Consider the following 120,963-nt stretch of genomic DNA (forward strand, 5'->3'; position numbering starts at 1 on the left):
TTTAAGGTCCGACAGAATCTTGTATCTTTCAACTCTACACCTTTGTTGTTGTCATCTTCTGAACCGCACGCTATTTTGTAACTGTAGGATAAGAATTTAGTTCTTCATCAAAAGCGCGAGAAACAGATAGGAACACCCCCTGGTATGAGTTCTGTTCGATGAAGAAGTCTTTGTTTCCATTTGTATTATTGAAGCTTTGACTCAGTTTATTACTAACATTCTCACAATGTCATCAGGTTTGCTTAAACGCAAGAGGCTATCGTCTACTGAACATGTTGCAAAACATGCTATTCAAGTGTCTAATCCTATGTATGGTTATTAGTTTTGTACTCTTGAGTTTTCGGGAGGTGATACTTCACATTTGAAATCCTGATTCCGTTTTGTTCTTCTTCTTAGGTTGGATGTGACAGTTGTTGATGTTGGACCACCAGCTGACTGGGTAAAGATTAACGTGCAGAGGACGGTATGCTACTTTCTTGAAAATTTGAGCAAATTAGTTTTATTTATATTATATTAATTAGTATTCTCGTCTAATATTCGCAGCAAGATTGCTTTGAGGTGTATGCATTAGTCCCAGGACTAGTCCGTGAAGAGGTTTAGCTTTCTCACTCACACACTTGGAACAGAATCTGTGTACTTCTCTGTTTTGTTTACGTGTCAACAACTTATCTTGGCAAATAATAACACAGGTCCGAGTCCAATCAGATCCGGCAGGGCGGTTGGTAATAAGTGGCGAACCGGAGAACCCTATGAATCCCTGGGGGGCTACTCCTTTCAAGAAGGTAGTGCTCGTTAGGCAAATTCAACACTTATATATAGATTGTTGAGTTACATTTTTGTCAACTTTCTCTTGAATTGTAGGTCGTGAGTTTACCGACAAGAATTGATCCTCATCATACTTCGGCTGTGGTGACCCTGAACGGCCAGTTGTTCGTCCGTGTGCCACTCGAGCAATCTGATTAGAAACATTTTACAGTTTAACAAAGCCTTGAAGAAGATCCAAGAGAGAAGGGAGAAGAATGTTTAAAAGTAGTTGTGAGGATGTTTTCTGTATATTATCATGATTGAGGCTTGAGAGCATAACACAACCTGAGAACCCACTTTAGGATAACTTTAACTAGGCCATCTAGTTTATCATCTCTACTCTCTTTGATTAAATTCTTAAACTCAGCATTTACATGTACCACAAGTTCTTTAAACATTTCCTATTAAGAAACACAAATCTACAACTTTTTTCAGTATTTGTGTTCTTATTTTCTTTATTGTTTATATACATTTATTCTCACGTCTTTGTGTTTGTCTTCCTTCAAATAAAGAAAAGTAGTATATCATTCTGGCTTGTAAGTATCCCTCCCAATGTTTAATATTCAAAATGATTCTATTCGTGATTGATCAAAAAAAAACAAAAACGATTCCATTCGTGTTACAATGATGTTCCAAATCGTTGCATATGTAACAATAGTTCCCAATATGAAAACTTCAATTTCTTCTTATAGAAACAAATATTTTATTAAAGCATAATTGGTCAAACTGAAAAAGTAAATTCAAATAAAGGTGGTCCAATTATTCAAAAAAAAATTTTTCTGCGGAAGATGTGTTGGATCTCTATGAGCCAATTAAAATTATTATTAAGCAGAGCAGGAGGCTTTCTACTCGTATCTGTTCTCTCCGCGTCTGCCCTAAACGCGCCGTCTCTAGCCTCCTCCGCCTCTTCTTCATCTCCCGCCGCCATGGAAACTCACAAAACCAAGGTCTGCATCGTCGGAAGCGGTCCCGCAGCGCACACGGCAGCGATCTACGCAGCTAGGGCGGAGCTCAAGCCTCTCCTCTTCGAAGGATGGATGGCTAACGACATCGCTCCCGGCGGTCAGTTAACCACAACCACCGACGTCGAGAACTTCCCCGGCTTCCCCGAAGGTATCCTCGGCATCGAGATCGTGGAGAAGTTCCGTAAGCAATCTGAGCGATTCGGCACCAAGATCTTCACCGAGACGGTTAATAAGGTTGATTTCTCCTCGAAGCCGTTTAAGCTGTTCACCGATTCAAGAACCGTCCTCGCCGACGCTGTGATCATCTCCACGGGAGCTGTAGCGAAACGCCTCAGCTTCGCTGGATCTGGTGAAGGCGCCGGTGGTTTCTGGAACCGAGGTATCTCGGCCTGCGCCGTGTGCGACGGAGCTGCTCCGATTTTCAGGAACAAGCCTCTGGTGGTTATCGGCGGCGGAGATTCGGCTATGGAGGAAGCGAATTTTCTGACCAAGTATGGTTCCAAGGTTTACATTATCCACAGGAGAGATACGTTCAGGGCGTCCAAGATTATGCAGCAGAGGGCGTTATCGAACCCTAAGATTGAAGTGATTTGGAACTCTTCGGTGGTTGAGGCGTACGGAGATGAGAACGGGAAAGGCGTTCTTGGGGGTTTGAAGGTGAAGAACGTTGTTACTGGCGATGTGTCTGATTTGAAGGTGTCGGGATTGTTCTTTGCGATTGGGCATGAGCCAGCGACGAAGTTCTTGGATGGGCAGCTTGAGGTTGATGAAGACGGCTATGTGGTGACCAAGCCTGGTACAACTAAGACGAGTGTGGTTGGTGTGTTTGCTGCTGGAGATGTTCAAGATAAGAAGTATAGGCAGGCTATTACAGCTGCAGGAACTGGTTTGTTCTTTGCTTGTCTTTTTATCTTTTCTTTCATGTACAATGAATCACCGTTTTGAAATCATTACTGACATGTATCATAGAAGCAGCATCTGATATGCTGTGTGCGCGCTTGTTATCTACTAGCATAATGTATATGGTAGTTAGGTGTTTGAAAGTCATTAGCTTTTTATGATGGGCCCTTTCGTGTTCTAAAAGTGACTTTTTGTATATCATTGGATTCGCTTAACAAAAAGTAGAGTAGGCATGATTTGTCTTTCGTATAGAGTGGTTCCTTTTTTTTTGGCGTTAGAAGCTTCTCTACTATTCTTATACACTGTATTGATCATTAGTTGATCTAGGTAAGATTTCTTGAGAGACTAAGTTAAAATTAGACTATTTCAAGTATCGATATAAAGATTTTTCATCTTGCCACAAGAAGAACCAGACATATTGAGCTATTTTCACTGCTGATGACCAAGTTGAAATCATATTGTTTAGGGGGGCCTAGGATAATTGTGTTTCCGTCAAACTCAATTTTCGGATACCTTTTTAGACAGTGATTTATCTTTTTAATTTCCACTTTCATATGCAACACTGATCACAACTTACGGATTGGTGTAGGGTGTATGGCGGCCTTGGACGCAGAGCATTACTTACAGGAGATTGGATCTCAGGAGGGTAAAAGTGATTAGAGAGGGTGTAGGTGAAGGACCCATTAATAAGTTGCTCTCTCTTATTTGCAGTGTCATTTGCAGAACTGTCGAGCTTAATGAGGGAGTTTGAGTAGAGTTTTAAGCGTTTGCAGTTGAACTTGATTCTGGAGTTTGTGCCGAGTTGTATCTCTTTAGTGGGTCACAGATTTGAGCAATCTGCTCTTGATTTGTTCCTCATGTGAGGGCATTTTATTTTATTTGATTGTGTAAACCAGTTTGAATTGAACCGATTGGATTTGGAGTCTCTATAGCTCAATAAAACTAAAATGGATTTCTAGATATATTGTTCAATTATTTAGAGAGAAGAATAAAATATATAATAATGTTTGTAATCTACACCACTTAAAATTTAATTATAACATTTAGACATATTTTGCCTTTTTATTGCATTTCAAAATTCATATTTTAAAATACTTAATAATTCTTTCTTATCAAAATTAAAGAAGATTATGAAAACATAGTTAAATAAATGTCGTATATTTTCCATTTTTAATTGATTGAAATATGGTTAGTTGTATAGTTAATAATATTTTTGTTTAGATAATATATAAAATTAAATATTTTTTTAATTTATGTATACAAATCTAAAATGACACTTGAAAGAGAGGAGTGGTTTTTATTAATTCTACCTTTTATCTTTTAGATCAAATTTTTTTCTTTCTTATTTGTCGGATAGAGATATTATTTGATTTTTTCACTTAGTTTTCTTTTGAATTTATCTCGGTCTCTAGTTAATTATATGATTTTTTGTACTATATTTATAAATTCTCTTTGGATTTTATTAACTTGTGGATCGGGTTCGGTTCATTTTTCCGCTTTATAAATAATATCTGGAATTGTTTAAAATTGTTTAAAAACTAAAAATATTTAAATAATTTAATTTAAAGCTTGTTAAACCATCTAAAATAACTAATAATTTTTTTAAAAAAGAAAAACTACCAAATCTTTAAAATATTTAAATTAGTTTAACGTATATAAAAATAAATATATTTAATTAATTTCAGATATTTCAGATTTTACTAGTTCTGTCTAGTTATACCCAAACGCATCTATATTATTAAAATAGGAGTATCCATTAAAAAATACCCCTAAGTTTTCTAACTTATTTACACTTCCATGTCACTGAGAATTAAATTAAACTATTTATTTTAATGCTTGTCTTTTCCAGTTAAATTATTGAGTTTTCTTTAATCAAATTTAAATTTAATGTCATTAAATGAACTTACCTATTTTAATGCTTGTCTTTTCCAGTTAAATTAATGAGTTTTCCTTAATTAAATTTAAACTTAATGTCATTAAATGAACTTAAAAATATATCATATTTAACGTAACTTATTACGGACGAGTACGACCCAATAATGAACTTGAATTTTATTTTTACGAAAACGTGAATCACTTGACTTATGTAATATTTAAAATATATTAACTACAATATAACAAATATAACAAATGCATATAACCTACCTATATTTTAGTTTGAAATGATCATGCTCAAGTTTTATATAGTCAACTTACATCATGCATCGATCGATGTACAATAGTCAAACCACCTATAGTTTTCGTTTTCTTTATAGGATGTATCAACCAACCAATCATCCCACTGATTTTTCTAAGCTTTATAAAAAAACAAATCAATAAATACAAACTCAAAATCCAATATCTTCTATTAATCAAAACAGAATATCTTCAAAGTCGTATCTTTAATGTACCTATCAAATATAAAAACTGTAACCATAATTATACTAGTTATAAGAATAGATTTGATTCCAACCAATTAATCTATTACTTTGGTAATTGATTTGATTGCAGAAGAGGAAACAATAAATTTAAAATTTATAAGAATATAAAGATATAGAGATTCCAACCAATTGCATATATTTGCATATGATTTTCGCATAATAAGCTTCAAATTGAACATTAAAAAAGATAGAGATATATATTTTTAATTTTTTACCGACACAGAACTTAAACAAAATGAAGAATTAAGGGTAATTTTTTTTGTTATACTTCCGGGAAAAAACGGTTACAAGATGGACTTTCATAATATGACATTTTAACATATTAATGTTATGAACATTTAATAATTATCTTGACGAAAAACAAAGATTATAAATAATTTATTATTAACAAAAGTATGAAATTATTTACAATTTGATGACTAATTCATCACCCTTTTTTATAGAGAAAAAGAGAAAAATAGCACTAAATCAAGTTTTTGTTCCCAAACTAGCACTCAAGGTCAAAAGTCACAAAAATAGCACTTAATGTTTTATCAAAAGTCACAAACTTAGGGCTTAGAGTTAAAGGGTGGAGTTTAGAATTTAGGGTTTAGGGTTTAGGGTTTAGGGTTTAGAGTTTAGAGTTTAGAGTTTAGGGTTTAGAGTTTAGGGTTTAGGGTTTAGGGTTTAGGGTTTTGGGTTTTGGGTTTAGGGTTTAGGGTTTAGAGTTTAGGGTTTAGGGTTTAGAGTTGAGAAAATGAGGTTGTGGGGATAAGATTTCAAATTTTTTTAAAAATAAAAAAATTAAAATTTTCAAAGGATAAACTTAGAAATGTGCTATTTTGATCATTTTAGTTTTTGAGTGCTATTTTTGTGATATAAACTTAGAAATGTGCTATTTTGGAGATTTGCCCTTTTTTATATGTCAAATTTTTCATAGAAGTTTAAAAATCATTTTATTTTCTTTAAACTTGTATAACTAATTTATAATCTTTTATGCCATACTAAGTCATGATATAATATTTTTTCATATTTTACATTAATAACCATTGTTTTTATATATCGTCTACAATTCTCTAGTTACGTCTATTTGTTCAATTTTGTATATGACATCGAATATTCATCATAAATAGATGGTTTAAGATGCTAAAAAAATTATTTATTTGGTGAATATAATATATCAAATATTACAAATACATTATTTAATTAAATAAATAACCAAAATTCATATCCGCTCGATCAGGTTCCAGTAGTTCTTAATACCCGTTCCAATATTTTTTTTAATAACGATTCCCATCACATTTCAGGGTTCGGGTTAAGGTTCGGCTTTCTACTCGGATCTGCTCTCTCCACGCCGTCATGGAAACTCACAAAACCAAGGTCTGCATCGTCGGAAGCGGTCCCGCAGCCCACACAGCAGCGATCTACGCAGCTAGAGCGGAGCTCACGCCTCTCCTCTTCGAAGGCTGGATGGCTAACGACATCGCCCCCGGCGGTCAATTAACCACCACCACCGACGTCGAGAACTTCCCCGGCTTCCCCGACGGTATCCTCGGCGTCGATCTCGTCGCGAAGTTCCGTAAGCAATCGGAGCGATTCGGCACCAAGATCTTCACGGAGACTGTCAACAAAGTCGATTTCTCCTCGAAGCCGTTTAAGCTGTTCACCAATACGAGAACCGTCCTCGCCGACTCCGTGATCGTCTCCACGGGAGCCGTGGCGAAGCGCCTCAGCTTCCCTGGATCTGGTGAAGGCGCCGGTGGTTTCTGGAACCGAGGTATCTCGGCGTGCGCTGTGTGCGACGGAGCTGCTCCGATTTTCAGGGACAAGCCTCTGGTGGTTATCGGCGGCGGCGATTCGGCTATGGAGGAGGCGAATTTTCTGACTAAGTATGGATCTAAGGTTTATATAATCCACAGGAGAGATACGTTCAGAGCGTCTAAGATCATGCAGAAGAGAGCGTTGTCAAACCCTAAGATTGAAGTGATTTTGAACGGTTCGGTGGTTGAGGCGTACGGAGATGAGAACGGGAAAGGCGTTCTTGGGGGTTTGAAGGTGAAGAATGTTGTTACTGGTGATGTGTCTGATTTGAAGGCTTCTGGATTGTTCTTTGCGATAGGGCATGAGCCAGCGACGAAGTTCTTGGATGGGCAGCTTGAGCTTGATGAAGACGGTTACGTTGTGACTAAGCCTGGTACTACGAAGACGAGCGTGGCTGGTGTGTTCGCTGCGGGAGATGTGCAAGATAAGAAGTACAGGCAGGCCATCACAGCTGCAGGAACTGGTATGAGTTAGAGTTTTGAAATCAAGAATCATAGAAGCAACATCTAATATGCTATGTGCTTGTTATATCCTAACATAATGCTCTAAGTAGTATTTGGTACTTAGGTGTTTGAATGTCATTAGCTTTTTCTCTGATGGGGATGTCATGTTCTCAAACTGACTTGTTTTTTTTGTATCATTTCACTTAACAAAATGGTTTTGTGTTTGCTGAAGAGTGGTCCTTTGTTGTGCCTTTTTGGCGGTACAAGCCTCTTTACTTTCATTCTAATACTCTGTTAGAAGAAACCGTAATGGTCATTGATTATTCTAGGTGGGATGTCTTGAAAGCCTGCAAGTTAAATTAGACTGTTTCAAGTATCGGTTTTATGTTCTCTTTCTAGAAAAAAGAAGCAGACATATTTAGCAATTTTCACTGCTGATAACTAAGTTATGTTGAAATCAGATTGTTCTCGGTGGTCTAAGATGATTGTGTGTCTCCGTCAAAACCCAGTTTGCATACCTTTCTAGACAGTGATTACCTTCAAGTGTAATGTTTTTCATTTCACCTTTCACAAGAAACTCTGATCACAACTTATGGATGGTGCAGGGTGCATGGCCGCCTTGGATGCAGAGCATTACTTACAGGAGATTGGATCTCAAAAAGGTAAGAGTGATTAGAGATTGGATGCTGTGTCATTTGCAGAACCGTCAAACAGATGATATTGATGAGGGAGTTTTTTTATGTGCGTTTGCAGTTGAACTTGGTCAAGTTGTAAGAGCAACTCCACTCACGGTATATAATGGAGCATCTACGAGTACTCCATTCACGGTATATAATGGAGCATCTAGGAGTACTCCATTCACGGTATATAATGGAGTATCTACGAGTACTCCATTCACGGTAGATAATGGAGAAACTACGGGTAGAAGGTAACAAAATAAATGAAAAACTTGAGAACCTTTTTTTGGTCGAAAATACAATACCCAATATGATAATATGGGTGGAGAAGACAATGATCCGAACAAAACTAAGAGCACAACAATGATTGTAGGGAAACAAGATGCAAGTGGAGCCCAGCTGAAGATGTTGTTCTTATTAATGCGTGGTTAAATACAGACAAATATATAATTGTGGCTACTGATCAAAGAGCTTCTTCTTTTTGGAAAAGAATTGCTGCATATTATTCATCAAGTCCTGCAGCTGCAAGTCTACCAAAGCGAGAAAGCAGTCACTGTAAGCAAAGGTGGCAGAAAATAAATGATAGTGTTTGCAAGTTTGTTGAATGCTATGATCATGCTTTGAGACAAAGAACTAGTGGCCAGTCTGAAGATGATGTTGTCCAAGTTTCATACCAATTCTACTTCGACGATTGCAAAAAGAGATTCACGCTTGAACATGCATGGAGGAAGCTCCGTCATAGTCAAAAATGGTATAGTTACATCTCTAAATGTTCCAAGAGTAGTGGAAGTTCAAAACGAGCAAAATTGGATGAAGGGGGCACATTTTCTTCAAGCTCTAATACAAAAAGTAACGTAGATGAACACGCTATGGCTCGTCCTATTGGTGTGAAGTCATCAAAGGGCGAAGGGGAGATTGTTGTTACTAAAACAACAAATGAAGAGAATGTTGTTACTACTAAAACAACAAATGAAGAAAGGGAGTCCAACTCTCGATCAAGGCTAGAGAACTTGTGGGCTCTAAATGAGAAAGATATAGCTGAGAGAAATAAACTATCAAGGATAGAGCTGCTTAGAAGCCTTCTGGGAAAAACAGAAAAACTTTCAGAAAAAGAAGAAACTTTGAAGAACAAACTCATCGATGAAATGTTGTAATGTTAAGCTTAAGCTTGTATTGTTTATCGCGCAACTTATATTATATTTTTGTAATATATGCTGTAGGTAAGGTGTTATATTCGCGTGCAAAGACTTTCTCTTGATCATTATCTTTTTTTTTTTTTTGTCAACCTCTTGATCATTATCTCCATCTTTGTAATAAACACTTTCTAAGGTCAAGTAAGCAAACTTCTTCAAATTCAAAAATAATAATAAAAGAATCTCTACAAGAATTTGGAAGTTTTGTTCAAAATAAGGAAAGAACTTTAAAAAAAAAAAAAGTATGCTAAACGATGCTCTGCAAAAGAACAATTCATATACTAAAGGGTTTTGGGCAAGTGAATTACAGACTCTATTCTACAAATATGCCTACTAATATGGGCAATATTTTCGGTTCAGGTTCTTTTTTCATTTCACCTTTCATAATAAATGTATGCTAAATGATACTCTGCAAAAGAACAATTCATATAAATCTAAAGGGTGAGCATTTGCACAAGTGAATTACAGACTACTCTACAAATATGCCTACTAATATGGGCAATATTTTCGGCAATCAAATTTGACTTCATGATGAAAATAGGCGTCATCAGTTAAAGATTAAGGCTTAGTTAATTATAATTTGGATTATGGTTTAATATTTTGTTCTACCATTTTTAGTTTTGTTTTTATAAGTTTTTTCTCTAATTTATGCTTGCTTGTATTATTTTTAATATTATAACTCTTTTATTATATTATATAAAAATTGCTTTAGTAGTTTAAACATAAATTATTAGTATTATTATTGGGCTTATGATAGATGAGAAAAATAAAAAAAGTTAACAAATACAGTTAAATAAATTTCAAATATAATTTCATATGTTTAAATTTTTCTTAGATTTTTTTAAATTAAGATAAGTTTTTAAAATTATTTTTTCCTAAAATTACAATAAAATTAAAATATAATATAATAATATTATAGAAATAAGATACTTAGTGGCCATTTTACCATTGGAACTAACAATTTTAATATAGTTTTCTTAACTTAAATTTTATTAGAACATAATATAGTATTATATTAATGAGATATATATAGCGAATATCTCACTAAAAAGGTTACTCTAACTCTTTGGTGGGTCAGAGCTTTGATCAGTTTGCTCTTGAATTGTTTCTCATTTGAGGACTTTTTATTTGATCTGATTATGCAATTTCAGTTTAAATTAATCCGAATGGATTCGAGTCTCTATAGCTCAATAAAACTAAAATGGGTTTCTCGTTATATTGGTTGGTTAATTCATAGTTCTATACAATTCTCAGTTGAATATCGCATAGTAACTTCCACTAATTGTTGATCAAAAAAAAACTTCCACTAATTAAATGGGATAAGTTACACAACTAAACTACACACTTGTTTCTTCGTCAACACTGAACTGTTTAATTTTCTGATTTATGATATTTAACGTTTTAAATGACCAAAGAATATATATAAACATATACGTGTACTGCGGTTCTTATTAACCTCACAATAAATACAACTTCAGTTGTACAAAAAAGTACTAACATAAGTTTTTTAAACTCTACGTTAGTTGTGTCTTCCTTCTTTCTACCTCTCCTTTTCCCTCATGATCACAACAAGCAAGAGTCAGAGATATTTGTTACGGTTTCTTGTGCTCCACGGTGGAGCTACGGCCGCCGCAGCTCCCTCCAGCGAGAAAACGCTCTCTCAGACACCCACTTGGGCCGTCGCGGTCGTCTGCACATTTCTCATAATCATTTCCCATTTCCTTGAAAAGGGTCTTCATAGACTCGGCAATGTCCGTCTTCATTCTTCTTCTTAAATGTTCTTGTTCAAACACTCAATGTCTGAACTATCTTTCTTTGTTTCTTCGCAGTGCTTATGGAAAAAGCAGAAAAACTCTCTGCTCGAAGCCTTAGAGAAAATCAAAGCTGGTTAGTTAGTAATGATTGATATTATGACAAAGCTTGAATTGGTTTTTCAAGAATTTTTTTAAAAAATGGTGATTGATTAATCTGCAGAGCTGATGATTCTTGGATTCATTTCTTTATTACTCACCTTTGGAGAAACATACATTCTCAAGATCTGTGTTCCTTCGAAAGCTGCTCTCTCTATGTTACCATGTCCATCTGAAAAGATGAACACTCTGGCTCCGTCTCTTAGCAAACATCTTTTGGCTGCTGGTGATTTATCTGTGAATTGCAAAAATGGATCTGAGCCACTAATAACTTTGAAAGGGTTGCACCAACTTCACATCTTGTTGTTCTTCTTGGCTATTTTTCATGTTCTTTATAGTTTAATAACCATGATGCTTAGTAGGCTTCAGGTATGAAGAATCTAGTTTTGACCAACATATCGATGTTTGATGGAGTTAATAATGATGGCTTCATTTTTGTGTTGGCTACGTTGCAGATTCGTGGATGGAAAAAGTGGGAGCAAGAGACATTATCTCATGATTATGAGTTTTCTGTTGGTAAGTTGTGTTCAAATCCCTGAGATATGTCTCTTTTAAAAAAAATATGTCTTTAATACTTTCTCTGGATGTGGAGCAGATCAAACAAGACTTAGGCTCACTCATGAGACTTCTTTTGTGAAATTGCATACAAGTTTCTGGACAGCAATTCCTTTCTTCTTTTACGTCGTAAAGAAACTATTATTTCTTTCTCTTCCAATTGCATCAAACGTGTTCTTGATGTTATGATTTTGAATATTTTGAGCTCTTTGCAGGGGTGCTTCTTCAGGCAGTTCTTTGTATCTGTGGGAAGAACAGATTACTTGACCCTGCGCCACGGATTCATCTCTGTGAGTTTCAAAATCTTCCACCTTCCCCTTTTCTTTATTGTTGCAATCTTGATGCGTGAATATTGTGGTCTGATCAGGCTCATTTAGCTCCGGGAATAAAGTTCAACTTTCAGAGATATATCAAAAGATCTCTCGAGGATGATTTCAAGTTAGTAGTTGGAATAAGGTACAACACAATCCACAAACATAATAATATGCAAATGAAATTATTTTGGTTGATCTTCTATTAGTGTTTTCTTAATAAATATATTTTTTGTTTTGCTCCGCAGTCCAGTTCTTTGGGCATCATTTGTGATATTCTTGCTGTTTAATGTTAATGGTGAGCTACACATCTGGCTTTACATTTTTCAAATTCAGTTCATATTATGAAGTGTATCTATTCAATTTCCAGGATGGAGAACATTGTTTTGGGCATCAATACCTCCAGTGCTAGTAAGACTATCCCTCTCTCTACTTATGCTAAACCTGCTATGGAGTAAGTTCTTTTGTCTCAATATAAGAAGTCTTGTAACAGATAATTTTAGCTGTTGGAACAAAGCTTCAAGCGATTTTGGCAACAATGGCGCTAGAAATCGTAGAGACACATGTAGTAGTACAAGGGATGCCTCTAGTGCAAGGTTCGGATCGATACTTTTGGTTGGATTGCCCTCAACTGCTTCTTCATCTTATTCACTTTTCCTTGTTTCAGGTAATAACACTATGAAAACCATGTCTTCAGCTTCTTTGTTCTTCTATTTTGCTCATGTATAATTAATATTTATATTTCCTCTGTGTTCTGCAGAATGCTTTCCAGATAACACACTTCTTCTGGATATGGGTAAAATAAACAAGAAGCACCTCCTTTTAATTTAAATATTTTCGAATTATATTAGTAAATAACATACTGAATAACGTACATATAATATAAACCTTGGGGCTTGCAGTATTCTTTTGGATTAAAATCATGCTTCCATAAGGATTTCAACCTTGTAGTCATAAAACTCTTTCTATGGTAAAAACGGTTATTCAAACCCTTAATTATGTTTCTTACAATAGAAATCTTTTATTTAAAAACATATGAGGATGTATGTATATGCAGCCTAGGAGCTTTGATCTTATGCAGCTACATCACTCTCCCGGTGTACGCTCTGGTGACTCAGGTAATTTGTAAACAACATTTTTTTTAATATTCTAGTTATGTGGCCTCTTAATGAGAGTAATCTTGAATGTTGAAACGATGAAATGATAAAATGTTGTGTTGATGTGTGAGCAGATGGGTTCACACATGAAGAAAGCAGCGTTTGATGAACAAATGGCAAAGGCATTGAAGAAGTGGCATAAAAATATCAAAATGAAGAAAGGAAAAGCAAAGAAGCTCCTTAGCAAAACACTTGGTGGTTCGGGGAGTTTCAGCATCTCCCCCTCTTCCTCTGGAACCACTCTACATCGTTCCAAAACCACTGGTCACTCTTCTAACGCCATATACTACAAACAAGAAGAAGAACACGAAGAAATATCTGATCTTGAAGCTGGTGCTGAGGATGCTACTAAAAGGTTTCAAGAACAGCATAAGCCATTCCACCATTCTTAGCTGTTTTTAGTGTACTTTTATTATTACTTAAAGGTTTAGATGTTGTGAGAAAACAATGTTTCTACTGATTAGCCAACAATAGACTTATTTATATTAACTAAATCTACAGACGACATATTAGATTTTACCTTAGCATTAACTAGTGTGACCATTTTGCCCGGTATACCAAACACTTGAAGCTTTGGTCCATACTGTTATGGTTTTCTTAACTGATCTCTTGACATTTTGTTTCTTACTTCATAGGAATCATAGCATATGTATTCAAATGTGATATGTAATGAATTTTCCTCATTTAACTTTAATAAGCAACTTCCACTAACGTTACAAAACTGAAGTACACATGGTTCTCCGGATTCTTTAACTAAATACTGCTAGTAATTAAGAAGAACTGACATTTTCTTCTCTAAACACAAGTTAACATGGTACAATTTAATGAAAGAGTTATGTTGATCCGACACAGTTAACATGTCCCCAAAGGACTACTTCCAGTAAAACCAACTCTTTCTGAAGATCAGATGAGTTGTCTTCTTCTCGTGCCCAGTCAAATGTTTATCCAAGATTGAAAACATATAAATTTATCCAGTTGGCATGAGTGGTGAATTCACTCGATCTCTGGCTCGTAATAGTAGCTCCCAGGCCAAGACATCAAGAAGTCTTTTAGGAAATTTATCCTTGGTTAGTTATTGTTTCTTTATTAATGATCTGGTTAGTTTACATTACTTCATAGTTTATACACTTGACTACTAGGAAATAAGGCTTCTCCTTCCTTTCAAAAAGCTTTTAACTTTTATATGATCTCTAAAACACTCCTTAACATTGCTAATTTTCACTAACTAGTTATTAAATTGATAATTCGTTTCAAGAAAGAAAACAAATGATACTTTTGCACATATTTTCTTGGAAACGAATGGTAACCAAGAGAATAGAGAGGAACGTTACATTCCTTAACGTTCCTTAAAAAGATTATCATTCATGAAAAATATTTTTTTCTCTTCATTCCCTCTCATTCTTTTTTGTAGAGAATTATAATGCAAAATTGTTTCTTGTTAATTTTGATAAGGAACCCTCATTCCTCATCGTTTCCAAAATTTTATTCCTATTCATTATTTTCCTATTCATTCCTAATGTTCTTGGATGGTTACCAGTCATAGTAAATAAATACATTATGAAATATAAAAGGTATTTGTTTATCAGGTTATGGAAAGAACAAAGAGAAAAATACAGAGAAAACAAAACCTGTATTTGCTTACAGACAAAAAAGGGAAAATTGTTTTTTTAGAGCAAAAAAATGATAATTATGTCCATTTAGACTAATCTCATATACTTTATGTCTCATTAAGCTAATTATTTTCAAAAAGGCAATAATGCCCTTAAAATTGTAATTTTTAAATATAATAAATAATGGGTTCGATTAAGCGGGATCGATCGATCCAAAATTACAAGGTCGAACGGATCGATCATGATCATTATGCATAACAAAAAAAACGCGGAGCATATACTGATATACCTGGTCCATTTCACTCGATCGGCAAAAGTCGATTTCATACAGATCGACCGATCTCAAATTATTGACCGATCGATCCGTGGAAGCATAGATATGACTCATGGTAGATAGGCCTGGGCATTTTAACCTGGACCCGAAAACCCGGACCGGAACCGACCCGAAATCACAGGTCCAGGTACAGGTACAAGTATGTGTAGATTAACCTGTTGGATATATTATTCATAGACCCGTGGGTACAGGTTCGGATCCGGGTAAGACCCGATACCCGAACGGGTATTAATGGAACCAAAAAAAACTAATAGGCGTGCTTCAAGACTTCAAGACTTCAGGTTACAGCACGTCACTTGATGTTTTGTCTCAAACCTCGGTATCTCCTCGGCTCCTGCAGTCGTTTCCACTCCCCCAAACAGCCTTCAATCTTGAACAAAACCGAAAAAAACTTATCAATCAAACTGGAAGACCTAAATCATACTCATCTAATTTCTTCTTCTCCACTTTCTGAGACTTCTCAAAATAATTCTGTGGTAATTCCTTAATCTAAACCCAAGTTTCTTAATTCTGTGTTAGTCTCCACTTTTTTTAGTTTTGATAATGGTTTCGTTTCGTTTTTGTCTTGCTCGATGATTCACTTGATGACTAAGTTACGTTTGTTTGATTCTTTTGATTTTTGAGTTTTGTTTTGTTGTTTTGTGATTTGACTTTTGTTCATTGTTCAACTTGATTTTGAATCATATAATTCTTTGCGAATTGTCTTTTGTTTTGTTGCTTTGCTTTGTGACTTGACTTTTGTTTTGTTGCTTTGTGACTTGCGAATATAATTCTTTATCAAAGTTTAAGCAAAACAGATCATACGTTTGAATATTGTTTAATTTAGTATGTGTTGTTTCAAACTTTCATTTTTTTAATTCTGTTTTTTCTTTAATATAGATGGCTTCTTGTGAGAATCCAGTTGGAAGGGATGAAGATGAACCAATGCATGTTGAAGATAGTGATTCTGATTGAAGTCATGATGAAATTAGGACTCCAAGTTCTCGTAAACGCAAAGAAGCTGATGGTGGAAGTACTTCAAAATCAGGAAAGAAAACAAGATCTTGGGTTTGGAATCACTTCGCGAGGCTGCAAAAAGACAATGACAAAGCTAAGTGTCACCATTGTGGGAAGGAGATGATTTGTCCAAGCAAAATCAGGAACATCAAATATGAAGAAGCATTTGAATTTTGCGTGTAAGGGTTACAAATTATGGCAAGCTGCAAATAAGTTCAATAAGCAAGGTCAAGATGGTGATGATGACAGTCTTATGATCTGCAAGGTTTCTGAATCAGTGTTCAGGGAAGCTTCTAATGAGATGATGGTCTTGGGAGAACTGCCATTAGCTTGGGTAGAAGGTTTAGCATGGAAACACTTCTGCGACAAGGTTAAACTTTACAGCCCTCATTCTAGGAGAATAGCTTCAAGGGATATAGTTGAGATATATGTGAAAAAGAAAGCTGCCATGAAGAAGATTCTTGTAGATAATAAGCAAAGGCTCTCACTGACAACAGACATATGGGTTGCTCCTTATACAAGAGCAAGTTATATGGTTGTAACGGCCCATTTTATTGATTCATGCTGGCAGCTAAAGAAGTTGATTATTGGATTCAAGAATGTGTATGATCACAAAGGTGCAACCATCTGTAAGGTTCTGATTGACTGTTTAGCATAATGGGAGATCAAACGGGTGTTCAGTATCACTGTTGATAATGCCACAGCCAATAGTTCAGCTATGAGGAGATTCAAGGAGCAATTTGTCGAAAATGGAGATGATGCTTTGGTACTTAATGGTCGGTTTCTCCATTTGAGGTGTGCTACTCACATACTGAATTTGATCGTTAAAGAAGGATTGCTTGAGGCAGACAACAATATCAGTGCCATTCGAAATGGCATCTGCTTTGTGAGGTCTTCAACACCTAGAATGAATTCATTTGAGAAGAGAGTAGAATCAAGAAGACTTCAGAGAGGGAGCTTGCCTTTGGATGTAGAGACAAGATGGAATTCTACTTATCTCATGCTAGAACAAGCTTTGAAGTTCAAGGTTGGTTTTGAGAAGATGGCGGCTGAAGATAAGCCATATAATGACTACTTCAATGAAACTATACAGGGAACAAAACGCATTGGGCCACCGAGTAAAGCTGACTGGGAAGCTGTTAACCGGTTAGTTCAGTTCTTGATCATATTTTACAGTGCAACTTTGGTTCTTTCTGCTTCAACAAGTGCTTGTTCCCATAAGCTATACCATGCTATAGTCACGGTGCAAAGAAACATCAGTGCATTGAGTAACACACCTGGTCCGGATGCTATCTTAAGGTCTAAGGCTGCATCAATGTTAGGAAAGTTAGGGAAGTATTGGGATCCATTTGGGGAACATAAGGAGATGAATAAACTTGTGATAGTTGCTGGTGTTTTCGATCCGAGCAAGAAGATGAAGGTTACTACCAAGCTTTTTGAGAAACTCTATGGTGTAGGAGGTGTTCGGGTTACTCAACTAACCACTGAAATTGAGGACATCGTGAGAAGCCTTTTTGATGAGTACAACAACAATGTGAAGAAGCGACGTGATGCTGCAGCTGGTGGATCTTCTACTCAGGCTCAAGGTAATTCTTCTCAGTTTCAAGAACAACCTGGTGAAGAAGTATCTCAAAATACAGTTCTTGGGAATGGTCTTGCTTATGAGAGCATGAATGATATATATAATGAGCTTGTTCAAGAATCAGGGTTTCAAGAAAAAACAGATGAGTTAGATTTATATCTAAAAGAGAATGTGGAGACTCGGAATTTAACGGCAGGTTCATAGTATGATGTTCTTTCTTATTGGAGGTTGAGCAGTGCAAAGTATCCGGTTCTGTCTCTAGTTGCTAGGGATGTACTTGCTATGCAAGTGTCTTCAGTTGCATCCGAATCAGCCTTTAGCACAAGTGGTCGAGTTCTAGATCCAAGTAGAAGTTGCTTAACCCATTACATGATTGACGTGCTAATGTGCACTGAACAATGGTTGAAATGTGAGATTAAAATCAAGGGAAAAGGAGTTGTAAGGAAAGAACAACTACTTAAGGAGATAGAAGAGAAATATGCACTTATGAGAGGTATTTTTAACCTTTCGGCTTTAAGTTTAAAGCTTATGTTACTTATTTTTGAATGACTGATAACCTTCACTTATATGTATTGTAGAATTTGAACCAGCGTTTAACATCCAAGGCCAAGGTCCCTGAATACAAACTTCCAAAGAACAAATGAGGTTGTGCCTTAGTGACTTGGTCTGAATCTGAACTTGTGTTAGTATGAACTATGAAGCTAGTGTTTTCGACTTGTTTGTATGAAGTTAATGACTTTGAGTTGATCTTGATAGTATGAAGTTATGAAATATGAAGTTAGTGATTTCGACTAGTACATTTTTTGGCTTGTTTTGATTATCGGCTTGATTGTAAATTTGTAATTATGTTAATAGGCATGTGAAATGGAGACTAGTTATGGTCGGCTGGAAGCAAAGAAACTTGGAGAAGACGTGATGAAGTTGTTGTTTTCTATTTTCTTTTGTTTTTGGATTGAAACTTCATAAGATTTATGTTATTTAGTACTTTTGTGTGGTTGAATTGTTTGCAAAAACATATAAGTTTGATATGAAATTATGGATATTTGGTTTTCAATGCTTCGTAAACAGGTTTACATGGGTAAAGATTTCGGGTTTCAGGTTAAATGTTACGAGAACTACTGAAAAATACCCGAAACTCATGGAACCGAACCGAAAAAACCCGAAAAACCTGTACCCGAACCGGAACCGGATGTGATCCGAAAAAACAGGTTCTTTTGCAGGTTTTTTATTTTTAGACCCGAACCCGAACCGAAATTCTCTCAAGTACCTATTGGGTATAAATTTTCTAGACCCGAAAGATCCGGATCCGAAAAAAACCGATCCGAACCCGACCCGAAGATCCGAATGCCCAGGCCTAATGGTAGAAATAATGTGAAATTTTTGTGAATAATCAATGGAATATAGAAGACGGCGTGAGAAGAAGATTACCAATTTTTTTTTGCTTTTTTTTGTTTTTTTTTAAATCGATTTTTTTCAAAATATGAAAGTGAATATTCCCAAATATTTTGTTTTCATATTTTTAGGAACTGATTTCTTATTCATATAATATAGCTAATATGTAGAAATTGGTTTCTACAGTTTTTAGAATTATAGTAATGTGTAGATTTTGATTTCTACATGTTTTAGATTTACAGTAAATCTGTAGAAGTCTGTTTCCACGTGTTTTAGATTTATATTAATATGTAGATTTTGATTTCTAAAGATTTTAGATACGTAGGTTAAGCGCATAATGTGTATTTTAAATATTTTTAGAATACTCTTATTTACGTAGATCACGTATTCTAAACATTGTAGATTCAATGAAAAAAGTGGATTTCATTTTCTACTTCGTTGAAATGACATTTCTACTTTATTTAGAACAAAATCTGAAAATTATGATTTAAACATTTTTAGAATTGAAAAAATACCACTAAGTTCATTAAGGTATTTTATCAATAGTTACTATTTTTCTAATTTTTTTTGTTTGTAAAACTATTTATTAAATTTATTTTTAAAAATATTAAACGATATTATAGACAAAAATGACACGAAATAGATATTAATCTAAGGATATAGTTATCGTTTTTTCTCTAAAAAAAACAATTTTCCCAAGAAAAAATTAAAAAACAAGAAGAATATCCATAAGAATGGGAGAAAGTGGAAAGAACGTGACACACTGGCATACGCCGAGTCTATAGATAACTGATTGAGAGCCATTATTAAAATTTCAAATTCCTCAAAATATTATTTCTTCATATGTTACACGATCATTTTAATATATTAATTACAGTTCACGTCAAATCTTTAAGATTACTAATATCTTTTAAATTATTAATTTGCAGGTCGAGAGAAGAAGAAACGAAGAATGAGAAGACGAAAGAGAAAACAGCTGTCATCATTGTTTGAGCCTATACAAGAACCGTTGTGAAATCATCTTCTTCATTGGTGAATGGTGATGATGGATAAACATTTGGATTCGATGAATCAGGTGGTGGAAGAGATCATGAGCATCCACAGATCTTTACCCTCTAGACCAGACATCGACGACGTCGAAGCCGCGACTTCTCTCATACAGAACGTCGAAAACGACGATCAGAGCCGCTTGGACGCCGTCGATAGGCAGATCAAAAGCTCCGGCGTTCCTCAGGAGCTTTTCGACGCGCTGCAGGAGATGAGGAGAGGTCTCGTTCGTTTCCAGAGTAAAGAACAGAAGAGAGAGGCCGCGAAAGTGCTCGATCTCGAATCTGCACACGTCGTGTTCGACGAATTGATTCAGAGAGCTTCTCGTTGCGTTGCTTCTCCGCCTTCCTCCGATACGAATCCGTCTCGGCCTCCGCTAGCGCCGGTTGTTTCTCCGGCGAGTTTGTATTCTTCTGATCAGACTCCTGTCAAGTCCAAGGAGATGTTCACACGCGACGATACGTTTGTGACCAAGGTCAAATCTTCGCTCTATAGTGACGGTTTCTTAGCTCCTCGCAAGCCTCAGGTTTTGGATTCAACACTTCAGGCTAAGAATCTCAGTGGTGAGAAAACCTTAAATGTCTAAACTTTTTGAGATAGAATCTGAGCTTAAGTGTTTACATGTGATTAGTTTAATAATTGAAGTGGAATGATTATGTGTAGGCCATGATGGGGAGAAGCTGAGTCTCATAAAGCTTGCAACTTTGATTGAAGTGTCGGCCAAGAAAGCTACTCAGGAGCTGAACCTGCAGCACAAGCTGATAGATAATCTCGAGTGGCTTCCTGATTCTCTAGGAAAGTTATCGAGTCTAGTTAGGTTGGATCTGTCTGAGAATTGCATCATGGCGCTACCACCGACCATAGGAGGGCTTTTGTCTTTGACGTGGCTCGATTTGCATTCGAATAGAATCGGTCAGCTCCCTGAGTCTATAGGAGATTTGATGAACTTGGTCAACCTGAACCTTAGTGGAAACCAGTTGACGTCTCTACCATCGTCTCTGAGTAGATTGATCAGTCTCGAGGAGCTTGATTTGAGCTCTAATAGCCTCTCTGTTCTCCCTGAAACCATCGGCTCTCTCGGGAGCCTCGAGAAGCTCGACGTTGAAACAAACAACATCGAAGAGATTCCACATAGTATCTCGGGTTGTTCTTCCTTGAAAGAGCTCCGTGCAGATTACAACAGGCTTAAAGCTCTTCCGGAAGCTGTTGGGAAGATAGCTACCTTGGAGATTTTGACCGTCCGTTACAATAACATCCGGCAGTTACCTACGACAATGTCCTCCATGGCTAACCTCAAAGAGCTTGATGTGAGTTTCAACGAGCTTGAGTCCGTACCAGAGAGCTTGTGTTACGCTACAACGCTTGTTAAGCTGAACATTGGGAACAATTTTGCCAACCTGAGATCACTCCCGGGGTTGATAGGCAACCTTGAGAAACTGGAAGAGCTGGATATGAGCAATAACCAGATCCGTTACCTTCCTTACTCTTTTAAAGCGCTTTCACAGCTGTGTGTTCTTCGCACACAGCAGAACCCACTTGAAGAGCTTCCAAGGGATATAATCCAAAAGGGGGCTCAGGTTATTACTTATCTATGTTTAGTGTTTGTCCTGTCTTGTATGGATGATTGATTGTATTATTGTTTGGCTTCATCCTCTCAGGCTGTGGTTCAGTACATGCATGATCTAGTGGAGGCAAGAAACACCAAATGTCAAAGAACTAAGCAGAATAAGAGTTGGGTCGTCAGAATCTGCTTCCTCTGCAAGTCCACCAACTAGAGAACATGGAGCCACTCTTGAACAAAATCTGACTTCGATTTCATTCTTACAACTCCTGAAAGTCCAATCAAAGATCCCAATTGTATTCTTTGTATTTGTTCATACCTGACTGGATCCTGAGGAAAATGTAATTCAATTTCGTAATGTCAAATTGTTTGTATTCTTGTTTCTCTTGTTGTAACTTTCTTTCTTTTCGAAGGGCTTGCTTCTCCTGTTGTAACTTTCTTCTTTTTGAATGCTAAATTGAATTGTAATTCAATGCTTGTTTCTTCTTCTTTTAATGTACCAAAACATGTACTGGGATTATCCGTATCAAAACACGTTTCCACAGGCTTTTTTTTTTCTGTTTTAACCTGTTAAAAAGTTTACTGAGGAGAACATAAATGGCCGAGCAAATTATTGAGCAAAATATTTGTCATCTTTTGTTTTTTTTTTGTCACTGAAACATATTTGTCATCTATTTCATTTTATTGACAAGTTTATATTCATAGCCAGCCGTGGGTGAAAACTAAAAATAATTCAATTGATAGATACTCTATTAATACTTTACCAATAAATACTCAAAAAAATAGAAAAGGTCGAAAATTTTTCAAATAAATACCTTAAAATATTCAATTATCATGTGTCTGTGGACAGAAAATATCAAAGTATTATACAACAAGTAAATAAATACTCAAATTTTGAAACAATTATATATTATACATTATATTTATTTTTTGGTTAAATCTGTAGACAATTAGCAATGAGAATGATGAATTTTTCCAACATTTTAAATGCTATAATGAAGCTGTTGAATTTTATTTAAAACACATATGGATTACATTAAGTTGAATGTTTTCAACAGGTTGAAAGAACTGAAATGGGTTCAAGGCTGCCATTTTTATTTCCTCCAAATTATCAATTTCAATTATTTTGTAGTAAAATATTTTTCAAAAAATAAAAGTTATACCAAAATTATAGACATATAGATAAATAATAATCTCATTTTATTTGGATACCAAAACATCATATTTACTATACTTTCTTTTATTAACTTCTAATCAACTCTTTTGTGTATTTTAATTTACTTTTTTATCAAATGGATCCTATTAATAATTTTATTAACATTCAGAAAAATTATATCTTTCATTTTAACAACGAAAATTTTAATAATTATCAGTTTCAAAACTAAATTAAGTAAAAAGTAAAAATAAGTAAAAGATAAGCAAAATATAATTTATTTTGGGAAATATAATATTAAAAAGTGAAAATATTGTCTTTTAGGTAGTAAAAATGGAAAATTAGAATTCATCTAGTGAAAAAATAATCAAACGTTAAAAAATGTGTTAGAAAAAAATTGAAAAACAACAATGACAATTCACAATCTCACTTTTTTTTTTTGCAGGCGAATCTCCTAACCACTTCATTTACTGTTTTTTTCTAATTAATTCAGCAGCATTTATTACAAAGTATAAACCATAACTTACCTATTTTAAATTGTTTTATTACATCTTCATTTTTCAGTCTTCTTGACTACTTCATTAATTGTATTTACTATAATAATTTGACATCATTTATTTTTTGTATTAACCATAATAATTTCACAAATTTGAATGAAATTGTTTCATTCGTAATAAAAATTCAAACCGGCCAGCTTCTTAACTACTTCTATTGTATACTCTGTAATAAATGAATTCAGATTATTTGGAAAAGACAATAAATTAAACGGTTTAAATTAGTTAAAAGAAATAAATATGTAAGAAATCACTTAAAATTAGGTAAGTAATGTTTTGTACTTCAGCTTTAATATAATATAATAGATCAACAATCTATTTGTCTAAGTATAAGAATTGCTATATGTAATTGACAAACAATATTGAATTTAGTTTCTCATCATTACTTATACATAGTATACTATATATATTTATATTGTTTCCATTTCAACAACAATCATAAGTATGTATTCCATATATAATCTTTTATAATTTATATCCGCACAAATGTGCACAACAATGTTAATTAATGTTATTATAAACATTTAACTATAATAAATTTTAAATTTTATTAGAATAGTTTTTTACGACTTTTATTAGAATAATTTATTAATACAAAATTGCACATTGACTTTATTATTGTTTAACCAATATATTACTAATAAAATTTGTATAAACAATACTAAAAAAACTTTTCTGACTATTTAACTTGCCCTTCATGTTCTTAAACCACAAGTCCACAACTCTTATATCAGATTCTGGACGGGAACAATCGCAATGGCAAACACAAAAACCTTAATTAATAAATATGGTCGTCAATACTTTACTTTGTCACCACGGCATTGATTTACAAAAGCATTTAGATAAATAAATATCCTCAGTAAACCACTCTTTACTGCAATTGCTCTTAAACTCAAGAGAGGCTTGGCAAACTAGAACTATATGGGAAACACTATCATCGTCACACGGCTAGTCTCACCGGTCTTGCGATGGTTCTTTACGCGGTGCAGGCTTGACAAAGGAGAACTCCTTAGAATGATTTTCACCGTCACGGCTAGTCTCACCAGTCTTGGTCTCTAGTTTATCTTGCTGAACCTTCACCGCAAGCTCAATACCTTGAGCCGTTGGCATGGCTGGAGACATTGGCGGAGTCAAAGCTTCGTTGTCTGTGTCGAGATCCGATGTTTCAGGGTCAAGTCCTTCGTATCTCATCGAATGCCCTGTGGTTTTGTAGCGCTGCAATGACCTTATGGACAGAGAAGACCTAACCGTTGATGCCGTAGGGCTCACGCTTCCGTCTCCACCTAGCCTCTTGGTGGTGGTGCTAGCTTTCCCGCCTTTCTTCTTCTTCACGGCCATTCTCCATTTCTTGAGCGCCTTTGATGTTTGTTCGTCGAATACAGATTTCTTCATCCGTGAACCCATCTAAATGACACATACTTTTAAGTTCAAAGTTCTAAAATAGAAATGCTATATTTTAATGCTATGACCAAAGGGAAGTTACCTGAGTAACGAGTGCGTAAAGAGGGAGTGTGATGTAGCTGCAAAGGCATAAGACTCCAAGACTGCAAGAAAACAAAAGAATCAAGATCCGTGTGTTTGTTGCGATCACAAGACACTGAGTTTAGTTAGATTCTTACGCTATGGCTACTTTTACAAGGGCAATCTTGAAGTCAGGATGGTAGCAAGAGTTTTTCCCAAAGGAATACTGATGGATAAACAGAAGGATTAGTCATTCTTGTTACAAACAAAGGAAGTCATTAAAGAAAGGGAAGAAAAGTCTTCAAGTTGTTGTTACCCATATCCAGAAGAAGTATGTGATCTGAAACGCGTTCTGCAAAAGATAAAAAAAAAAAAAAAAGACATTCAGAGAGAATGGTGATGGTTGTGTTGCGTCTTTATACACAGTTTCTAAAACGTACCTGAAACAAGGCGAAATGGATGAGATGGAGAATCAACTGGGGACGACGGAACCAGAAGTACTCATCGTTGCCTTGTACAAGTGGCATTCCTTGAACCACTGCGTGTTTATCCGTGATCCCAAGAGCCATCCTTGTCATGATGGCTTGAAGCTTTGTCCCTACAGCTAAGATTATCTGGAAAAAAAAAAACACAAAGTTTTATCAAAAAACCTGTGTAATCAAGAAGTTTTCTATTTTAATTAAGAAAAATATCTTACGATAACCGGCAGCGCAGATCCTATGTACAAGATCTTGAAGCCTGAAACGCCAATCAAAGAGATTAAAAACACAGTCCACTCAGTGATGTATCATACACTCAAGAGTCTGACCTTCAACATTTAGGAGTAGGAAAAGGACAAAAGATGCCCACAGGACAGGGCTGCGACAAGAGGCAACCGTGTTAGTGTTGCAAGAAGGTAAACATAATCTACTTAGCTCAAAGTGTTGTAAGAGAAGTTACCTGACTCCGACGACCAACTTGAAATCATCCTCCAAGGATCTTTTAATATACTTCTGGAAGTTGAACTGACTCCCTGGAGCAAGATGAACCTGCACAAACCAACAACATAAAACTCAGCAAGAAACATTACAAAATATCTGACTAAAGAAGCCTAAACTGGAGGAGACTCACAGCTATGAATCCATTTCTCAATGTCAAGTAGTCTGTTCTTCCGACAGATCTGAAAAATTGTCTGAAAAAACATTCCTGAAAACGCATTGAAGTTGCAGAAAGTGAGAATTTTGACCAAGAAGAGTTTCCAACTTAACATTATCTATATAAGCTGAGTAAGAAGAACAAGGTCGATAGTTTTCTTACTACATAGAAGAAGAATGGAATCCTAGTCCAGAAGCTAGTGTGCTCTCTCACGAAAGACGTTTCGTGTGTGAGCCTAAATCTAGAAGTATCTGCAAACACACACACACTTCAAAGTCACGACCAGAACTCAGGCAAGAGAGCTTCAAAAGCCAAACCAAACATACCTGTAGAAAACTCGTAGTGATGGGATGATGTCTCTTTCTCCCAGTGTTTCCATCCTCGAATCTGAAAATACACACATTCTATGAGCAAAACCAAATATTGATAGAAAAATAAACTGAGATGCCAAAGTATAATTACCTTTAACCTCCCAAGCATCATGGTCAAGAAGCTGTAAACAACGTGAAAAATAGCTAAGAAGAATATGAGTATATGCAACTGATGAAGCGCCTCGCTGGATATAAGCTGTTCATAACCCTGGCACCATCATTAAAAACAGAACAAGATATTCTCAGCTACACGCCATTGTTTCATTTTCACAGCCTCTTGAACAACAGTAAAATAACTCTCACCTCTTTGCACTTTGTGGAAGATGTTTCTGATAGGAACCTGTGCTCAAACCACAAGAGCTTCCTATGGCCTTGTCCTTTATCATCTTCCTCCTTTTCAAGGGGAGCAGGAGCAGGGCATGGGAGCATGGTGTGAGCAACATGAGAAGGGATACAAATCTTCAAAATGTAGCTTGATCCGAATGTAAGAAGCAATGAGATGAATCCAAGCACCATCAGCTCTGCATGAATCAAGAAATGGAGGTGAGATTCAGATTAAACCTAACCAAGAAAATATCTAAAACAATCAAAAGAAATAACTGTAAAAAAAAAAAAAACAAAAATTAAAAAAATATTGAGGTTTTCACCTGATTTGATCTTCTCCAAGGCATCGAGAAGAGCTTTCTTTTGACGGTCCCATAGAACCTGAATCAAGAACAAAAGTTGGCTTCAAATACAAAGATATTAAATCGAAACACTATAAAGCCTTATTAATTCACATAAATCGAAAGAAAAAGAATCTGACCGTTCCAACTTTGTGAATCAGCTTTTCAAGAACAACAGAGACAACGATGAAGAAGGTGCAGACACCAGCGACAGCCCAAGTGGGCGTCTGGTTAAGCTCTCTCTGCACCACACTCTTCTCATCCGACGCCGTAACAACCACCACCACCGTGGAAGCAAAGAACCACCAGAGACAGAGACAGATCATCCTCCCAAGCAAAGAGCCGTTGATTCCCAACATAACTAACAGTTCTGTCTTTCTCCCGACCAAACTGTGTTAGTTGTTGTACCTGCTTCGCTACTTAAACAAAACAAGAAGCTGACAAAGAGTGATGATGACTTGATGAGCTGTGTCTTCGAGTTCACATTTGCCGTTTTGTAGTTTCACGCGGTTGAATGAAGTCTAGAACTTTGTTATTTTTTTTTTGGAAAACCCAAATCAATGGAGGACGCCAGAAACGAAATCTGTGACTGGAGATTACAGATCTCCGCAAGTTTTGTGTAATTTGTCAGAGAGAGAGAGAGAGAGTAGGAAAGGAAGATGATAGCTTTCTTTAAATATCATTTATGGGTTTTAGGCAGAGGAAGGAAGACGACAGGAGACAGTCAGTGAGTTTTAAAGCGCGTGGAGTTTTTTTTTTTCTTTTTTCTTTTTGAAAGCAGTGAAACATGGCTTTGATTGATCAACCCTGATTGATTTACTCGTTTTGTTTTCTTTTAAATTCTCTGTTGACCCGACTGATATAAATGGGATTATTCGTGAAATAACCTAAAAACCACCCAGAATTAGATTTTTAGAGAAAGGATAGAGTGAAATATGAAGAAAAAAGAAGAGAGAAAAAAATAATTTTGGTTATTTGGTGAATTCGGATTTTTTTTTTGAGTAAATGTGTACAATTTACTGTATAGATTATGGGGATTGGAAGAAAATACTCAAATATCTAATTAAATTTGATATATTGTATTCTTTATATTTTGGATTATCAGAATGTTGGGGTGAAACACATAATTTGTCTAAACTTAAAATTTTAACACGTAGTATTGTTTATTGTTTGTTTTAGTTTCTATCGACCTTTTAACACTTAATGATTGTTCTCAATTACTGAAAATAGTTTCTGAACCTATAGATTAACCAGAATACACAAGTTATTTGGAAGATATCAAATTCTGAGAAATAGCTTTAATCACTCAGTGTTTATTTATGTACCAAAAACACATAATACAAAGACGGACAGCCTGGTATGCATTGCTCGGAAGCAATCGTCTTTTATTGTTTACATGAACTTAGAGTTACCAAGTTAGTTCGCAAAGTTTTAGTTAAGTAAGTATATTGATGACAAAAAAAAATTCTGAAAATCGAAGGAAATAACAATCAGTTTTTCTAGGGGGTGAACCAACCAATAGTATTTTGTTATTTCATATTCTATATCTTTTAAAAAAATAAACAAAATAATAAGTATTTGTTAAATTATATTATATTTTTAAAATAATAAAAAATAGTAGCAATTACAAAAAAAAACAATTTAAAAAAAAATATTTTTAATGCCGTAAGCGAAGCACTAAACCCTAAAAGCTAGACCTTAAGCCCTAAAAATTAAACCCTAAATACTAAATCATAAACTTTTGGGTAAACCATAAACTCTGGATAAATCTTAAATCCTAAACTATAAACACTAAATCTTAAAAACACTAAACCATTAATCTTAAATTCTAAACCTTTGTATACACCATAGGGTTTATGGTTTATCCAAGGGTTTAGTGTTTAGGATTTAGGGTTTAGTGTTTTGCTGACGTATTTTTTTGCCACTATTACTATTTTTTATTTTACTTTCTTATTTTAAAAACATAATATAACTTGCAATTTTTTATTATTTTGTTCTTTTTTAATATATTGAATATGAAATAATAAAATACTATTGGTTCGTGAACGTAAGAAAAACTCAATAGCATTTTCATACTAGAATATTTAATTAAATTTAGTAACATTAGATTCTCAAAATATTTCTTGGATAGTAAGGATATTTTAGAGCCACATCCGTAATTTTCTCATAGCAAGTTGATAATGTTAAAGTTTAGGTTATAGTTAATGTTAAAGTTTAGGTTATAGTTAAGAAAAGAAACAATGGTTAACTATCTTCATAGTTGACCAATCATAAGAAAGAAGGAAATACAGATCTTTAGCTCTCTTTTTTTGTTTTCTATGCTTTGGCTTTCTAGTCTATTTCACATTCTATCTAGAAACACAAATCTTTGCTTTTTGGATTTTATTTATTTCTTAAATAAAACCTAAAAAGGCTCTTTCTTAATTAGCGTTCCCCACTTCCCCTACTCGGTCTGAACCTGATTTACAAATTATTTTTATTCATATTGTATATTTTCAAAGCACAAATGACTTTTTTTTTTTGAACTTTTACGTAACCGTTGTGCATCTAGAAAAATTATTTTATGATGTAGTACACTTTCATGTTGGCTTTTCCGGTGGATGTCTAGATATAATCCAAAAAAAAGGGGCATCAATTTATTTATTATGACAATGTTGCTTTTGTCGTTCTTCACCTAACCGAATAAAGCATTGCATGTTGATAATCACATTATAGAAATAGATATAAATCCAATTATTAGATACATGTTGATAATCACTTTCGCATAATCGCATCAAGCTCTCTCTAGACCATTTTTTCTCATCCTCCGCCATAACCACCAGGTCCACCGTCCACCGTATCCCCTCCGCTGAGCAAAACCCACCAGAGACAGATACATATCATCCCACCGAAGCAAAGAACCCTTGATTCCCAACATAACTCACCGTTTGTTTTCTTCCACACCAAACTGTTTGGTTGTACCTGCTTTGCTACTTGAACACAAAACAAGTAATTTGTAGAAGTTGACAAAGAGTGAAGATGATAAGCTGTTTTGGATCCACATTTGCGGTTTTGTTGCTTCACATGGTTGAAAAAAATCTACAACTTGTTACCTAATTCGGAAACACAGGTCAATAAAGGATGCAAAAACGAAATTTGTATCCGAATATTATAGACACCAACAGATCCATAAAAACTTCCAACGGAAAGCAGTAACTACCAAGTAATGGCCGAGGTCCATAATCCCCATATCACTTAATTTCTCTGCAGAAGACGTCGCACAGCTAAATCCATCTCATCTTTAGAGACACACCTCGAAAAGATAGGAATCAACCTCCAAGAAATAAAATCCTCCACTCGATCACTCCCGGCTTCAACAGATCTTCTGAAGCAATGCTTGGCATGACCAGATTAACTGTTTTCGTCGCAAAAGAAACATGGACTGTGAAAGTTTCCGTCATCTACACAATAGCTTCCTACAACGCAATCCTTGGTAAGCCAAGTCATTCCTTTGACTTATCACCAGAAGTCATTCCTTTGACTTATCACCAGTGTATCAAATTCCCCAGTTACGATATTCAGATACAAACCCTTCCTGGTAATCAAAGGGCAGCAAGAAACCTTATGGCCGCCAAGGTAAAACTTGGAAAGACAGCCTCCCTCGTCAACACAGAAGCGAAGCCAATCCAAAAGATCGATCTCGTTGAAGGAGGAAGTTATCAAGGTCTGCATCTATAAAGATGATCCAAGCATAACAATCAGAATCAATGTTTATCTCGCCTGACGTGGTGAAGGACAAAATCATATATTTCCTTAATGATAAAATCTCAATTTTTGTGTGGTCCACGGCCGACATGAAGGGAATCGATCCTTTCATCACGACCCAGAAACTCAACGTATACCCAACAATCAAGCCTACAAGGAGGAAGATAAGGAAGTTGGGTCCGAAACGGTCAAAAGTGGTCGACGATGAAGTTGAAAGATTACTCAGCGAGGGATGAATAACAGAAGTAAAATATTTTAAATGACTGGCTAACCAAGTTATTGTCAAGAAGAAGAACGAAAAATGGCGGGTATGCGTTAATTTCACCAATCTAAACAGAGCTTGTCCAAAAGAAAGCTTTCCCCTTCTGCATATCCACTGTTCGACCGAACTACCACTACATCACCATATCCCTCACATAGTTGGTCAATTCCTAAGTTCGAGACAACAATACTTCCTGCTCATAATGACTGATTATTTCACAAAATAGGTGGTGGCAAAGCTTTTGTCCAATTTGCTGACAAAGAGATGTAAATCTTTGTTAAGAAATATATCATATGTCGACACGGCTCCCCACAATGGCTCGCAGTTCACATCAAACAATTTAAGAGGATTCTACGGGAATTTGCTTCAACACTTCCACGCCGAGGTGTCCGCAAGGAAAGGAACAAGCCGAGGCGATGAACAAGATCATCATCAATGGAATCAAAAAATGACTCGGCCTCAAGAAAGATCATTGGGCAGACGAGTTATATTGAGTCCTTCGGTTGCACAGGACGACGCCGAGAGGTGTAACCAACAAAATACCTTTCTCATTAGCTTACGAAGTCAAATCTATGGCTCATGCAGAAGTCAATGTAACCAGTCTCCGCCGGGCAAAAATACCTCAGCTTGGTAAACTTAACAAGGAAATGATGCTTGACGCCTTAGACGAAATCGAAGAAGGCCGAGACCAAGAAATTAATCCTCTCAATTCAAAACTACCAGCACCTTGCCGAGAGCTATTACAACATGAAAGTTCGAGCAAGCCCCTTGGAACTTAACGACCTCGTCTTGAGAAAAGAGAGCAGGTGTTTATCAGCTCGAGACATTGTTTGGAGAACTCGTGCCGAGGACATTGAACTCCATGATCCTCAAGCGTTCCTACAACCGAAAGCATTTTTACTCGTTAAAAAAATAACTATGAATGGCTTGATCTTATTTTGGGGTATGCAGGCAGTCTTAACAAATTCAGCCGCAACAAAATAAACATATACACATACACAAAAAATAATTAAGGAAAAATCGTTTGCCGAGTGAATAACAGCCACGACTGTCACATTCACTTATTCTAATCAGGTCCAAATTACACGGGTACGTCATTTAACCAGATTAAACCGAGCTTCGGAGATCATTGATTCCCGCCGAGAAGAATCGTTATGCCCACTAAGAGACAGTCTCACCAGTTACTTTCACCTCTCCAACTTTCCACAGCACAAGCGTCTCGCCGAGTGAATGGCAGTTAACCTTGCCACAAGAAACTTTGAACGTCATGCGGAGCGAATGATAGTCATACTCGTCTTGATTAGCCCAGAGTACTTCGCTGAGTGCATGGCGACGTCCTGCCATATTCACTCCAGAGCATATCTATAAGGCAAAAGCTCCTGGCCAAGCTCTTCATTCCCGGACCTACTCGCACAAATTCATTGAGATGGACTTTTTTTTTCCCACAAGTGAATTGGGAGGTTTACTGTTGGAGATATCTTCTAATCTATTAAAAAAAAGAGTACAAATTTGAAATAGCCCTGAATTTTTCTAAAAATTACAATCTCATGCCACTGGTTTTAAAATTTATTCTCACATGTAAACACTACAAGCTAGATCATGTATATTATTATTATCTAATATAGGGGGTGATTGGTAGTTGCTGTAGCTGCTGTCCACAACTATATTTATTTCTACCGCACCAAATTCAGAGCAATCAAGCTTTAAATTTTTTTTTGAAACCACAGTTTTTGAAATAACTTATAACTGTACAAGTTCTCTGCAGAGCCAAATATCCAAAACAATTTTTTAGTGTTTTCCATAAAATTCTACAGCAATAAAATTTAAAGCCACATCAATAAAATTTAAAGCCACAACAAAAAAACTATATATTTTTTTTTACAGCAAAAAATTTAAAGCTACGGCCATTACCAATCGGACCCATATTGCATCCCAAGATCTTCCTTGAAAAGCGTTAATCAATTAATGATGCCTTTTGTAATTAGTTTCCATATTTTGCGCAAGGAATTTGAACAATTTCTAAAATTGATTATAGAGATTTTCAAAAGATACAATCATACGATTAACTTTAAAAAATTGAAGGCAGAGGATATCCGAGCTGTATCTAAACTCGCCATATCTACCCTCTTAACCTAGACTCTATCTACCCTTTTAACCTAGACTCTTCACCCATCTATATATATACTGGGTCTAGAATTACCTACTACCTATCCATATTTCACTCTTCATTTACAGAAAACATGGCGAGCGCAAAAAATATGTCTCTTCTAAAGGATGTCAAAGCGTATAAAATCGGGTGGCCAATTCGTGTCAGATTGCCTCATATGTGGAAGCAAAACACCCGTAGTGGTGGAGAAACTCTTGAGTTCATCACTGCAGACGAAACTGTAAGGTAAATATGATTTCATTACATAAATCGTATGAAAAATAAAACTGAATCTTATGCTTCTTTGTTTTTTTTCAAGGGTGTAAAAATTCATGCAAGTAAATATGTTTTCATTATATATATATCGTATGTCATGTAATGCCGAATCTTACTACTTTGTTTTTTTTAGGGTGTAAAAATCCATGCATCATGCAAAAGAACTCAAATGTATATGAGGTACAGCTGGGAACTTACCGGAAGAGGTTCAGTTGGGAACAATATATGGACCTTAGCATCCTGTTCAAATTCATCTTCCTCAACTGGGTCATAGAAATCTTCATAGATCAAAAAGAAGAAGGGATATCAGATTTTATTGTTGCATACTAAACACATATGTAAATGGTTTTCACTTTGGAAATTCAAGCAAGTAGTGCTAACAGAGCAATTCAAGTAGTGGTAATAAAGCAATAAAACTCACAAGGAAGGCAATAGTTGAACTTCCTAACACAAAATTTAATATTTACTTTATAGTGTATCTCAAAATTAATACTAAGTAACTTAACTCAAAATCTCTTTATAGCAACTGAACTCTATCAGCCATCTGACACATTTTCTTACCTCTGTTACAGTTTCATATCAAACATTTGAAAGATTTCATCCTCAGCTTCATTGATCGATGGGTTTGCTATCTTATCAGAAGGAGGAAACGCTTATTCAATTTGTACATATATTAGAATTAGAATATCAGACAGAGATATGAGACAAGACACATATATGATTAGTGACATCAACTGTGGGGACATGGACAACCTTGAATACCTTTTGAGCTGTAAATATTATTTAAACAAGTTAAAAAAATCTCAGAACAAGAAAGAAGCAAAAGAAAACTGAGAGACACATATTATATTCTTCCTTTCTCTGTCTCCCCTTTAATCCATATTGCTTCAATACTTCTGTTTGCTATTCTTCTCACGATTTATCTCTCTGTTTATCAATCTGACCCAAATCTTAAGAATGTCTCTTCAATAAATCGGATGCTATCTCTCTATATAACAGAACTATGAGATGGTTTTGATACTAATACTTCATGTCTGAAAAACATTTAAGACATTTGAAATCAACCTTATTATAAAACAAGTACTAACCTTTGTATGACGATTCCGATTAACTAGATTCTATGTTTGGAGTTTTTATTTCATATGCCAATACCTGATCTTTTTTTTTTTGCTAAAATTCAACTAATAACGTTATACGAAAGAGTTCAACCTGATCTTTAACATGATAATCCATTCATCCTCTAAATTTCACATCCCCTGCTTTCTTCTTAGATTGAATGTTTTGATCAACCAATTAGTCTCCGATCTACAACAATCTCTCATATTTAATAAAGAAACAAATACTAAATCAATAAAACTGAGAAATTAAATCACAAAAGATAAAGGAAAAAATATGGAAACTCTAACATAGAGGTTGTTGGTTTCCATTGAATTTGCATATGAATTTTAGAAGTTGGAGGTTAGTTGAGCCACACAAAAATATAGTTAAGTCTTGGTTTTCTTCTTCTCCGTGGAGTTTGCTCTTTGGTAAAACCGATGGGGAAGCAAAGAGACGAAGGGAGAAATAATCTAAACTTTGATTCACCGATACAAATACATTAAACTCAAAAGGAAAAGGTTATGTATGTTTATTTTCTTCTTTTTCCCGGATTAATCTGTTTAGTACCAAATTTAGGCTTAGTCTTTTTATATTATCTAGAGCTTGGCCCATTTGTTTGAATTATACATTATTAACCACTTTTGATTAGCACAAATATGTACTAAGAACTAAAAATGTAAAATACGAATGATGTAAATAATAAATTAATATCACGTTGGATGAAAAAAAAATTAATATCACATTGTTATGAAAACAAAATTTATTTGCAAATTTGTTTCTTAATAAATATTTGATATAGTTTTTATTTAAATGAAATCTAACAATACAAATATTTACATATAAACTACTAGAATACATAAAACTACTATAGATTTCTGCTATAAAATTGTGTTGGTTTTAAAAACATACTAAACAAATATTTTCAGTTGGTAAGTGTATAAAGTATATACATTCGATAATATAAAAAAAGTTCAAAAAATTTAAAAATGAAATAAAACACCCGCGCGCCCGCGCGAGTTAGAAACTAGTATTATATTCTTTTACAAGGTCCATTGAATAATAAAGCTCTGTCCAAAAGCTCGTCGCTTAAGGGATCAATCCAAAGGATTTGATCCGTTAAACTCGGTCAAACACTAGGTCTATCGTACTAGATCAAGTCTGCTTTAAGGCAAAGAGGGAATGAAACGAGTATAAAAGAGGGTAGGAGAGATTAAGAAAGACATCCAAACTTCACTACAAAGATTGATGGCTAGAACTTTTAATTAGCTTTAATCTTGTTGACTTATACTTTTTTGGCGCACTTTCGTTGAGGGATGTCTCCTTTCTCTCTTCTTTGCACACAAATGTAATCTTTCTTTCATTTTGATCACTAAAAAGCTTTTAAAATAGTTTTTTTTTTTGAAAAAAGCTTTTAAAATAGTTGACAGTCGGGTTTTGTTCTTCTCTTTAGAGTCGACCAAATTCAGATTCAACATTAACCTATTATAAAAGATAAAAGTAGACTAAGAAAAGAGAAGTTGTGTGTCCATTAATTTAGAGTAACCTATTATTCGATTTATGTGCTTCATTCTTTTTGAGTTCACATTTTATCTAGAAACATAAATCTTGCTTTTAGGTTTCTTTATCTATTTTCTTCGTAAAGAAAATCTAAAGCGTTCTCCTCCTCGGTCTGAACTAAATATTACCAATGATTTTTCTTGAGAAAATTACAAAGGAATTTTATTCTACTGGTGTATTCAGTTCAAATCATAAGTGATTATTTTGCAACTACAAAGATGATTCTATAGGGTTGTACTTTTTTTTCTAAAATGGGGTTGTACTTCTTTGATATGAGCCAAAAAAGTATACATTTTTAAAAAATCGACCTGATAGTAGGCACTGGAACAGAGGTTTCCGACTAACCAGAAAGAAAAGATGATCTTAGATTACATGGAAGAGGAAAGCTTAAACCAAAAGAATAGACATTAATTTTATTCTTATGATATCAAAAAAATATAATTCAAGAACGGCAATGTTGTTTTTGTCGTTCTTCACCTAACAAAATAGAACATTGCAAGTTGATAATCACTTTCGCATTCAATAGTAGGATATGATATAAATCTGATTACTGGATACATAAAAAGTAATGCTCGAATGAAAACTAGATAATTATAACATAAATGGCTATGGGTCCAGCAAAAAAAAAGAGGCTATGGTTTGTTTTCCTCCATTTGCAAAATCGATTACTAGTAAATGTTGGGATTCTTTCATGCACACATTTGAAATAGGATTTTCTATGTGTTTTTTAAAAAATATATTGTTTTACTTAAACTTTATCGGTGACATGAGTTAGAATTGATTCATTTCGAATTAGGAGCATAACTAATAAATGTTATTAGTTATGAATTACTTTTAATTTTTTAATTTAATGTTTGAATTATAATGTGTTATGATTGAGTTACAATTTTGAGTTAGCCCTTTAGTAAATTGGATAATTCAAATCATAAAAAAAAAATCATGCATTAGAAATTGAGTTAGTATTTGTTTTGCATTTTGTTAGTTAAGTTACAGTTACTTTGGATTTTTAATCATTTTAATTTTTTTAATATTGTACACCACTATTTCTTCACGTCACTTTTCATTTGTTAAAAAATCATTTTATTTTTTTTATAGTTACTAACTACTTAATATTTTCTGATATTTTTTAATTTTTTTTTAATTTTTGAAATTTTATAAACTTTAAGTATTTTTCACTATTAATTAACTAGATCATTTTAAAAAAGAAAGAAAAAATTGACACGTAATTATTTTTATTGGAAAATAAACAGTGTCAATCACTTATTGATATGACGAGTAAATCGACTAAAAGTTTGTTTAGATAGAAATGTCATTTTTTAACACAATAAAAATGTCACTATAATTTGTTAAAATGTTAGTTAAATAATTTTAAGATTTAAAGTGTTAGTAATTATCACTTTGAATATTTTTTTATGCGATTTTTCTTTTACAAAAATACAACCTAGTGTTTTCTGTATTCCTAAGCTAAATAGCAATTTTCCCCCACCCCTACCAGATGTTAGAAACGAGTAATGACAGATCAAAGAAAAAAAGGATTTCTGTTTCGATATTGAAATGGTCGCATTTGTCTAAAATTTTAGTTGTAAAAGCATTAAAAGTGATGCTGACTGATTTGACTATTATGATTTAGGAGCATATTTTTTATATATATTGCTGCCGTTTTGGTAGTCATAAATGCACCGTTCAGATATACTCTATGTCGTAGTGGATTATTCAGAATTTTCTAATTGCCGCAAATGAAACGAAATCGCATAAAAATTGTTGAAGATTAACACAGCTGATATCAAATTGCTTCCGGTTTTTCAATAAAGATAAACTTGTTATATGCCATATGGCCAAAGACGAATTCAGAATTCTCCAGAGGAGAGGGAGGGTTTGTCGTTAGATCACATTCCTAAAGCATTGAAAGTAGTTTAAGACGTATTAAAAGTACTTTGTTTCTTCCTCATTTTGTTCTTGTGATTTGTAACGGTGATCATGTGATAATGAATGATTTATGCTTTCCATTATGTTGCCCATAACTCATGAGTATTCTACGATAGGCCCAAAAATGACAATGTTCGAGTAGGTAACAGTAGAGCACCAAGCAGCCCAATGTAATTAACATATACTTTTAATGTCAATATGAATTGTCTAAATCATACTCGTTTACCTTCCCTCAAAACACATATAATCAGAACAGATAAACGAGTATGTCACCATCAAAAACAAGGATTTGTTTGTTTATTTATTTTTTTGTCATTTTTTTGCTACAAATATAGAAAAGTGATAAATCAATTGGCTACAGCAATTGTTTGTATTTCCACGTGATATTTTTGCTAAATATATTAAATAGAAAAGTATCTTATATTCTTGTTACAGCTGCGTCCCAATTTCGATGTGTTTCTTTATGTTTCATGTAATAGTTTTATGAACATGGGAGATTCTGGCTGACTCCTCACATGACAAAGTCCATCTGTTTTTTTGTATAATGTGTTTTTAGACTAAGTTTGATTTAATAAACAAATTCGCAATGGAATCCTTCAATTTAGACGAAAGAGATCTTTAGATATGATGGAGTAATAGATGCGGGGCTTGCATTTCAATGATCATTTATTTTTTTTCTATCTCTTAAGATTTTAATATTTTCTTAAGATTTCCGATTTTTTGTTCGGTTTTGTTTTTATCCGTGTATTGATTAATCAATTTCGGCCAAGGCTGAATTAATATAATAAAAATATTTAAAACATTTTTCAAATTAATTAGCCCCAGAATTCACTAAAAATGTTTTTAGACCAAATTTAATTTAATAAACATTAAAAATATAAAAAATACTTTTCATCTTTGAAATTCAATAAGATCTTCGTCAACCCCATCTCGGTTAGCAATTCTAGCGTTGGAGGACTGGGATTAAATTCTAGATTGAAATTGATTTGCGGTGGAGTTACACTGGAAAACATATTTTTCTTTTGTTTCATATTAAGTGTTGTTGTAGAAAAAAAATTTTGTTGCAAAATAAATGTCGTTTTAGCATATTTATGAACTTTATTTTTTCAGTTTATTTTTCTATTGGTTGAAATATGATTAACCGTATGAGTAATGATGTTTTTATATCGGAAATATGCAAAAATAAATGTTTCTTAATCTATGTGTACAAATCTAAAGCGATTTTTAATATGAGACAGAAGTAGTATAATCTAAGACAGAAAAGAGCTAAACTAGGAAAATGGCAAACTAGAGATATTTATTTCATTACTAGGGATTTGTCCGCGCTTCGCACGGAATATTGTTTTATAGTTTTTAAATATGATTTTCTGATGATGTGATTATGTGGTCAATATTTATTTGTGAAGAGTATTTGATGTTTTATTATGTTATGAAGTAGTAGGTAATAAGTTAATATATTATGTGTTTGTCTTTTTAATAATGTGTTGTTGTATATATAATACTACTTGTTAATGGTGAAGTGAGTTTCTGACGTAAAACATATTGAATTTCAATAACTTTGTCTTTAGGCATTTGTAGATTCTAAGATTAACGGTGTCAAAATTTTATTTTAATTTTTCACATTTTTGAACATTACTCTTTTTATGTATTATTTGCACTCTCCTCCATCTTTTGACCTTGAGATATCACCATCTATGTATTATGTTTATCTCTCCAGTGTGCAGTTCTTCTCATCATCATTGGAAAAAGACTCACCTCAGTGCTCATGTTTTTCCTCACCTTCTTCTTCTGTGAGATTATTTGGTATTTGTTATCGATCAGACATATTACTTCTATGTGTCCGGTTGTTTCTTACGGCGTTGTATATTATTTCGGTCAATATTGGTCATCTTTTTCCTTAGGTATTGGCTAAGGTTAGAAACTAAATCTCGTTGGGTTGGGTCAGAGTTTAGTTGTCATTGATGTTGTTTTCCTCGTCGCTGGTTTGCTGTCAAAAGTCTCTGCTCGTCTTGGTTTTCAAGATTTGGTTTTTGGTGATCTGACTTCTATGCTCTCTTTCATAGCTCGAGGATGGCTCCACGGTTTGTTGATTTCATTTTGTTTCTTTTTATCTTTTTGTTCTCTCATCTCGTTGCATCTTTCATCGCTAATCACGTCTCTTGTGGCTCTCCCTTTCACCATATTTGCTACTCCAGGTTTGGATAGTGTTTTTCTTTGTATATGCTTTGTGCGTTTGGAAGGTTGATAATGGTCTCAAGTTTAAGCTTTGGTTTCTTGGTGGTTGGCTTACATTCCCTCACACTCAGGTTGTTTATATTCTTCTCATGCATCATTTGGTGTAGGTGTGCGGAGTTAGTCTTTTGAAATTTTGGTTTCTTCTATTCAGAGTTTTGTGGTTCTTCGCTGGCATGAGCGCCTTGTATGTGCTTGTTTAGTTTGTGAGGTGCTTCTTATCTTTTAGCTGGTGGTTGTGCTTTCGGTGCTTTAGACATGAGTCTTTTTGTTTTGTGGTGACTTTGTTCTTCCGATGATTATTCTTTCTCTGACCCGTTTTTTGTTTTTTTGCGCTGGTGCTTAATCGCGATCCTTTATGTTCCGGAGATTGCTTTGTCTCATATTTTATCTTTTTACCTTTTTCTGACATTTGCTTGTTTTAGGCAAGACATTATATGGTAAGATGAGATCGGCTAGTTTTTTTGTTGATCTTTTTTTAACTCCAAACATTTATTGAGTTAGTGTTACTATAGTATTTTGCTTTTTCTCTCTGATTGTGGAAGTTTTATGTTTAAATTATATATTGCACTCTAATTTCTTCTTATTAGCTTGGTCATTTTATATTTTTAATAGTTAAATAAATATATAATTTGTAAATTAAATAATAGAAAATGGTAAAAAATAATAAAATAACAAAAATTTATGTTATTTTTAGTTGTGAATAAATTAAATATGTAAAATACATTTCTATTATTTTATTTATTTCTTTACTCATCTTGAATTTTAGTGAATAATAAAATATATTATCAAACTTCATACGAGAATGTGTAGTGCGAAAAGTATTAGATAGTTCACGATTAGAAAGTATTTGGCCAAATTGGAATAATCTAAAAAAAGAAAGATCTAAAATGTAAAAAAAATACATGGATGACACGTGTCGCAAAAACCCTCTGCGACTTGTCACAAAAGGGAAAAACCCAACTTTATATATATTGTTTTGTTTGACAATGTTAAAAAAAGACATTTTATTTATTTATGTAAATCATAGTTAAGAAAATTACTCTTAATCATTCGTTATGAAAATTTCAGCTACAACGAATTGGTCTGGCTCTTTAAATAAATGATTTTAGATGATTTGCTAGCTGATTATGACCGCTATGATCTCAGTGCAAATGATTGGTTCGTTTATAATTTTCTGTGCTGCCCAATTTACGTGACGTAGTCCTTTTTATCGTCCAGCCCTATACAAAGAAACACGCATACGCATGTTGCATGTGTCAACTGTCATGTGTACATGGTCTGTATAGCTGTCTGTATTCCTGTATATACAAGTTTGTGAACCAAAAATGTCACTAAAACGTGAACATACAAGTTTGTTGACCAAAATGTCACTAAGTTTTATTTATTTATTTATCCGGCCAAAAAAAATTTATTTATTTATTTTACTTTCTTACTGACATAAGTTTTGTTGTAGTCTGGTTAAAAGATTTTATTTGCATATGCATATAAAATGTTGGCATATACTCTCTCCGTTTCATAATAGATGATGTTTTATAAGATTTTTGTTGTTTCAAAATAGATGATGTTTTAATACTTTTATGTTATTTTTTACTTTATTGAAAACTGTGTAATTAATTAGATGTTGTAGTCATTTAGGTAATTGGTTAAATGATTTTTAAATTATATTTTTAAACCATTTTTTAGAAAAAAAGTAAATTTCTTAATCTTTGTGCACTAAGTAATAACATCGTGTGTATTGTGAACGAACTAAGTAATAACATCGTGTGTATTGTGAACGAATGGAGTAATATATTATCTAGTATTTCTGGCCAACTCTAGAAAGAAAGAAGAAGGGTACGTGACAAAACGGAAACAAAAACAAAAACTCTCTCTACTTGCTCAGACCTTCGCACGCGTGACTCTTCGGCTCCGACGTCCGGCGAGCGCGTGAGCGCGATGACCGGCGTCGGAGGCACCCCTCTTCCCTTGCTCTTGTTTTCCTATTGCTACTCTCCGGCTTCTCTGTCTCTCGGTCGATATATCTCGGATCTGAGGTTGGGTTTCTAGCCGGCATCTTCACTGCTCGCGAGGTGATGTCATCGGCGACGTCTCTGCTTCCATTGGATTCTCGATGAGACTGCAGAGGCGGTGGAGTAGGGGGTGGTCGGCTTTTGGGTCCATGGAACAGATCGGTTTTCATCTCAGATCTTGTCCGAATATTGTTGTCGTTGCTGAGGAGAGGCGGGTTGTTTCTCTTTCTACCGGCGATGCGTGTGTTCTGTGGCGTTTCTGGTGGAGGAAACATCCTTCAACGGCGATTGGTTCTTTGATCTCTTCGGTGTCGGGGTGGTCAAGCTCCTCTCTTTATGTTGTTAGGTGAGTCTTCGTGGGTCGTTGATCCAATGGCGAAGGCGAGTCTGGAGGTTCGGTTCGCAGGCGAGTCTGGAGGTTCGGTTCGCAGGAGGATATGGCTCTGGATCTCTGTCAAGGCTCGTGTGGTTAGATAGGCAGTGGCTCCGGCGGTCGTTCATGGCCGGTTGGTAGGCTGTTTCTCAAGCTACATCACCTCGTTTCTCTACTCTCACGGCTTCCTTGCAAGTTCGTTCGACTGGAGCGACTTCCCGTTCGGATTCTGCCTCCTTGGTTGGTTTCATAGTCCCTCTGCCGGCGACACCGGTTAGGGGTTTCACGGCTTAGGTTTGGGTCTTCAGTTCTCGAAGTCCACAAGTGTCGAGCCAGTTCTCGGGAGTCATTGACTGGCTCGGTGTCAACACTTGGTCATCGTTCACTTCCCGGTGTGGTGTTCATGACTTTCTTTGCAGGTTATGGAGGAGTTCTTGTTTGGTGGTGGCAGCAAAATCGGCTCGCTTTCTTGCAGGATCGATAGTAGTGGCAGTAGTGAGCGCTTGCTCTGTTCGGGATTCGGTTTCGAGCGCTGTGTACACACCCGGCTTTGGTGGTTGCAAGGCCTCTAGTGGTAAGTACCTGAAACCCTCCCCTATTGAACGTCTAGGGCTTCGTGGACATTGACGGTTATGAGCTTTGTGGAGTTCATCGAGAACCAGCTACTCCGGAGACGACACGGGAAATCCAGGCATCCGAGGCAACGAGGAGAACCTCACATTCCCGTGGGTTTCGTCAAAGGTAGAGAACGGTAATCGATTCCGAAGAATTTCGAAAAATGGGCTAGCGGAATGTGCCAGGTTTAGTGGGCGGGCAAAGTTAGTTTGTAATAGTTTAACTTTGGAGCTTTTGTTCAAAGCAGGTTTGTAACCGGATATGAATCCCAATTTTTCGGGTTGAATAAAATTTTAATTTTCAAAAAAAAAAAAAAACTCTAGAAAGAAGAAAAATATTGTCGCCTGTTGTCAGTGTCTTGTCACCATAAAGACGGCTTAGAGCAACCACATCCCTGGGTCATTTATGCAAGTCCTAAGATTTTTTTTATTAATATTTGTAGGTTAGGACTTTCTTGTGGGACTTTTATGAAATTTGTGATTATTGGTAGGACTTTAGGTTGGTCCTTAGGTTAATTATTTTATTTTAAATAAGCAGAATTATAAAATATAAGAAAAATCATATAAGTAGTTTAAAATTGGATAACTAATAAGAAAAACAAATTTATTTATTTAATAGAAAATTAGAAACATTTTATTACATTCCATTTATTAAAAAAAAGACTTACCTAAAAGCAAACACACATTTTATTCATTTAAAAGAATTAAAATATTACATATTATTATTTTGAAAATGTCCGAATTTATCTCATATATGTTCAATCAAATCCTTTTTTAATTGTTGATGGGTAAGTGAATCCCGAACTTCTTTCCGACGACCAATTGCATTCCCTGCCTTTGTAGGCCTTTTTACGGTAAACGTAAACTCTTCATCTTGAAATTCCTCAATAGTGTCTGAATCTCGTTCATCTTCAACAATCATATTATGGAGTATGATACATGCCTTCATAATATTTCCTATTTTTTCTTTGTCCCATAACTTAGAAGGATTTTTGACAACTGCAAATCTTGCTTGTAGGACTCCGAAGGCACGCTCAACATCTTTTCGAACTGATTCTTGGTATGTAGCAAACAATGACTGCTTTTCGGTTTGTGGTAGTCGGATTGACTGAATAAAAGTCGCCCATTTCGGATATATACCATCTGTTAGGTAATATGCGAGATGGTACTCCGTTCCGTTGACATAATAGTTAACTTGTGGGGCGACCCCGTTAATAATGTCATCAAAAACAGGTGATCGATCAAGAATATTAAGATCGTTCATAGTACCTGGAGCTCCAAAAAAAGCGTGCCAAATCCAGAGGTCTTTTGAAGCAACAGCCTCCAACACAATTGTTGGTTTTCCGGTTCCCCGTGAATACATTCTTTTCCAAGCGGTGGGACAATTCTTCCACTCCCAATGCATACAGTCGATGCTTCCAATCATTCTCGGGAATCCACGGTCATCTCCAGTATGTAGTAGTCTTTCCAGATCCTCCGGTGTGGGATGTCGTAGGTATTCATCGTCAAACAAGGTGATAATTCCGGCGGTAAAATTGTGAAAACTTTTTCTAGCCGTTGTTTCAGCAAGACGGATATATTCGTCTTGCTGATCGGCCGCACCACCGTATGCCAATTGGCGAATAGCTGCAGTACATTTTTGCAGAGGTGAGAGACTTGTCCGTCCGGTTGCATCTTCTGTTAGTCGAAAATACGATATTTCTGTAGAGAGACGATGCACAATACCCATGAACAAAGATTTGTTCATTCTAAACCGGCGCCGGAATAAATGGGTTGAATATGTTGGATTCTCGGAAAAATAATCAATCCAAAGCCTTCTATGCCCTTCTTCTCGGTCTCTCTCTATAAAAATTCTTTTTTTTTCTCTCTTTTGGTTCTGGAAAAGGATCATTAAATCCGAAAAACTCAGCAGCCATTGAATCAAATTCATCATCATCACTCTCATTGTGGTAATGATAATGCGAAGATGAAGCAATTCCAATGTTTTAAAAGATGAGAAGAAATTGTCAAAGAGAGGAGAAGTTGTGAAAATTTTTGTGTAACAATGTCTTATATTTATAGAAGTGTGTCTACCTTGTGATACTAGTCTTTGTACGACAAGTGAGGAGATGTATTTTGGAAAGTTTTTCACGAGAAGTATATCTTGTGAATGTGTCTTCTAAAATTATTAGCATCTTGTGAAGTGTATTTTGGATATATGGTCACGAGAAGTGTATCTTGTGATACTAGTCTTTTACGCTGTCGTGTTAGTAGCCTCTTGTCTTGTTATGTAAAATTATTAACATCTCGTGGTTGTTACAAAATATTACACAAGTCATTAAAAAATATTGCACAAGTCATTACAAGTCTCCATAATTCATTAAACAACATAACATTTCCGAGAGAGATAAGACCATATCCTAGTCTCCAAAATCATTAAACTGCATTACATATCCTAATACAAAGATCGCGAATCACTTAAAACAGATCACCACACCTAAGAAAACTAACACAGTGATCAGTAGGCCAACAAATAGTTCAAAGCCAATGAGGTAACTTGATCTCTTCTTTCCTAACTCATAGACAAGGTTCTCAAGCCTAACCAATTTTTGCTCAGTTTCAAAGTCACTAAACAAGGTTAGATTGTCTACCTTTTCATTGAGTTGAAGTACATGTCTATCCCTTGCCCTCATCTCCTCCATCATGGCGACATCCCACCACTTCCATACATGGCATTCTCCATCGTCAGCTTGGTCACAAGTGAAGTAAAGTCTTCCTCTATCGTTAAGAGTCTTCAAAGTTGCTAGTTTTGGAGCGCCACCACAGTAGCAGGTCTGCGGAAATCCGAACTCAACTTCGGGTTGAGGTGGGTATTGAGGCGGCTCTTGGTCCCGACGGATGAGCTCTTCTTGGTCCCGACGGATGAGCTCTTCTGTAGAGCTGTATCCATAGTCTGATGAATCCCCACAATAAACCTCTGCAAGAGATGGCTGGCTGTAGCTATATCGTCCCATTTCCTGAAATAAACACACCAAATTTTAATTAAAACAGAAACTTTGATTCATGGTAAAACAGAAATAAACACAACAAATTTTAATTAAAACAGAAACATAGCAAACACAGAAACAGAAACACATAAGAATTTAAATAAAAACAGCAACTTTCATTCATTAGATAGAAGGATACATCGTACTCACATAGAAAACAGAGACATTTAGACTTATTTCTAGCAAAGAAACATGGAAACAGTTGATTCAAAGAAACAAAGAAACATGGGAACTTAGATCTTAACAAGCTAATCTTTAGAAATACAGCGCCAATAGCTTATTCTTGACAACTTCTTCAGCCTCAGTAAGTGGTTGATTCTTGGCTAGAAGTGTGTCAAGAATCGCAAGATTTGTTAGTATCTCCTTCATCAAGAGATCATCCTTCTTCATCTCCCAAACGGTCTGACACTCCTCCATAGACCTCACTGGCGCGGTATTCTTCCTTTTAGCTTTCGCCACCTTGATACCTTCAGGATGGACCTCAGGATCACCTACGGGGCAGCTTAAAGCTTGGGAGCATGTCTCTTTTTGCTTTGAATTCCCACTAGGCTTAGGAGTGTTAAGGCTGAGCCATTTCTGCTCATACCTCAACACACACCAAGCATGGTCAAGCGTGAATTTTGTCTTCTGATCGGCGAAGTAGATGTCTTTGGCGAGCTTGAGAAGATCATTGTCTTTCTGACCATAACTCATCTGTCTCTCAGCTGCCGCGTATGCAGCACATAATTTGTTCGTGTAGTCATTGATTTTGTGCCACCTCTGCTTACAATGGAGATGCTCTCGTGATTCACCACTCGCTTTAGCATGGGGACTTGACGCATAGAACTCACCAACTCATTTCCAGAAAGTCCCTGATTTTTGATCAACTCCAACTACAACATCCTTGGATGTGTTTAGCCACCCACTTATTAACACCTCATCATCGGCTGGAGTCCAGTTCTTTCGCTCCCTAGAGGCAACTGGTGGGTTTTCCGGTGCAACTGGAGCCTGTGGTGGTTGTGAACTAAAAGCTGGGATGTCTGATGCTTCAAACTGATGAGGAGAACCATAACTTTCATAAGGAAAGGTCTGGCTGTTAAGAAAGCCGACGAAACTAGGACGAGGCTGACTAAATGGATTCAATGGATCACTTGAATCCATTGAGATTATACGAGATAGAAGAGAGGAAGAGAGGTTGCTGTGTTTCAATAAGTGAAAGATTGATGTGTTTTAATAGGTGAAAAGTGAGGATGTAATAAGTAACCTTCTTAAAGACCTAACCACAAACTACCAGGGTCTAGTCAGAACTTATTACAGTAATAACAACAAAGCTCAACTTTAAGCTTTATCTTAACCGAACGAGAACAACAACAAACGAAACTATAAAGAAGACAGAAGACAGAAAACAACGAAACTATAGTAAACTTGTTTTCCAACTACTTCCCATTACACTCATCAAACCAAGCAAACATATCTCCACGCTATCTTAAACATTCTTACACAAAATCACAAACACAGTACGGTATCTTACACAAAATCCCAAACACAGTAAGCTATCTTAAAGTTTTCACCGTACGCTATCTTAAATGTCCACACCAACTAAAACAATTACGTTTAAGTCATAAAGAAGACAGAAGAAATCAACTCAATGAAAACTTCTACTTTATAGGTGAGAAAAAACAAAGACTTGTCCGGTAACCAACTCTTTCAAACTACTAATCAAGTGTATGAAACAAAGAAATAACAACTTATGTAAACTACTCATCAACTTATGTAAACTATTCATCAAAGAAATAATCAACTCAATGAGGCACGGACTAATCAATAAACTACTCATCAAAAAAGAATTCTACTAATCAAACGACTAATCAATTAACTCCCTAGTCAACCGATGTAAATTATCAGACATAGCTTCAGTTCTTAACCCATTGGTTCAGTTTAGAACCCTAATCAATTAACCCTAATCAATTAACACTAATCAACCGAGAAAGACAAACCTCGATTCGTTTCGATTCGGAGCACAACTGAGGCGAGATCCGTGTGGAGTGAGCGGGTCAAGACGGTTGTGGTCGAAATCGCCGTCCAGAGAAAGAGAATAGGGAGATGATGAGAAACGGCGCCGGAACTCGAGTTTCCCCTACAAATAAACATGCATAAACTAATCAAATCCAAATACGGTATAAACACAAACCCAGATCGATTATATAGTCTATACAATTCGAAAATCACAAAAGGGAGGTACGGGAAGCAACACGAACCTTCTGGGTGTTCGATTCGTCGGTTTTGGTACTCGATTAAACGAGAAAACAGAGAGGATTGCGACGACTTTCTTTCCTGCCGATATCGCCTTGTCGAGAGAGAGAGAAGAAGGAGACGAAGTGAATGAATCCCGACCAAACTCGACTCTCTCTCTCCTCTTCGGTTTGCCTTTCCCGAGCTGCCACGTACTCCCAAGGACTTTGTTAAAAACTTCTTATTCTGAAAACGTTTGTCCGATTTTATTTTATTTTTCATTTTCTTTTGGGCCAATATTGGGTCGGGACTTGGGTTTAGATACGCTGATACTGGTGTTCTTATATCTCTTTCTCTATTAGATTATTTTTACTTTTTATTGTCTGGTGAATATGAAAACGCGTAAATTACGGAAATACAGAAGCCTTTTTAGTTCTTACATTATTATTTTTTTCAACATCGATCAATGATTGTTCTCTCTTCTCTCTTCTCTCTTCTCTCTTCTCTCTCTGCGTAATTTGTCTTCTCATGCGTGTAAAGAGGGAGTAGATCCTTCTGAGTTGTTGCATGGTTCAGGTACTTCTGTTTTGTTTTGTTTTGGTTTTTCTAATTAACCTGTGTTCTTTCATTGGAATCATACGTCGTGTAAAAAAAGCTGGTAAAATGAGGTCGGCTAAGGATTTAATTTCAAGCCTTTTTTATAGGAATTGCATACAAGACAGCTGAAAATAAGTACAATAAAATACCTAAGCACCGATAAACACGTAACATGTTACACGTTTTGAATCGGTTTTCAGATTTTTTCTTATTGCAGATTTAAATATTCATGCCTAAGATTCAATACCAATAATAATTCAATACCAATAATTAAGATACTATTCAGATATGAAAATATTGAAATGGTGGTGGATGATCTGTTAGGCGTTCATCATATAAGTTGTAGGAAAAAAACATCTTACCAATTTAGATCCATCAACTATGCATCTATGCATGTGTCATGTCCTGATGCCCAATATGGGTGCATATTATCTACCCTGTCCAAGTTCAATTATAAATATGTTGAGACAAATATTAATCTAAGCTTTGTTTAATATATGCCTCTGTCATGTGTATTATGTAAAAAAACTCCAAATTCCAGAAAATACAAGACTAAACCCAATTTATTAAAAATTGTAGAAAAAATATCAATCTTTTTATACTTGCCAATGCACTAACGTTTGGTTATAGTAAAACAATAATTTATGCAATAAGGTTAAATGTTGTTTACGATAAACGGTACAATGAGTTGCTTCTTTACTCTTAACTAAATATAATGATTTTTAATTATTCCAGTTTTATAAATCAAAATTCGTTTTGCAATTTTTTTTTTTTTTTTTTGGGGGGGGGGTTGTATTTGGAGGAGTTCTTATTCAATTTTCTTAGCATAACAAATCAATGTTTTTGTTTGCTTCCAGACATTGATGTGTGATATATTAAGACATGTTGACCATAATTTTTAATTGCATGAAATACGTGTTGTGAAATAAGTAGGTCCAGTAATCCCCTGAATCTCCACATACGTCTACCATTGGTATGCTTTATTTGTTAATTACAAGAAATTAGATTCCGTCTATTTTTTAACAAGTTGTAAATAACTTCTCAACCATACATGGCATATATTTTACGCAGCAGCCTCAAAAGGGTCAACACACAACAGCTAAGAAACTGCGTTCAAATGTCCAGAACTTTGTCAAAACAAATTGGGTAATTCAAATCAAAACGGGAAAAATATATAAAATACAATATAGCTTAATAAAATATTTAAACAGAAGCTTCCTCTAGTTCTCCGATGACACAGGCCTGAAAAGACTCAAAACTCTCGCATGTTTTATGAATATTAAACTTAATTATCACCGTGTCTGTTAGAGTCAGACTTTTACGAGGAAGTAAATATAATTATGTATAAATACACACATAGGTCAGTAGAAATCTGTGCTTACCACGTACCTTTAATTTCTCTCTTCTCAGGGCCTCAGGCTCATTATTTTCTCTGCAGATTAACAGCAGAAGAAGAAGAAGAAGAAGAGAAACAAGATCCGATATATTGGCTCATAGTAATCCATTAGTCCATTAAAATTTTCATAAAAGATGGGGTTTTGGTCATTGTTGGAGGTGGCTTCTATGCCAGTGATTCAAGTCCTCATCATAAGTCTTGTTGGAGCTTACTTGGCCACTGATCGATGCAAGCTCTTTCCTGTTGAAGCCCGCAATTCCATGAACAAGGTAAACCAATCTTGACCCGATGGTTAGATCTCCGCAAAAGAATCAAGATGTATGTTTTTTCATAATATTTTTTTTTTACAAACTGTAGGTGGTGTTTGTAATATTTGCACCGGCTCTCATGTTTGCAAATCTAGCCCAGACGGTCACACTTCAGGACATGGTCTCATGGTAAGAAAAATCCCCTTACATTTTCTAGATCATGGTAACAAAATTTTACACTAAAATTATTATTACTTTTGACTATTATTGATTGAAATAAAAGGTGGTTTATGCCGGTGAATATGGGACTTACATTCTTAATCGGAGGACTTCTTGGTTGGATGGTTGTCAAAATTCTGAAACCACCTCCTTATCTTGAAGGTCTTATTGTTGCAACTTGTTCTTCAGGTACGTGACAAATTGTTTTTTTGGACCATCCTATATATGAACGTCATCATCATCAATCTACATATAGCGTGACATCTATTTTGTATTGTTCTCATGACAAAACTCAACTTTGGTTTAATAGGAAATATGGGGAACCTACCAATCATACTTGTCCCAGCAATCTGCGACGAGGACAAGAGTCCATTTGGTAACCGTAGTGTATGCAGAACCGTTGGTCTCTCTTACGCGTCTTTCTCCATGGCGGTATGTAATATTAACACACAAAAAAACAGAGACATTAGATGAGGAAAAAGAGAAGTAAATGATGATTATCAAATATGCAGCTAGGGGGTTTCTACATATGGACTTACACATTCCGGCTTATAAAAGGGTCGGCAATGAAGTTCAAAGAGATAGAAGAATCTGAGAAAACAGCAATCAAATCATCCAATAGTGACTTAGAGGCTGATCACAAGACCAAACTTCTAGGTGCACCTGAAGGCGAGCTGGTAAAGGAAGAGACAGGGTTTTGGAGAAAAGGAGTAGACTTCCTCCATGAGATATTGGAGGAGCTTCGTGCACCACCTACAGTTGGTGCAGTAAGTTCAATTTACAGACTAGCACTGAAAAATATATACCAAGAATGAAGTGAAGTAAAAAAAAAAAACAATACTTAGTGTGACATGTTTGATACCTTTTCAGATTATTGGTTTCATATTCGGTGCTGTTACGTGGCTCAGAAATCTTATCATTGGTGATGATGCTCCTTTAAGAATAGTCCAAGCCACAGCAAAACTTCTTGGGTAATTACCACAGTTTTGTCTTTAGTAAACCTCTTGGCCTGGACCATTTGCATACATATACATCTTACGTTACTAAATTAACCTATTGTGCAGCGATGGGACCATTCCTTGTATGACAATTATACTAGGAGGCAACCTCATACAAGGTAAAATTATAGCTAAAGCCCGTAACCCTCATACCCAAAATTACAACATATAATATTAGTTTCGTCCCAAATGTCACTCGATCATGTTATCTCTAACCTTACACTATTGTTCAAATTGATCAGGTTTACGTTCTTCGGCAGTCAAACCGGTGGTTGTTCTTGGAATAGTGTGTGTTCGGTACATAATTCTCCCAATCATTGGCATAGGCGTTGTAAAAACAGCTGAGAGTTTCGGGTTTCTCCCAGCGGATCCTCTGTTTCAGTATGTTTTAATGCTCCAGTTCACACTCCCACCTGCCATGAATATCGGTCAGTTCATAAAATCATTAGTAGCTGAGTTCATGTAAATCTATAAAAATACTAAAACAAGGAATGACAAGTTGCACAAAAAACTCCTACAGGTACCATGACACAGCTGTATAATGTTGGACAAGACGAGTGCTCAGTGCTCATGCTTTGGACATACTTGATCGCCATTCTTGCCCTCACTGTTTGGTCCACAATATTCCTTCACTTGTTAGTCTAGACAAAACCTGCGAAGCACAACGGAGACAATGAGGAAAACATGTGCTAATGTCCTCTCTTGTCAAAGGATTCTTTACCATTTGTTTATTTGTCTATCAAATCAAAACTTGATAGATTCTTTTGTCTGGATTTCTACAAGTATTCATTTTTTCCCCTATTGCAAACACAAAAATTTGCATCATGTATTAAATATGTTTAATGAAAAATGCTGTGTACTTCATTGGTATTTTGGTAACAAAGACTAAGGAAAAGATGGGTTCATAAATGTCGAGATGAGAAAATATTTCTCAATATCAATCTGTAATATTTGAGTAATCTTTCTGCTAAAAACATCTTTCAAGGCTTTAACTAAGTAAATTGTCTCTACCTAAGGCGTTTTATTTCTTTCTTCGTTCTTCAATGCTTTGGTTATTGCATTGACATATAGGTGCGGCTCCAATGAAATACATGTCCCACATAGCTTGTGGCAATAAAATGCCAATACCATATAAAGCTTCATTGGTCCCTCCATTCATAAGCTGCCTTTTGTGGTGGGTTCTACCTTTTTGGCAGCCACTTTCACAGGGGAAATCAATTTGCAAAACTTGTCAGCTTCTTTGTAAAGAGAAACTTTGGTTCATCTAAAAATCTGGCAATGGAATGTTTGATTTTCTCACAAGATCACTCACGGATTATAATAACACAACCTCAATGGAAAAGTATATGGGTTATCAACAAAACCACATGACCACAAGTGAAGTGTATCTCAACAAAACTCTAGATAATGATATGATGATACAGTGTCTTTGACTTTGACAATGAAACACAGAGCAAAATAAATAGGCATAAAGTAAACGAAACAAATGTAAATACCACACGAGCTCTTGACAATTGCTCCAGACTACATAAAAGTAGTGAAAGTGAGACTTAAAATGGTTGAAGAGTTTTACAAGAGGGTGAGTTCAAGTTTGGGTCGGTTAGGCTGAGGCTCCACTACCTCCATGTGAATCCTCACAGTTTGCAAGACACTGTAAGATAAACTTCCATCCATCTTAACGATCTTCTGCTTCTCCTCATCTACGTACCAGTCACCAAGTCCTTTCTCACCTTTTGCTGTTAAGTAAACAGGGCCTTCGATTCCATACCTGCAGTAATAAAATCCATAACGATGTCCAGTATCAGAAGACATGATTGCTAGGGAAGTAAGAGTGAAAAGATAAGAAGAAAAGGCAACACTAATGAATTTTATTATGGTAGTGGAACAAGTAAAGGATGGAGAACGTACTTTGGGACGAATACTATAAAACCATTGGATCTTATCTTCACAACTCTTGCCTCTGCATCTGTGGGTCTGCGACATCAAACAAAGTCTTTACCAGTCCATGCCTTTAAAATATAGTCTGATTCATGAAAAAAGGTAGACGGTCTATACCGGTTTTTGAAGTATATGAGGGTGTGCAGCTCTACTGAAGCTCGACTTGCCATCTGGGCATTCCTATGCCGATAGTTCAAATCTGAAACAAGTCCAATGTATTAGAATACTTGCAAGTTTGCAAATTTTGTCTGAACAGTTAAAAATGCTGGAAAACAATAAACCCTTACTATCAGCAACGCTAGTAAGTTGAGGTCTGTCTTGGAACACCGTTGGAAGCTTGTATATTCCTAATGACGCGGCAAGTAATCTGTGCACAAAGACATCTGGAACCAGGGAAAGAAGCAAGGTTTATAGCATCTAGCATGTGAAAACAAAAGGAGAGACAGTGCGAGTTTTCACTCACCAGCATATCTTCGAATAGGAGATGTAAAATGAGTATATAAAGGTGCTGCAAGTCCATAATGAAGATATTCTGGAGGACTGAGATCCCCACTACAGAAGTACACAGCCTGAGTAGTAACAAATTTGAATTGTTAGACGGTATCCTCAGAGAATCACCAGCAACTTAACTATTCAGTCATCAAGGAAGCTCTACCTGTGTCATGCACCTAGTAGCCAATATCCTGATCAGCTTATTGAAATATGGATCCTCACCCTGAAGAATAACGACATTTGTTAAGACTGAGCGAAGCAAGTTGCTTAGTTAAAATACGTATAGCATTCAAAGACCACTTAAATATGACAGCTGAATTTAATTATAAGTAGTATGTGCAACCCTAGTTGTAGAATGGAACCGAGGAGGTATTCCAAATGGCTAAACAGTGGCTGTGCAAATAAGATAGTGCAGGCAAAAAAAAACTCACCACAGCTCGGTCCAGTGAATCAGCCAAAGCTTTAGATGAAGAGACATCTAAGCTAAGCCCAATAGCTGCAGCAGTACGCAGCAGCGGTTCAAGCATTTCTCTTGTTGGAGTAGGATGACGCCTGCATTGAAGAACCAAACCAAAGATGTGATGAACTGTTATTGATGTTATAGGATGAACAAAAAAAATACAGCAAATGCCAATAAAAGATAACAATGTCATCAACAGCTACTTGGGATCCCATTATATGCATTATGCTAAATAAGCATAACATCATCTAACCTAATCACTTACGGCCAGATTTTACATGAACACAATTGTAAAATAGTTCATGTAACCATTATAGGCATCTTTGGCAACAATTGAAAGCTAGTTTGGTCACATCTTGGGAACTAATTGCAATCAGTTTTACACAGAGAAGCACTAACATATACAGAATGATATTCATCTTTGAGAAGCAGAAGCAAGTCATAAAACCTTCAAGAACTATCGCAAACTTTACCTTAATAGTGAACACGAAGGGAATAGTTTAAGAATTTGTTCAGCGACTGAAACATTTGCAGCAAGCATGAATTCCTCAACCATTTGGTTTGCTTCCCGAATCTGATACATACCTATGCAAAACACAGTCACGGAGACGGATGAGTACATCTTTCAGAAGGATAGAAGTTGTTGTACTTCACGATTGTTTGGGTGACAAAGACACTAAGAAACTATCGTTCATATCCATCAAGAGCATTTTTTTTTCTCAGCAAACATACCAATGTCAAGAGGATCATGAGTCTCAGTATCAATCTGAAATTTAACTTCTGCAGACGCAAGAGTTAAGGCTCCCCTATCGATACGTCTTTGCCTCATTATCTACAGGTTTCAAAAGCAAAATAACAGGTAAAAATTGTGTTCTTCTTTCTATCATTTATGGAACACATGACAACAAGTGAGAGGAGGTGTCTTAAACCTTTGCTAAAGCATTCATGTTCCTCAGATCAGTAGTCACGGGGTCCGTCAATCGGCTGCAAATAGAAACAACACTTAACAATCTTGTGCATAATGTAACATAGGGAGTCTTAAAACCCTCTACAATTATACTGTCAAATCACTAGAGAACATGAAACGAAATAGTTTTACCGTAAGAACAAAGATAAGCAAATAAACCACTGATCCATCTAACACTATGGTAAAAGAGATTTTACCTGTCATCCATCCGAGCCTGAGCTTCAACATAGGACAATGCTGCAGAAGACTTGATTATGCTCTTTGTAAATCTCGTTGAGATAATTTCAGCTCCAGGGCTCATTTCCTAAATATATGAATATGCTTAGGCTAACCTTTTACTAATTTACTAATATTTGTACATAAGCTTTTGGGCTCCAAATGATAAAGCATACCCAAATAACCGAGAATGCAAGTCTTTCCACATCAGCTCTAAGCGAGCAAATATCTGCAAACAAAACCATGTTTCTTGAGTGCATTGGAATTCCAACATATACGGAAACATATCCTGTAAGAAGATGATACCTTCAGTTAAAGGCTTGGGAAGCATGTCAATACGGCGGTCAACAAGGTAGACAGATGTGCCTCTTTTTGATGCCTCATCATCCAAAGGAGTACCAGGGTGTACAAAGTTTGTTACATCCGCAATGTCTAAGTAAAAAAGGTCAAGGATAAGCAGCATTACAAATTCACTCACAAGACATGAAGAGATTCCAACGGAACAAGCCAATTATTCTAGAAGAGACTGACTACTAATAGACATAAAGCAGATCACCTCAAAAGCACTTTTAGCACTCGACAATTATGATAAACTCGAACAATGAAGAAAAACGGCAACAAGAGCCATTTCAAAGCTTTGCTGTACGCACGGCAAAGTGATTTGTAACTCATTGACTCTTGACATGCCCTATATTGAAAGCTAAGTCCTACATAAATTATAAAGTTGTAGGATACGGACTCCAAGTTCAAAGTTCCCGTTTGGAAGCGATGTACAGTGCAATGCATCATCAATATCCTTGCAACCTGTTGGCACCACAAACAAGTTAAATCTACATGTACACAACTAACTTCAGACTCTGAAAGACACTTATATAGGCAAAACTAATAAATACTATCACGCGAGTAAGTCTTTAGGTACATACCCGGAGGGTCCACACTAAATACAAGCAAATGTCGCAAGTCTTGCCTAACAGGACTAGAGACGTCTTCAGCAGATACAGACCAAGGTAAGGGTGGCAAGCATGCCAGAACTTGAGAAGAGAATGGCGAGTAGTCAACATCGTTCTCTATCAAGACAACCTGAAACATCAACAATAAAGAGTAACGATGTCAATGCCCTCCCACTTCCTACCAGGACAGAACCTAGTAATCTAATAAAGATTCCCCTACCTCTGTTTCAGTTTCCCTGTCACCTATTTTGCCAATTGGTCGTACATAATGGCCAGAAGGATACCGAGATTGACGGTCCCAAGAATCAACTGCCACTACTATCCTCATATCCAAAAGGTTCTCAAGCTGACGAGTGTTAATGCGAATCTTGGGGATTCTTCGATCTTTAGAGACGAATAAAGCATGCGCCGTTCCACCACTTCCAGCAGGCAGGGACATTGGTTCAAGAGATCCACAATATCTGCATAATAAATATCATGCTACTTAGGAATCGTCATCCAGAAACCACGGCATGAAACATAAGACAAAATTAAAGAAAATCAAAGCGTAATTGCACAGAGAATAGCCAATGAAGTCAACAGAGCTAAAGATAATCACATATGTAGTCACCAGAAGCAGGCACATCTAAGGAGAGTATACTGGCATGTCGGTTATGTTCATATGATGTCATAAAGGAAAAAAAAACAGCAAGAAGTGAACTCACGAGTGCCAATTTCTACGGATAACACCAACTACACGACCTGAAGGACGAGCAGGGTTAGCATTTTTATCACCAGAAGTTACTTGGGCTAAATTTGAGGTTCTAGGAGCATCATCAGCACTGTTGGGAGCCAAATGAACAGTATCGTCATCTTCCTCCTCATCTGGATTAATATGTGAAAGAGAGATATGTTTGACACAACTTCGTGCAGGCAGATAAATAGTTTGATATACATGTAGATATTAAAAGAAACCTTCTTCAGCTATAGATAACGCCTTCTCCTCTTGCCACTGATCACGAGGCAAGAGTTCTACCGCGACAATATCACCATCGAAAGCCCTGTTCATATTGCTGCGCCCATAGATAATAATCTCTTCTCCAATGCTCTCGCTTCCAACATAAGCTTCAAAAGGATTGAAACGATTGACACGGAGTTTCCCTTGATGGTATATTCCACGGTGCAAACCAGCAGTAATCTCAGACATGGGTTTATGCTGCAGGCAGAAAATAAAAAAAAAAACATAATTATAAGAGACAAGGGTTGTTTAATGGCAGTATCTAGTCACCTTAATCCATTACCTCTAGGTATACAAGTTTCCTCTTGGAAGGTCTGGAATCATCTGCATCTTCCATAGTGACGTCTTCACCGGCTGGTTGGGCAAGCAGGTCCAACAATTCAGGTTGCCCAATTGATTTTACATAAGCCTCAACTGATACAGAAACACTCATTTATAGGCTTCTAATTCCATATAACAGAGCTATAATATCTGGAATGCTGGAAAGCAATTCAACTTCTATGAAAAAGGGAAAAAGATGATTAACATACTTGTCTCTGCAGATATTCCCTCTTCAATGGCTTTCAGTTTATTCTCTCTGTCATTAGTGACAAGCAACACCTGAGATGTATCCCCTAGATGCTTCTGGTACCATAATGTAGCGACACGAATAGCTGAATTCCAGATAACATTTAAAATCTTTAAGGACATTTTCTATGAACTGATACATGATAAAGGAAACAACAAGATATTAGCAAACAGAAGAAGGTGATTATATAGTATATAGGACCTCTATCATTGTGGTCATTGGCAGTCTCTCTCTCCATGGCCTGCACATAAGTATCCCTGTGGAAAGTTTATTAAAAGTGAGAAACAAGTTCCAGTGATCATCCAATAAAAAATCACATAAATTTATCTAAAATGTGAGGACACTAAAAAGCCGAAAAGTTGGAAGAGCTTCTAACTTGTGGACATGATTGGAGAAAACATAGAATTGCTTGGCTGGATTGCTGCAGAGACTTCTGATTCTGTTGTAAACAGATTTGTTCCTGTTCTTAACCTCATCCAGCACCACAGAGAGAACAACAACATTGTCTATTGCCTGATTCTCCAACAAATCAATCTACCAAACAAAAAAAGCAAATCGATTTAATCCGGAACAAGCTCAAAGTCTTTAGCTTTATATATATGTATAGTGAAAGCAAAGTTACTTGGTGAAGAACGACGTTGGTATCGACAACAATAATCTTAGGGGAAGACAAACGAGCAGCTGAAGTATCGCAAGACTTGCAGGAAAAGGCTCCACAGTATATGTCATCTCGTAGATACACTTCTCTCACTTGCTGCAGCGGCACGTAAAGAACAAAACTAAAAACTCGGAAGGAAGAAGAAGACGCATAGAGATTAAGAGAGAGAGGAACAGACCTTTTGAATACGACCTCCTCTGGTCTTCTTATTGAAAACCTTGCTCTGCAACATCTTCTTCTTCTTCTTCAACCTCTTGCTCGAATACTTGTTTCGCCGGTGAGAGATTTCAGTCGTTGGAACGGAGACCGAAGCTTTTAAGTCGTCTTAAACCTAAGCCAATGTGAGCCCTATACCTCTTTTCTCGGTTCCGACCGGTTTGGTAATTCTTTTCAAATCGGTTTGGTCTGATTAAACCGACGTGATTACAAAAAATAAAATTTTAAATAAAAAGAACCCTCACACTAAACCAACTTTAAAATATAACTTTACTCCCAAAAGATAACTAACTACTTCATTGTGTCTGGAGCATTGAATTGCATATGATCTCTCTCATCAATTCAGACCTCGGAAAAGGTCTTTAGCTGAAAGGAGTCTCGATGCCGCTTCCTCTTAACTGATGAACTTCTCTTGAGAGCTCTTTCCTTGAAGCTCACATTTTAACCTCTGCCTCACTTCCTCGAGAAATTCTTCTACGCTGCTTCCTTCCATGATCGTCCCTGAAGAAGTAGTTAAAGAATCTTCGTAAATCGCATGGTCAAAGCTTTTTGGATTGTCAAAAAAAAAAAAAAAAAAGCTTTTGGATTGTTTGGTGTCCTTCCGGCTAGCAGCATCAACCTCAACAAATATCTCAAAATAAATTTTTAGTTTATAATTACTAATATAACAAATCAAAAATTAAACTTTTAAATAAAATAAACTAAACCAATTATTTTTGCCACATACTTAATGAGTTTTCATATTTTCACAAAAGTATATCTTATTTCAGAGACATTTTTTGTTCTCTTAAATTATTTTGCTTTTTTTTCTTCTTTTTTTTCTTCTTATTTCAGAGACATTTCTTGTTTTCATATTTTACTTAATGAGTTTTCATATTTTCACAAAACAATCAAAATAGAAAAATGTTATTTTTCTTCCTAAATATAGAAGAAAAATAACATTCTTTTATTTGTAAAAGTAAATATAGCATTTATTTATTATACATAAACACATCGGAGCAAAACCTCAATTTCTATTTTTTTCTACTACAGAAATGAGTTGGAGATGTTAGCTTCCGAATAATCTAGAGCTCAATACGATTGAGAAAGAAACCTTGTTCTAAAAAAATCAAACCAGAATCGAACAAAAGTTTATTATAAACGAACTTTGAAAACAAAAACTCCTAGCCAAACCGACAAATCATACTTTAAAGTTTTCTACTTTTAACTACGCACTAGATGATAATCCGCGCGCATGCGCGGAGTGAGTTATTATAATAATATTTGTTTATTAAATGGTTTAACATTTTGGAACACTACAATCTTTATCGATTGTAAAATGACGAAGACAAATGTTGGTCTATTAAATGTATTATCGTTGTTAAAGAGTTAGCGTATTACAGCTCATTTTAATTATTTTTAAGACTTCATATGCATAAAAGGAAATTAAGTTTTTCGGCTGACACAAACACCAAAACCAAATAGGCAACATCGATTGTATAATGACGAAGGGGGATTAGGTTTTATGCTCTCGATTTGTTTACTATTGATTCTCCATAAGTGATTTCATTTTCTACCTCTATAAAATTGTACTTTTGTTCTCCTCTCTGTTTTATTGATATGAATTTAGTATTTTTTTAACTTTTTCTATGAATTTAGTGAATCACGTAAGTGTCAATTTAAGAAAATGAAACTCTGCAAAAGTTAGTTTCCCTCCAGATACATATCTAAGAATCAAAATTTTGAAGAAAATCACTGGCAAACTTTATTAACAGGTTAGTGTTCGAATTTAATATATCAATGTGTTATAGAATATAAGTGTAGACTCGAAATATAAATGCGTGTCTAGTATATATTCACCAGTTTAGTCTAAAAATCATCTAATTCTAGAACAACAAAATAAATTACTTATTTCATTAGCCTACGCTTCTGAGGTTTAGTTACTTAAGAGTATACAGATAAAAAAAATATATATAATATTTTACCGTTCTAGTATATGTAAACTATGTATAAACTAAGAACTGTTTGATTTATTTAATGATAAACCAAAAAACTTATAATAAATAGTTCAACTCTCTCATTATTACAATTATAATAGCTTGATAGAGTATTAGAGAGAAAAAATATTAGACAAATGATCAAATCTCTCATTCTTCGAACAAACTCAAAATGAGGTGATTGGAATCTTATCATGATATTTTATTAAAAGCTTTTTAGGGATAAAAATCAAGACTAAATTATTTAATCTGAATTAAATAATATATATATATATATTATAGTGTTTCCAATATTAAAAAGCACTTCAGTTTGAAAAAGTGTGTTTTTGGAGTTGTGAGGATCAAATAAGATATTAGAAACCACCTATTTTAAAAATAATTTGTATGCATAAAAGTATATACATTAGAGTAAACACATAAATCAAAACCAATACCTTTTGTTAATTTACAATCACATTTTTGGTAAATAAATCAAAACAATAATTTTATTTACTTTATATGGTATAAATTAAACTTGAGAGATATTAACATAGATACATGTTATATTTTAATATAGTTATTTATTATTTACACTTCCTACTCATATGATTTTTAACATTTGTATATTTGATGTAACAAAAATTTAAACTGCTAATCACAAAAGTTTAAATGTGAGATTTTTCAATACAAATTTTAAAATTAAAATATTAAGATCTCAATAATTTTTCACTACAAATTTTGAAATTAACATATTTTATATTTTTATATAGTATATAATTTATTTCAAATGATATTAATATATATATATATATATAATATGAATATTTATTAATGAGACTTCATATTCAAACAATTTATTAGGACTTGGCATTTTAACCGATACCCGAACCCGTATCTGAATCTGATCCGAAAATCCGAACCGAAGTAGTAAAATATCCTAACGGTTATTGAATTCAGAGAGAATAGATATCTGAACCCAAACTGGTAATATCCAAATCCGAATGGGTAGTATCCGAACCCGAACGGATATCCAAAGATAACCAAACATAAGTATACTTAAACCTATATTTTTAGTTTACTTCTCTTATTTTATTCAAAATATTCATATTAATGCTGCACATTGCTCAAAATTAGATAATATACATATAATTATGGACAAAATCATTTGTTACTAACTTAAAGTAAATATCAAGCTCTTGTTTCTTTCATTAATAGAAGTTGCATCTAAAATTTCAAAACAACAACTAAATTAGTGTATTTCTCTTTTTAAAGTTTTATCTTCAAACCTATTAATAGTTTAATCTTTAAAATGTTAGAAAACCAGAAAAGTATATTTTAAATACAAAAAAATAAGCAATGAATAATTTATTTATTTTTTATTCAAAATTTAAATATCTGAATCCGATCCAAAATATTTGAACCCAAACATAAAATACCCGAACCTGATCCGAAGTGTAGAAATACCAGAACGGTTTCTTTACCTTTATACTGAATTACCCGAAAATCCTACATACTCAATACAAACCCGAACGGGTATCCGAACGCCCACTCCTACGATATATGATCATTTGTATCTTGCTGAAACAAAAAAATTAAACCATTGATCACAAATTTTCAATGTGGAAATTTTATCATTTTTTGTAATTTACAGTCGTTTTAAGAAATTCAAAATATAACATATAATAAAAAAAAATATATATTTTTTATTATATGCTTAATATGATTGTTTAATTTTTTTTAATAATATAAAATTAAATAAAAAAGAGAGATGATACAAAAATTGTTATCAAATATGTATTATTCATAATCATTAATTGTTTATTCATAATCATTAATTGTCATATATATGTTAATCATATTAGGTAATTCCGTAGATTTTATTTAAGGAAAGAAAAAATATTATTTTGTACACTATTAATTAATTTGATAGTTAGTTTAATAAAAAAAAATATTTTATGTTTATATGGATCAACTTATTTTTCTAAAAATTCTAAGAATCATCTTCGTGATGACATGTGGCTACGAAAATATGTTGTAATGCTTCATGATTAATATATAAGGGATATCAAATAACTGATGACATATAAATTATGAATAGGATAAAATCAAAGGAAATTATTTTAGACTAAATAAATGTATAATCCAAACCAGATTTAAATTAAAAACCAATCCAAACCAAAGAAAATGGTTGTATCTACTTGGTAGGGGTGGGACGGATCCGAATATCCGGGAAATTTAGGGTAACCGGATCCGGATCCGGATCCGTCGGATCCGTGGATTTAATATCCGGATCCGGATTCGTGGTTTCCGGATATCCGGATTTCGGATATCCGTCTCGATATTCTATTATCCGCGGATATCCGGATCCATCAAAATAATTTAAAATAATTTTTTTTAACAAAAAAATACTAATTTTTTAATATAATACATAAATTAAATATTTATAAATATATTTATATATGTTTATAATATTCTAAAAACTGAAATATAATATTATAAGATTAATTCATGTATAAATATTAATATATCAAATATAAATATTAATAAAATTTAAAAATTTAATGTATTTTAAAAATACGGATCCGGATCCGGATATCCGGACCTAAAAATTAAGATATCCGGATTCGGTTTGCACGGATCCAAGATTTTACTATCCGGATTCGGATCCGGGCACCCCGGATATCCTATTTTCGGAGCGGATCCGGAGCGGATCTTGGATAATAAGTCTCAGGCGTACTACTTGGTTTACTTTTCTATTAAATGGATAACACCAAAACAATCGAACAAAAAAAAAAGGCAAACCGTAAACCAGATTGCCCATACCTCTCTAGGGCTCAGTAAATAGGCTCCAAACCATGATAATGTAATGGAAACAACTTTGAAGGTGAGAAAATACCATTTTCTGGAAAGTAATCAGTGTTATGAAACTCACCCCCATAAAACAAAAAGAACAAAAAAACATGAATGTTTCTGTCCATGAATAGACTCCAACAAAGAGACAAAAGCACAACAAACAGTCAAGATGGTATGTATACGACCCATCCCAGCAAACAGATTCAGTCCCAGTCAAACGTTAGTTCAAATATTCCCACGGAAAATGCCAGACAAGAGTCAAACAACAATATACCATTAACAGGAGAGAGCTCAACAAGTTGAAAAAAGTCAAAGAGAAGTCAACGATACCATAAGTAGAAATGAAAAGCTTAAACTAAATCCATATTACAACTGATTTAAACACAAAGAAGAGTAGCAAATGAGGTTCTTAATATAACAAACAAACAGAACATAACCAGTTTTTTTCAGTTTAAGGTCACAATAACTAAGCAAGTTTTATAATTCCATCCTCAAATCTGAGTCAGTCAATGGCAATAACTAGTAGACTCTTTACTCGTTGTCTTGTTCCTCCTGCAAACAAGAATCCAAAACGTCACATGCAAGTAAAAAAAAAACATATCAATACAAAAGAGTTTTTTAAAAGTCTTGAATCAAAACCTCGTCGCTTCCTTCAGACTTGGATTCGTCATCTTCACCTCTATTGGTTCCGCTAGCCTAAAACACAGAGTAGCACCATTATAAGAACACACGCACACGCACACTCTCCCTAAGCATAATCAATGAGAGAGTATTATAATAATACCAGATTCATGTTGTACTGTTGCATACCCTTGAGATACTCACTCTTCCTGCTCTCTGCCTTGGAAGCGTAAGGAGCTTTCTCCTGATTCAAAAAACAACAACAAAAGCTTTTGAGTTAAAGATCCTCAAGAACCAATCTATCAATTTCAATGGCGAACACTCACTTCCTCACTCATAGACTTCCACTTAGCTCCAGCAGCCTTACCAACCTGAGAGATACGATTATTAGTTTACAGATCTGAGAATGTGGAAACTCTAAGGATTTGGGATATTACTTACGGCGGCGACGGACTTGTTATTAGGGTTCGCCTCGTTGAACTCTCGTCGGAAATCATCTCTGGCGACGAAAGTTAATCAGTTTAAAATTGAAAAAAAAAGCAGTGAGGATAATGTGAGATTTAAGAGACTGTGAGAGTTACAGGAAGACGAAGAAGGCACTTGGAGGTCTCTTAGGTTTGTTAGGATCCTTCGTCGTCTTCTTCTTCATTCCTCTGGTTTTGAGCCTGGAGAAATCGAAATCAAAATAGAGGTGAGAGAAGTTCTGCAGATCTTGGATTCAGAGAAAACGTAGAGACGGAGAGAGCGAAACCTTTGATCGGTGCTCGTCGCTTCGGATTTGGTTTGGCCGCCTTTCATCGAGCCAGGAGGGTAAGGAAACGAAGAATCGTTTGAGACTCGGACTGAGTCGGTAGGATCGAGTTGTTTTGCCTTGGTTTCTTTTGTTCAAGTGTTTGCGGTTTAAACTTAAATAATAGTTTTTGGATTTTAATTTAAAGTAAAAAGTAGATTGAAATTCGCGCGGGATTTTGACCGAGATTATTTGCCACGTTAATCGTTTAAAATAAAATCCAAAAAGGGTAGCTGAAATTAGATCGCTAATGGTTTTAAGTTATAAAATTTCGGTTTAGATATAAAACCACCGGGTTGGCTACTGAACCGTTCCGGAAGTGAGCTCTGGTTCGGCGACTCTGTGTTTTCTGCAACTTTGTGGCTTAAAGGAACCCAGAGGAAACGCAGTCTTTTCATTCTGAAACCCTAGCCGTCCAAGGTGGGTCATTTGTCTTCAACATTTCAATCGAGCCTTTGATTTCTCTTAAGCCGGTTTAGTGATTCGGTTTAAGGGTTTTTACTTTGTGTCTATTAGGTTAGATTTCATGGATTCTGGTGATTCTCCTCAGATGGATACGGTTGGTTTGTAAAAAATTTCATCCGTTTGATATTGTCTGATCTGTTTTCACATAATGTATATTTTTAACTTTAGTTGCAGAGGGTATCTGGTACTGCAGTTGTTCAGAAAGACATGAGGGAATGCATTAATGATATCGAGAAGGATGGTTTGGACTGGGTCCAAGCCAGGGCTGTCGCAAGAGATCGGATGTTTAAGGCCAAGAGCAAGAAGATCGGCCAGTTGTTGAATGACTCGCGAGATTCTCTGATCCGTTCGTTACATGAAACGGTGGAAGCTGATAGAAAGAAAAAGGTAAATTGTCTTTGTAATTGTTTAATTTTATATGCTTCATTCTAATCTTTTCAGTTCTTTCAGTTTTGTTTTCTTTTGTTTTCCCCCTGTTACCCTGTATATACACGATGCTGATATTGAAGGGGCAAATCTCCAAAATAGCATATTTCTAAGTTTATATCACAAAAATAGCACTCAAAAACTAAAATGACCAAAATAGCATTTTATCTTTTGAAAATTTTAATTTTTTTATTTTTCAAAATTTGAAATCTTATCCGCAAAACTTCATTTCTCAACTCTAAACTCTAAACCCTAAACTCTAAACCCTAAACCCTAAACTCTAAACCCTAAACCCTAAACCCTAATCCCTAAACTCTAAACCCTAAACTCTAAACCCTAAACCCTAAACTTTAAACCCTAAACCCTAAACTCTAAACCCTAAATTCTAAACTCCACCCTTTAACTCTAAACCCTAAATTTGTGACTTTTGATAAAACATTAAATGCTGTTTTTGTGACTTTTGACCTCGAGTGCTAGTTTGAGAACAAAAACTATTTAGTGCTATTTTTGTCTTTTTCTCATATTGAAATGAAAACAGCTCTTCTAAATTCAGTCGGCTCGGTAAGACAGTCATGAGCCGGTTCCGGATGATAAATATTATGTTCTATGTTTTATTTTGAGTTGATTACATAATGGGCCACTTTCTAAGTTTCCTTTGCATTCAGAGTCACTTTATACTTGTAACACACTTTCACGGAGACCAAAGTAGTTTGTTGACACAATTGCCCTTAATGAAGCGAACCGGATGTGTGGCTTCGTTTGGTCAACTATTACAATGTAAATAAAGTTGTATGTTGATTCTTTTAGTTAGCTTTTTTCATTTATTAAGTTTGATATTTTGACTGATGTGCTATATTAAAAGCCACACGATCAAAATGAATGTTGTAAATCTGACGGCTGATGTTTAAAACAAGCTAGGTAATATATGACGAGGTAAAAATGAATTTATTGATTCTTTTTTGTAGGTGAGGAAGCTCCAGTCTGAACTTTTTTTTTGTGACAGAGTTAGAGAAATTATTAAAACCCAGTTTAAACAAAACCATTTACATGATTTTTAATAATTTTCTGAGAAATCCGATAGTGGACGCCACAATATATCAGTGAACGTGGATGGTGTCATGTACACAACTTTTTTTTAAACATAAACCTTAGCATTAACATTACAGACGGATTGTTTGATCTCAAAAACAATGAAGAGCCTACTTTCTGGAAAAAATTACATGGGCGTCTTACGCGCTATAGAAACGCCGAGTTAAAAAGAAAAAACATATGGAACATAGAACACAAAATAGTTTTTGAAACTTCACTGAAACTTCTGATTGTTGCATGGGTGGAGCGTAGTAAGCAGGGAGTACGAAAGCTACATGGGTGGAAGTTGACTCTCCGTCCACACAACACTCCCTTGTGGTCAGCCACACAACATTACGTCCCCAGCTCGCTCCTCCATGGCTTACCCGTCCACAACTCACCTGACCACAGCTCGTCTGTACACAGCTCACGCTACAATAGTTCACCAGTCCACAGCTCACCCGACCACATGTCACCCGACTACAACTCACCCATCCACAGGTCACCAGCCCACAAGTCTCCCGTCCACAACTCACCTGACCACAGCTCGTCCGTACACAGCTCACGCTACAATAGTTCACCAGTCCACAGCTCACCCGACCACATGTCACCCGACTACAACTCACTCATCCACAGGTCACCAGCCCACAACTCTCCCGTCCACATGTTGCCCATCAAATCAAACATTTTCCCGAAACAAGATGCTTTGATAGTCTCAAACTCCTCAGTGTCACGAGAGGTAAGAGGTCAGGCTTAGAGTAAATGTTAAGACGCCCACATGGGTACCAGCAAACAGCCTCACTGAGAGGTGGTTGTTCGGAACTTTTTGTCCTGCTAAGAAATGAAAACGATTACATAAATCTCAGGTTGTGTACAGAGACTTATAAAACTCGAAATAAATGGCAAAATGAAGATCTAAACAATTTAGTGTTAAAAACGGATCTCAATTTTTGCCTCTGGAAAAGCTTCTGAAAAAAGGATTTGTGGGAGGCGGTGGTCCGGTTTGTTATTTCCTACAAGAACATGAAAAGGTTGGGACCATAAAATAATCGCAATCAGAACAGAAGAACAAAAAAGCCAAAAACAGACACATTTGGAAAAAGGATGTCTGGAAGATTATGAAGAAAATCGAAAGTTTCCTTGTATTATTCATGAAACTAGAACCAAAAACTTAACTGAATATTGAAACTACCAGATCTCAAAATCGGAAAAAAAACAGGACACATTGAAACTATGAGATCTGGAATTTTTATGTAAAAATTGAAACTTCCACTGACTCACAGATTTGAAGAGTTTTAACAGATGTAAAAATCGAAAACTAACAGATCTTGGAGGTTGGTGTCGGAACACAGAAAAACAAGTGTGGGTTTCGAAGTAACAAACCTCGCATGTCGGGAAAAAATGATTGTGTGCTCTACTCGAGTGTGAGATTCAGACGGTGCGTGAGATGGAGGTTTGTGACGAAAAATCAAGAAAGAAGATTTAGAGGATGAGGCCAATGATAGAGGAACTAGGGTTCTTAATTTCCGTGGCACACAGTTTTTCTCTCTCTCTCAAAAAAGTGCGTGATTCAAAATGAGGAAAGATGAGAATTTAGGATTTCGAACTTGGTATAGGGTAGAGTTGGTATGGTTGGGTTAGGCTAATAAAAGTCTGGTTTGGTTTTCTTTATTATAAGGGCATCAATGTCTTTGACTAGTAAATAAGATTGTCTCAAGTACAAAGTATGTTACGGTGAAATACGAAACTCAAAAAGTGTCTAGGGAAGTAAAAAATTCTTTTATTTTTCATGTTTAGCCGCTTTTTATGTTTAGCTCTCTACTAAAGGAGTGATATTATCTCCGTTATCTTGTTTGTATTTGGCAAAGCAGACATGCAAAGGTCTGGATTCCCACCAACTTTTATGATTAAAATGAATAAGAGTTGGTAGTCCTGCGAAGAATATGACTTTTCTTTAAACACTTAGTAACATAAATGGTAAGGCATAATTATCAAACATATAAAATGCACAGAAGAGGCAGTGTCCTAGAATCAGATTGAAACCCTTGTGTTAACTTTTAAAGGCGTAGGCATTACAGATTAATTGGAACATGTCCAATTCACCGAGCTACAATGTGAAATTAAATACTTGAAACTAATTCAAATCAAACCTTATAAACCCATAACTAATTTTTTTAACAAAAAAAGAACAAAAAGCGTAAGGGATGCTGAAGTCACAACTAATTAACATTGTTTTGAGGTGGCTCTACCCAAGCGATGAGGCTAGACAAATTGTTACCATCATCAGAGAAGACAGAGAGACCAAGAAAACTCTAAGCCTCGTCAGGTGAAGCAATTCCTCGTACTAATGTATGGGGGCTTAAAGCCAAGTCAGAGACCTTCTCAACCGGTCAGAAGGTCTATATTCAGTCGTAGTCTCACTTTATCAGATGAACATTTCAAATATGTAGAACTCTATTCAAAAATATCTCAAAGACTCGGATGAAATTATTTGTAGAAAAGATTCTTTTTTTTTGTGCTACTAGAGATAAGATTCTAAATATTTAAAATATCTACTTAGTAAACTTGAAAAAAAAATTGTGGAATATTTCAGTAAAATCTGCTCCAACAATATTCATAGAAGGAGAACCATGTTGTCAAGTTATTCATGGCATCTATTTGACACTTGCTTTGTTTTTTCAATATCATCTCCAGACTGTCCATATCTCAAATGGACAATTCACAATGTCTTGTTGGCTAGCCGTTTAATTAACAAGAGTATATAAATTAAAAGAATAATATTGCACAAGAGTTACAGGCTGTTTCGATCTTAAAACAGTAAAACAGAAGAAAGACAAAAAGTGTTTGTTTAATTAGAAACATGGATTGTATGTGTTAAAAAAGAAAAAAAAACATGGATTTGAAGTGAGAAGGCCGGGCTTCACAATGTATTTGAAATCTACTATTTCTCTGAATGTATATGTGTGAAATCTCTATATGTGTAATTAATCGGGAAAAATGTTAAACAAATCCTCAGCTTTTTCATTTGGACCATTATAATCTCCAGCTTTCGGAAAAACCTGAGAAACAATACACTTTTCTTTGATTTAAAAAAAAAACAGCTAACTTTTCTTTGACTGGATCAAATTAGACCCGACGTTAATTAGACTAACAGAACGTGTTAACCCTGTTAATTTGTGTAGTTAGCCAATACGACGACGTTTTATCTTAAACTTCAAAATAAGATCTGAAACCCTAATATCATTTTCCCCCAAATCGATTTGGGGATTTTCTTAACACATCAGCCCTAAAAATCGCGATTTACAACTCAAAATCCTCCAATCCCACACGATTGACTTCCCTTAGCACGAAGATGAGTTCGGATTCGACAGCTGAGAGTTCAACCGTGAACACATACGATATTCGCGGGTTTTCGGCGAGATGTGTTTGCGGGACTAAGACAACAATCTACACGTCGGAGACTAACAAGAATCCGGGGAGACCTTTCTTCAGATGTCTTACGAGAAGAAAGGTAGCTTATTATATTCTTGATTATATTGTTGTCGTTTATTCAAATTGAACATGAAGCAATATGCCTAAAATCTTATGGTTTTTGCATAGAACCACTTGTTTAAATGGGTTGAGGATGGTGTTTATGAAGAGGTTCAAGATGCCTTACCAAAGATTATACTGCTTGAAGCTGAGTTTAACAAAGAAAAATATGATATTGAGGATTTGAAAGGCGTGGTCACTGAGTTGATGGAAGAGGTTGTAAGAACCAAAACAGAGGTGAAGAGGTGTAAGGTGATGATGACGATCTTGTTTGTGATCATGTGCGTGATCATCATTGTCCTAGTAGTTAGTTTGATGTAGAATTAAGTTAGTTCTTTGCTTGAGGCGAAGAACTAAATTGTTGGTGTTTGTTCTTGTTGTATTTACTTGATTAAGTGACCATTTTAATGTTTGGTCTTGACTATGTTTGGGGCTTAATTCAGTGACCATTATGTTGGTGTCAGTGACTATGTTGTTGTTTGAAGTAATGACCTAAGTTGGTGTTGTTGTTCATCATCAGGGTGTCTTCGTTGTCTGGGGCTTCATCAGCTTCGTCGTCACCGACAAAACCACAGTCATCCTCGCTGATTTCCCCTTCTTCTTCCATGTCGTATGTTTTGCTCTTTTTCTTCTTACATACATCAGCTTCGTCGGTGACGACTCCACCTTTTCTTTTCGCTACAGAACTGGCACCACCGAGGTTCCCTTGTCGAGACTTCTTGTTCTTTTCATTACCCATCTCTTCTCTCTTGTTCGTGTTTGATTCGAGATTTTTGGTGGTGGTTCGTGAATTAGGGTTCCTAATTGAGAAAACCCCCAAATCGATTTTGGGAGATAATAAGAAGATGTGTTTTTCTAATTGAGCAGAATATGGCTTTGTTTTGATTAACGTCGAAAATTAACTGCGTTTAGACGTTATGTTAATGTAATTAACGCGGGTTTACATTGACTCATTCAACAAAAAGTTTGAGGTTTTCATGGTTAGTTAGGAACCTGAGGATTATAATGGTCCAATTCAGAAAGCTGAGGATTTGTTTGATATTTTTCCCGTAATTAATCCCATCAATCTTTTTCCCAAGTCAACTCCAGCCTAATTATTTAAGTTTCGGTTTGGTCCAGTTCCGGTTGAGTTTGAGAAATTTTGGACTTACCAAATTGCTTGATCAAGTCATCTTTAGACCGATCTCGTTCGCAAGCATGCATATATCAGTAATGGCATGAGAATGAGATGGTCCCCTCCTTGTCAGAACTCTTTCCCGTTTGGTTTACGAAAACAATGCCTTTAAGACGTTATTAATTATTTTGACAAAGATGATTAGGAGGCTCCCCCATGTTCACGGCTTCATTCCCTGGCATTTATGCCTAGTTTTCCGTGAACATTGACTGTTCATAATTTCTTATGCTTATGGTAAAATGATTACAATTCTTTGGTTCTCTGTGCCATAAAATTTGAAAGTTGCAACTCTCGAATTCACAACTGATAATATAAATAGTTTGACTTTTAGGGTCTAGTTGATTTAAATCCAAAGGGTACAAATGCAGATCCATAAGTGTTTCAAAAAAAAAAAGTAAATCAAGTGTTATGATAAATATTTATAAAAATACTATAGAGCATACACATTCTTGTTATTTTCAAATCCACATTGTCTAGTTGAATCTATTGCGAGCACAGGGAATAGTTGATTTTTTTTTGGTGAAAGGAATAGTTGATTTTTTTTGGTGAGAGTATTTTTAGTTATATTAATTAAAGCGGTATGAATCTTTGACCCATATTAAAAAAAAAAACTTGATATGAATCATGTGATGTACTTTGAACAGACAAGCAAAGTTTTTGATTGTTGTCTTTCCAAAAATATCTTAAGCTAATAGATGAAATATTGAAAATATTCAATCAAGAAAAAATCAAGAACTGTCACGGGCCAGCATAATTATCGGTACGGAATCTGGTCCTGTATACTAATGAAATTAGTCTGAAAGAGAGCATATGATTAGCTCTGTAAATACGGATATTAATAAGCTTGATTACTGATTATTAATAATAATTCTTAAACCAAAAATCAAAAACTTGTTAGGCCGCGCCTATGGAGCGCACCATTTGGTCTGAATAAAAGTAGAAGCCAACCAATAAAAAAAAGGATTAATAAAATAAAAGTTTGAAATAAGAAGAGAGGGTAGCCACATGCCTCGAACCAAAGTTACCGTTAAGTCTTCGTGCCAGACTTGGAAGTAAATCGTTTTATTCTCATAATCCAACGGTCATATCTGATCCTAGCCGTCCATTTAAAAAATCAAAATAAAAATTACACCTTTTTATATTTGGATTTATATTCGTCAATTCATAGTCACTTGCCTATATCAACCCCTTGGTCAGATTCGACTGTATCAGACTATAAAGATTCTCTTTCGCTTAATGCTCTTCTTCTAGTCTCTCTGGTGGGTTTTCTCTTGGAAGAATCAAAAACACGACCAAAAATGGTTACATCCCGTGAGAACAACATCGTTGTTGAACCCACTACAACGTCGATTCTCCAAGGTAATAGAACTTTTCTAGAGTCATATGAGGTCTTGCCAATTCTGACATATGTTGTGTTGTGTTTTAGATGAAACGACAAGTAGAAAGTTCGGACAAGAGGTGAAGAGAGAGAAGAGAAGAGTTTTGGGTGTGATTAATCAGAATGTGGTTGGTGCAAGAGGTGTTGTCAACAAGAGAGGCAACTTATCTAAGTAAAATTCAACATAAACCTCTCTAAATCTAGTGTCGTTTGACTCTGTATATATAAAGAGTGAATCTTGCAATCTAAATCTGTGTTTTGTTTTGGTTTGATTCATCTTGCAGATCTAGAGTTGAAGAGCCCTTGTATCATCAGGAGGAGGCGAAGAAGCTGAAGCCATCATCAGTTCCAAGTGCAAACGATTTCGGTGACTGTATATTCATTGATGACGAAGAAGAAGAAGCTGCATTGGACCATCCAATGCCAATGTCTCTGGGGAAGCCATACACTGAAGCTGATCCAATGGTAAACATAATTAATCCAGCTTGATAAAGATCTTAGCTATAAAATCATTTCGAATAATTAAAGTTTGAATGTGACAGGAGGAAGTTGAGATGGAGGATGTAACAGTGGAAGAGCCAATCTTGGATATAGATTTATCTGATGCCAAGAACTCGCTTGCAGCTGTTGAGTATGTCCAAGATCTATACTCATTCTACCGCACAATGGAGGTGAAAACATTTGTTTACTTTGAATCAGCAAGAGGCTTGAGTTTTGCCTGAAAAACAATTATCGGTTTGAATCTGCAGAGGTGTAGCTGTGTTCCAGCAGATTATATGATGCAACAAATGGACTTAAACGAGAAGATGAGAGCAATACTAATCGACTGGTTAATCGAGGTATTATTGCATTTCTCTAGAATGATGTTACTGTATAAATGAGAGAGACTAAAGAAGCTAAAATGAATCTCCACCAGGTGCATGACAAGTTTGATCTGATGAAGGAGACATTGTTTCTGACGGTGAATCTGATAGATAGATTCTTGTCCAAGAAAGCTGTTATGAGAAAGAAGCTTCAGCTTGTAGGGTTAGTGGCTTTGCTCTTGGCCTGCAAGTACGAAGAGGTTTCGGTTCCTGTTGTTGAAGATTTGGTACTTATTTCAGACAAGGCTTATGCGAGGAACGATGTTCTAGACATGGTAAAGTGCTGTTTCTCTTTGTTTCTACATATAAAAGAATTTAATATCCTCTGATTAAATGGTTACCATTGTCTTTGCAGGAGAAAACAATGTTGAGCACTTTGCAATTTAATGTCTCGTTGCCTACGCAATACCCGTTCTTGAAAAGATTCCTTAAGGCAGCGCAAGCAGACAAGAAGGTAAGTTGAAAACAATGGATCATGTTTCATTTTTTTATGAGTTTAGAAAGAGGAACTAAATGGTGAAACTGAAACAAAACAGTGTGAGATGTTGGCATCGTTTTTGATCGAGCTTGCTCTTGTGGAGTACGAGATGCTTCGGTTTCAACCGTCATTACTAGCTGCAACAGCTGTGTACACTGCTCAATGTACAGTTGATGGTTACAGGCAATGGAGCAGTACATGTGAATTCCACTCTCATTACTCTGAAGATCAACTCATGTAAGTCTCTCTCTCTCTCTCTCTCTCTCTACCAAAATATCATTCAAAGGCTGATGATCCTTTTCATTTGCAAACACAAAAGAGTCTTTTTTAACGAATTTGTCATCATGGGTTTTGCAGGGAGTGTTGTAGGAAGATGGTGAGTCTTCATCAGAGGGCAGCTACGGGGAAATTGACAGGAGTATATAGGAAGTACAACACATCAAAATTTGGGTACATAGCAAAGTGTGAAGCTGCACACTTTCTGCTGTCTGCCTGATGGCAACAATAACTAGTTTGTACAGTTCCTGCTGTCATAGTTCCTCCATTTCCTTTGAGGTAAAAGTAACCACAAAAATAAATGAAGCAGCCAAGTTCAAATTGTCTGAAGATTGATTGATGACCCTGTTCCCTTTCTGTTAGTCACTATAGTTGTAACTGTTCTGAGCAGTGAATGATGATGATACATATCACTCTTCTGCTTGAGTTACTCTTTCTATCGAGCAAAGAAAACAAAATTTTTTTAGCAGATATGATTTGTTCGGCCAATGACCTTCAAAGACATTTCATCAATTCAATTTTTGTGAAACTCAAGCTGTGGATGTCTCGCCCCTCTGTGTTGGGCTGTGAAAAGTAAACCCGAACATAACTACTCTTTAAGTCTTGATATTCACTAAATAAAACTGATAGGGATCTAGAGCTTCTCCAAGGGAAGTATATGACTATATGAGTATCTTATATTTAAAATAAATAAATAAATAAATAAATTAGAAAATAGGAAAAGAAGTGTGATAAGGTTCTGCAAGGAGAGACTCATGAAAAACTCATTAGAACCTCTAATACTACTATATGTTCATTTATTATCTATGTACTGATTATTTAGTTCTTCTTAAAAGTATAATTTTATTTATATAAACAAGTTATATTAAAATAATAATATTAACTTGTAGAGATATTTGTTTTGAGATACCAACCAATAATGTTGTTCTTATAACGAGTGGTCCGAGTGGATGTTTGCTTTATGTCTGTTGGACTTTCATATGTAATATACTATGGCTTAGAACTTTTATAAACCACACCGCACCGTATTTAATAGTAAAAAAAGTATTTAAATATACCTATGTATATATATATTTTTGTTATTCTTGGAACCAAACCACAATTTCTGCATATTGCCATTCAGATCATATATTATTAAATTTTATTGGATATTTCAAAATTCTAATTGGATGACCTCTTTTCGTGTTCAGTTTGTATCGCAATTTACTAGATAACCGTCTAATATTCAAAATTAGCAGTGATCACAAATCGAATATCTGAGTTTTTTGAGATATTTATAATCCAATATGTTTGATCTGAATGATCAATTATATGACATGATCTGTTCTGCAACTACTCGAATATCTGGTGTCCGAATAACTAAATTTTTTTATATTTTCGACCGGCTTTCCAATTCAATCCGTATAAATAAAGATCCCAAACTAATATAAAATAAGACTATTTCATTAATTAAAAATATATTTACTTTTAACGCTCTAATAACTAAATTAATTAATTTAATAAAGAAAACTATTATAAGACTTACATAAAATATAAAAATATATATATTATTCATAAAATATTAGTATTTGTGATTTGATTTTTTTTACGGATATTACATATTAATATTTGTTTTATTTTGTAGAATTACAGAGATCCAATGTTTTGGTTTTAATAGAAACGGATAAAAAATTAAATCAAGATTTACGAATATGCCTTATTCGAAGTGGCCAACCATTTTTTTAAAATAACTAAAAATATTTGTTGTCCTTTGCTCTCTCTTATTGATTGATTTGACATGTATAGAGCCTTTCTAGTTGGGCGACCGCATCCGATTCCAAATTTATTCTTTTCATTTTCTGAAAGTTGCGGCTTTTGTGTTTTGGTGTGTTTTGGAAATCTTTTCACCAACCTATGTTTTGTAGTATATAGGATATCGAACTGATTTAACCAATTTTCTTTTTAACTGTATGCAGAAACGGCCCAACCCATTCTAAGAGCAGCATTAGTGGTAGTACGAGGAAGGGTTTCTCTGCATTAATTCAATAAAACAACTAGGCAAAAGAGGAGAGAGGGAGGGAAACGATTCTTCTCTCAGAGATGTTTTCAAGAGTGTGAGAGCTTTTTCTACAAGGTGTCAGCACGTAATTAATTTAGGGCCTTTCTATTTAAAATTTAGTTAAAATGCTTAATTATATTATTATTTTATGTTTAAGAGAGGAGTTGAGAAACCACATTGCTGCTGATGCTCTAAGGCTCTAATCAAATTGAAAAAAAATGTGTCATTTTCTCACTAACAAAATTATAAATATTTTCAAAAAAAAAAAAATTCGGTCCAAAAATCCCCATAAATTGTTTTGGGTCCCAAACCACTGCTTACTTTGCTTGTGCTCTGGGTAGGACCTGACTGTATGTGCGGGTCTGCTCATCAGTTGAAGTGTCAAAATAAACTATGTTTATCAAAGCCGTTTCTGATTGTTCAGATGACCTCTTTTCAAATGAAGAAAAAGAGGATTATTTCATTCCACCCAAAAATTATGAAACCTATTAAAAATATTCAAATTAAGTTAAAAATCTTGTATAAAAACTTTCATATCAACCACATCGTAGTGTGTCAGAAAACAAAGATATCGTATAAAGGTTTTCTCTATTTCTTATTAGGTCCTAGACCAAGTATTTATACAAGGAGTTCTCTCCTAAAATAGATTATACACAAGATATACGATGAGATCAAAACGGAAAGAGAATATTGTCTCATAGATATGTACATATCGTAATACCCTTCCTCAAGTTGGAGAGTGTAAGTTTCGAACTCCCAACTTGATAAGAAAAGCTCCAAACTCCTTCTTCCCAAGTGCTTTCGTAAGTATATCGGCCAATTGCATCTTCGTCGGCACATGCTTTGTTGTAATAAATCCTCTCACAATCTCATCTCGTATGAAATGATAACTTACTCCAACATGTTTAGTCTTTTTATGGAAGACCGGGTTCGCTGCCATGTAGATGGCCGAGATGTTATCGCAATGCACTGGAATAGGTGCATCAAAATGAACTCCGAACATCCGAAGAAGATTCCTTAACCAAATCAGTTCTTGAACCGTATCAGACATGGCTTTATATTCTGCTTCCGTCGACGATCTCGACACTGTATCTTGCTTAAATGTTCTCCATGAAACTGGTGAATCACCAAGTTGAATAAACCATGCTGTCAATGAACGTCGAACAAGAGGACATGTTCCCCAATCAGCATCACACCATGCAGTAAGAGTAAGAGGCTGACCTGATTTAAGCAATATACCCTGACCAGGATTCCACTTAAGATACCGCACAACTAGTGGTTTAGTGATTTCCACTGAAGTATGAGTTGCCGTATTGGTTTAAGCCAGAGATTAGTTCCTCTTTATTGCGAAATTATAAGCTTCACATGTGGGCACACGAATATGAGCCTATTGCTTACGGACCATTTGAATATCCGGAAGAGAGTCCATCATGGGTTGCATCTCTCATCCAAAAATTAGGTCGATCCGGGTTTAACCCTTTATTTATCAAAAAAAAAACTTCCATATCCCCAAACTGGTTCAGATTGGATTCCGATTTCTTTTTCAGTCTTGTTGGGTGAATTATAAATGCCCCACTCCTGGGACAAATTTTCCAGAAATAAGCTACCTACCAAAAACGGCATCGCATTCAACTGCGTTAACCTTCACCTGTACGATAGATCCCTCTCCCACAAACTCTCTCTCTTTCCCACTTCACTATTTCTCAGATACCTTTTGGCCGTCACTCTACCTTTCTCATTCGACGACAATGTCGGCGTCAACAAACTCCCTCCTCCTCGGAAACCAAACCCATCTCCCTTCCCTCAAACCCAAACCCATCTCCCAATCCTTCCTCCACCTCACCAAACCTTCCACCCTCACCCTCACCCTCCCCTCCACAAGAACCAAACCCCTCTCCATCAGATGCGCCGCTTCCACCACCGAGCGAGTCATCAACTTCGCCGCGGGCCCCGCCGCTCTACCCGAGAACGTCCTCCTCAAAGCCCAATCCGAGCTCTACAACTGGCGCGGATCCGGCATGAGCGTCATGGAGATGAGCCACCGCGGCAAAGAGTTCCTCTCCATCATCCAAAAAGCCGAATCCGATCTCCGCCACCTCCTCGAGATCCCTCCCGACTACTCCGTCCTCTTCCTCCAGGGCGGCGCCACCACCCAGTTCGCCGCCCTCCCTCTCAACCTCTGCAACCCCGAGGATCCCGTCGATTACGTCGTCACCGGATCTTGGGGAGACAAGGCCTTCAAGGAGGCGCAGAAGTACTGCAACCCTAAGGTTGTCTGGTCCGGTAAGGCCGAGAAGTACACTAAAGTCCCGTCCTTTGACGGGTTTGAGCAGACCCCGCACGCCAAGTATTTGCATATATGCGCCAACGAGACTATCCATGGAGTTGAGTTTAAAGACTACCCTGTTCCCAAGAACCCCAACGGTGTTTTAATCGCTGACATGTCTTCGAATTTCTGTTCGAAGCCCGTTGATGTGTCCAAGTTCGGTGTGATCTACGCCGGCGCGCAGAAGAACGTTGGTCCTTCGGGCGTCACCATTGTCATTATCAGAAAAGATTTGATCGGGAACGCTAGGGACGTCACTCCCGTGATGCTTGATTACAAGATCCACGACGAGAACAGTTCCTTGTACAACACGCCTCCGTGTTTCGGGATTTACATGTGTGGTCTCGTGTTCGATGATCTGTTGGCGCAGGGCGGGTTGAAGGAAGTGGAGAAGAAGAACCAGAGGAAGGCTAAGATTCTGTATGATGCCATTGATGAGAGCAGAGGGTTTTTCAGGTGTCCGGTTGAGAAGTCTGTGAGGTCTTTGATGAATGTTCCTTTCACGTTGGAGAAGTCGGAGCTGGAAGCGGAGTTTATCAAGGAAGCTGCGAAGGATAAGATGGTGCAGCTCAAGGGGCATAGATCAGTGGGAGGTATGAGGGCGTCTATTTACAATGCGATGCCTTTGGCTGGAGTTGAGAAGCTCGTTGCTTTCATGAAAGAGTTCCAGGCAAGGCATGCTTGATTTCAATCATTTTCGTTGTTGAGTGAGTATAAGCTTTGAATGCTTATGGTTTGATTTTTTGTTTTCATCTTCATTTACTTTGAATTCTAATTGTGTGCGGAACTGTTTCAGTAATAATCTTTTAGCTTCTGCTAGATGTCTTGTTGAACTGAGAACTTCTAGAGAGATCAAAATCTTTGAATAAACAACTTATTGGGAAAATGTAGAGACGAGCTTTTGATGATAAGCAAATGCATACAAGTATCTCATGTTGTTGAGTTAGTTTGTCCTTTCTCCGTATCTGCTGGTGAAACTGATGGTCTTGTTTTCAAGAATAGCAAAATTTACAAATTCAGGTTCATAATTCAACTAAACTGCTAGTACATAATCTTCATGTCAGGGAGTTCATTGTCTTTGTGTATGCTACTGTTAGTTATTAACGCTTTGTAACCATCAGCTAAATCTACATGTCGAAAGAACTCTTTAGTAATTCAAGAATAGTCACTATTAAACCCAAGCGAGACAGGAGCACAGAGTAAGAATCTGCAAACTCATTGTGTTTCATTACCAGAGATGGGTCTTGCACATTAATGACCCTCATCAGTTTCGCAGGATTTCCAGCCACTACACTTCAAACCCAAAAAGACATGTCCATGGTTACAACTCCTGATTTGAAAGATTCAAAAGCTGAGTTTCCTTGTCGGTCTTAGTACTATGATGCATACAAGTAAAACAGTCAAGAAAGATAGAAAAAACTGTAAGTAAACAAAAAAAAAATCTAGTATAAATTCTATACCTACTATATGGTGAATCAAAGAGTTCCCGAAAACAGACAGTAAAACTTGATATACTCAGATCTATGAGATACTCTACAAATTTAGAGGTGCAAATGCAATATTTATGGTTGAATCCACATAGATTCATAATCATTAAATATATTTCGTTTTTCGAATTAAGCTAAATAATAATAGATGTAATGCAAATAAACAAAAAAAACTAAAGTGCTTGTAAGTTCAATAGGAAAAACACTAGATTTAGGGATATTCACAGTTAATTCAGAATCGCAGACTAGACAAATTACTAGGGGTTTAATTAAGAACCGTTCTTGAACTCAAATCACTACATTTAAATCTATTATTTTTGATGCAAGTATAGATCCTAAAATTCCAAATATCATTAGAAATTCAACAGTTCAGATAAGCATTAAGAATGAGTTTGATAAGTTCATAAAATTCATAAACCAAATTTCTTTGTAGATGATATTTTGTTCATCTAAGATTAATTCAGGATATCAATAACACTTTCATGTCTATCAATTAACCTAAAATCTAAATTTCAAGACTTCAAGTGATCAATCTAAAACTAACATTAATTTTAATCCATATGAAAAATTATAAGATTAACCTAACAATTTTATCTAGTCTAACAATTTATCATTAACCCTTGAAAAACCATAAATCTAACAAATGAATTAATTAAACATAATAGTAGAAACACAAATTGAATAAATTGCATTAAGAAATCAAAAGGAGAAGTTAAGAAGTTCAAAACCTTCTTTCCACAAGGTGTTCTGATTTTCTCTCCAAAGCTCTCACAAAGTATCAATGTTGTTACAAAACTTTTTAAAAACTTTAATATAGTCTAAAACACGAAAATGACTTAGATTGTAGATAATAGAAACTTCAATTCTTAAAACTTCTTTAAAAACTCATTGAAAAGTGTTGTCTACGATGGGTTTCGACTTTCGACACCACCATGTCCAAATATCGAATCCAACTTTGATGTTTTCAGCTGCAATGCTCCTCAAGCTACAAAGTGCTTCAAAAGCTCCAATTTTGTCCAAAACGTATCCGAAGACTTTAAAACCGGATTATTAAAAACTATGATATATTAAAAACGGTGAAGCTCAGTGCCGGTTCAATAAGGAGGGCGGGCGGTGCGACTTCCCCGGCTCCAGTTCAAATCCTATAATACTAGGGGCCCAAATTATTTTCATTAGCATATCTGATTTAGATTTGAACAGTATTAAATCGTTGTATCACAAATTTTTCTAGTTAAATTATCAAAAAAAAAATATGCATGTTTGATGCTCGAGTCAAAATTTCAGGGAATTTTACCAACCTTAAAATTTTTACTATAGGGACTAGGGTCTTAAAATTTTTTTTTGCCCAAGGGCCCTTGTACATATTAAGCGGGCCCTGGTGAAGCCGGTGGATCTGGTGAGCTTCTACTACTGATGTGCTCTCCCTTTCTTTTCGTGTTTTGGATCTGGTTGCCTTTCTCCGTGCGTTTTAGCCGTGGTTCATGTCTTGCTCCTTGCTTCTTCTCGTGTAGATCGGCTGGTTGATGGAATTTCTAGAATCTGGCACTTCGTTGCCCGGTCTAGTAGCTGATAAGGTTAGGTCTAATGTTCAGTCTTACCGATGCCTCAAGTAAAGCAGATGTGTAAAATGTGTTGATCAGCTTTTTCTCATTTGGTTCAGAGATGATGAGTTTCTGGTGTGTATATATAAGGAAAATAAAAGATCAGAGAACTGTAAACTACCGCATGAAAAATGAAGAAACAGATCAGCCATGGATATGGTTTTCCTATAATTAGATTTCTTACACGGAAAGGCAAACGATTCTGTACCTCAGAAAGATTTTAAAAGAAGAATGGCAATAGAATATTCTACCGCGTCTGGAAGATTTCAAAGACAATCAATCATAAACATCTGTTTTCCTTTTTCTTTTCATTCAGTTTTTCCATTATAAATCTGCATCGTGGGTCAGACCAGACCCTCTAAACAAAAACATCAACTCATAGAAGAAAAAAAGACTTTGTGTTTTTTTGTTGTTGTTGTCCGAGAGATTAAAGATTGTAACTCGGTTGATCGAAAATGGCATCAAACGACGCTGGAAGGCCGTTACCAAAATTTGGGGATTGGGATGTGAATGATCCGGCGACAGCGGATGGATACACGGTGATATTCAGCAAAGCCGGTGAAGATAAGAAGACAGGAAGGAGTTCGACGAAGACTAATTCTCAGAGGAAACAAGACGGTGATAAACCAGCGGTCAAGAAATGGCTCTGTTTCACCTTTTCTTGATTTCTTTTTCTTGTGTACATTGTGTCATCCTAAGAAAGAAACTAGCTTTGAGCCTTTGACAACTTTTGTCCTAGAAGTTTTCTTATGATGAATCAGTTCTGCATGTGTATATTACAGAATCAACAAAACTTTTAGCTCCAAATTTCTAGCTGGAAAATGGAAACACTTGGCGAAATGAGAACGTTGAAACATAATAATTGTTTTGAGGTAATCCTGGGCGGATGTAGGCTTGCGGGTACGGGGGCACGTGTCCCCTACTCTTTTTATTTTTTTTCTAAACAACTTAAGTTAATTTGATTCAGTTGTTCTTAGTTTATAGTAAATAAACAAAATTGTGCCCCCAATTCATAATGTTTTTGTTTTGTTTTTAGTATTTTGCCCCCAACTATAAATGGTTCTAGATCCGCCATCCATCACCAAGCTCCTTCAACGTGTTTCTTTTTCAGAACTTCAGATATTAGACAAGATTTGCTCTTCTTCATTACAAAACCTTTTGTTTAATCTTTCTTGATTTGGCCTGCAGATTTATGAATCAATGCCTTGTGTATGGTTTTAAACTTTTAATGAGAAAAAACGAGAAGATCATTGAGTTATTTTGAGAAGATAATTTTTTTTTGAAATAATATAACTTGGATACCACTTTTAATATTACCGTCGATATCATAACATTTGAGTTTAGAGTTTGCTGATTATTATTTAGGGTTTGCCATTTTATAAATGATTTTAAATATTAATAAACTATTTATGAGGGTTGATTTAGGGTTGATTTAGTTTTTTTTTTTCATTACAAACTTTAGGTATTTAAATGTTAAAGACAAATTTAAAAAGTACTATCAAATTCGTGGTAAAATTAGAATTCGCTCAAAAGAATATCTGTTATATTTAGCCTCCATAAATTGCTGTTTCTGAATAAAAAAGGATTTTGCCTACAAACTTGTACAAAAAGTAAAGAACAATGTGTGTTAAAGGGGAGGGAACCCTAGTACATATTGAAATTGGATCGACCACCAAACCAAACTATAATCGTAAGTGACCCAAACAATTTAAACTGGTTGATCTCTAGATACATAAATGGGTCCAAAATTTCTCTAAATGAAAGATTCGGACCGACCAAAATTGATTCGAATAGACAGAACGATCCGAACTGTGTTCAGAGACATAGACAGAACGATCCGAAATGCTATCTTAGCTCGCAACACCCGCAAGAAGTTCAAGAATCTTCTCTCGCATTGGCTAAAGAATGCTCTGCATCATAAGTCCCTCCTGTTTTTAGCTTTTTTGGGAGTGATTGGCTTAACCGCTTTTTCCTTGTACATGTACAATCGGCTTCATTTTTAATGATACGTACTTATCAAAAAAAAAATTGATTCGAATAAATCCAAACCTATAAGAACCCATCTGAAACAGACTTGGAAATCTGAATTGTCAAAATTATGATTAGTGTGTTTTTTTCCTATACTTTTATTTATACGTCAACTGTATAATTCTTTTTTTTAAAAAAGAGTCCCTCCATTAAGAATCTCTAGAGAATAATCATCTTTGTAAATATTATTGCGAGTGACTGGTTAGGATGTAGAAAATATCTTTACCTTTATTTTTTTTATCTACGACTATAAAATTGCCAATCATGCTTTATTTAGATTTTAAAACTAAAGTCAAAAAAAAAAAATAGTTGTGAGAATTTTGTTTCAGTAGATCATCATCAATGTATAGGTTTTCTCCGAGCTATCATGTTTTGTTCTATTAAAGCAAACATAATTTTTCTTTTTGAATTTATGCAAATGCAAGCAATCATAGACAATAATAGACATGATCCTAAGCTGTAAAAGCGGCTGTAAAAGCCCAACAGGCCCAATGAAGAAGTACGCAGTAGAGCGCGAGTGCGACTACCTACAACCAGTCAACCAGTACAAAAACCCTAAAACCTTCCGGCGATCGAAGCAAAACGGAAAATACCAAAAATGGGGAAGATCCCGTCGTCGTTTCGCTCTCTAACGTCGACGCAACTGATCAAGAAACCCACCGCATCTCCTCCCCCGCGAAACTCCCAAAACAGAATCACCGGGACTCACGACTCCCCGAAACCTCCCCAGACCACTCCCTCGAGAAACCCTTTCAAATCCCCAAACCTCTCCTCCGCCAAATCCCTCTTCAACTCAATCGCCGCCACCTCGAAAATCCCCCTCGACACCAAGTTCCACAACTCCGTCCTCCAATCCTACGCCTCCATCGCCACCGTCGACGACGCCGTCAAGCTCTTCCACCACATCCTCAAATCCCAGCCCAGTTTCTCCCCGGAGCCGTCCACCTTCAACATCCTCCTCTCCCACGCCTGCAGATCCCCCGATTCGCCTCTCTCGAACGTCCACCGAGTCCTCAACCTCATGGTGAACAGCGGCGTCGAGCCTAACAACGTCACCACCGATATCGCGGCCCGGTCCCTCTGCGAATCGGATCGGATCAGCGACGCTAAAGATTTGGTGATGGAGCTCTCCGAGAAGCACTCCCCTCCGGATATGTTCACTTATAACTACCTTCTCAAGCAGCTCTGCAAGTACGAATCGTTAAACGCTGTTTACGAGTTTAGGGATAAGATGAAGAAGTCGTTTAACGTGAAGCCGGATCTTGTTAGCTACACTATCTTGATCGATCATGTGTGTAACTCCAAGAATCTAAGGGAAGCGATGAAGCTAGTTAGCGATCTTGGTGCTGATGGTTTTAAGCCGGATTGCTTTGTGTATAATACTATTATGAAAGGGTTTTGCACGTTGAGCAAAGGGAGCGAGGCGGTTGGTGTTTTCAAGAAGATGAAGGAGGACGGTGTTGAGCCTGATCGTATCACTTACAATACTTTGATATTTGGGTTGTCGAAGTCAGGGAGGGTTGAGGAGGCGAGGAAGTATTTGCAGACTATGGATGAAGCAGGGTACGAGCCTGATGCTGTAGCTTACACGGCGCTGATGAATGGGATGTGTAGGAAAGGAGCGAGTTTGGGTGCGTTGAGTTTGTTAGAAGAGATGGAAGCGAAAGGGTGTGCTCCTAACGATGTCACTTATAATACTTTGCTTTATGGGTTGTGTAAGGGGAGGTTGATGGACAAAGGGATTGAGTTTTATGAGATGATGAAATCGAAGGGTTTGAAGCTTGAGAGTTACGCTTACGCCACGCTTGTGAGGGCGCTGGTTAGAAGTGGGAAGGTCGCGGAGGCGTATGAAGTTTTTGATTATGCAGTTGGTAGCAAAAGTTTGAGTGATGCTTCTGCGTACGCTACGCTTGAAACTTCGTTGAAATGGGTGAAGAAGGCGAAAGAACAAGGATTGGCTGACTGAATGGTATTCTCTAGCTTGAGCTTTGTCGATGTTCTTAGTTTTCGCAAGTTGTGTTTCTTTTGTATTGAATCCAAAAGGAATGAACTTGATTGCTTGTACGAAAATGAACAGTTATTTCTTAAGGTTGCCAGCATTGATTAATAACTTTAGGTTGTTTTACTATGTTGGTATGCTTTATCGACTTTCTTCTTTTCACAAGTCCTGTTCCTTTTGTATTGTTCCAAAAGGAATGAACTTGATACGTTATACAAAAATGAACAGTTTGTCCTTAAGGGAGCCAGCATTGATTAATGACAATAGGTTGTTCAACTATGTCGGTATGCTTGTGCCTGAGATTTTTTTTGGTGTTTCTTTCCTTTAGTGTCCTAGAAACTGTTCTTGTAAACTATTGTCAATGCTATGATTGGCTTCACCGGCTTTCTTCTTTGTGCAGGTCATGTTTTTTTTTTAAAGTTGTATTTCTCTAAAATGAGTGAATTTGATTAGCTATGAACAGTGAGCATATAACTTTGACAAGCTATATGTATATGAACACTGATGTATGAAAGTATATGAACACAGATGTATACGACCATTTGATAAGCTATATGCATATGAACATTGATGTATGAAAGTAGGCTGTTTAATTATGTTGGTAATATACTTGTCCACATGAGATCTTTAACAAGGGTTAAGTCTCTATGAGATAACTACATTCGGTGAAACTCTGTTATAATTTACCTTTTTGTCTTTTTGTCTTTTATGTCATTTACTCTGTTCTTAGTAGTTCTTTTGTGGATGACATGATTGGTTTATTGATCTTGTCTGGGATTGTTACCTGAGAGATCAAAGAGATAATATTTGCTTTTGACAATTGTGCCACCGGTTCAAAGGTAAATCAAACAGAGTATCTGAGTAAAGATTGTTTCTTTTCTATGGCTTGCAGGGAAGATACTGTTATCTTCATCGAACAAGCAGCCAAGTGCAGAGTATTGTGACTGTTTCAGTTAAATTACAACCAAATAATTGAGGGGAGGGGACAATAAAACAGAGGACAACGTTGGTGGAATCATATAGAAGATTTTTCAGAAAGGACAAGTGGTCAACATTCTTGTATTAGTCAATTATTTGGCGAATGAATAAACGCTTATTGTTTATTTTGTTGTTTTCTGTCATATTTGATTTTATAGTGTTTCCTTGTTCCTTCATCTAAACAACAGAACGTTACGGAAAAATTATTACATCAAGAAATGTACGTACGATGAGGTCCACGAATGCAAGATTCTCCTTGGCCTATGAAAATTAACCGAATATGCCGAACCGCACAAATATCAGTTTTCGGTTCAGGCTCAGTTAAAAGTTTGTTTCAGCTCTGCAAGTTTTAAAAATTCGGTTATTTGTTTGGTTGTGAGTTTGGTTCAATTCGCTAGAATGTAAACAATCTGGTTAGTGGTTCAGTTAGTTCAGTTCTTTTATCTATATTTTAGATTAAATTATACTGGTTTATATTAAATCATACCAAAATTATCACTATAATATTATCGGACAAATCAACTATAGAAAATATTATTATTTATAAGAATTTGAAAAGCAAAAGATATGTTAATATACATGATTTAATCCAAAACAACTAATAATTCATTTATATATATTTATCAAATTTTCTCTCCATCTAAATTGTGCACATCAGGAAATAATATATTTTTGGGTTCCTTCTAGGTGGAGGAAACCCATTGGGTTTGGTTGGTGATAACCAAACTTGGAAGTTGGGCCATTGGTATTTGTCCATGAGATTAGTATTGGGCCTTGGAGGTTCTTAGGTTTAGTGAGACACATATATATAGTCTCTTGACCTAATTTTTTATGTAGAGACTTACAAAAATCAAAAAGACAAAAGAGAGAAAAGAGGGAAAGAGGCAGAATTTCGTCTGGATTTTTCAAGGCAGATTTGGAGGGTCAAACGGATCCTGCTCGGGCTGATATTTTGTGGGAAGCTTCTTCAGTCAGTGAGTTAAAGGTTCACCGAAGGGATTTAGATTTCAACGGTTGGATCTTCTGTTGTCTGGGTTTTAGTGAAGCTGGTCGTCACAGTTCTTCAGCAATGCTGTCTTGAGTGTTTGGTAAATCCGACGGTGAGATCTTCTCTGATTGAGCTGAAATTTGGCAGAGGTGTTGTTGACTGGTTTATCTTGGATTTATACGATGGGATTAGTCTCTGGTTGCCAGAATCCTTGTGAGCTGAGGTCGTTTGGTTTCTGCTGGTTTTGAAGCTTTGTGTTGCTTTCTTGTTGTTGTTGTTCTTGTGTTGGAGATAGCTCTTTGTAGCTTGAGTCTCTGTTCTGTTCAGGTTGTTGAACAGGGAGGACGTGGTTGTACTCACGTACATTTATATAGTGGATTGTTGAGTGGACTACGGTCCCGTAGTTTTTCTTTCTCACATCGAGGAGGTTTTCCACGTAAAAAGTGCTTGTCTCATTTAGTTATTGCTTATATTATATCCTGCTATCGTCGAAGTATTTTTCTCTCAGATTCTCACAAGGTAAGGGGAAACACGATTGTTACATTACGCTGCGCCTCGTGTCCGCTTTCCCCAATATATATATATATATATATATATATATATATATATATATATATATTCAAGGTATTTTTTGACAGAAATTTATATAATTGTTACTTCTACGTAAGATAAATGAAATAAAATAAAAATAGAAAAAACTGAGTACATAAATGTAAAAATGTAAATAAATTGAAGAAAAACAAATATTACTTGATAGGAAGTATTAAAATGTTTACTGTAAAAATAATATATTTATATTATTCGTTCAAATTTTTTATTTTATAATTATTTTTTTAATATATTAGAATTTATCTATAATTAAAACATGAAAATAATTATAAGTACTATAATTAATTAACTTTAATTGTATAATGAATATAATGTGACAAGAAATATATAAGTTTTATAGTTTTGTGAAATAAATTAATAAAAATATAGTTCATATAAATATCACAAATTTTATTTAATATCTCAATAACTAAAAGTAAATTAGCTAAAACTATATCATCAGAATTTTAAAAATAACTTCAAAAGATAAATTCGTGTTAATGCGAAGCTCGCATGTTTTTCTATTAATTGAGGGGGTATTTGGGCCAAAGTCCAACTAATTCTATAGGAGGACAGTACTGATGAATTATCCGATCAAAGGTTTTTCAAATGGATCCCAAAACATAATCTCATCTCGTTTGGCCAAGCAAATGGCAATTTAGTTCACGTTACTTCTTTAGTAGAAATAAAAAAAGAGTATAAGAAAAAAAAAAAAGTATAAGATATGAAACGAAGAGTTCATAATACACAACTCAACAGACACGGAACCTACTAATATGAATTAGTCTATTATATATATACATTTTCTATAATTTGGTGAATAAACTCTTTGTTTAGTCTTTGCTTCTCTCTGTCATGTTGCATTAATTATATTTTTATATTGCTGAACATTTTTTGGTCTCCCCCATTAAACAATATAACGCTACGAGAAAATAGAAAAATGAGGAAAAATATACGTAGCACGAGGTCCACGAATACAACTATACAAGACTCCCCTACCCTTTCATTGTAAACGAATAGGTTTCTGAATCTACAATAGGTTAGCTAATTTTATTTGACTAGATCATCATATATCTCTTAGTATAAGTTTATACAGCTGTCATGTTTTGTTCTACATATTAGATCTTACTATGCCAGCGATGAAGAAGAGACAACAATGGAGACAATACACTAAGAATAATCAGAGAACTAGATGTTGCTAGATTTGTTACTAATAATTTGTTAACACAGAGCCGTGCCTCAAATTTAAAATATAAACATTCGCTTAAGGCATCCAATTTTTTGGAAACACACGCACAATGATCTTGCATCATTAGCTTCAAAATGGTCTATTAGGATGCAATATGAGTGTCGCAGCATCAATGATGAGCTCATTCAGCAAACAGTGTCTTTGTTGAGTAGCATTGTAGCTTATGTGACTAAACTATTGTATGTGTTCTATCTATGTTTTATGTCTTCTTATATCAAATTACTGATACCTAAATTTTCCTCTGTGTTTATTCTAGCTCGAAACTTTCCTAGGCATAAAAGTTCAGGGATGAATGGGCAGTGCTGGTCCAACATTTTAGGTGCCTTAAAGAAATTTTTTGATAACATACTTTTATGCCTTTTGTTGAAGACTAGAGGAGGTTCATAGCCAAAATTCATAACCCCTCGAGAACCGGAAGTTCGTAACCTCTTCAAGTCTGAAACCACAATATGTAATTTTAATTTCATCTCAACGGTCAACTGAACCGGTCAACTAAACCGGTGATCTCTGACACAATATTTTACGAGATGATTGCTTGTACTTTTATGTTTTTTTAATCATACACATTTATAGTATAAGCTATTAGGTGTCTGCCCCCAATTTTGCGGGTAGTTATATTATATAAAGAAATATATATTATCTTTATACTGTTATAATTTTTGAATAATAATTGAAAATTTAAAATTTTAATTTTTAATTTCAAATATTTGGATAATCAAAAAATTTCAGTATATATTTATAGAAGATATGTGAGATTTAAAATAGTTTAAAAACATAAACCTTAGTCATTAAAAATATTTCTCTTACAGAAAATAATATTATAATTAATTCAGATAATTAGTTGTAAAATTATTTTATATTTTAGTTTAATACATGAAAAACCGAAAATACTCTAGCTCCCAAGAGAAAGAAAAAAGAGAGTGTGTTTTTTTGTGTAACTCCAATATGACCAATACAATGATCGGAGACTTTTATAATGAAAGATCTTTTGTAAACGGTTTTGTGTGGACATTAAAAACATAAAAGTTATAATAATTCCTTACTAATGGTTGGTTTAAAAACATTAAAATTATTTCTATAAAAAATGCTAAAGTATTTTATTTAAGTATATATAACTAATTGATAAAAATAACGAAATTGATAAAACATATATATTCTTTCTCTAATTCTACAATTAGTTACCATAAATCATTATTTGTAATATCATTTGTGTTATTTGGTAATTTGTATTAATTAGTTCTAGAGTTACTTTTTATTTTTAGATCTGATTAAAATAATAAATAATAAATGTTAACAACCAATCAAATTATAACTATTTTTTACAACTTAACATATTAAAGACACATAATTAAAATTCAATTAAGTTGCTTCTTAATTAATATATAGTATGATTTATCTCTTTAAAACTAATGATAAATTTGGTTAAAGTAAACATAAAAACATGTATTAGGAAAATGATAGTTTAAGCAATTTTTCTTATAATTTGTTCCAAATCACACTTTCTCACTCAATTTTTTTTTTAATTTATTGTTTAACATAAAACTCAAGTGGGTTAAACAAAAAAATTCTTCCTTAAAGTATCTCTGATCATCATAGCATTTTATCAAACACTAACTCATTCAACCAACACTACAAGAAAAACACCCGACTCCCGACGGCAACTATTGTCGTAGTCTCGTCGGAATTGACGATGTCCGGTGAATTTCCGAGAAACTACAAATAGTCGGAGTTTGGGTCTCGGAAAATCAAGGTTGTCACTAAATTCTCGGAAGGTTACTGACATATAAATGTTCTCGGTATGTTGTCGGTAAGGTTTGTCGAAAACTTATTGCTAATTTCCGAGATCGAAGTTCCTATGAAACTAAGGATCGCAAAGTCATCGGCTATTTCCTTCAAATTTCTGAGCATTTCTCAGTAAATAGACGGAATGGATATCTGAAAATAATTGGAGATCTCTGAATAATTTCCGACAAAGCTATCAAAACTTTTAAAAAAAATTCTTCATATCATTTGCCATTTTAGATTCGGGTTCTGCTGAGTTCTTATGTCTTTACCCTGATTTGGGTTCTGTTGTTTTCTCTGTGACAATTCTTAAATCTTTCATGCTCTGTTTTTAAGACAGATCTTAATCGTTCATGCTCTGTTTTTGAGACAGATCTTGAATCGTCCATGCTCTGTTTTGAGACAGTTCTTGAATAGTTTGTGCTCTGCTTTTGTAGCAATCATCAATGTACAAAGAAATTAAAAGAAACAGAGTCAAGAGTATTGTGGTATCGTAAGAGACAGAGTAAGGAGAGCTTGATAATACCTGAAAGCTGATAGAGTAATAGCGACAGAGGAACCCATGTCGCCAAAGCTTAAGCAAACAAAAAAAAAAGACAGAGGAAGGAACCCAGGAGATGCAATTTTTGATGGGAGAAATATCACGAGACATATATATAGAACGAGGTTCGGACGGCGGAGCTATCACGGTTTGTGCTCAGAAACTAAAATATTGAATTTTAAGCGGGAAATTCAATGGATTTCAAATCACAAGGCGGCAAAGTAAATTAGAATCAGAGAAATCTGCGATGACACAGTCCTCGGAAACTTTCGACAGCGGTTCTTCTCGGTAGTTTTCAACGGTGGTTCTCCTCGGAAACTCCTCGACACAATAACTAATGGCGACACGTGCTATCTATTTATTACCGATAATATTCCGTGAAAATTTCCGATCAAATACTGAGACGTCTCATCTGTTGGTATGTACCAAGAACCTCCCGACAACATTTTCTAGAGGTTTCCGAGAAAGTCTGTTTCTCGGAATATTTCGACGCCACTTTCTTAGAAGTTTACGAGAACATTTGTTTGTCGGTAACTGCCTAAAAGATTCCGACAAAACAAGAGTGTTATCGCTATGGCCTCGCTTACTCGTCGGAAATTTTGCGAGAACCATGATTGTCAAAAATATTAGTCGGGATACATGATGTTTTCTTGTAGTGCAAATGTTTTTAACTAAAACTTATCATAGTTTACATATCTTTTAAAATTATTGTTTAATTTATTTTAAATTAAATTAAAACATACCTATATTTTTATTTGTATAAATTTTGTTAAAATTTTATTATCGTATATTTTAAAAGTTTATTATAGCGTAAAAATACATCTCATTAATTTTTAAATAATTTTTTCTTTATATTTTTCATTTTTGACTTTAACAATTGTAGAGATGGTCATTTTTATTGAACTTCCTTACTAAATTTATCTTAACATTTTAAAACACATAAAACTAATTAGTTCACATTTATAGTAACACAAAAAAGTACATGTACCTCGACAAACAAATAAAAATTAAATACATACGTATATAAAAATACCAAGAACACAACAAACATGATTTATTAAAAATAAGCATGCTAATTTTATTATTATCCAAACTATATGAATTATATTAAGAGAGTATTAACTCTAGAAAAATCCTTGAAAAATACTTTGATTAATATAATTAAATGACTTACCATATAATAAATTAAATGAATTACCAAATAATATAATTTTGAATGACTTACCATATAATAATGTTAATTCATCTATTTATATTAATAGATGAATTAAATAACATTTCTTGATTAATATAATTTTAAATGACTTACAATATAATTTTTATGTTTTAAAATATAAAAATATTTTAATAATTTCTAAAAGTGATAACTTATCTATGATATCACATTGTCATTGGAAAATGATGAGAAGTTTTTAAAATTATATATTTGACTGTTTACATTCAGTTGAAACATTTTAGAATATATATATATATAGTGAATGAGTGAATTTAATTAATATTATTAAGTTTAGATTAATTGATTTTCTAAAATCTATGATTTATTTTATTCACTACTAATATAAACATAATAAAAACCGTTTTTATAATTGTTTCTATAGTATCATATGTATTTATATTTATCTTATCAATTTATATAATGTAATCTAGATATTTAATTATTTCTATAAACAAATTATGTTAATTCATCTATAATTAAGATGTTTAATTGTATGTTTGGAAACATAGATTAGATTAGGTAATTCTATGAATAGTTTCCTTTTAAAAACTTTAGTTAAATAAATGAAAAGTAAAAAACCATCAACCAATCAAATTATAACAATTAATTGGAATGTTCTTCTATGAACGACACATCAGCATAAATCAATAAAGTGATTTCTCAATTAATATATACGAGGATCATTGTAAACACTTATAAACTAATTTAACTTCATAAATGATTGGTGAAGATAATTTAAAGTAACTAATTTATAGTAAAGTTCATCAATATTATCATAAACATTTGACTGTAATCATTTTACTTAAATCGTTTATCATTTCAAAATTTTACATTTAAAATTTATGATTATCTAACAATCATTTATTCAATATATTTACTAATAAAATTCTATAAACAGTGTTAATTTGTTTAATGTACTATTATTATTATTATAAAAAATAATTCAATATGAAAAATTAAGTGAAAATATAAGTTTTCAAATTATATGTCTTAAACAATTGTTTGGGTGGTTTGCCATCCTAAAATATATACAAATATATTAGAAATTGAATAAGTTTATTTCTAAATAATAATTTCATTTTCCTCGTTCAATTTATTTAAAATTGAGGTAAAAGAAATACAAATTTATTTTTGAAAATTTAAATATCATAAATAGGTGGTATATCTATTCACTGATTTTTAGAGATAATTTCTTTCAAATCGTACCAAATCATATTTGATATGTTTATTGATGAGATTCATCTATTCAATCAACTTCATTTTTGAAGATTTTATACAATTATTAGTCCATTAACTTTGGAATTGAGATCATTTCAAATGCTAAATACAACAAGGTAGGATTTGAGAAGAAAAAAGGGAATAAAAACCTCTTAACTCTTTGATCCAATAAGCCTTTGTAAACCATATAGTGAAAATTTCAATTTGAAAATGTGAATTAAAGAGTAACAATATAAATGAGATATATCAAATACGATAAATTTAAAACTGTAAATTTATAAAATTTAATATTATTTCAAAGTCAAAAGCAAAACTTGTTTATAACATGTGATTTTGATCAAAAATGAATTAAAACATTTATTATTTGAAGAGACTAATTAAAATTTGAAATCGGATGTATGAAAATATCAACATATATAAAAACTGGTTTCTTCACTTATTACCACGCTCCCAGTTTTTAACATTGGATGCTTAGAAAATACTTTGTTTCAAATTAGATGGTGTTTCATTTTTCAATATAAACTTTCTTAATTTTTTATTTTATTTTATATAATGTTTGTAATTTGTAATTTGCTTGATTGGTAGTTGAATTGCGGTTAAATATATATTCTAACCTTACTTTATAGATATATAAATATAAATAATTATTTAAATAAATATTTATAATAATTTTATAGTTTTCAAATTATACGTTTTTGAATTCGAATTTTTAATAAATTTTTTTCAATTTTTTTCTTTTTATCAATTCTTTTTAAAAAATTTAAAAACTCTTTTTAAAATTAATTTAAATTTTTTATTTTAAAATTTAAGTATTTATTTATCTATTAAAATCTTAAGCTTCACTCCTTAAATCGAAACCCTAAACTCGGTTATCCGGTTACATGTTTCTCATTTTAGATAACTCATTAAATATATATATTTTATGAAAAAAACTCATTAAATACCTAGGTATCGTTTGTGTCTTTTTAACTGATTCAGATTTTCTTATTTAACTAAATAATTTAATTATATTAAAATAATTATATTTTTCTTTTCTGGTTTGCCACCTCCAACGTCCACTCTTCCCACCTACGTATTATTCTAATCAGTGAAGAAAATGGTAGGAGAAAAAAAACAAAGATGGAGATTATTTTCTTTTTCATTAACGCTAAAACATCTGTGTCTTTGGTTGGACCTCCTAAATGCTAAAAGACACCGATCCATCATAGTCTCTTCTGTTTCACATTAAATGATACTTTAGCATTTTTTTTCTTGTTATAAAAATATCATTTTATAATTTTAATGTAATTTAGATTTACTTTTAATTCAATATTAATTATAAAATGCATTGATTTTATAAATAAATTTATTTATCTAAAATACTATGGTTAAATAGATGACATTAATGAAAGCATATAAATGCATTTCAATCAGTTTTTAATATTTGTGAAAAATGTTTAAGTGACACTCTTTGTGAAACATAGTGAGCGTATGACTATGTTTAATTCATATTTATGCATCTTATATATTAAAACAGAAGTCACAACCTTGATTCATGTGTGATTTTTTTTAAAAAATAGACCTAATTGACATATTCCTAGAAAGTCATGTTACATTTAATCTCTAATCTTATCATTTAAATTTTGGGCATACTAGAAATTTTTATTGGGCTATCAATAATTGGATTTAAACAATAGATGATCCACTGGATTTGTAAATAGTATAAATTAAATAAATATAATTTAATATTGTAATACTATACATCCATATGTTAAATATTTAAATATTTGTCGATGTAAACTTTTAAAATTATAAAGATTTTTTTTTAAATAACAAAAATCATATTATCTAACAATGATTAATCTTTACTACCTTAAACCAATGAAAACAAATTTTAAACTATATAGTTTATTTTAAAAGTTAAACAAAAACTAAATGTTTAATTATTTACTCGATAATATAAATCTATGAAGCGAGAAGTTTAATTTTTTAAAAACTTTCTAAATTTGTGAAATGTTACAATATCTTTGAATATGACAATAAAATAATATTTTACTAATCTTTATATATATAGTTACGATTTTAATAATGAAATAATAATCCGAAAATATATATATAGAAGATGATACAAATACATGTGGAAGTTTGAAACAATCTATTCAATGAAAAAATATACCGTAAACTTATTATGTTTTAAAAATTGATCGGCACATATATATTATAATATATACCAATTTAGAATTGAAAACAAAATATTTATATTAAAATAAATGAAAACAAAAATTCGCGCGGTTGCGCGGCTCGAGATCTAGTGTCCTTTAAAAAAATAACTATGTGATTAAGTAATTATTGAATTGTTTAATTTCCATGGCTTATGTAATTTTTGGTCCATGTATATTTTCGACTGCTGGCAGGATTTCTCAGAACTTTTAATTTTATGTAGCTTTTGTTAAATGCACATACCAATGTACAACTACAAAAATAGTTTTTTTAAGCATGTTTTTAGCCTGGTAAGTAACATATTAACTACACGCAAATGCACATCAAAAAAAGTAAATACAGATGAGATCAGTTTAGTTTTCAAAAAAAAAAAAGATGAGATCAGTTCACAGAGTCCAAATAATCACATTATAACCAAGTCGCGGTGGTTTAAATGAAACTTTCACCACCTGAGTTTGATTACCTTGGCCACCGAACCGTGTCTTAATTGGAATAACTCGTATCGGGATGCAAGGTTTTGTGAGATGAGTTTTGGACCTATATATAAAGTTGTTGAGATCCTCACGGTGATAAAAATAATCACTTTATGTATATATGATCGAGTTAAGGAAAAATGAAAGTAAAGTTTTTTGTTTCAAGACTGAGTAGTGTCCATCTCCTCCAATCCATCCACTACTGACTTTCTTGATTTTATCTAAAGTTTTACCAAAGAAACAGTATTAAAGTCTTTTACTTGCTAAAGACAAATCTTTCATTTAACTTTCAACGATATTTACAATTTAGCATAAAAATACTATGGATAATAATAAAATATCAATAAATAAAACAGTTTAAAACTACTTAACCTGTTTCAAAAATGTATGTTTGATATTTTACACATATTAATAAAACATATTAATTTTTGATCATAAATGTACATTTGTTCTGTTTATATATCATAAATGTGCATTTTGTTTGATTACTTATCTCCCATAATATTTTAAAAAATAATTAAACAAATATAAATATATTTTTTAAGTTTATGATTTATTATTATTAATTAATAAAAGTTATATAAAAGGTGAAAAATGTTAGCTTTTTTGAAACGAGTTTTTTCAGAATATTTATTTTTTGAATCGAGGGAGTATTGATTTTGTAAATAAACTTTTGTTAGTATATTCCAAATTGTTCAGTTGGTTAAAGAAACTTTCGTTTTGGAATCACTTTAGGGAACACACCTGACATGGCGCCACAAGAAACCCTTAGAATTTACAAACTAATATTTTGGGAGATCTATACCTTATACAATATGTACGTAGCATGATTGAAATTTCATTGGAGGCATGCAGTTTTTTTGGTCGACGGACACCTGCAACAATTGGTGACTTTATATAAGATCTACAAAAAAATTAAAACAATAATAGTGCGGCCTTTAAACAACAAGACTCAATTAACGTGATAATGTAAAAACTTATGATCGATTTAATATGTTTACCAAAAAAAAATCTTAGGATCGTTTTGAAACAATGAAAAAATAGATTCCTACCAGTTAAACAAAGAGAGTTATGTAAACAAAACAAAATTTCTGATAAGACAACATGAAGAAACTAGGAAAAATTTGAATATGTGAAACTCTAAAAATAACTAAAATGAAAATCGTGTCAATTTATGATTCTAAATCATATTAAATTATTAATTATGATTTATGATTCTAAATTGAAGTTACTTGATGAGAATAGTATTAAATGAGTTTTTACATACTATTATAAGTTTTGAGCCGTACTAATTATATAAACAAGAATGTTTGGGGACAAAATAATTCTGAGTTTTAGGATTTTGGTTAATTCCAAACCAAAAGAATGTAAGAACGAAAAAAAGTATGTATGGCAGCATAAATTTACAATATTCGTAAATAACATTAATTATTCAAAAGACACTAGGTGCAAGTGCAGCTCCCCTTTTGTGAACTACACAAATATTAGACAAAGGATAAAACCAAAAGTTTTGACATTATTCAGTTTAAATGTTATTTATAGTTTTCTTCCCTATATTTACATTTAAAAATCATTCTGCATTAGTATTTCATTATGTAACCATTAACTGCTAATAGCACCATGAGTTTTTCTGATACTTTAAACGATTTTTCTAAATTACACATATCAGCAATGATCTTTTACTGCTGAGCATGTGCCAGACCCATTACCTAAAAAAAAATCAAATTACTACACGTTGCAGTGTTTTTTTTTTTCTTCGGAAAATCAAGAAATCAACCAAATGTGGATACAATCAAGTAATCAACAACAAAAAAATCGTTTCTCTTCCACATGTCATAACGCGAGCTACTAAAGCCAATCATATTAAAAAAACTTTATACTATTATATTTCAATTTTATGTTAAACTATAGAAGAACGTAACAGACAACCTAGAGAGGATGGGACGGGGTATAATATGGTTGAGGAAGATCTGGATTTCTTCACCTACCCAGACAATCTATAGACCGTTGATATTATTTTAATTTCCAAAATCGGCTAGAACATTAATTATGTGGCAAAAGTGGAAGCACAACAGGCGATGAGTCATCGGCTTTGTGGCCAAACTATTACGCATAATTTGACAAACGAATTTATACAAAAAAAACATGACAACTCAAACTCACAAAATTAAAATAATATAAATTTATATTGTTGTTGAAGTTTTGTTGGTAGACGTAACATACGTTACAAATCCCGAGGATATAAATAGAGCTCGTTGAATAAGATTAGCATAGAGAAACAAAGCTCAACAACAAGAAAAAAAAACAAATATGGCAATGAAGATCATCAAGAATCATGTAAGATCGATAAGTTTACCTTCAAGATCTCATCCCAGCACTGCAGCGATTGAGGAATCACTAGACAAATTTCTTATCACTATGAAGACGAAGACAGTAACGTCATCTGAATCGGTTAACTCCGGTTTAGTGGGGTTAGAGGATCTGTACGAGTGTACGGAGGAGTGTCTGAAGATGGGTTCCACACGAAATGTGTTGTCGTTTAATGCTGAGAGGAAGAAGATGAAGGGGGAGTTTATGGAGGAAATGCTTGATGGGTCGTTGAAGCTAATGGATATATGCAACGCCTCAAGAGATCTCATGGTTGAAACTCATGAACACGTTCTTGGTCTTCAAATTTGCGCTCGGAGAAGGCGAGATGTCGATTTCTCGGACTATGTCGTGTTTAGGAAGAACATGAAGAAAGAAGCGAGGAAGCTTCTTGGATCCTTGAAGAACATTAATGTAGGGTTAGTAATGAGAGATAATGATCTGGATCAAGACCGTGATGTTCATTTCTTTGCCGTGAATCACGCTATGAGATGTGTTGTCTCGATGACGGTTTCGGCCTTGAAGTCGTTCTTGGAGTTCTTGTCGGGTCGAGAAAACGGAAACGACATAAGGAGCAAGTTCGCTTTGGTCCTCATGAAGAAGAAGTTTCATGGTTACGATAAGATAGTCAAAAACGAGTTGGAGGATGTAGATTCAGCTATATCTGGAGATTCTTGCTCTCAAGAGGAACTTCATAGGAAGCTTGAGGACCTTGAGGTGTGGACTGGGAGGTTTGAGAAAAGTCTAGAAGGTTTGTTTCGAAGACTGATTAGAACACGGACCTCGCTTCTCAACATCATTTCTCAATAGATGTATATGTATGTAATATTGTAATCTTTGTGGGCATCTGATTTTAGAGGAATTGCCGGAGGGTTATATACTATACACATAAGATTTTGTAAACGCTAGTTTAGTTAATTATATTTATAGAAACATTTTATCAAATATATAGCAATCTTTCGATCACACGTTTTGGTATCACTTGGTGATGAATTACCAATTTGAACCACTGGATATAACATGAAAAAATCACCGAGACTGTCTAGTGAACAATTATATTCCCAAATACTCACTTTTTCCAAACCTTTTCGCCAGGTGATGTCCGTAAAGAATTGATGCTCGGAATGGAAAAAATACATAGGCATGGCGGATCTAACTGATCAAATACTTATCCAGCAATACTAATCTAGTAGATTAAATGGATTGAGCGGAAGAAGTATACATTTAGCAGTACAAGAGTGAGCAGATATAATTATTAATATATACTAGTATTTCACTCCGTGCTGCACGATCAATTTCTGCTTGCATTTAAATTCTATAAGAAAATAAAATTATAGTGTTCTCTATTTCTTGCTTTTAATCAAAATTGAATTTACATTAACTTTTTGCTTAAGAATTTATAATTTACAAAAAAAAAAAAGAGAATTGTAAGATAGTAAAATATGATCTGTTATAAAAACAGATTTGTGAAATAATCAAACCATAACATACAAATTTCTAAATACCCCAAGTTGCATCATCATAGTTGTTGTTTTTTTTTTACTCGGTATAGTGGCATCACATTATTATTTGTTAGCAAATGATATATGATTTCTTCAAAGCTACAAAAACAAAATAAAGATATTTAAAAAGTAACATAAGAGAAGAATTAAACATACCACTTGTTTTCAGATTCTTTACGGTTCTGCTCTTGTTCTAAGTTTGTTGCAGAGAAAGCTCTTTTGTTTGTCCTTTATCTTCTTCCCTCTATGTTTCTGTACTTCTTCGGATGCAAAAGTAAGACAAATAATTTCATAAATATAAGCCATTGAAAGAACAGATTTGTAGATACGCATTTTATAGATAAGAGTTGGAAATACTTATTGTTACCTTCCTTCCTGACAAAACTTTGATTTCCAAACTCAAAGCATATAATAGAGAAAATAAATTTCATGTCACTCACTATAAAAGAAAAGAAGAAATAATTTATCTGGACATAAATTAAACAAGTCTAGAAAGAATTCTTATTAAAAAGGTCTGAAAAGAACAAATATGTACAAACTTGCGAGCTATTTTTAGTCTCTCAAATCTCAACTTTTCTGATCATAAAAACGAACCAGTTGTTATCGCAGCAGCAGCTAGAAGCACAGCAGTAATGGCTGTACATATGAGGCAGCCACATCCACGGGAGAGTCTACCCGAGATCACTTTGCATGACTTGTCAGCTTCTATGTAAAGAGAAGCATTGGCTCTTCCTTCAGTGATGGCTTTTTCATTCTTTTTCCTCAAGCTCTTGATAGTTCGTTTGAGAGTGAGGATATCACCTGGTGATGATGATAATTTGAGGGAATGATCCTTCCATTCGTCTACAAGCTTCTTAAGAAGAGCAACACTAGCTTCAAGATTCTCCTCATTATAGATACTGTCCCAGAGGTTGAAGCAATCAGGGTCTTCGGCCACCAACCAGATAGCGATTGATGTAGCTTCATTGGCTAAAATAGCATTTCCTTCTCCGGCTAACTTCAGAGTAGAAGTGAATATCTGTTTCATTGTCTCGCTTCCTGGCGCACCGGCAAGAGTCACTTCTTTCAACAAGGGATAGATTGACTCAAACCTCTCTGTATCCTTTACTCTTGCGGATGAAGCAGGGAATGTAAGTCGAAGCAAGCCCTCAAATACATGAGGTGGAATCAGTCGCTTTCCCTCACTAAGAGTCCCATTCACAAGTATGGTACTAGCCTCTGGATTCGACAAACTGCTGGTATGAAAAAGGCATAAACAAAATCAGATGATTGTTACATAATAAATAAATAGCAGAGAATAACAAGAAAACAATCCGAACTTACTTCTCAACCAGTTGCAGAATGTAATCCCTGGACTGAGAGTTGCACTTCTTATCAGCCACTAGTGGTAACAAGATATGCGCCCATGAATGCAAGCCTACATATAAATCACCTTGGGAGGCCTATCCACGTTTTAAAGTTAAAACACACACAAATTTAGAAAATTATTGTTCCTAAAAAATAAAGTATATGACATGAACCTGAGCCATCATCCAAACTGTAAATGGAACTTCGTCTAGTTTTCGATACTTAGCCGAAATATCCGTCCACATAGCAGGCAATAAACCAGTCAAAGAATGAGGTTTCCTACGTAACACCATTGCTAATGCAACGTATAACGCCACCTGATCATAAAAACATTAACATAACTGAAGCAATCACAGAGACATAGGTGAGACTTTCAGTTCAATAAAAGGTTTTTTTTTTACCTTTTCATGGAACTCATCCTTCTCACAGTCTATGATGACTTCTTCTTCTTCTGCCAAATCAGTGCGAATGTTCTTAGAGGCCCACTTCACAAAGTTAGAGACTTTAATGTCTGGAAGCTGGTCTATCCAATCGGCTGATGCGTTGTAGACAGGTTCAGGAATATAAGATAATGGAACCTGTTTGGTTATATATAAAAAAAAAGATAATTAAAAATCACACAAAAGAAAATAAAAAAAAAGCAAGAGAAATAGCTTACATCGATCACTGTGGACAAAGGACAATTGTTATTGAACATCTCCATCCATGGAAACTGAACAGCTGATACTTGGGAAAATGCTGTCTCGAAGTACTCGAGAAATTCCACTAGCTGACTCGTACCAGGTTCCTAAGTAACAGATAAAGCCAAAATAAAAAACAAAACATCAAGTTTTGATTTTGTGGGTTCATCCTGTTTTGAACGCATGCACTTACCAATGCTTGTTTTACAAGGAACTCCGAAAGATGTGAAGGATCGATCTTTGCCGCAGCTTCGGACAGCGACACTTTTGTATTCTTCTTCTTCTTCCTCCTAGGTTTCGGCTTTTTAATTTCCCCAGCCTTCACGTTCTCATCCCTAGCGGCACGGGAACCATTCTGTTCTTCCTCCACATCAGCAACAACCAACTTGGCCGCTTGTCTTTGATCCTCAGCTTTCTTGCTTCCGTCAGGAACAATATTGTCGGAAACGTCACCGTTCGCCTCCTTATCCTCCGGGTTTTGCTTCTGGTTGCGCTTAGTGTACACGACTTCCTTCCATTCATTGTACTCGTGATGGTTAGCGTCAGATGTCTGAAAGCCATTGTACTCCACCACTTCCTTCCATCCATGGTCGTCGTAGGCGGAGTTATCGTCAGAGGTCGCAAAGCCATTGTGCAATTCAGATTCCATCGGATCCATATTACCTTTTTTTCAAGTTTCTAGCTTTTTGACCTAGGCCAAGGAGAAAACTTGATATCCAAGTCCCAATTTGATTTTATTGATTTAGATAAAGTCGTAGGATATATGCTCTTATCCCTTAGTGATAAGTACATATTAATGGTGAAGATCTTCTTCAAATATATTCATATCCCAACTAAATAATTTAAATCCCTTATATATTAAAAGATAAACATTTGAAATTAATGTGTTCACACTATTTTCGCCGCGTGGTAGCTTTACAGTGATAATGATTTGAGAATAAGTATGCTGACGTGGCACGTGTATAGAGTTTCTCAGCCAAACTTTACATAAATGTATTCACACTATGTACTACTTACAGAGTTTATCAATATAAAACTCACGTGCAAGATTCCACGGGTTATACGAAGGTTTTACATAGAAAGACAATTTGCAAAAAAAATCACTAATGTCCAAGCTTATTTTATTTTTACTTAATTTTATTTAAGAATTTTATCTTTCATGTGTTATTTTAAACAAAAAATATCTTTAATGTTAATTAACAGAATATTTATATATTTATCAGTTACCTTTATATTCTTTTGCATACACATATATAACTAAATCTTCACCGCAGGTAAGGATTCTATTTCTCTTTGAAGTTGAAATGTTTTTTTAATGATTCCTTTCACCATCCACCAAATTGCAATTAAATGATTTATCTTAGTAATTTTTTTTTCTCTTCAACTAATATCTTGATTCGATTTGATTTTGCATGTGTTTAAAATTTATAATATGAAACCACTGGTCTGACATCAAAATTGTCTAAAATAAATATAACATGAAACCAAACAAATAATATAAAAATTTGGTTATCACCGAAAAAACCAAAAACTTCAAGCATTTTAACCGACCAAACCAAAATAAATATGGATTTAGAATGGCTGTTATGTTTTAGGAGATTAAAAACCGTAAAACAATCTAAAATCGAATATCCAGATTAAACAAATCTAATATTTTCTTATTTTAGAAAATAAGGAAATTAATAATCTCATTCCGCGCAAGGGGCGGGTTATTACATAGTTTGAGAATTAAAAGAGATACAAAATTAATCAAATAAAAAAACGAAAAGATATTCTAACATTGATAAAGTTACCTTCATGAATAGAACCGGAAACAAAGGGTCCTAATCTTCGTTAGCAAGCTTTTGAGAAATTTTATTCATGTTGAAACGAGTCTTGATGTTGGTTTGCAGAACTATCTACTTCATTCCTCAAATCCAAGTTGGTTGAGTCTTAGGGGGTGTATTGAATCTGACATTCAAAGTAGTTTGATTTTTAATGAGTTTGTAGATGATTGCAGGAGAATTAGAGAATTTGGTGTGATTTTTGTTAAAATACTCTAGAATCTCATATAAAACAGTGAGATTTGGATTTTTATTTTTATAACTAAGGAACTCCCCTCAAACACTCTAGAAACAATTAAAGTACTCTAAAATCTTCAACTTAATTTTTGTTCAATAACAGTGGATTTCAGAGTGTTTTATGAAATGACAAGTTCAATAACACTGGATTTTAAAGTGTTTTTTAAAATCCGTGTTTGAATAACCGTGGATTTGTCATTTTAATACAAATCACTTGAAACTCTTAGTTGAATACACCATTCTTAGACCATGATTATCCGTATAACTGGTTTTTGAGTTTCTCATTATTATTATTTTTTTTTTTAAATAAAAATTAAAAAAGAAATCAATTGCGGGCCGCCACGTGTTAGTGGGGCCCGCAGACAGTACAAGGATCAAGAGAAAAGCGGTCCTTATTTCATCTTCTTTGTTACCGATTTTTACTCAAAATATGGGGCCCATCACTTTAAAAACCGTCTTGTAACTCCCGATAATTGTGCTCTTAGTGTTTTAGATACTAGTTTCTGAGCTATGCTCAAGTAATTTTGTTTTTGAGAAGGACGTTTATCTCATGCCATACTTTAGCAACTCCATCAAGCTCAGTCCAAAACCGTTCTTCTCCAGCTAGTAAATGTCCCTGAAGCATCACCCGTGGAAGAAGATGCGAAACTTCAGACCGGTTTCAACTGGAGTCTCGGGATCAGAAAATTTCCAAACCGTACCCAAGGGCCTCAATTTTTCCATTAGAATAAAACCGATTCATTTCATGGTGTTTCTATCCTCATCATGAACGAGCGTGGTCTTGGTCAAGCTTAAGTCGGATGTGTAAGCGGCAGACATGAGTGGTAGTGTATGTAACATCCACAACAATGTCTGCTCATAAAAATACTTAAAAAGAAAATGTTTTTGTCAGATGAATATGCAAACTTTCTATTTTTTTTCTTATAAAAGATAAAAAAAAAAGTGCTGGGAAGGTTCTACGTAGAAAGGAATCATCAAAGAGCAACTAAAAGGAGAAAACACTGGACTATACGGTCAAAACAAGGTCCTCCCCATTTAAGCCACACCAATCAACTAAAAGAAAAAATAGAGAAAACTGTACGATCAAAATGTAAGAGAGTGAATGAGTGAGTTATATTACTGATCAGAACTAGTAACGTGGCTTTTTTGAGGGCTTGCCTGGGTCTTCATCTCCAACCTGCTTGTTTTCACCACCACATCCTTCTCAGAGAAATCTCGCCTTCTAAGGGGATCATCATGGTACGACGTTTACTTCAGTCATTATCTGTTGAAGCATTTCTATGATTTCCTCAAAGTCTGGCCTTTCCTTCGGCTCTTGCTGCCAGCATCTCTCTAGAAGTCCCTTCACTCTTGGGTGTGTTTTCTTTGGAATTTTTGGTCTAAGCCCCTGATAACAAACAAAAAGGGTTTCAATTAAGCCTCCGGAGGAAGAGAAAAATAAAACTCGTACGCAACGTCATAATACCTTCTGAACAACGCCAACAGCCGCCTGTAGTGGAGTCAAGAAAGCATATGGTATCTGTTTCCATTTACAAATACACCATACAACATCAATGTATCTTTAACTAGCGTGAAAGACAGACTTAGAGAAAGATTTGTAAGCATATACTTACATCACCAGTCAAAAGTTCCCATAGCACTATCGCATAACTGAACACGTCAGCTTTGTGACTGTAAGGCTTGTGTTCAATGACCTGGATTTCAGAAGCGAAAGATAAACAGAAGAGAGAGCCATAGACTGATGTGATAAGTTTCATATACTCGGATCAACATACCTCTGGAGCCATCCATCGATAAGTTCCTGTTTCGGCTGTCATGACCCCTGACTCAATCTGTACTCTGGCAACTCCAAAATCAGCAACCTTGACAAGCTGCTCAATATTATCCCAAGTTTAGAACCCCAGAGGATCTTGCTTCTAGTAGAAACAAAACAAGTTCGCAGAGAGAAAATGTAACGACACGATTGTTGACTACACTAAGATTCGAAAATCTTACTCCATGTTCATCCATAAGAAGATTTGCAGTCTTAAGATCCCTGTGGATGATATTGTTTTGATGCAGATAGCACATCCCTTTTGCAACGTCAAGTGCAACTTTAAGCAACGTTTGAAGTTTGAAAGCGCATTTCTGTTTGTGAAGAAAATCATAAATGCTCCCCCGAGCCATAAACTCTGTCACAAAGATGAAACCCGTCAACTCAGTGACATGTCTTTGTGAATTACAACTCAAAATCTATTAAAATCTTACCAGTCACAATACAGAGGGTGGGAGATCGTGTGCATGCACCCAAAAACTGGACAACGTTTTTATGGCGGACTTTCCTACAGACAGTACATATATGGGTCACAAATTGACACTGAGAACACTGAATCATAAATGTTGGTTACAAAAACTGTCAAAATTCAAGCCTGCTCCTGAATATAAACGTAACGAAAGGAGTCACTGACTCATGTTTATGTACAGAACTACGAACTGGATTCCGCAGTAGAATATCAGCTTAAGCTACTACGCATTCAACAGTATTATTAGAATTATTTGAACCGACCTCATAATATAAACTTCTTGAGAAAATTCTCTAAGCATCTCCGTGTTCACACGCTCAGGCTTGAGGAATTTGATAGCCACTTCCTGACTGCAGTAAGTGCCTTTATGCCTGCATAGTGATAAAAATACATATTACTGTAACTTCTAAACAAAAACTTACAGCTTTGTAAAACCAGCTTACAGAACAACAAACTCACAGATCCCCATATGAACCAGATGCCACTTTCTTTTCAATTTTGAGCTGTTTCACGTCAATCTCCCACTCGTCAGTTCCATCCGTGGGTATTTCAATGCAGGCGGGTATCAGCTCGTTGCTAGATTTGTCATGCTCAAAGAAAGTAATAGATTTCTGTTTAGAACCAGGTTGATCCTGTTGAAAGCCAGCAAAAGGCAGTTCTCAGACGTTTGAAGCAAAACATAGCATCAAGATATAGGTACAGCGTCACACTAAGGTATGCCATTTTCTAATGATGCATAGCGTTGCATCTTTTATCTCATAAACATAAGAAATTGTCACAAAAATTAGGATATGTAAAATACCTTAAGCTTCAGAATCTCCTTGCTTAATGCATCTTTTAAACCGTCTGTTTCCTATAATTCCAAAGTTGCTCAAGTCTATCAACAAGTTCAGTGATAACAAGACATAATAGTTTTTAAGTACTTGAGATCTCTCTAAAGGCATTCAATACGTAACAAGTAGCATTTCAAAAAGCTAAAATCATACCTCCTGAGACCAACCATCGACAACAAAGACATCCAAAGAAAAACCATCGACAGTGGAGAAAGCATGAGCCTCTTGAATATTCAATCCAAGCTCACTAAGCAGGGAAGTAAGCTGAAACAGAAAACCATTTCTGACTCAAATTGTCAAAAGAATGGAAGAAGTAACCATCATCTACATGACAGTCTGTAACGAAGCATCAAAATTGTGGCAAAGTTTATGAGCTTAAGCAACAAGATGTTGTGGTAAAATTTTAGTGATGTTAAACAAAGCACCACCAACCTGACTAAGGAGTTTAGGCTTGTCGATGGTTGAGAAGGTGATCTCATGCATCGGTCTGCATAATAGGCAGCAAAAATACAAAAAAAAACATAATGAACAACACAGGATTCAGAGAAATAAAATTTAACAAGAAATCGCACCGAGTAGTCAGAGTTGCATTAACAGCACTATCAACATCTTCAACAATTTTATTTCCAAGAGTAATCGCCTCAAAATTTGGAGAAGAGCCAAAAGTTGGAGGTGCAAGAACCCTATAAACAAGAAGAAAAGGTGCTGTTAGGAAGCTAAAAATGGATGAAGATGGATCTGAGTTTGATAGAAGATCCCTAACCCCTGTCCACTTGTGTGGCTAGAGCTTTGAGCATCTTCCTCCAACGCAGGGTCAGAGTCAGCAGAGTTTCTGGGAGCAACCTGCAACAAACAAAGAGGGGCCAGAGAAACCAATTAAAACACACAAAAGAATTCTTAAGAAGCTTTTCATTATCACTGAGAACTCAATTTGATCACCTGTACACTATGAACATCAAACACAGGCCTCGTTGCAGGATCTTCCGCCAGTTTCAGTAGTCTCTGATGTGTGAGAACATCTTCTGCTCTCTCAACTTTAACATCGAGTGCATATCTGGAACCACTCAAAGATAAACATTACTAAAACAAACCAAAAGACTTGATTCAATTGAGATTTTGTCGATGACCCTAGAACGAAAATTTAATCCAATTGATCAATCCTAGAGATAACAAAACCCTAATGAAACAGTGGAATCGAATGAGAAGAAGAGTACCGAGCAGGAAGACGATTGAAATGTTGCCAAAGCTGATCCTCGAAATCAGGTAGAGCGGCTTCCTCATAGTTAGATTCCTGGAGCCGCTGTAAGATTTCGCCGTAGACATCGAGTTTCATCCGGTATTGTCTAGGGTTCTCCTTGGACGGCGAAGCCACGACGGCTCTGCTGCCGCAGCTCTCCGATTCATCTGTATTCGTCATGGAAGATCGGAAAATCTAAAAGACGATAGCTGGCTGAGAGAGGAAGCAGAAACAATCTTCGGAGATTCTCGTGTAAACGCCGAAACAGAGAGAGAGAGAAGAGAGACGTTACGGTGTGTTGTATGTAGAGAATAGCCACGTCATTAAGTGGGGACCACGTATTTTTTGTGGGTCACAAGACGCCCACTTATAAGTGGATTGGATACTGGATAGTGGTGCTCTTTTTTTCTCATTTTTATACACAACCAACGTATAATAAAATTTGAGATGACGTTATTAGTCGAAAAATACAACTTGATATTGGTAGCTTTATGGTTATTATATAACTCAAGTGACCTGTTTTCTATTCAAAAATAGAATGCAAAGTCACAGTTGAGTATCTACATTTGTGGTTTTTCTGTATTTGTAAAATAAAGAAGAAGAAAAAAGAAGATTGGCCTAATCGCTTCAATGATTTGTGAAATGCATAGTAATCAATGTTTAACGATTTCTACATTTGGTCGGGGATTCGGTTTTCAGAAGAATCAATTACTTGCAGTTGCAGATTATAAAATGAAAATCATGAAACCTTACCAAAAGTTCTAGATCCAGAATGCTACAAGTAGAGTCGTTCGTTGTGATATGTCCATTAAGATCATACATGTTAAACCGTCCATCAATCTCAATATTACAGGGAAATCTACACTTGAAAATTTTATCTGTGAAGTTATTCATCATGATTGCATATATTACAAATAGTTAATCATCAAATGTAATAGAAATATATATGTTACTAGATTAAGACCCGCGCCTAGCGCGGGATAAACATTATATATATAATTTTTTTTATGTATTATATGTTCTTATATATTATGAAATAATAAATATATATTGAATAATTAAAATTCAGTAACTATTACATATATAATTAAATTGGTGCAAACGTATAAATCAATTTTATTAATCCAAACATTTTTTTAAAAAAATTTGATAGGATATGTAATTAAATTTAAATGATATAAACATACATAGTATATTTTTAATATTAATGTCTATTTTTTTTAAAAAAATGATGCTTTAATCGACACCTTGACCAATGTTAGAAAAAATCGCTTCAATGATTTTTTTTCTAAAAGTAGTTGAAATTAAATAAATCTTCTTCTTACTATTTTAAATTCATGGTTTAATGTGTCTAATATGTGTACGTAGTATAATCATCCCAACGATTTAGAGCTCTAAAATTTAGCTATCCCTTCAAACAGTTGTAAGTAAATTAATTATTGACCATCATAAACTAGTTGGGTAGAGTAGATTATTTAGCTAATTTACGAGAGTTGAATATGTAAGCCAAAAATAAAAACGTTCAATATATTATCATCCAACATAACTTTTTCAATACAATGGCGCAAATGATTTTATATAGAAATATAATCTATATAAGATTATGTTCATTTGGCAGTCAGTACGCAGTAGCAATCAACACTAGCGACTAATGATAGCGCGATCATCAGTCATTTTATTATTCGTTTTGCTATTGATATATATATATATATATATATATATATATATATTATTCTTATTTATAATATTTTTGAAACAGACAACATTTTAGTCATTATTGCTAGTAGAATAGAGACTGCAAAACAAATATAGCTATATTAGCACAAAAGGTAGAGAAAAGGGTTAAATTTTGAATAATGAACTGTAATTCTTACTATATGTGAAGGGATAAATTTGGACATCAATTAGTCAGTAGCTGATGTTATGTGTTACATGCACGGAATGAAATCATTCTTAACTTTATTTGTGAAGTTAAAAATTTTGTTTTTCTCAAAAAAGTTAAAAGTTTGCTTTTCTCAGAAAAGGTTAAAAAGTTGTAGAGTTTGGTGAAATAATTTGATAAACACATTGTGAAAAAGTATATACAATAACTAGATGAGAGTATGAATTGATTGGAATCATTTCAAAGCCTCAAGCTTGACACTTTTGGATAGACTCAACAATTCTTTTGGATTGGGGTTGCGAGCACTAGAACCACCATTCTAAGATCACTTCCATCGGTGAAACTAAAGGCAGTCTGTAATCATTTCAAAGCCTCAAGCTTGACACTTTTGGATAGACTCAACAATTCTTTTGGATTGGCGTTGCGAGCATTAAAACCACCACTCTAAGATCACTTCAATCAGTGAGACCGAAGACAGTATGTAAACATTAAAATATAAGAAAAAATGAAAACACTCATGAGAGAGAAAAACACAAGTTCTAAAAAGAGAAACCATGAAAACTCTTTGTAAGTGCTCTAATGCCTTGCTTATTGTAAAACTAATAATTTTTTACTATTATCTTTAGATAAATGAAAGTCATTTGACATCTTGTAATTTTTGTAATACAGATTATATAGTACATGAACAAGATTATCTTTTTTTTTCGGATGCCCATTTTCTTAAACCAAGTTCTGGTCACACGAGACGTTCCTCTGAAAAGCATTTTTGTATGCCCGTGTTTGATCTATACGGAGAAAATAATACCTCTATTCCTAGTTTTTTTGCTAGTTGGTCTGTCTGATCATTTTTTGTTCTGAGAAATATGAAGTAGGCTCGTGCTTTCGAAATTATCTTGTAGACTTCGGAAAGCATCAATCTTCGAAGCAAAAGCTGGCCAATCCATCGAGTTCGTGGACATATCGACTAGGTATGAACAGTCTATCTCGAACCAGATCGAGGAGATCCTCATGTCTCTCATACATGAAGCCGTCCAAATTAGTCCTTCCATCTTATCATGTAAAGCCGAGAGGCTTCTGTTGTACACATGTAGTCCGGATAATTCAACACCCATGTGATCCTTAAGACTCCATCCTAAACCACTTACATTGCCATTACCAATCCATGAAACATCGATTTAGCAAAATTAGATTTCGAGGTATCCAAAAAGTATTGTCTCAACAACTAAAGTATGAAATTTGTTATGATCTTCGTCCACTTCCTCCTCTTTTTGATTAGTTTTTCTGCAATTTTCTATCTCAAGGGAATCTAGTTGGAGGGTGTCGATCCGGAGATGACTTTCCAATTAAAGAGTTTGTCATTCATCATCTTCCAAATATACCAACAGATCTATGGAAATGTGTAGAATTGTGGTTATAGTAGAATCACCTGTTTTCTCAACAGAAAATTAATGTTTTGGTATATAAAAGTATTCGAGAATTACTCGGGAAGTAACCTGGATGGGAAAAGAGATTATCAATGTTATCGACATCGTTATTGCAAAAGTAGAAACAGTGACTAATAATCATAAATTATCGAACAAGAGTTAAAGTCTGACAGACTAATAATTGTATTAATATGCGAGGAAATATCCACAAGAATATGCTGACATTAAAATATATGGAATACATGTGCAAACAAATGCACGTGGGTGCGCGATGATTAATATGTTTTGTTTACCCATCAGTCCATCACTAATGTATAGCTTAATAAGTTATCAGAATCAAACTCAAAGAGTTTAATTTCTTTTCCAGCATTGTTTGATTGGACTCACGTAATAACCGTATCTACAATTTAGTTGAAATTAGCACAAAGGATATAGCATAAGCTAAAAGTGTTTGTCTTTTGGATATAGGGTATAGGGTATAGAGAAGAGAGAATAGAATCTGCGAAACTATTGTTGTCCAAGATAAGGGTCTAGAGAAACAAACAATGTAAAAGTGTTTGTCTTTTCAGATATCTGAATCTACAAGAAACCAAAACGTCTGACGGAGAAAATTTTGTTAATTCAAAGGATGTTCAATTACAATACACTAGGATATTACAAAGCTTAATCTTAATTTCCTGTGTTCACTTTGACTCGCGTGAGTAGTAGGTTATTGTTTTGGAGATATATATATATATATATATATATATATATATATAGTTGTTGGAACTATTTTTGACGAGTCAATTAGGCTGAGTAAAAAATGAATATATGTGAATAGGATTTTATAAACTTATTTGGCTGAGTAAAAAATATAATCTAATGTGAAATAACTGTTGTACTTTATACGAGGAAATTTATCACATTTTACAAGTACATGGTGACAAAATGGTAAGATAAGTAAATTTGGTGATTAATCTAACTTAGTGATCAAGCGAGGCAACTTAATGACAAATGGCTAATACTAAAGTTCACTTGATGTCCAATCTTGGTGACTTAGTAACAAATGTTAAAAGCTTAATCAAACTCAAAGACACATGTCAAAATTGCTTTATGACTAAATCTCTCTTATAAATAGATATTTTACCATCTAGAAAACACTTAAAAAAAACACAAGTGAAAACATTCACTTATTCGTCTTTTTCATATCAGTTTTTCAAATGTTTTACTGATTTATATTATCGTTATCATCAAATTTTGTTTCGTAATTTCAATTTGAATTCTCGTGTCCCAACAATATTGTCTGCCGGCTCTCCGCAAAAAAATGTCACTCGGGACTCGGGTCAAAAAGTGTCTAGGAGATAATTGAACCGCGGTGTGGGTGTTCAGTGATTTATTCAACTACGCTGTTATTTATTCATGCGTATAGCTTACAAATCATTTTTTTGTTATTTAATCGGTGTTAATTGAATGAATCCAGACACTTCAACTGGGCCCGACCCTGCGCCGGTTTTGATCTTTGGGTTTGTTACCATTTCAAGCGGGTCTGTCCCTGCGCCTTCTTTGATCTCTGGGGTTTTGTTACCTTCCGTTTTTAACGGATCTTCAGTATAATATAGTTATTTTTGAGAAAAGAAAACCCTAAGATACTTTTGGCAAGACCACAATAATAACTTACCTACTGCTTGAACCACGTTTTTGTCTCCTTCTAGGTCCACTTTGTTCACTACCAGAAGAGTCTTGGATGAAACTGGCAACGAGGAAGTGGTGGTGAGTGCACTAAGTCAGAGGTCACAGACTAAACAGTCAACAGCTGTAGAACCTCCAAAGGGCCAAGCTTGGGCGAAGATGGATCAGACAAAAGGAGGACTGAAGGGGAGATCTCTGAAGGGAGATAAGCCATCAGAAGAACAAAGGAATTGAGAGAAGTAGAAAACCAAAGGGAGTAGGAGAATTCTCGATGACCGGAGTATTATGCATAATGCATAAAGCTGGATTTGCTTAATGCATACGTACGGCGATTTCTTCTGATGATTAATTCAAAAATAATAAGGTAAAAATAATACAAATGCAAATGAATATTTAAACTAAATTCAGCTTATCTTTGGCTAAAAGTTAGTAGTTCTTTATATTTAAAAAAGGTTTTGCCAAACGAAAATGGAGTAAATAAGAAGAGATAATGACTAGGATATCACTAAATTTTTTTTTGTCACAAATATAGCATCTAAGAATAAAAATGACCAAAATAACACTTAATGTTTTCTTCTGGAGGACAACAATCACCGCATTCACTGGACATCAATGGCACCAGGACACAGAACAATACATCGACTGACCTTAATACTCTGTATACGGATGCGGCGTGGAGACTCGAGGACAAAACTGCAGGATGTAGTTGGGTCCTTCACAACCCACGCCTGGAAGAGACAAGGCAGGACATTTCGACGGAGCGTTTTGTGGCGTCACCACTGATGGCCAAGGCACTAGCTGTACGGGAAGCCCTGTTACAGGCCAAGGCTCTTCATCTCACCAATATCTGCCTTAAGTCAGATAACCAGGTGCTTATCAAAACACTATATATCCTCGAAACAACATCTGGTGGAGCTCTACGGAATCAACTTGGATATCGAGAATCTATCCCTATCTTTTACGTCTATTTCTTTTGCTCATGTACCTAGGAGCTTGAACTATGCTGCAGATGCCTTTGCAAAATCTGCTCTGTACTCTTTGAACTCTTAGTCTCTGCTTATGTTTTCTTAATGAAATAGTTGGTTGATAAAAAAAAAACACTTAATGTTTTATCAAAAGAGATAAATATACACTTATACCCCAATGGTAAATTAATTTAGACATTAGGGTTTAGAGTTAAGGGGTGTGGTTTAGAATTTAGGGTTTAGGGTTTATGGTTTATGGTTTATGGTTTAGAGTTTAGGGGTGGGGTTTAGGGTTTAGGGTTTAGAGTTAAGGGGTGGAGTTTAAGATTTAGGGTTTATGATTTAGGGTTTAGGGTTTAGAGTTGGGGAGTGGGGTTTTGGGATAAGAATTCAAATTTTGAAAAATAAAAAAAAATTAAAATTTTCAAAAAATAAAATGCTATTTTGGTCATTTTATTTTTTGAGAGCTATTTTTGTGACATAAACTTAGAAACGTGCTATTTTGGAGATTTGCGCTAGTTGACAAAATCCCAAAGATGACATTCACTGGCAATAATAACACAGATGCTTCTGATAACAGAGAATCCCGTTCCGTTTGTCTTCAGGTTCTAACATCAGTTTGCGTCGTCGTTTTAGCTTATTGCATCCAATATCAGATCTCTAATATTGATGTGTGATACTGAAGGATTTCCAACTTGGTGAAACAGTAAGAAGCTTGCCTCAGTGTCATTACATGTTTCAGTTACCTTGCATAGGCAACTGGCTCATCAGACACTGTTCTTGTCCAGTGTGCAGACGTGACCTTTAATTATCTCTTCATTGCCCTCCCCCTCTCTCGCAATGCAGTTAAACCAAACAGTTCAGATACGGCTACACAGCTTCTTGTCCTCATCTCAGCTTCGATGTAAATTACAGTTCTTTTTTTTTTACTTTTGCAATTATCATTTACACCCCTCAGAGTTTACTAATTTTAAAGCAGGATGTTACTGGATGTATCTTCTTATACTATGTACTATGAGCTAGTTGAAAATATTATTCAACTATTGAATTATTATTTTTCACTGCAACTATTGAATAATTACATTGATGGTGTTGAAAGAAGAAAAAAGGAAGTGAATTACATTTAGGTGATGATTGTTTCATTAGTTTTTAGTTTTAGTTTTTGGTTTTTAGATTTTAGTTTTTGGTTTTTAGATTTTGGTTTTTGGTTTTCAGCTTTTGGTTTTTGGTTTTTGGTTTTTAGATTTAGATTTTGGATTTGCTGTATTTTTTTTAAATTTTAAAAAATTAACTAATACATTAATTTAAAATAATATAATAAAATAGAAATAAATATTTAGATTTTACAATTGAAATTTATCAAAATACTGTGATTATTATTTTAAAATAAAATACAATAACATATTTTAATTATTATATTTTTATAAAAAAAATATATTATAGTAAAATATAAATGATAAAATATATATAAAATTACACAAAAATAAAAATATTAAAATTTGAAACTACTTAGAAATTTTTCTTATATAAATTATTTTTAATTTTTAAAACTTGAATAGAAAAGTTTTTCTTATATAAATATTATAAATGATACAAAAATAAAAATACATAAAATTTTGAAACTAATTATAAATTTTCTTATATAAATTATTTATATTTTCTTAAAGTTGAATGGCTATTTTTATAATTCAGGATTATACAATATATTTTATTAACAAAACATATTATGTTTTTATAATTTTTTGTTATTTTTAATGTGACTAATAATTATTAAAATAATTCAATTGTTTTATTTATAGAAACTAATAACTAAGTTTTAAAATTAAATAATATTATTTATAAAATATATAAATTTATTTACAGATATGAAACACAAATTAAAATATTTCACACTATTGTTTAAATGATATCTAATGTACAAAATATTTTATGATAATTTTAACTTTTATGAAAATATTATTTATTAATTATTAATTAATTATAATGTAGTAGTTTCTACAAAAAAAAATCAAAATTCGTTTTTCTTCATAAAAGCTCACAAAAGTTGGTTTTTGGTTTTTCTTCATAAATTGGTTAAACTTTTCAAAAACTAGTTTCCCTAAATTTTAGGGAATCTATTTATTGAAAATCTTGATTGGCAACTCAAATGATTTTTAGAAAAACAAAAACTAAAACCAAAAACTTAATTGGATGAAAAATGGTTTCTACAAAAGCAAAAACCAAAAACTAAAGCAAAAACCACAAACAATCAACCTCTAATTAGTTCAACTAAGTTGGAGGAAAAATGGCTTTTTCATACCTGAAGAGTTTATAAAAGTCCTAAACATACCTACTCTCAATTTCGTTCACCACATACGTAAACCAACTTGGACCGATTATTCGTGAGTCAACCGTTAACTTTAACTGTAGCTAATGGAAAAACTACATCGTTTAGATTTTTTTTAAAATTAAATTGAAAGCATCAATAGATGTCGTTTTGCCTAAAATATCATCTGAAGAACATGTCTTCATTTGATTCAGAAGCTCGAGTTGTCAATAAACGCCGCGGAATACCCATATGCGGTGCGGTAACAGTTTTGTGGACTTAGAAAACCATCAAAAACCTAGGGAGATTGTTTCACTGTTGTCCGCACAGAACAGAGCATATAAGCGGGCAACTGAGTTTGATTTTTGAATTATGATTTAAGTATAGAGTTCTTATGCTAGCATGTCTGTTCAATGTTTGTAATGAAGGACAAAATTCATTTATTCAAATGGACTCATGAGTCACTTGTTGAAGAGATTGAAGAGTTCCAAGAAGTGGTTGATAATCTGAAAAGGGACGTTTCTTAGTTAGAAAAGGATATATAAGCACTAGTGAAACCATTGTGAAAAGCTATGAGAAGGGAATTGACAAGATGAAAGATGTTATTAAAACTTGTGAAAAAAGATAACCAAGTGCATTAGATAATTGTGGATTCTTAAAATTGCGGTTGTGTATGGTTTTGTAATGGTTGTTATGTATCTTATGCTAGCATAATCGAGTTGTATTGGTTGTGTGATTTGTCTTTTACTCGCTCTAAGAACTTTGTCATGGAGTTTAGTCATGGTTGTAGTGTTTGTAATCAAGTTTGCAAGACAATATAAGAGTTCATAAGTACTATTTGAAACCTTATTGATGTTGAAACAAAAACCAACAAAATCATCAATACCTATATATAGTTATAAAAATCGAGGCATAACACCAAAAAAAAATAAACATATATCCAACAAGTAAAACAGTCATAAAAGCCAAAGCATAACAACAAACACACAGCAAACGTCCAACACCAAACGTCATAAAAGCTTATCCATATCACTTCTTAAACGGGAAAATCGCATTTTAAACACTCAAAGTGTTACTTTCCACCACTTTAAATACTGAACTTTTTTTACTATCACTTTAAACCTTTAAAGTGACATTTTTATCATAATAAACCTCCAAAAACGTTTTCCTGTTCATAAACGACTGGTACTGTTCATTTTACATGTCAAAATGATGACGTGTCGGTTTCTTGAAAAAAAAAAACAGAAAAACATAGAAAAATTCGAATGAAATTGGAAAAAACTGTAGAAAATTCAAAACAAAATTAAAAAAAATTTAAAAATTAAAAAAAATTAAAATTAAAATTTTAAACTTAAAAATAAAATAAAATATTAAAAATTCAAAAATAAGATCTAAAATTAAAGTGTCAAATTTTAAAAAGAAAATAAAATTTTAAAAATTCTAAAAATTCTAAAATAAGATCTAAAATTAAAACTTCAAACTTAAAAATTAAAATTTTAAATATTTAACCAAAAAAATTATATTTATTTTAAAATTCTATCAAATGAAAGTGACTGTCACTTATGATGATATCAAAACTTGCCATCATAAAAAAAAATATATCAAAACTTGCTACCGCCAAAAAACTTTTTTTTGATAATCTGTATATCCAGACACCTTACATAACCCGACTAGCGCCTAAGAACACTTCGCAGAAAGCATTTCGGGGGTCACCAATTTCACCCATGTTAATTGATGGTGGCTAGACGCAGGGCTAATAATTCTCTCAAATAAATTATTTTGAGTTTTTTCCCAAAAAGATTTTTTAAGAAAATGACCAAAATGTTTCATTAAAGATGCAGAAGACCCTTATGCTCTAAATATATAAATACAAATAAATAAAGAAAAATTTCAAATTATTTTTTTAATATTTTAGCTCTTATTTTAGAATTTTTAAAATTTTATTTTCTTTTTAAAATTTGACATCTTAATTTTAGATCTTATTTTTGAATTTTGAATTTTTTAATTTATTTTTATGTTTGAAATTTTATTTTCTTTGAATTTTTAGATTTTTTTAATTTTGTTTTGAATTTTTTACAATTTTTTCCAATTTTATTCAAATTTTTCTGTATTTTTTAAGAAACCGACACGTCATCATTTTGATTTGTAAAATGAACAGTACCGGTCGTCTATGAATAGGAAAACGTCTTTGGAAGTTTATTATGATAAAAATGTCACTTTGAAACTTTAAATTGTTAGTCAAAAAAATTCAGTGTTTAAAATGCTATAAAGTGATACTCTCAGTGTTTAAAATGTGATTTTCTCCTTCTTGAACTTGGACTATCGGCATGATGTCCACACGAAGAAGAAGATGGAAGCTTAAGTAGGGGTTATTGATTGTTGTATTTTAATGGATTTGAAAATCCGAACTAAATCTAGTGTTATTGGTTC

The 120,963-nt window shown here is 34.4% G+C and overlaps 19 protein-coding genes and 3 long non-coding RNA genes across 27 annotated transcripts in view; 14 read left to right on the top strand and 8 right to left on the bottom strand.

Moving 5' to 3' along the window:
- LOC106400922 (AT-rich interactive domain-containing protein 3) overlaps window positions 1–1,241 on the top strand; it is a 5,267-nt gene extending 4,026 nt beyond the window's left edge. Inside the window, exons 7-13 of the mRNA XM_013841326.3 lie at window positions 1–6; window positions 88–142; window positions 237–309; window positions 397–463; window positions 544–594; window positions 690–782; window positions 862–1,241. The exon at window positions 1–6 is cut by the window's left edge and continues 105 nt beyond it. Coding sequence (XP_013696780.1) covers window positions 1–6; window positions 88–142; window positions 237–309; window positions 397–463; window positions 544–594; window positions 690–782; window positions 862–963 — 447 coding nt within the window. The 3' untranslated portion in view covers window positions 964–1,241. The remainder of the gene's footprint in view (window positions 7–87; window positions 143–236; window positions 310–396; window positions 464–543; window positions 595–689; window positions 783–861) is intronic.
- Window positions 1,242–1,470: 229 nt separating this feature from the next.
- On the top strand, window positions 1,471–3,629 carry LOC111197766 (thioredoxin reductase 2). Its single transcript, XM_013841283.2, has 2 exons — window positions 1,471–2,655; window positions 3,259–3,629. The coding sequence occupies exons 1-2, from the start codon at window positions 1,593–1,595 to the stop codon at window positions 3,327–3,329; spliced, it is 1,134 nt and encodes a 377-aa protein (XP_013696737.1). The 5' UTR covers window positions 1,471–1,592; the 3' UTR covers window positions 3,330–3,629.
- A 2,683-nt stretch (window positions 3,630–6,312) lies between these two features.
- On the top strand, window positions 6,313–9,270 carry LOC106400883 (thioredoxin reductase 2). Of its 2 annotated transcripts, XM_013841282.3 has the most exons (4): window positions 6,315–7,352; window positions 7,938–7,994; window positions 8,086–8,260; window positions 8,383–9,270. In XM_013841282.3, exons 1-4 carry the CDS (start codon window positions 6,428–6,430, stop codon window positions 9,161–9,163), a joined length of 1,938 nt encoding a protein of 645 aa, XP_013696736.1. In that variant the 5' UTR covers window positions 6,315–6,427; the 3' UTR covers window positions 9,164–9,270. The 2 variants fall into 2 exon arrangements, with proteins under 2 accessions (XP_013696738.1, XP_013696736.1); XM_013841284.3 differs by lacking the exons at window positions 8,086–8,260; window positions 8,383–9,270 and having other exon boundaries at window positions 6,313–7,352; window positions 7,938–8,008.
- A 1,017-nt stretch (window positions 9,271–10,287) lies between these two features.
- On the top strand, window positions 10,288–13,649 carry LOC106400264 (MLO-like protein 7). Its single transcript, XM_013840642.3, has 14 exons — window positions 10,288–10,953; window positions 11,032–11,089; window positions 11,177–11,481; window positions 11,568–11,628; window positions 11,708–11,796; window positions 11,883–11,957; window positions 12,035–12,123; window positions 12,227–12,276; window positions 12,349–12,389; window positions 12,472–12,645; window positions 12,739–12,774; window positions 12,881–12,948; window positions 13,036–13,096; window positions 13,210–13,649. Exons 1-14 carry the CDS (start codon window positions 10,762–10,764, stop codon window positions 13,525–13,527), a joined length of 1,617 nt encoding a protein of 538 aa, XP_013696096.1. The 5' UTR covers window positions 10,288–10,761; the 3' UTR covers window positions 13,528–13,649.
- A 485-nt stretch (window positions 13,650–14,134) lies between these two features.
- On the top strand, window positions 14,135–18,711 carry LOC106399772 (zinc finger BED domain-containing protein RICESLEEPER 2-like). 2 transcript variants are annotated; one of them, XM_013840225.3, is made up of 4 exons: window positions 14,135–15,555; window positions 15,959–18,150; window positions 18,236–18,302; window positions 18,513–18,711. In XM_013840225.3, the coding sequence occupies exon 2, from the start codon at window positions 16,794–16,796 to the stop codon at window positions 17,859–17,861; it is 1,068 nt and encodes a 355-aa protein (XP_013695679.1). In that variant the 5' UTR covers window positions 14,135–15,555; window positions 15,959–16,793; the 3' UTR covers window positions 17,862–18,150; window positions 18,236–18,302; window positions 18,513–18,711. The 2 variants fall into 2 exon arrangements, with proteins under 2 accessions (XP_013695679.1, XP_022552679.1); XM_022696958.2 differs by having other exon boundaries at window positions 18,236–18,711.
- A 1,102-nt stretch (window positions 18,712–19,813) lies between these two features.
- LOC106366382 (plant intracellular Ras-group-related LRR protein 5-like) lies at window positions 19,814–22,145 on the top strand. The gene is made up of 3 exons (XM_048768996.1): window positions 19,814–20,659; window positions 20,760–21,673; window positions 21,755–22,145. Exons 1-3 carry the CDS (start codon window positions 20,086–20,088, stop codon window positions 21,869–21,871), a joined length of 1,605 nt encoding a protein of 534 aa, XP_048624953.1. The 5' UTR covers window positions 19,814–20,085; the 3' UTR covers window positions 21,872–22,145.
- Window positions 22,146–24,121: 1,976 nt separating this feature from the next.
- LOC106401872 (MLO-like protein 8) lies at window positions 24,122–27,688 on the bottom strand. The gene is made up of 15 exons (XM_013842483.3): window positions 27,136–27,688; window positions 26,978–27,035; window positions 26,634–26,851; window positions 26,422–26,538; window positions 26,286–26,346; window positions 26,122–26,210; window positions 25,936–26,010; window positions 25,765–25,853; window positions 25,634–25,683; window positions 25,523–25,563; window positions 25,266–25,439; window positions 25,142–25,177; window positions 24,984–25,051; window positions 24,848–24,908; window positions 24,122–24,768 (listed from the first exon to the last, which is right to left on the bottom strand). Exons 1-15 carry the CDS (start codon window positions 27,352–27,354, stop codon window positions 24,319–24,321), a joined length of 1,806 nt encoding a protein of 601 aa, XP_013697937.1. The 5' UTR covers window positions 27,355–27,688; the 3' UTR covers window positions 24,122–24,318.
- Window positions 27,689–33,008: 5,320 nt separating this feature from the next.
- On the bottom strand, window positions 33,009–35,540 carry LOC106400504. 2 transcript variants are annotated; one of them, XR_001280311.3, is made up of 4 exons: window positions 34,830–35,540; window positions 33,985–34,728; window positions 33,622–33,701; window positions 33,009–33,386 (listed from the first exon to the last, which is right to left on the bottom strand). It is a non-coding gene; the product is annotated as an uncharacterized LOC106400504 (long non-coding RNA). The 2 variants fall into 2 exon arrangements; XR_001280310.3 differs by having other exon boundaries at window positions 33,009–33,374; window positions 34,830–35,536.
- LOC125593210 lies at window positions 33,281–33,935 on the top strand. The gene is made up of 2 exons (XR_007329162.1): window positions 33,281–33,393; window positions 33,557–33,935. It is a non-coding gene; the product is annotated as an uncharacterized LOC125593210 (long non-coding RNA).
- Window positions 35,541–46,516: 10,976 nt separating the features above from the next.
- On the bottom strand, window positions 46,517–46,954 carry LOC106398759 (glutathione S-transferase T3-like). Its single transcript, XM_013839267.2, has one exon. It carries the CDS (start codon window positions 46,952–46,954, stop codon window positions 46,517–46,519), a length of 438 nt encoding a protein of 145 aa, XP_013694721.2.
- Window positions 46,955–48,918: 1,964 nt separating this feature from the next.
- BNAC09G09390D (protein PIN-LIKES 5) lies at window positions 48,919–52,800 on the top strand. Its single transcript, XM_013841916.3, has 10 exons — window positions 48,919–49,048; window positions 50,508–50,734; window positions 50,823–50,902; window positions 50,997–51,121; window positions 51,243–51,364; window positions 51,445–51,699; window positions 51,803–51,903; window positions 51,997–52,049; window positions 52,173–52,358; window positions 52,451–52,800. The coding sequence occupies exons 2-10, from the start codon at window positions 50,600–50,602 to the stop codon at window positions 52,573–52,575; spliced, it is 1,182 nt and encodes a 393-aa protein (XP_013697370.1). The 5' UTR covers window positions 48,919–49,048; window positions 50,508–50,599; the 3' UTR covers window positions 52,576–52,800.
- Window positions 52,801–53,313: 513 nt separating this feature from the next.
- Window positions 53,314–59,597, bottom strand: LOC106401403 (exosome complex exonuclease RRP44 homolog A). Its single transcript, XM_013841915.3, has 24 exons — window positions 59,355–59,597; window positions 59,141–59,272; window positions 58,895–59,052; window positions 58,720–58,775; window positions 58,481–58,603; window positions 58,234–58,364; window positions 57,908–58,148; window positions 57,658–57,817; window positions 57,174–57,414; window positions 56,927–57,083; window positions 56,739–56,807; window positions 56,310–56,435; window positions 56,180–56,232; window positions 55,985–56,091; window positions 55,750–55,804; window positions 55,553–55,652; window positions 55,294–55,405; window positions 54,792–54,912; window positions 54,524–54,583; window positions 54,332–54,437; window positions 54,156–54,251; window positions 53,986–54,067; window positions 53,839–53,904; window positions 53,314–53,698 (listed from the first exon to the last, which is right to left on the bottom strand). The coding sequence occupies exons 1-24, from the start codon at window positions 59,406–59,408 to the stop codon at window positions 53,500–53,502; spliced, it is 2,805 nt and encodes a 934-aa protein (XP_013697369.1). The 5' UTR covers window positions 59,409–59,597; the 3' UTR covers window positions 53,314–53,499.
- Window positions 59,598–64,532: 4,935 nt separating this feature from the next.
- On the bottom strand, window positions 64,533–65,752 carry LOC106399586 (high mobility group B protein 4). Its single transcript, XM_013840049.3, has 7 exons — window positions 65,573–65,752; window positions 65,403–65,486; window positions 65,263–65,320; window positions 65,148–65,192; window positions 64,985–65,065; window positions 64,840–64,896; window positions 64,533–64,752 (listed from the first exon to the last, which is right to left on the bottom strand). Exons 1-7 carry the CDS (start codon window positions 65,617–65,619, stop codon window positions 64,732–64,734), a joined length of 393 nt encoding a protein of 130 aa, XP_013695503.1. The 5' UTR covers window positions 65,620–65,752; the 3' UTR covers window positions 64,533–64,731.
- Window positions 65,753–67,621: 1,869 nt separating this feature from the next.
- On the bottom strand, window positions 67,622–69,846 carry LOC106401137. Of its 2 annotated transcripts, XR_007329280.1 has the most exons (3): window positions 68,954–69,196; window positions 68,492–68,583; window positions 67,622–68,404 (listed from the first exon to the last, which is right to left on the bottom strand). It is a non-coding gene; the product is annotated as an uncharacterized LOC106401137 (long non-coding RNA). The 2 variants fall into 2 exon arrangements; XR_002656081.2 differs by having other exon boundaries at window positions 67,622–68,583; window positions 68,954–69,846.
- Window positions 69,847–70,922: 1,076 nt separating this feature from the next.
- Window positions 70,923–71,422, top strand: LOC106398761 (uncharacterized protein At1g43920, Chloroplastic-like). The gene is made up of 2 exons (XM_013839268.2): window positions 70,923–71,081; window positions 71,171–71,422. The coding sequence occupies exons 1-2, from the start codon at window positions 70,923–70,925 to the stop codon at window positions 71,420–71,422; spliced, it is 411 nt and encodes a 136-aa protein (XP_013694722.2).
- A 2,018-nt stretch (window positions 71,423–73,440) lies between these two features.
- Window positions 73,441–75,804, top strand: LOC106401136 (cyclin-B2-1). Its single transcript, XM_013841592.3, has 9 exons — window positions 73,441–73,634; window positions 73,702–73,825; window positions 73,938–74,118; window positions 74,196–74,324; window positions 74,403–74,492; window positions 74,570–74,791; window positions 74,872–74,970; window positions 75,053–75,231; window positions 75,352–75,804. Exons 1-9 carry the CDS (start codon window positions 73,574–73,576, stop codon window positions 75,488–75,490), a joined length of 1,224 nt encoding a protein of 407 aa, XP_013697046.1. The 5' UTR covers window positions 73,441–73,573; the 3' UTR covers window positions 75,491–75,804.
- A 3,061-nt stretch (window positions 75,805–78,865) lies between these two features.
- On the top strand, window positions 78,866–80,453 carry LOC106401135 (phosphoserine aminotransferase 2, chloroplastic). The gene has a single exon (XM_013841591.3). It carries the CDS (start codon window positions 79,057–79,059, stop codon window positions 80,317–80,319), a length of 1,263 nt encoding a protein of 420 aa, XP_013697045.1. The 5' UTR covers window positions 78,866–79,056; the 3' UTR covers window positions 80,320–80,453.
- A 2,006-nt stretch (window positions 80,454–82,459) lies between these two features.
- LOC106400180 (protein NOI4-like) lies at window positions 82,460–84,099 on the top strand. Its single transcript, XM_048769874.1, has one exon. It carries the CDS (start codon window positions 83,178–83,180, stop codon window positions 83,385–83,387), a length of 210 nt encoding a protein of 69 aa, XP_048625831.1. The 5' UTR covers window positions 82,460–83,177; the 3' UTR covers window positions 83,388–84,099.
- A 1,151-nt stretch (window positions 84,100–85,250) lies between these two features.
- Window positions 85,251–87,895, top strand: LOC106397318 (pentatricopeptide repeat-containing protein At2g17670). Of its 2 annotated transcripts, none has more exons than XM_013837901.3 (2): window positions 85,251–86,719; window positions 87,642–87,895. In XM_013837901.3, the coding sequence occupies exon 1, from the start codon at window positions 85,349–85,351 to the stop codon at window positions 86,714–86,716; it is 1,368 nt and encodes a 455-aa protein (XP_013693355.1). In that variant the 5' UTR covers window positions 85,251–85,348; the 3' UTR covers window positions 86,717–86,719; window positions 87,642–87,895. The 2 variants fall into 2 exon arrangements, with proteins under 2 accessions (XP_013693355.1, XP_048625832.1); XM_048769875.1 differs by lacking the exon at window positions 87,642–87,895 and adding an exon at window positions 87,150–87,385 and having other exon boundaries at window positions 85,326–86,719.
- A 9,986-nt stretch (window positions 87,896–97,881) lies between these two features.
- BNAC09G09470D lies at window positions 97,882–101,756 on the top strand. The gene has a single exon (XM_048769850.1). It carries the CDS (start codon window positions 100,292–100,294, stop codon window positions 101,156–101,158), a length of 867 nt encoding a protein of 288 aa, XP_048625807.1. The 5' UTR covers window positions 97,882–100,291; the 3' UTR covers window positions 101,159–101,756.
- A 179-nt stretch (window positions 101,757–101,935) lies between these two features.
- On the bottom strand, window positions 101,936–105,219 carry BNAC09G09480D. The gene is made up of 6 exons (XM_013839272.3): window positions 104,071–105,219; window positions 103,856–103,984; window positions 103,599–103,775; window positions 103,371–103,514; window positions 103,174–103,292; window positions 101,936–103,085 (listed from the first exon to the last, which is right to left on the bottom strand). The coding sequence occupies exons 1-6, from the start codon at window positions 104,533–104,535 to the stop codon at window positions 102,431–102,433; spliced, it is 1,689 nt and encodes a 562-aa protein (XP_013694726.1). The 5' UTR covers window positions 104,536–105,219; the 3' UTR covers window positions 101,936–102,430.
- Window positions 105,220–107,171: 1,952 nt separating this feature from the next.
- Window positions 107,172–110,469, bottom strand: LOC106401846 (probable serine/threonine-protein kinase drkA). Its single transcript, NM_001315801.1, is given in 15 exon segments — window positions 107,172–107,324; window positions 107,403–107,456; window positions 107,551–107,631; window positions 107,713–107,808; window positions 107,933–108,108; window positions 108,185–108,258; window positions 108,483–108,590; window positions 108,679–108,851; window positions 109,022–109,072; window positions 109,206–109,316; window positions 109,485–109,539; window positions 109,625–109,735; window positions 109,816–109,895; window positions 109,992–110,106; window positions 110,267–110,469. Coding segments are annotated over 15 exon segments (1,641 nt in total).
- Window positions 110,470–120,963: the final 10,494 nt, after the last annotated feature.

This window comes from Brassica napus, chromosome C9 (genome assembly GCF_020379485.1).
Source record: "Brassica napus cultivar Da-Ae chromosome C9, Da-Ae, whole genome shotgun sequence".
Taxonomy (NCBI): domain Eukaryota; kingdom Viridiplantae; phylum Streptophyta; class Magnoliopsida; order Brassicales; family Brassicaceae; genus Brassica; species Brassica napus.

Coding starts and splice junctions, on each gene's coding strand:
- LOC111197766 (XM_013841283.2), top strand. CDS start 1,593: ATGTGTTGGATCTCTATGAGCCAATTAAAATTATTATTAAGCAGAGCA. Junction 2,656..3,258: donor TATTACAGCTGCAGGAACTG/GTTTGTTCTTTG, acceptor GGATTGGTGTAG/GGTGTATGGCGGCCTTGGAC.
- LOC106400883 (XM_013841282.3), top strand. CDS start 6,428: ATGGAAACTCACAAAACCAAGGTCTGCATCGTCGGAAGCGGTCCCGCA. Junction 7,353..7,937: donor CATCACAGCTGCAGGAACTG/GTATGAGTTAGA, acceptor TGGATGGTGCAG/GGTGCATGGCCGCCTTGGAT. Junction 7,995..8,085: donor GGAGATTGGATCTCAAAAAG/GTAAGAGTGATT, acceptor GTGCGTTTGCAG/TTGAACTTGGTCAAGTTGTA.
- LOC106400264 (XM_013840642.3), top strand. CDS start 10,762: ATGATCACAACAAGCAAGAGTCAGAGATATTTGTTACGGTTTCTTGTG. Junction 11,797..11,882: donor TTCCTTTCTTCTTTTACGTC/GTAAAGAAACTA, acceptor AGCTCTTTGCAG/GGGTGCTTCTTCAGGCAGTT. Junction 12,277..12,348: donor CTTGCTGTTTAATGTTAATG/GTGAGCTACACA, acceptor TTCAATTTCCAG/GATGGAGAACATTGTTTTGG.
- LOC106399772 (XM_022696958.2), top strand. CDS start 16,794: ATGAGGAGATTCAAGGAGCAATTTGTCGAAAATGGAGATGATGCTTTG.
- LOC106366382 (XM_048768996.1), top strand. CDS start 20,086: ATGGTGATGATGGATAAACATTTGGATTCGATGAATCAGGTGGTGGAA. Junction 20,660..20,759: donor TCAGGCTAAGAATCTCAGTG/GTGAGAAAACCT, acceptor GATTATGTGTAG/GCCATGATGGGGAGAAGCTG. Junction 21,674..21,754: donor TAATCCAAAAGGGGGCTCAG/GTTATTACTTAT, acceptor TCATCCTCTCAG/GCTGTGGTTCAGTACATGCA.
- LOC106401872 (XM_013842483.3), bottom strand. CDS start 27,354: ATGTTGGGAATCAACGGCTCTTTGCTTGGGAGGATGATCTGTCTCTGT. Junction 25,854..25,935: donor TGAGAAATGGATTCATAGCT/GTGAGTCTCCTC, acceptor TGGTTTGTGCAG/GTTCATCTTGCTCCAGGGAG. Junction 25,684..25,764: donor AAGTTGGTCGTCGGAGTCAG/GTAACTTCTCTT, acceptor CTCTTGTCGCAG/CCCTGTCCTGTGGGCATCTT.
- LOC106398759 (XM_013839267.2), bottom strand. CDS start 46,954: ATGAGTTATGGTCAGAAAGACAATGATCTTCTCAAGCTCGCCAAAGAC.
- BNAC09G09390D (XM_013841916.3), top strand. CDS start 50,600: ATGGGGTTTTGGTCATTGTTGGAGGTGGCTTCTATGCCAGTGATTCAA. Junction 50,735..50,822: donor CCCGCAATTCCATGAACAAG/GTAAACCAATCT, acceptor TACAAACTGTAG/GTGGTGTTTGTAATATTTGC. Junction 50,903..50,996: donor CTTCAGGACATGGTCTCATG/GTAAGAAAAATC, acceptor TTGAAATAAAAG/GTGGTTTATGCCGGTGAATA.
- LOC106401403 (XM_013841915.3), bottom strand. CDS start 59,408: ATGTTGCAGAGCAAGGTTTTCAATAAGAAGACCAGAGGAGGTCGTATT. Junction 57,818..57,907: donor GTTATCTATAGCTGAAGAAG/GTTTCTTTTAAT, acceptor ATATTAATCCAG/ATGAGGAGGAAGATGACGAT. Junction 53,699..53,838: donor TTTATAGTATTCGTCCCAAA/GTACGTTCTCCA, acceptor TTATTACTGCAG/GTATGGAATCGAAGGCCCTG.
- LOC106399586 (XM_013840049.3), bottom strand. CDS start 65,619: ATGAAAGGCGGCCAAACCAAATCCGAAGCGACGAGCACCGATCAAAG. Junction 65,321..65,402: donor AGTGCCTTCTTCGTCTTCCT/GTAACTCTCACA, acceptor TTTCGTCGCCAG/AGATGATTTCCGACGAGAGT. Junction 65,193..65,262: donor ATAACAAGTCCGTCGCCGCC/GTAAGTAATATC, acceptor CGTATCTCTCAG/GTTGGTAAGGCTGCTGGAGC.
- LOC106398761 (XM_013839268.2), top strand. CDS start 70,923: ATGAGTTCGGATTCGACAGCTGAGAGTTCAACCGTGAACACATACGAT. Junction 71,082..71,170: donor GATGTCTTACGAGAAGAAAG/GTAGCTTATTAT, acceptor GTTTTTGCATAG/AACCACTTGTTTAAATGGGT.
- LOC106401136 (XM_013841592.3), top strand. CDS start 73,574: ATGGTTACATCCCGTGAGAACAACATCGTTGTTGAACCCACTACAACG. Junction 74,325..74,402: donor CATTCTACCGCACAATGGAG/GTGAAAACATTT, acceptor TTGAATCTGCAG/AGGTGTAGCTGTGTTCCAGC. Junction 75,232..75,351: donor TACTCTGAAGATCAACTCAT/GTAAGTCTCTCT, acceptor TGGGTTTTGCAG/GGAGTGTTGTAGGAAGATGG.
- LOC106401135 (XM_013841591.3), top strand. CDS start 79,057: ATGTCGGCGTCAACAAACTCCCTCCTCCTCGGAAACCAAACCCATCTC.
- LOC106400180 (XM_048769874.1), top strand. CDS start 83,178: ATGGCATCAAACGACGCTGGAAGGCCGTTACCAAAATTTGGGGATTGG.
- LOC106397318 (XM_013837901.3), top strand. CDS start 85,349: ATGGGGAAGATCCCGTCGTCGTTTCGCTCTCTAACGTCGACGCAACTG.
- BNAC09G09470D (XM_048769850.1), top strand. CDS start 100,292: ATGGCAATGAAGATCATCAAGAATCATGTAAGATCGATAAGTTTACCT.
- BNAC09G09480D (XM_013839272.3), bottom strand. CDS start 104,535: ATGGATCCGATGGAATCTGAATTGCACAATGGCTTTGCGACCTCTGAC. Junction 103,985..104,070: donor TCCTTGTAAAACAAGCATTG/GTAAGTGCATGC, acceptor TCTGTTACTTAG/GAACCTGGTACGAGTCAGCT. Junction 103,515..103,598: donor AGGATGAGTTCCATGAAAAG/GTAAAAAAAAAA, acceptor TTTTATGATCAG/GTGGCGTTATACGTTGCATT.